Source organism: Hydra viridissima, unplaced genomic scaffold (assembly GCF_058129835.1).
Source record: "Hydra viridissima isolate aposymbiotic clone 2 unplaced genomic scaffold, HvirCarnegie_v1 scaffold_6, whole genome shotgun sequence".
NCBI classification, from domain to species: domain Eukaryota; kingdom Metazoa; phylum Cnidaria; class Hydrozoa; order Anthoathecata; family Hydridae; genus Hydra; species Hydra viridissima.
The window spans coordinates 2,799,487-2,917,483 of NW_028324305.1; the positions used below are offsets into that span (position 1 = coordinate 2,799,487).

Consider the following 117,997-nt stretch of genomic DNA (forward strand, 5'->3'; position numbering starts at 1 on the left):
TTGTCAAGTGCAGCGTAGATATTACAAAATGCTGCCTGCGTCAGCATAGCTTGTTTGGTCATTGTCCTGTCAAGAAACCATTGATATTGTTAAATAATTGCTCAGCCCAAATGAAATTTACAAAAGATCATTTGAATTGGACTTCAAAAGTATGGGCAAAAGTCTTATTCAGTGATAAATAAACATCTTGTAGGTTTGATAGCAATGGTATCAAGTACATGAGACATCTGAAAGATGAAAGATTTGCTTCTAAGTTTCAAATGCCAACAGTTAAACATGGTGGTTACAATATAATGGTTTGAAGATCTTTCAGTCATGATTCTATTTGTCCACTTTACACATTAAAGGCATAATGGATCAGAATGTACATTTAGATATAATCAAGAATGTTATGCTGCCATATGGAATGTCTCGTGGTTGGACTTTTCAGAAAGACAGCAATCTAATGCACCATACAAATTCTATCAAAAGTTTTTTTAATTTGAAAAAATTCCTACTTTGAATTGGCCTTTTCAAAACCCAGATTTAAATCCAACAGAATGTCTTTAAGAATATTTCGATCGTCAATTGAAAGGCGAAAAACCAACCAATAAAAATGATTTATTCCAGGTGCTTTCGAATTGGTGGGTAAATATCCCTATATATGTTCTGATCAACTTAGTTGACTCTATACTTTGTTGTTGTCAAGCAATATTAAAATCTAGAGGCTATCCAACAAAATACAAATGTGTATTTTGTTGGATAGCCTCTAGATTTTAATATTGCTTGACTACAACAAAGTGATGAAAAATTATGGAGGAATTAGAAATAGTATCTCTTTTTAGAATTTTTTCATTTTTTTATAAACTTTTACATGATTATGTTTTCAATAAAGTTTGAATTTCTTCTTTCTGTTACAAGTTATCATGTTTTTGAGTAATTTATAGAATGTAATCACATTATATGAACAACTATTGAAAATTTCATTTATTTTCAGTGAAAAGTCAAAAGTAATGACATACATACATGTACATACTACCAACGAAACATTTGAGTTAGGTTGCAAATTTTGACTTAAAGCAAGAACACAATTAAAAAACAACAGTTTTGATGTAATATCTATATATCTTTGTTAAAATATTCTAGAAAGATCATCAAAAATTATTTGGAAGATAATTAAACTTTATTTAAATAAATGGAATTTTCACCTCAATCCCCCTGATTTTAATCCCAATGAATTATTATGAGAAGAATTTGGTAGAAGAGTATGGATGGTTCTCCAAAAAGCATCTGAAAAATAGAATATTATACCTTTTAAGAATATTACAAGAAAAATAGAATAATATACCTTTGCAAAAATTGCAAAAACTAATATAAAGAATACAAAAATCTGTAATGCTATAACATAAAGTAGATTCAAAGATTTGAACAATCATATTTCCTTTTTTTTTTTTTTTTTTTTTTGATATTTTAAATTAGATTGTAAAAAATATCTATAAAATGCAAAAAAATTTTTCGAATAAATGTTAACTTAACATTATAGTTATAAATTTATTTGTACAATTTGAATACCCTGCCTCAAACTTTTTGTTGGTAGTCTTTTAATTTGTAAAATACATATACACACCGAAATTATTTAATTTAAATAGGGTGCTAGCCCATCATTGTTAGCAATTACAGCTTTAAATCTTCTCAGTATGCTTTTGTACAAGTTTTGAATTGTTTCCAAAGGAACTTTTGTCTATTCTTCCAATAAAACAGCTCATTTAGTGACAATCATAATGGAAATTGACTTCTTACTTTCTTTTTCTAAAATACACATGTTCTATTATATTGAGATTATGAAATTATCCCCAGAATGTTCCTAGCAGTATGAACTGGAGCATTATCATTTTGAAAAAATCGTCTTTCTCTTTAGAAACAGTACCAAGACTATAAGATGGCGGTAGAAAATAAGGTAAAGGACAATTCATCAAAGAAAGTGACATTCTTCAATTGCTCCAGTTTTGAGGCTTTTTACACCACTTCAGACGCTTTGGAACATTTGTCTTTAAAAGAACAGTCTTCTTGTTGCAACTGAAAACAGTTTTGGTAGACACTGGATTTCTTAGATGGTTACTAAGTTCTGCTAAAATTTCATGAGCTATAGTTCGATAATTTTGTTTCACAGTACATGTTAGTGTCTAACAATCCCTTCCTGAGAAGACTTGTCTTTCTTCCAGAATTTTGCTTAAAAGATGATTTCCCTCTTGTTCAAATCCAGACAGTACTCTTGAGTACTTTCTGAAACTCCAAGCCATTCTACTGCTTCTGTAATACTAGTGCCTGTTATACAAGCACCAATCATTTATTCTCTCCTGACAATACCGTTCTAAAAAGCCCTCATTTTGGTAATTTCTTACTTGATGATATCTGAGAATTAACAAAGATTTTAGAATAACATGATAAAGTAAGTATATGAAAAATTACTAATAAGTCATAAAGAATTCCTAAAATTTGAAGATTATATAGACATTTAGAAATTTTATATATTTTTAGGTTGGTTTTCCTATCATTTTTTCCAGACCTTGTATATGTATATTTATAAATATTTATAAACTTTTACTTTAAAAGCTTTAAGAACTTACGAGACAGATTTGCGTTTTTATTTAAACTGACAATAATTCATTTTTGTTTAAGCTTTTAAGTATAATTGCGTCATTTCAGGCTGGCAAAAATTTCAGGCTGGCAAAAAATTTGCTTCACTGCGGAAGCGCAAATTAGATATCTAGTAAATATATATCATTGGTCTGGATACACTCTTCGACAAAGAATTTTCTTTCACTCTAAAACTAAGAACTTTCTCGTCCACTAAAAGTTTTTGTTATGTAAAAACTAAGGGTCTGCGTATCGTTTCATTTCCATATCGCTATCATTCCGATATATTGGGAAAAAAAATCATGACGAGGAATGACGAGAGTTCCGGTATACACCGAGATTTAAACTAACTGCAATACCGGTTAAAATTTTTATAACGATATTACGTCGTAATCATTCCAATAACACTTTTTTTCCCGATATCATATCGGTATGATAACGATATGGAAATGAAAAACGATATGTAGACCCTTAATAAAAATCACGGTGGCAATATTTTGCTTTTGAGAACAAAATCAATCGCAGAGTTAGTTTACTCAAGATGGAGAAGAATATTAGCGATTTATTGTACATTCGTGTACTTTCTCAACTTCAGATTAGAGCACTTTACATTGATTTTGAGACCTATTTTTGTACGATTCTTAATCAGCATGAAATTCTCTATCATAATCAATCATAAAAATAGGGGAAGGGATGGGGGGGGGGGGGGTTGGAAGTGTAGTTGTGTTCAGAAACTCTTTATATTTTGTTAAAAGCAAATTGCTTTTTTTTCGAAAAATTTTTAATCTACCTATAAAAACACCATAATTTATTGCAACCAACTTAGACTGAAAAAGTTTGGCACAATCTTTAAAATTTTTCGCAAGAAATATCCCTTAAGAAACACATGTGTTAAAATTTAATGAAGAGTGAAAGTTACCATTTATAAAAGCCATCAGAAGGTAAGACTCGACTCAAATGAAAACTTAAAACAGAGAATACTGAAACAAAGACTTCCTACATTGTATTTTATTGAGCTACGGAGTTGAATTTAGCCGGTTTTTGAACAAAACAGTAATAAAAATGATTTTTACATGGATATTTACATGGAAATAAAGTCAATTCCTAGTAGCCATATTTCAAAAAAAAAAAAAAAAAAAAAAAGAGGAGACCTCTGTGATCGCGTGCTCAAATCAATTAATGTCTAAGAAGTTAAAAAAAACAACAAAAAGGTACAATTCACAATCATTTTTTTCTTTTTCTAGTTTTACATTTATTTAAATACTTATGATATACTTTAAAAGGATTTCAACAAAACTATAAGTTTTTTTAAACCTTTAAGCACCCCTTTAAATATTAGTTAGGTAATTCATCAAAGAAATTGCAAAGAAAACTGTAAAAAGAAACAAGAAGAAATAAAAAAGAAACCATTGTTACGTAATTATGTCAGTTACTTGTATTTCCGTCAGTTTTTTTAATATTTTAGCTTCTTAGTTATTAACGACGTGCATTTGTTTCAAATACATTTGACAAATTCAGATGCTTTGGTTGTAAAATGATGAAAGAAATAGCTGACACTACGTTGGAAAGCTTACTTAGCTTAGCTTTAGGAACACCAGAAATAGGCGCTGTAAATTTTAACTATCTATACGAAGTCATCTTGCAAATATTAAAACATTTAGGCAAGTTTTTCTAACGTATTCTGGATTTTACCTAAGTATCAGTTAAATTTTTATCAATAATTCCAATACTTTTTTTTTAAGACCCAAGAGTTTACAACATATGCATAAACAAATCATAATCCAGTAAATGTATGAGTGTGTATGTATGAATGTATGGATGTATTTTAAAACAAATTTAAAAAAAAACACAAATTTCTAAAAAAAAATGTAGTTATGCTAGGTTTTTTTAAATATATCTGTATTTTTTTTTTGGTTTTCAGAGTTGGGAAAAGAATTTTAGGGGATGATAGGCAGAAAAGGGATAAGAGAGAAATAAGACACCTCATGCAGCTGTTCATTTTTTCACCCAATCAAAATTTTGAAAACCATCTTTATAGATCTTGACATTCTCTTTAATAAGTGTGATTGATTCCAGTATTTGATTCTTGCAGTAAAATTAGTAGTTGCATGAGGTGTCCCAATTCACTTCTATGTACCTTCTCTATAAATTTTTCCCATGCGCTTTTAAAACATTTTATGGCTTTAATTGCTAACCGAAGAGAACCACATGGTTTTTAAAAAAAGTTATTGACATATGAATGTCAATTTTAGGAATTTCTGAAAAAATCTTAAATCATGAATCTCAAATTAACAAAGTTGCCAGGTTATCAAGTATTAGGTTGTCAAGCAACATTCTTCCGAAGGACCCACCAAACAATGAGTTAATTAGCAGTCATGAAGATACTTCTCCTGCACTTCCTGAGCCTTTGCTTTCAACCCTTGTTAAAAATGAAGAGAGTGCCGAATCAAGTGGTTTAAATTTATTGTCTAATTCTTTTGAAATTCCAAACGCTGCTTCTAAAAAGTCTATTGCGAATGTCGAGCGAAATCCCAAAACATCAAGCAATCACATCAAACTAACTGAACAGGAAAAGAGCATAGTAAATCTAAAACGGTGTGCTTTAATCTTTTTTTATTTATTAATTCAGACATGTTGTAATCAATGACGACTATAAGTGAAGTAATATTATAACTACTTCCCATAACTTTTTGAAGGCGTGACAGCGAAACTCCGACAAGCGATATGTGGCAAATTTTAAACAAGCGATTAGAGGGTTTAGAAACTGCTGTTAAAGAAACGATGAACTTTATTAACAATATTCATTCATCTTCAGAAGATTTAAAACGCATACCCACTGATGTTACGTCTAGTAGTACAATCAGTTCTCCTGAAGAATTTGTAAACACAATTACAGAGCGTGTTAGACAACTTGGTGAAAAAATTTTGGATATGGAAGAAAAGTTATCCGCCTTTCCAACTAAAGCAGAACTTAATTGTGTCTGCACAGAAGATAAAGTTGTTGCTCTAATAAAAGAATATTCTGACCTCTTTAACAATAAAATTAAAGAGGAATTAAGAATAAACAAAGATGAAATAAGAATAACCAAAGATGAATTAAGCATGAACAAAGATGAAAATAAAGAGCCAAAAACCAAGGTTTCTGTAAAACAATTGGAATATTCGGATGAACGGCAGAATTTTGATGCGAAGGACGTGAAAAGCTCAAACACCTCTATTGTAAACGCGTTTTCAAACAAAGCAGGCTTTTTAGAGGAAAATATTGCTACAGTTAAAGAAAAAATTCAAAAGCTAGAAACAAGTTTAGCAAGTAAGCCAGATATGCAGCTGCTTATTGACTTGAAAACAGACCTCAGGGAAGTAAGTATTTTATTGATTTTTTAAGTATGGTTAAAAGTCACGAAGTTTAAAAAAATAGAACGTTTTATAAAAGCAGACCATCTTAGTAAAAGTGAATCATAAAAGTGGACTGTTTTTAAATATGTGAATCTTTTTTCTAAAAGTGGACCATTTTTATAAAAGTGAATCTATTTTATAAAATTGGATTATTTTTGTAAAAGTGGATCGTTTATGTAAAAGTAGGTCATTTTTAGATAAATAGAGCTTTTCAATCATTCACAGAAAAGTTTACAGATTTGTCTAAACAATCTACTTCATTGGAAAAAAGTCACAGCTTAACTAGTGGAGAGTTGGGCGTTTTGTCATTAAAACAAGCGGAATTTGAAGCTCAACAAAAGAAGATGCTCAAAAATATGCAGCAGCTTGAACATAACCTGGAAGACGTGGCAGATAACTTTAACAAAAAGCAGTCAGAGCTGCTAAAACTCCAACCCAAAATAAATCCAATCGACGAAACAGTTATTACTAAAATTAGAAGTTCAATTTTTGATATGCAAGAGCAATACTCGAAGTTGCAACAGCAAATTGACAGCCTTGTTCTTAAATCAAGCGATAATAATACAAAATTTTTTGATATTCAAAAGCTTGTCGAGAGTTTGAAGGTACATAGAATGTATTACTGTCTTGCATTTTTTTCGTGTCTTGGATTTTTTTACTAAAATAATTCGTATTTTTTTAAAACTAATGTTTTACGTTCCATCTCAACCTTTTTTTTTTTATTCAGGAAAAAATGATTGACAAATTTGATATTGAAAGTCTGATTGCACATAAAGCAGATCTTCTACTTGTCGAAAATAAGATCGATCGAAATCAATTTAATGCATTTGTTTTGGAAATGGAACAAAATTTTAAGGGTATTGTTCAAAAAGTAGATGAAACAGTAAGTAACATTTTAAAAACGTTTAAAATTTCAGGAAAGTATAAAGAAACTTATAATTTTTTCCATAGATTCTCATAAGTTTTTTGTGATAGGAAGTTTCTACAAATAAAACCATAAACGACTTGGAGCAAGTTCTTAATACGAAAACAAATAAAGAAGAGCTTAACGAACTTCGAAATTACATTGATTTTCGATTCAATTCTTTCAAACCAAAGATTTTTCAGATTAAGGAAGCACAAGATGAAGCTGCTGGAAGTAGGAAGCAGTTGATGAAGAATTGTAACTGTATCTCATGTGATCGACCGGTTGCCTTACAAAATATTCACCCAGGTATATTGAATGTCCGAATTTTAATCACTAGTTAATAAATTTCACTTATTTTTTTTAGACAATAGTGGAACAGTGATTTTAATTGGTTTTAAGGTTTAACATTACCATACTACGACCCCCTTCCTGTTAAGAAAGCTTTTAGACCCGTAACACCGTTTGAGCTGCAAACCATTCGACATAATCAACAGAACAGTGTATATGGAAACAGTGGGAGGATAGAAATATCAAAAGAAAGAAGTAAGCTGCAAAAAGAACTCTTACAGCTATGGTGAGTCTAAGCTACGGCAAACTCTTTTATCACATATAACCTAAACTAGTCTCGCGTGCTTTAACTTCCGTTTAAAACATTAATCCCGAGTTTTACAGTGTTTTGTTTCAATAAGAAACGCTCGACACACACATTCCATACACGCACGCACACACAGATGCACGCACTTCTTGCAGAAATTTAAAAAAACGTCAAATCATTTCTTACATTTTATGGCTAAATAAGGCGTGAAATTTCAGGATAAACACAATTCCATTAGAGTTATTAATAGGTATACCTCCTAATGATGCACCGGATTAGGCTCATGATATCCGGTTAAATGGCAAATGGAAAAAGCTTTATCCAGTGCATAACTACTTAACACAGAAAACAGTAGAATACACTTTGACTAACAGTGTTTTTAAGGCTCATGCAAATGGTTTTTTTTTTTTTTTTTTTTTACTTTAGTGTCTAACTAGAATTGTTTCATAGAGAAAAATTTCCACGTAAATTAGGCTTTTAAAAGTTTTAGCACATTCTCTTGCTATTACAGCGATATTTTTACGCAAGGATTGAGAAAATTTTTTTTATGGAATTGAAACAGACCTGTATTTATAGGCTTCTGTACTGAATTAACGGAATATTAAAAAACGAAACGAAACTAAGAAATTGTGAACCAGTAAATACAATGATATTTTATAGAAAAATTTCAGTTAGTCTACATTTCTGTGTTAACCGAGCCATTTGTATAAAAAAGCGCAATTTAGTGTGATGGCGTTCAGTGGCCCCATAGGATTTAGTATTAGAATAAGTTTCGTACTAAAGAATTATCGCACCTAAACACCTTCTGAATGTGGAGGTATAGGAAATATACACGAATAAAAAATTTAAGCAAACCCTCTGTAATTAATAGTTTGAGTTGAACTTCTAGTTTTATACTGAAGTATTCTTTCAAAAAACTTTTAAGAATAGCTTAGTATGATACTTGTAGATTTTTACTTTTCATTTTTGAGTTTGTAAGTGCAAGTTACAACATTAAGAAATTTACCCAAACAATTCTTTTTGCTAACCTCACAAAATACAGGATAATGGTCTATATTCTGTAGTTACAAAGAATACTTTGATATTATAGGATAGAATTTTTATCCATCATATATACTTTTGAAGAACGGTTGCATCATTTTCTACTTATCTTTAAGAGATGAGTATAGAAAAAGCTTGACAACCCCTAATTTCTTCAAGAGAAAGTGCATTGAAAAAGTTTATAGAATGCAAAGATATAACTAATTTTCTTTTTATTTAAATATAGCGGTGTTAAAGATTTAGAGGAACTTTCTTTTCAAACAAATCGTGCGTGCGGAGGGGCGCATACTTTAATTGAGCAACACAAAAGAAATCCAAGCAAACAGCCGATGTTACAGCAGGAAGAACCGATTGACGTCCTTGGTCGTGACGGACACATTTATAAAGGAAATTTGCAAACACCATTAGCAGATATTCCTAGGTGAGTCGGAAAATCAAAATAATTAAACTAATTCTTAGTGTTATCAGGCATTCTATCAAAAATGTCAGTGTCTTTTTAGATCACCCTTTAAATCAGAGACAGACACAGCAGAACCTTACGAGAATGTTGAAAGTGTTATATCACAATTGTCTAATCATAAGAATGGCAGCCCAGTGGAAACATAAGGATTCATAAAATAATTATACTTGATTAAACTATTTTTGATTTCTGATTCTTACCTTTACTAATCATTTTTAATGTGGTTTATTTAAAACAAAATAATAACACATTAAAGAAACACAAAGTGTTTGGATGAAAAGGTTTCTCAAAATAATTAGCTATTACGCCAGCATTATTCAATATATTTCTTTCCAACAAATTCATTAGGATTTATTCACATAAAAACAGCTCCAACAATATAAACGAAGACATAAACAGCATGACATATTACAATCACGATGCAATATCTAAGAAATTTAAAAAATAACAACTTTTGGGTGAATAATGATTATACAATGTATTAGGTCATTTTTATTACACAAAAAGTAAAATTTTCAAATTAGTGAAAGTTAAAAGAAAAATATTTACCAAACACAACCTATTGCACGATGATGTTATTTATTGGTATGTGAATGAGCTTGACAAAGAAACCAATAAATCCCATAATGGCAAAACCAATAGCTGTAGCCATTGCAATTTTTTGGAATTCTAAAGTACAATACTTGATGTAGGAAAAAAAAAATTCAACCTGAAAATGTGTTGTACAAAGAATTAAAAGCTCAACTTAACTACCTTTTCTGTCAGGTTTTGTGCATCTTTTTACCAGACGAAAGGAATCTTTACAAAACTCTTTGCATGGTTCTATGGCTTGCTGAATTTGGTCCATGGTAATGTCTTAAAAATTAAAAGTGCAGCTCAAGTTAATAATATTAATAACAATAATACTACAAGTAGTAGTAATAATAGTAGTAGTAATGGTAATAATAATGATAAAAACAATAACAAAAACAACAACAATGATAATTATAATAATAAATTACAACACCATTACCAACAATAACAATAGAACTATGCTGAACTTAGATTTTTATCAAAATTCCTTCATTAATATTTGTATTGAAGTGCAAAACTTTTATCACACATTATCGTTTATAACAACAATTTTATTCAGTTGACCAAAAAAAAAGCCAAAAAGAACACGTCTTCCAAAAGTATTGCTATTACTTTTATAGGATTGATAAAAAAAACACACACACCAAAATCATTAAAACTTGGTAAGAAACCCTTCTTTACACTAAAAATTAACCTTCCTGTAATGTCAAGCAAAACAATAACATCTTTTTAGAAGTAAAACATTGTACATTAGTACTTTGATATATAATATTCAAATCATCCATTAAATAAGAATATAGTTAGTTTTTTGCGATGAAAGAAATAACTTTTTAGCCTTTTAGTTAAATTTTCTTATTATCTTACTGTTTTGCTACATTACTATATTAATTCAAATCTAATCAAATCGCATATCGTGTTAGAATCCAAACAAAAAAGTATTCTTACTTCAGACAGTTATACTAATTATTATTATAACTATATTTCACTGACGTGTCGTTGTTTTTAAAGAAGGTACCAGTGACGTATCATCATCAAAAAGTTCGAATTATATCTACTATGGTTTTAAACAAAAGTTTTTGTAAGTAAAGTAAAAAAAAACATTTATATTTAAGGTATTTTAAATTTACATATAGATAAACCATTTTAATTTTCATTTAGATATATATTTTACTCTTAAAGTAAAATTCTATTTATAAATATAAATATCAGTAATTTTAAAATCAGGGAAAAACGTTCTGTAAATTACACATGTTATTATTATTCATTAAATCAAGAATATTAAGAAAAATAGTTTCGCGGAGTTTGCAAAAGATTTGTATTAAAGTTGTAATAGTTAAACATTGATGACGTAGCAGTTATATTAAGCTAAAAAGGTTTTTTTTTCATCACTAAAAATCTCTTTGCCCACAATTTTTGGCCGTTAGCATAACTAACGGCTGCTTAAAATACTTTTCCTAAATAAAATGATTCTAATTGTATTTGAAGAAACAGGTTTTACAAGGGTTTTTTTTAAAGATTTTGATAAGCTCCTGTTAATTTAACTTTGAGTTAGCTCTTAATTGATGAAATATAAGACTATTTAAGCGCTCCTTAGTTTCTTCACAAACATACCAACATTCTTGACGCTCATATTTAAATACTACTAAGCTATTTTAAAAAGTAAGCAAAAATTTTAGCTAAATACTTATTAATAGTATCATTTGTAAAAAAAATTTTGAAATAACATAGGTGACAAATAACAAAGCATTGGTGAGGTGGTGCAAATATGGAGATCTTATACAGAAAAAGGATTTTAAAAGACTTATTTTTTGAATATATAAAAAGTAAAATTCGAAAAGTTTAAGTCAGCGGACTTCTTTTAATATAGATTTTAAAAACTATGTATTCTTTAAAAAATGTTATAAGTTTAATCAGGGACGTGGTGGGACCTTCAAGTTTGGGTAATCTTTTTTTTTTTAACTTATAAATACTTAATATAAGTATGATATGTTAAAAACTATTACTTAATTGAGGATAGAAACATACAAAGTTAAAGTTTATTTGTTGCAAAAAAAAAATCAATGAAAATTTTAAAGCTTCTGGATTACACACAACAATAAAAAGTATTTGTCCCACGAACTCGTGGATAATAAGATACAAAACTGAAGACAACGCGTGGTGCAAGGGAACGGGGAAAAAACTTCAAAATACTGTATACTTACAAGAATCACAACTTTTGAGCTACTAAGAAAAATCCAATTCTTTAAGAAAGAAGGGAATATATATATATTCCAAAGAATTCCGACTTTCGAATATTGTTTTTCGAACCATTTGTAAAAGTAAGAATTTTTATTGCTTAACAATTATTTAACTTTTATGCTTCTCATTAGTTATAAACAAAGTAAAGTACAACACAATCATCAAATTTAGTTGATCATTATAAAAAGTAACTGTCGGACTATTATATTTAATGATATACACAAGGAAATATTAGAAAGCATTAGCATACTTATAGTTTGCTGACGTAAAAAGGGTGATTAGTGTATTTATGTCAGAGGTGTTTTATTATGGTTTATTAATTTTCTCTTCCATTTCGAAAAAACACTTTATGAACACTCGGATTATTCGAATATTCATGAACTAGTATACTATGGTATCCTAACTCGATAAGGCTTTATCAGTAAATCAAGTGATGATTGAGGATGATAGACATGTTCAAATTTATTTTTTTTATGAATCTGTACTTGAAAATGGTTTACTTTTTATGTTAATTGCCCGGCCTCCTCTTTTGTCCTTCTCTATAAAAACGGTTCTTAAATTTATTTGAAATATCTCTTTCAAAAAAAAAAAAAGCTAAAAGATTGCCGAAAAGATAATGAAATTTAGAAGCAAAATTAATCTACTTATTTGAATAAGCCTTGCAGTCTTGTGGTGAGCCCACATAAATCTATCAAAAAAATACGGAAAATATCTCAATCTCTCAACATAAGATCAAAAATAATGCATTCTCCTAACCTCCTCAGTTTAGAGAACGAGAGGAACAACACCATTTAAGTGCACGTAGAAAATATTGATTAAGAATTTTAACTTAAAGCTCAAGCTCATTATAATGCAGTAAATTGAAAATTAATCAACAAAGAAAAAAGATTTCTAAGCTCACTAATATGTAAATGAAAAATGTATATAGATGTATCTTATTTATTCATTTGCTTTTTTAAGCTATTTCCTTATCATATTTATAGATTAAATTTATAATTTCTGTTTGAGAATTCGGTCTTTTTCTTAACGCAGTTCACGAGTCTCATCAGATTTTATTATTCCCCTAATAGAAAATTCTTCTACAGATGCAAAACAAACAAAACTTTCACCCTATAACATTTTTCTTATCGTAGAATACAAATTTGATTGAATACAATATTTTATTTGGTGGTTCACCTTCACATTTCTTTTGCAAAAAAGTTTTATTAACTTTTTTTTAAATGTCGTTTTAGTCCAATTTGTAGAATATCTAAAGAATATATTTATAATATATTTGAATATATTTGAAGAATATTTGATGTAAAATACCTGAAGGTTTGAAAGATGGACAAATTTTTGCAAGACTTCAATCTCGTCAAATGATCCCAAACCTTTACACCAAAGCTGATAATAATAGTATAATATTCTAAGCTCGTTGTGATAAGATTCATTCAGAGTTTCTAAAGGTAAATAAAAATAACTCTTCTGATTTGCCTTGAAAGTGACGCTTCTGATTTGCCGAGACAGTCTGTGAGTCTGATAAAGTCTGAAAGTCTGTTATTTGAAAAAAAAAAAGGAGGAAAATTGAAATTTTGGATTATAACTCCAAAATGTCAGATTGCGGATTCAGTATATACCAGTATTCATTTTTTTTCTTTAACATTTTACGATGTTTTGGCTCGTTATATTTATTTTGTTAATACTCTCTGCATCTTTTGAAATCTTTCAGTATTTTTTAAACTTATTTTCTGTTCTTCTTAACTTCACCTTCTTTGAGTAAAGTTTGTTTAGAATTGGTGCTATTTCAACATTGAGTTCTTTACTCTGAAATGCGAATAATAACATCTGAGAAATTACCAGCAGATCTGAATAGATCTAGATTATTGAAAAATCTATAAATTTCTCGATAATTGCTTTTCAGCAGTTTCATGATCAAATGACAGATCTTGCATAATGGTGTCTAACATTTTAACAACTCCTTTCAAATTATTATTGAGAGCTTCGCAGCGACGCGAGAAGATCATTAAGCAGTTGGCATCGAGTTGTTTGCATTGAAGTGAAGGGTTTTGTATCCTTTTCCTTGTTTATTATGATTTTTGATCAGATAGTCATGAAAGGAAGAAGATGATTGAATGGTTGGCTTGTTTTGTGTAAAACTCAGTTGTCCTTTTATTATGGAAACAAAATTCTTATTCATAATTTACAAATGATAAGTAAAAATAGATAAACTATGCATGAGTTTAAAATATATCTAAGGACTTCAAATTCGTAAAAGAATATTTAAACATAGGACGATTATGCGGTGTTACGTTGTTTTACTTTTTATGACGAATTTAACTCCAATCGCCAATATTTTTCAAAATAATATTTTTCATGCATCTATCATTTGCATATATGCAGCTATTTTCAAGTATGTGATTAATATTTATCTTTATATTTGTAAGCTAAAAGCAACATAATGCTCCACTCTAGGAGCATTTCGGTCAAATTTTTTAGTTTTCAAGGAAACTGTGTTGGTTTTTATCAAGGATTTTAAATGTATTGATAAACCTGGTTTGGCTCTACTTTCCTTTCTAAGTATGTTTTATTTAATTTTCATCAATACAAAAAGAAAATACTTTTATTGATAATCAAAAGTTAACACTTTTTTCTTTCTTTGTTATATTTACTCCAATAAGGTTCAACTTTCTACTTATTAATTCGAACAATTAATCTTAAAAACTAAAAACTAGCTCTAAATCTTTTAATTTTCTAATTAACTTGTAACAGCTAAAATGTAACAGCAAAGACAGCTGCTTGTAAATATACAAATAAAGTACGATTGAAATGATAAAAATGTGTTAAAAAGTAATTTCTCAAACAATTTTAAGTTTTTTATAGAAAAAATTTTCTTAACATATTCTGTGATAGCAAATGAGTGCAATCACTGCTTGTTGCAATAATACTAAATGATAATGTTCAAAAAATCTACTAATTAGTAATTGCGTAGGTTGTTTAGGAAATATTCTGTTGTTAGTACAAGAAAAGAAAAAACAAACGAATGTTAGTTAGAGATTATCAGTGAAAGTATTTTCTTTTTGTATTAAGTAGAAGTAAATATAACACAATTTGGAAGAAATATAGCAATCAGATGAAATTAGGCAAATTAAATGAAATATATTATTATATATGTGCTCTCAAATTCCGCTCTGCACTTTCTAGGTTATGGAAATAAAAAAATAAGTCTTTGGTCACACATAGTTACTCAAAGCTGAATAATTATCTTTAAAAAATAATTTTTAACAAACTTAACCACGTTCTGCTTTGCATGCGTATACTTCTGATAAGATCTTCAGCGTGTCTCTACAACTAACGTTCTTCGGGCCTGTCACACATCCAACTAAGAAACTCAACACAATGGGCTTTGGAGATTTAAAAACTGATGCTGGCATCAAGTCATTAAATGAATATCTTGCCGATAAAAGCTATGTTGAAGGGTAAATATTTTTTATGTAAAATCTTTTAAAGTTTAAAAAGTATTGAATTTACAATTGTAAGTATCTAGTTGTGAATTTATTTTGGTTTATAACTAGACGAAGCACTGTATAACTACGCGAATTCTTCAACAGGTATTGAACGCTCTATGCCAATTTTTTTTTTTATGGACGTATGAGTTATCTAGGCAAGTTAAATAATCTTTAAAGGTTTTTTGTTTTTTGAAAAATTTGGCGTCTGTATTCAAGTTTTTTACCACCAGGAAGTTAAAAAGAAAGTTTAAAAATGTCATAAAGGGTATCTTATAGTGTCTAAACCTGTGCTTGTGTATTTTCTGTCTCAATGACATAGTACTATAGGAGTCATTTGAATGACCATCAGTGTATTATGCCTACAGGTTAGAAAAAATTAACTTCAAATTTCTATAACAACAAATTGTGAAAAATGTTTTCCTGTTGGTTTGTATAGGGATTTTTAAATATGGCACAAACTTTTATACAAATCCTATAATAAAAACTCAAATGCCTAAAAGACCTAAAAAAATCATATTTAATTAACACACTAAATGTAATTTTCAATAATTAGTATGTTTTGTTAACATATGAAAATATACCACTAATAACAAATAATAAAAAAGCTAAAACACTAGTTGTTGATACTTTCATACAGTAAACATTGTAGTATAAGTATAAATGCAAAAACTTATGTTTTCAGATATCTTGCTACTCAAGCTGATACTACAGTTTTTAAAGCTATTGCATCTACACCAAGTAACAGTTATCCTCATGCATTGAGATGGTACAACCACATAAACTCCTTCTCAGTGGGAGAGCAATCAAGGTTTAAAGATCTAAAATATTTAAATGCAGACTAAGTCACGCAAACACAGCTAAATCAAGTTGTATTTGTGTGACCTTATTGTGTTGCCAAGGTCTTAAATTCTTTTATTACAACAGAAAAAATGGCTTGTTAAAAGTTTGTTATGACATAATTTAAAAAATATCATTTTATAGTTTTGAATCCTATATTTCCAATAATTGTTTTAAGAAATGTTTTAAACTATTTAAAAAATCCTTATTTTAAGTTTTCCTGGAGATGTAAAAGATGTTGGTGAATATGGACCTCGAGGTACTGAACAGGCCAAAGCAAATGACGATGATATTGATTTGTTTGGTGATGAAGAGAGTGAGGAAGAGGTAAGATATTTGTTGAAATGTCTGAACAACGCTGAAAATATTTTTTATGACTTTGATTTAGCATGTATTTTAAATATAAATTTGTCAATGTTCTACATAGTTTTGCATTAAAATTATGTACATATTTCTGCTTATCTTTAATAAAATAATTATTCTTTTAAAGATCAACCTTGATAAACACAATATAATATTTTCTATATAGATTTCAATAATTATAACATATTAAATATTATACTATTTAACATTACACTTTGACTAAATGACTATTGATAATTTAAACTTTTGTTAAAGTGTCTTGTGATGGAACCATCTTTTCTGATTTCTTTACTATATAATTCTTAGTTTTATGATGATATCATCTTACATTCATTTTAAATTATTGCTTCTTTTTTTCACTCAATTTAACAGTAATAAATATCAGTACTTTTATACTGTGCAATTGTTGAAAACGTGCTCTTTTTTCTTATGATAGAAATCTTGTTTTTGTCACATAACATGACTGATTTTTAAAAGTTTGAGTGTTATAAGTTCATATTGTACTTGCATAGACAGAGGAAGAGAAAAAAATCAAGGAAAAACGTTTAGCTGATTATCATGCTAAAAAAGCTGGAAGTGAGACTTTTGATAATTTTATTTTTAAGTTTTTTTGTTTGTATTATTGGTTATTAAAATGAAAGCAAAAATATTTACTCTTTATTCAGAAACTGCCCTTATTGCAAAATCAATGTTGGTTCTTGATGTTAAACCATGGGATGATGAAACAGGTATGAAAATAAATAGCATTGTCTTTTAAATTTAATCTTAAAGTTGTTTGGCTAATGCTTTAAAAAATTGTAATAAAATTAAAAAAGCATTTTCAAACAATTTCAACCCCATGATTATTAAATTTCACAAAATAATGACTAGTGTGATTTTATTCTGCAAATATGAGGGTTTGATATTTTTATTTATTATATTTTACATTTTAGCAATTAATGATATAAACAAAAAGTAATTTAAACTATTGCCATGTTGTACTAAATTCTATTTATTTTAAAGACATGGTAGTCTTGGAAGAAAAAGTTCGCTCAATTCAAGCTGATGGTCTACTTTGGGGCACCAGTATGTATTACTGCTTAAATAGCTGTTTCTTTATAACTAAAATTTGTCCTATAATTAAAAGTTCACATGAAGTTTAATTAGTTCCTTATTTTAATTCTACAATTATGAGGATGTCCTATTATTTGTCTCATTAATTTATCTTGATATCTGATTAAATAGTCTACAATCTTTTTTCTTAAGGTAAGCTCATGGCAGTTGGATACGGAATTAAAAAACTTCAAATTACTGCTGTTATCGAAGACGATAAGGTAAAGCAAGATATATTTTTTACCTTTCTAGGTCCAATCCTCAAAATTTCTATTATTAAATAATGAAATGACAACATGTTTGCACCATTAGTTTCTAGGTCCAATCCTCTGAGAGTTCATCGTAATTTTGATCTATAGTCATGATGAGATGACAAAATCTCAAGACTTTAAATTTGTTAGGTCATGTGCTTGAAATAAAAATCTTTTAAAGGTTATGCCCTGTGATTATACTATTTCACAATTAAATGAAAAAAAAAAAAAATGATCGTATTCTGCAAATATGAGGGCAAAGACCTTTTTTATATCATTTGATAATTATATTAAACACTTATTTTCGTTTTCTTTTCTTTTTTTAACAAAACTCATAATTCTGGTAAAGGTGCATTTAAATTAGTTACTATCGTTTTAGATATTCACTGATTGGCTTGAAGAAGAAATTACCAAGTTCTCCGATTATGTGCAATCAATGGATATCGCTGCTTTTAACAAGCTGTAGTTTCATGTTGAAATAAAAAAACTAATAGAACGACTATAGAACACTTTTTCAATATTTTTGGTATATTGGAGCTAATTAAGACATTTATGGGAAACAAAGTTTTCTCTATAGGGAAAAAAAAATTAAAAACTTCTATGTATCAATCATCCTAAAAGTTGTAAGAACAGTGTAAGAAGCAAAAGATATGAAACATGCGAGCTAACTAAGATATTTTGAGTCTTTAGCAAAGGTTTTTTGAAGTGCCCTAATAATTTTTTTAATATAGAAATGGTTTGTTAGTACTTTTTGTTATAATTATCAATTGGCTAATTAATTACATGTTTTTACACAATTAATTACATGTTTTTACACAATTAACGTAATGTAAATGTAATTAATTACATTTACATTACATTAATTACATTTGCTCACAAGTTTTAAACCATTAAAGTAATCTAAATTACATAGAGAGAAAAGAAAGTGAAAAGCTGAAGAAAATCTATTTTAAATTTTACTGTAGTAATATATAAAATATAACCTAAAGATAACGTTTTAGTGCATGCAGTAAACGCACTATGGTAAAAAAGCAAAAATAAAAAACGTTCAAAATTTATATAAAATTTTTTAACAAGTTGTTAGCATTTCATAAACATAAATCTTATTAAGTTTCAGCGCTCCTGACATTTTCTCAAATGTTGTGCGGTTTTTAAGGCCACAGTTGAAACGAAGCGATTATTATAACATATTTGGTGTTGGCTCATTTGTTCATTTATAAACTTTAATAGTCAAATTTAAAGAATTTTTCGGCCCTCTATAAAGTAACACATCCGGCCGTATTATATGTTAGGCCAAGTGTGGTCCTTGACTAAAAAAAAAGTTTTGTCTGGAGATAAATATTCCGAATTCCAGGTTGCCAAATTTCAGCTTAAAAAGTTGCTGAGCCAAATATGTCTATTCTAGTTTATATTATGCATTTGATACATGCTTACATTAGATTGGATACGTGCTTGGGCACCTATTACCTGTTTCTTTGAAAAAAGGGACACAAAAACGGCGTCACTGGGGCTCCACAATTCAAGATATGAAGCAATTTCTCTATAATATAATATAGTAAATTTTAATCTCTACTTACTTTTGCAAATGTAATGTTTCAAATATTAGAATTGTTTTCTTTTAAACCTTTTATTTTTTTTCAAATGCTGCCAAAGAACTATATGAACTCTATTTCTGATAAATTTATCAAACAATTTATTATCAAATAATTTTTTATCAAACAGTTTATTATCAAATAGCTCATTATCAAATAATCTATTATCAAACAATTTATTATCAAATAACTTATCATACAATTTATTATCAAACAATTTATTCATTTTGAAGTCACGGTGCATAGAAATATGCTCTTATACTTTTTAATACATCCCTACAACTTTTTTTTTGATTATTATATAAAAAAAAAAAAACACCTTTTTTTACTGGGGGCAAGAGAAGAAATCACGCTTAGTGAAGCACGCAAGAATTTTGTTGCTCAAGATGGCATTTTAAAAGGCATTAAGTGTATTTAACTTTCTAGCATGTTCATATTAGTATCAAATGAAGATGGATAGAAAAAAATTAGGGCATTTGGAACTAACCCAACCTCTTCTAAATACCTAATTGTCCCATTCCTAGAACTACGTCTCCTAATACCATAATTTTTTTTTCTTGTTCTTTCATAAACTAGACCAAAATCTAATAATAGATTTCAAAATGTAAGGAATTTTAAACTTGTTCAAATAATCCAAAAAAAAAGTTTCCTTAATCTGCTTTCGACCAAAAGTTTTCAAAACTAGATTGTTCCGAGATTCATTTATGCCAAAATTTTTTTGATAGAATCAGAAAAATCTTTTCCTTGTGTTAAAGGAGATGCTGATTTTACAATAGTTTAAAGATTTTTCAATGCCTTAATTATTTACAATTAGCAGAGGCCAGCTTTTGCAAGTTGGTAATAATTAAAGCCGGTTTTTCTTTGTTTTTTTTTTTTCAATAAAAATATAGAGAGCAACTAATGAAAACTGCATATCAGTCTGTTAGCTTCAGTATCAAACATAACTTTTTTTTTTTAAAAAAAAATTAATCTAAGATTAAAAATTTCTGAAATTCAAAATCAGGGGCGTGGGCATAATATTGTAGTGTTCGAAACGATCCCCCGAATCTCTTTAGGGTTTAGTTCCTAAAAACCTTTTCCTATATCAAAATTCATTAACAGATCTCAAATTTTATCAAACAAATTTTCTCGTTTAAAAGTCACGATTTTTTAAATTTAACTCAGGGGGCATTTTGGGGGCGGAGAATTTTAGGCTTAACATGGTTATAAATCTTAAATAAAAGGAAACTCTTGGATAAAATTTGAAATCTAATAACAAATTTTGGTTAAGTTTATAATAGAAAAAAAAAATTACAAATTTAGGAGACGTACACTACCGTGCAAAAGTCTCCGCTCATTTGTAATATTTCAATAAAGTAACAAAAGTTTGCAAGAAAATTGCGTTTATTTTTAATTGTTTATTAAACAATGAATTAGACAGTAAATACAATACATTTTAGGATGATTTTAAATATATAAAATCAAGAAAATGTTAATATACAAAGTTGTAAATGTTAAATTTTATTTTCATCAATATGAGACCCCTTGGAGCGTATAACAGCAGCACATAATCTTGGCATTCGGGCTAATAATTTATTCATGGTTTCCGCTGTTATCTCATTCCAAGCTTTTTGCAAACGTTCCCATAGCATTTGCTGATTAATAAAAGATGTTTCACCTGCTTCTCTGATCTTCCGATCCAGTTCATCCCACAACTTTTCGATGGGTGATAGATCTGGTGATTGAGGAGGCCAAGTCATAATTTTGCAAACTTTTCCCCTTTCTTTTAGTTTCAAATAATTTTTGCATAATCCAGATGCATGTTTTGGATCGTTGTCCTGCTGCATGATGAATCCTTTCCCAATTATACGAATACCAGATGGAATCGCGTGACTACTAGGACTTGCGGATTCTGGCTCATTGATACTTTTCCATACTTAAGGAATTCAAGATGGTATTGTGTTTTTAAAATGTAAAAATGTTATTAGATTTCCATCTCATTGTTAATATCATGCCGGAACCTGCAAAGAAGTATAAAACTGTATCTTTTTCGTAATTTATTCTAGACCAAAGAGTTTATCATAATCCATAAATGTAAAGCACGGTTTTAGTTTGTAGTGTCCAATGGCAAGGGTGTGAATTCTGTCTTGTAAGATGTGTCTTTTATCATCGTTAGCGCTGAGAGCGACTTTGTTGATTTCTTCGGTGTAAATGTTATGCTGATGTGATTTTATGTTCATGGTTTGTTATTTTTTAAAAAAATTTATTCTTTAAAAATTTCACCACAAGGTATTGATAACTTCTTGAAAGTCAAGACCTTCATTCAATTTTTTTAAGACGTAAAGACACAAATGACCACAATAAGACGTGTTACCAAATTGCACTCTTTCACTGTTATAATAAACCGGGCTTTTCAAGTATTTAGTCAATTCAACAAGAGGAGGCTGAGCATAAGAGTCAAAGCTGTATTTTTTGTCAGCGTCTTTATACCAGCACACCCAATGAAACCCACCAGTGCTTGAATCTCCTGTATTCACAATACCACATTCTTTTTTTCTTGGCTTTTTTGGTAACTCATCCCTCACAAAAACACCTCTAAAGTTTTTCAATTTTAACTGTTTAGCATACTTTATCAATTGAAAGTTAGTTAAAGCTTCATTAGGTAAAACAATTCCTTCTACGCCAATCCATTGAAAGTCGATCATTTTTTTAATTTCTTAAAAAGTTTATCCGAATTTTTTAACAAGCGATTTTCATAGAATAGCACCTAAAAAGGGTATACTATTAAAGGGTGAGTTGGGTCCGAGTAATAAGCCAGATCCAATAGATTGATAGCCTTTTCCATTTTTAACAAAGAGTCCATCACCGTGAACATTTTTAGTCCATGGGGTAATAAACAATCCTTCTCCACCTAAAGTTTTTATCTTCATTCCTTTTCCATTTTTGCTCATGTAAAAAAGACCTCGTCCAGCAATTTTATCAACCATAGCAGAGCCAGCAGAAGAACCTACACCTGCTAGCAATCCAGTAGCTAGAGCAGGAACTACTCTTGTGACAAGAGTGCTACCTATCATACCTAATAACGGTAGAAGAGCTCCGATGAATCCACCTTCTATTTTTGAGTTGTATGCAATTTGTCTTTTGCTCAATTTAAGAGTGACTCCTTTACCAGCTTCATACGCTTTTCTAATTTTGTTCAATTGCGCATTAGTGATAGCGAGAACATGTTTACCGTTCAAGTCTTGATGAGAAAGCTTAATGCTAGTATCGGTTTTATCATGCATAGCTTTTTTAATTTTATCAGATTGACTCTGTGAGATGTTAATTTTGATGTTTTGATAATTACTCATTTTTTTATGTATTAAAAATTATTTATTTCACTTCTCGAATATGATATCGTATTGTAATATCCTCTCCACGAAAATCAACCAAATCTCCATTCTGATCAATGATGCGAGTAACCATTGTTGAAATTTCAAACAGTTTAACAGGAAGATAAATCAAATGCATTGGTCTCTCGATGATTTTATAGCCTGGACTAACATTTGGATAAAACGAGTAAATGCAATTGAGTTGGGTTCCATTAATATAGGATGATCCGATAACGTTGTTAACGATTCTGATGGTGTTAATGCTTGAAATTCTAACGATATGATCCGACTCGTATTCGGAATTGGAGTTTAATTTTCTTTTAGTAAACCCTAAAACTGAAGAGATGCCGTTCTCCACGTTAAAGTCAATCAAATAATTCAAGCCAAGTTTAATGGTTGATTTTAAAGTATTAAGATTGATTTCAATTTGAAGGTTGTTTGGAGAGTAATTAATTTTATTTGCAATAATATAACTTCCACGTTGAGCTGTTTTTATTGTGTTTAAAATAGACTTTTGCAAATAGTCATTGATGTCTTTAATGCCATAGCTTCCTGATGGAATGATAATGTTCTCCCAATGAGCTCCATTGTTCATGCTGTATTTGAAAGAATTGTTTTTACTGTTTACATTTGGAATGCTGTTGTAAGTCTCAAGACCGAGAAAAGCCATTTCATAACTTTTTCCTTTGTCAAAAACGATTTTATCTAAAAAATCAGTGGTGATAACACTTGATTTTCCATCTACATCGATGATTATACCTGCCATTTTTAAAATAAGAATTATTTTTTAAATTGTTTTAGAAAAATAAAAAATCGTCAAATCCGCTTCTGTACTTTCCCTCGTTCTTTTTAGAAGAGAGATCAATGACAGCAAATCCGTGAGGTTCATTCCAGCAATGATTGCAAAAGGCTTTAAACTCTTCTATTTTCATATCGCAGGAAACGTGATCTTGATAAATGTGATTAACGCTTTTTTGATCTTGTTTAAAGAGACAAATAAAGTTAGCATTTTCTCTGATGGTATGTCTTGGAATCTCGAAATAGTTTTGAGCGAGGTAAAAGCAGTCGACGTTAGAGTGTCTTCCTCGGATGTAGTATTTTTCGCACTTGTTTTGATTGGTCAATTGCAAATCGTCAAAGATCATTAAATTGTTTTTGGTTGAGTCTAAGGATTCAGGTTCAGGCACATCGTCCGCTATTTCAAAAAATTGACACTCCATATCATCATTGTTGGAATATTTTTTTGAAAGGTTGTTAATAACATCTTCAGGGTTTAAATTCAATTTTTCCATTTCGTCTTGTACATCATCCGTTAACAAATCAACAATATCCTTTTTAGGAAGTTTATTTTCGAAGGACCTTTTGAGTATTTTGTATTCGGGTTGGAAAAGAGATTTTCCAAACACTTGCAAATGATTGTAGTCTAGCCATCCAGGTCTTAAAAGTAAATTGAGTAGCAACGTTGTTTTTCCGTATCCAGACTTTCCAACAATGATTCCTCGAATGCTTCTTGGTAAAAGCTTGCTGTTGTTTCTTTTGGTTTTTCCAATTTTACACGACAATTTCATCACTTCCATATTTTTTATATTAAAAAAGTTTTTATATATGTTAAAATGTATTGCGTTAAGTGTAGAAGAGAGACTGAAACCATTCACTTGAAAAACGAGATCACAAAAAACAACAGACCTATGCTTAAAGGGACTTGTGTCATCTGCGGGATAAAAAAGAACAAATTTGTTTCTTCGCATACAGCAAAAGGAGGAGACTTGGTGGAATCGATCAACAATTTTTCAAAAAAAATAAAGCTTCTATGGGCAAAGTTTCCAGGAGAAATGCACGTCCCAGGGATGAACTTTGCAGGGCCTGGTACTAATTTAGATAAAAGACTCACTTCCACAGACATGTATCAAGAGTGGAGCAAACCGGTGGATAGAGTAGACAATGCAGCATATCACCACGATTTAGCTTACAAGTATTTTAACGACAAACAAAACAGAAATTTAGCAGATCGAATGATGCTTGAAGAAATGGATTCTATACAAAATCCTACTCAAAAAGAAATAAGCGAGCGAAAAATCATCGAGCCTATCATCAAAGCCAAAGCTAAATTCGGGTTGGGTGTGAGTGATTTGAAATGGACGGATCAACTTGCAGAGGAGCTTCATAAACCGGTGATTCATCATTTTAAAAAAAGAAAAGTAATTGTGAACGGCATTGATGAGATATGGGCTGCTGATTTGGTGGACATGCAATCGTTTTCAAAATTCAACAACGGCGTAAAATATTTACTCATGGTGATCGACGTGTTCTCAAAGTATGGATGGATCGTTCCGTTAAAAAGCAAAACAGGTCTTGAAGTGGCTGAAGCGATGAAAAAGATTTTCACAGAAAGAAAATGTATTAAATTGTGGGTGGATAAAGGAAAAGAGTTTTACAACAAGCATGTACAAGCTCTAGGTGTGCAATTATACTCCACTGAAAATGAAAAAAAAAGTTCTGTTGTTGAACGATGGAATAGAACAATGAAAGAGAAAATGTTTAAATACTTTTCAGCTAACAACACCAATAAATACATTGACGTATTAGATGAGATGGTGAAAAATTACAACAACACCAAACACTCTTCCATTAAAATAACACCAGTTGAAGCTAGCGATGAAAAGAATAAAGGTAGGGTCTGGTGGAGTCTGTATGGAAAGGATCAAACATTACCAGAAAAACCAAAATTTTCCATGGGCGATCAAGTGAGGATCGTAAAAAAGAAGTCTCATTTTGAAAAGGGGTATACACCGAGATGGACAGAGGAGGTTTTTACAGTGTCAAAAGTTCAGTATACGAATCCACCCACGTATAAAATCTCTGACGCTAACGGTGAAGAAATTCAAGGCACCTTTTACGAGCAGGAGATGCAAAAGACACATCAAGACATATTCAGAATTGAAAAAATCATTCGCAAAACCAAAAGCAAGTCGTTAGTCAAATGGTTAGGATATCCAGACTCCTTTAATTCATGGGTAGATAATAATGAATTGTTAAGTTTGCAAAAATGATCTAAAAATTTAATTTTAATATGTAAAATGCATGCTCCTCACAAGTTTTTTAGAAATGTTACCTCAGCAGAAGTTCACAGTTTGGATTTGCAATTAAAAATTTTGGAAGAGAGGGTTAGAGAGTTGGAGGAAAGAAGACCGAACAACATTATTGTTTCTACGAAAACGTTAGATCATCCACCTTATTTCAACGTTAATGAACAATATGAGATTTTTGCTCAGAAAGACATTAAACTTGCTGCTCTCTCACATACAATGATAGCTTTATCCATTGGGTTGAATTTGGAGAAAGGTGTTGCAGTGATAACATTAATGAATAAAATTACTGATCAATTGAATTATAGAAAAAACGAAGTTATTATTTCAGAGTCTGTAGATGATGTTATTATGGATGTGAATAGTAACAGCAAACAGGACGTGATTGTTAAAAAAGGAGAAAAACTTTGCAAGATTAACTATATTGATTTAAAATAGTTTTTTTATTAATAAAAAATGGAAATATTGAATGAAAAACTTTATCCAGTTCTTCCAACAGCTCCTGCAGATGAAGGACATGTTTATAGGCTTCAGAAAATAAGTGAGATTCAGAAAGAGATAGAGAGTGAAAAAGCAAAGCGAGTTCATCTAAGCAAAAAGTACCATCGCGTGTTTAGGATCATTTCTAATGTAGATAATACAATCCAAACCTTATGCATTGCTTTGGGTGTGACTGGAATTGGTCTTTTATCAACCATCGCTGCTGCCCCTGTTGCAATTGCGTGTGAAGGTGTGGCTATTGGAATGGGGTTTTTATCCATTGTAGGAGGACAAGTCAACAAAAAACTAGCATTAAAAGCAGAGAAGCATGAAAAGATCAAAGTGTTGGCAGAGTCGAAATTGAATACGATTAGCGAGCACATTTCCAAAGCGTTGATGGATGGAAAAATAAACGATTCAGAGTTTCAATTGATTATTGATGAGCTTCAAAAATTTAAATCCTTGATGGAGGAAATACGAACCAAAACCAAAAAGGGGATAGATGAAGTTACTAAAGAAAACTTGATCCAAAAAGGACGAGAAGACGCGATTCAAACGTTTAACAATTTGTTTAAGAAAGGATCAACGTAGTCGTAAAAACCAATTTATGTATTTTTCCACGTATTTTAAGAAAGGATCAACGTAGTCGTAAAAACCAATTTATGTTTTTTTCCACGTATTTTAAAAAGATGTTTTTCTTTAAAATACAAGACCCGAACAAGAGAGATGAAATTGTGAAAGAAATTAATGATAGACGAAAGAGGATTTATCAGAACAGCGTGAATGACAACATTTCAGATACGAATTTTCAAGCTGATGTGAGCAAGCTATTTAAACCCATCATCGAGAGCAATTAAAAGATGCTTAAAGGAAAATTTGTATCCAAAATGCCTTTTGAAGTGAACAAAGTTGGAGATAAAATGTACATTGGAAAAATGGAGGTTGAAATAGATGGAAATGATATCATTGTCGGTGAAGAAAAGTATAATGGAACAAAAGGTCTTTGGGAATTGATGACTGAATTAACAATACCAAAGAGCTATACCGATGAAGATTTGCAAAATTATGAAAAAATTTTAATGGACAGTGATGCTATAAGATCTGATTCGCAACCGCATAAACCGAAATCATCAAGAAGACCAAAGTATCAACAACTTATTGCTCCTATTTGGGAAAAAATGATGCGTATTGAAAAAGGGAAAAAAGGTCGTGGTGTTATTATTCTTCCAGGTGATCCTAATGCGTTGGTGGAAAAGCTTGAATTGAGTATTGCTGCATGGCATGCTGGGAATAAATAGTCAAGAAATATGGCTGTTGCTATTTGCGATGAGCTGTTGAGACAAAAGGAAATTAATAAAAGTGAATACAAAGCTATAATGAAGACGATTGATAAAATTATTTAAAAAAATTGTTTTATTTAAAAAAATGCTCATTGTGAACAAAAGAAGATATGTGAAAAAGAACGTTGTTGGTGGAGGTGGTATTGTAGACATGATTAAAAATTTCATAAAAAGAGCAGCTGCGTCAAGTGTGTCAAAAGCAACAGTGAATTTGCTTAAAAATGCTGCATCAAGCAAAATTGGTCAAGAAGCGATTACAGCTGCAAAATCTGCTGGGACAGAGTTAGCCCTTTCAGCCATCTCCGCTGCTAAAGACGTGGCTATTGACAAAGGTAAAAAGACCATTGAGAAATTAAAGACTGGTTCATCTATTCAAAGTAATAAAATGTCTAAAAAGAACGCGATTCGAATTCAAGACCTGGTGAAAATAGGACAGGGTATGAAAATAGCATGAAGATAGCATTCTGTTGCAATGGCTTGTTATAAACTTGCGATGGCTTGCGATAAGAGACATTTAAATGAATTAAATAATTTTTTTATTATATAAAAAATGATAAGTACTGAGCGATTAAGAGTTACTGAGAACCCAGAGTATGATATTGGTATTGAAAAAGTTGATTTTTTTGAGTATCTTCCAACCAATCTCAATTTAAATTCTTCAGGCACGATTACTTTTGAGATTGACTGTCAATCGATTCAAACAGTACCATCAGAGGCTTACATTCTTATTGAAGGAGTGTTGAAAAAGAGCGATGGAACCTTTTATGATGCTAAAGACAACATTGCACTGGTGAACAACGCTTTGATGTATTTGTTTAATGATGTGACTTATGACTTGTCGGAAGAGCAAGTGGAAAGAGTGATGTATCCAGGTCCAGCCACCACCATACTTGGATTGATGAAATATCCTTATGGATTTCAGTTTGCTGATGGATTAAAACAGATGTGGTATATGGATACGTCAAATCTTGTTGGAAATTCAGGATTCAATGTTAGACGAGACCACTTGTTTGCAGACACTACATCCGTTGGAGCTTTTTCGTTTAAAATTCCGTTGAAACACATTTTTGGATTTTGCGAAACCTATGACAAAGTTGTTTATGGGTTTAGGCATACCATCACCTTTACAAAGAAAGAATGTGATGATGCGATTTATAGAGCGGAGAGCGTTAGTGCAGGAATGATAAACCTTAAAAAATTCAGACTTTATATGCCTCGCGTTGAATTAGATATTTCGAAAAAGACTGATTTCATGAATTTAATAGCTCAAAAAATTCCCATTCAAGTGGCTTATAAATCAAACAAATGTGAAAGACAGCTTATTCCAGCCGGGCAAACAGAATTTACCTGGTCGCTTGGAAGAGTCACTGACAAAAGCATTCCAAGATTTATCTTGTTCGGACTTCAGACAAACAGAAACTCCAGTCAAACAGTTAATCCGTCACTATTCGACCATTGTGATGTTAGCAATTTTTACGTGACTGTTAATGGAATAAAGTATCCAAAATACAATTACGACTTGAATTTTGGAGAAAAGAGAGTTGTTCTGGCTTATTCAGATGCGTTCTCTTTTGATGATAAATATTACGGTACAAATGAACTTGTTTGTCAATCTGGGTTAAGCTTGCTTGAATATATAAAATTATATCCGTTGTTCTTTGTGGATATCAGCAAGCAAAAAGAAAGAATGACGTCGGAAACAGCTGAATTAGTGGTAAACCTTAAATTTCGAACTTCAACTATTGCAAATACCGTTATTTTTGCAGTGGTTATTTCTGACAAACTGCTTAAATTTGTTTCAGATGGAACCAACATGACTGCTGTTTATTAAGATGTCTTTTCAGGAAAAATTGAATTGACTTAAAAAAAAATCTTGGTATAATAAAAATGAGATATACAACATCGTATTTGAAAAATTTGTTGAATGAAAACGGCGTTAGTAAAACAGCAGATGATTTAATAACGTTGATGATGCTTGCGGTTGAAAATAATTTGATCAGTAAAGATGAGATTTTGGAAAGAGCAAAAGAAAAAAAAATAAAGCCTCCTCCAAAAGAAAAAAAACCTGTTGATCCAAAATGGGAATGGCTTAGTTTTGTTAAGAAAAAGCCCATCACTGTGAGAATAACCGACATAGAAACGGGTGAGGTGACTGAATACAAGTCTCTTTACAAAGCGATGGCAGGAACTGGACGTGGATGGAGATATTTAGAGCGTCGAGATGGAAAGGTGGATAATGGAATCAAGATTGAATTTTTAAATTCTGAAAAGCTTGAAAAACGTAAAAAGCAGCAAAATTGATTTTTTAACTTTTAGCATGTTAAAAAATTGACTTAAATAAAATTCTTGGCATAAATAAAAAGATGGAGAGGAAGTATGTGATTGAATTTGATACCATGGGTCGTGCGCATCTGTTTGATGAAGAAAAAGAAATTCATGCGGCTGGATGCGAATTTACTGCACATGACGAGTGGGGAAGAAAGTATACGATTAGATTTGATGAAATGGGTCAAGCACATGTATACGACTCAATAAGCGAAATTTTTGCCAATTATCTTGTTTCATAAGTTTTTAATTCTCCCGCGAAAAGAATTAAAAAACGGTAAAAACTTTTCGAAGAAGAAAATATGCTGAAAGTGTGCCAAGATTTAAAAAAATTGAATTGACTTAAAGAAAATCACGGCAGAGATAAAATGAGTCTCCATTCTTCAAAAAAATTAATTGCTAAAGAGCGAAAAATTGAATGCATCGAAAAAAATTTTCTTTCCCTTAATAAAATGGGTGATAAAACTGATGCTAAAAAGCAAAAAGCAAAAACTACCGCCAAAGAGCGAAAAATTGAAAGTGACATAAAGAAAAATCTTTCCGTAATAAAAATGGAAAGTAAAAGTGTGAAAGATCAAAAAGTATCAATGGCATCATTAAGAAGAGATGCTAAAGAAAGAGCTATAAAAGACTATACCAGAATGACTAGGGAAGAGCTTGTTGAGGCTATTAAAACAACAAGACCTATCATTGGGTATGGACCTGCTACTCGTAGACGAACGACTGAGGCGAGACCGTTGTCTGTTAATGTAAGACCTACCGTGGTTAGGTTTGTTCAACCACCTGTAAAAGTTTCTGTAAAGCCGACAAAAGTTTCAATAAAGCCGACAAAAGTAAGGTTTGTTGTTAGTCCTGAAAGACCTGTGTCTGCCCCAAGACCGGTTCCAGCACCTAGACCTGTGCCTGCTCCAAGACCAAGGTCTGACGACTTGATTTCATTCGAACCTTCTGCTCTCTTGCAAAATCGGGTGACTGGAGATGAACCCTCTATTCTTAACACACCAGTTATAGATTCAACAAACGTTATTACACCTAGACCGGTTCCAGCACCAAGACCTTTATTTTCAAGTCTGACGGCAGCTGCAAAAAGTGTGGCGTCCTATGTTAAAACTAAGTTTAATGATATTAAAGAATGGATAGAACCCTACGTTCCTGAAGTAGTCAAGAATAAGGTAAGCAAATCAGTAGAACAAATCGATAAAAAGATACAGTCTATCAAATCACTTGTATTAAGAACAGAGTATAAACAACCCGTGCCAATTATAGTACAGCCTGTGCCAAAACCATTTACAGTAAAGTTTAAAATGACTGAACAATCGGCGGAGAGTTCTGTGAGACAATTTTCTTACACACCTTCTTCTCGATACCAAGACATTGCATCCTTTTTTAATTTGGTAAGAGAGTCTAGCATTCAAACCATGGAAGGGGAAAGAAACACCAGAGTAAGAATTATTTTAACGTGTAAAATGAAATCTGTAAGCATGATGACTGGTGAAGAAGTGACTCGGGAAGCAAGCTTTTCATCAAGATCAGAGATTATTCTAGCAGCTACAAATGTAAGAGAGTTAATGAGCGAAATGGAAGAGAAAGTCTTGGAAAGTAGTGTCAAATACAATGCTTTAGGCTCTAATTCTACCCTATCTAAGATTTTAAGAATGGATATTAACTTTACTGATTATGAACCTCTTAGCGGTTCCTCCTATATTGAACTGTCTAAAGAGCTGAAAGACAAAAAGGCGATCATCAACATGGAAAACGAGGACGATCAATGCTTTAAATGGTCAGTCGCTCGAGCGTTGAATCTAAAAAATAAAAACAACGAAAGAATCGATGAAGACTTGATTAAAAAATCAGAAGAGCTGAATTGGGATGGAATGGAGTTTCCCGTCAAGCTTCATAAAATCAAAAAGTTTGAGAAAAATAATCCAACTATTAGCATCAACGTCTTTGGGTATGAAAATGAAAAACTTTACCCTTTGCGAGTATCTGAATTTGTTGATCGAAATAACTGTGTTGATTTGTTGTTTATTTCAAACGAAGACACTGACCATTATTGCATGATTAAAAGTTTGAGTCGGTTATTGTCTACACAAACATCAAAAGGTAAAAGAAAACAACATTATTGCAGAAATTGCTTGCAAGGCTATGACCAGGAAGAAAAGCTTCAACATCATCAACCTTATTGTTATGATAACACCTCAGTAAGAATCGAACTTCCTAAAGAAGGGACGACTGTTCAGTTTAAAAACTATCAAAGGGGTATGAAAGTTCCATACGTCGTATACGCAGACTTTGAAAGTTTCATCAAACCCATCGAGGACAACACTGAATATAATAATAAAGAGTCATACACCAAACAATACCAAAAGCATGTTCCAAGCTCCTTCTGCTATTACATCAAATGCTTTGACGATAGCCTTTACAAAGGAGAACCAGTTTCATACACAGCTGAAAGCGATGATGACGATGTGGCTCAAAAGTTTATAACCATGCTTGAATCAGATCTTATAAAGATTTTCGATAAGATTGATTTAATAAAAAAGAAAGTCATGACTGTTAAGGATGAGAAAGATTATGAATCTGCAACCCTATGTCATATTTGCGAAAAAGACCTTAACGGTGACAAAGTCTTAGACCACTGTCATTTGACTGGAAAGTATCGAGGAGCTGCTCATAACAAATGCAACTTGGATTATAAACTTCCAAAATTCATACCTATCATTTTACATAATTTGTCCGGCTATGACAGTCATTTGTTCATCAAGAAATTAGGAGGGAAATTAAAATGTATACCCAACAATGAAGAAAAATACATCAGCTTCTCTAAACAAATCAAAGTGAGAGAATTTACTGATAAGAAGGGTAAACTAAAGGAAATATGGAAAGAGATAAGGTTTATTGATAGCTTCAGATTCATGGCTGGTAGTTTAGACAGTTTGGCTAAAAATCTAAACAACGACCAATGCAAAAACGTTGCTCAATATTACTCTGGAGAGCAGTTTGATTTATTAAGAAAAAAAGGCATTTACCCTTATGACTGGGTGGACTCGATTGAAAAGTTCTCCGAAACGCAATTGCCTCCTATTGAATCATTCTATTCCAAACTGAATGATGAGGGAATAAGCTCTGAAGACTATGCGCATGCAAAAAACGTTTGGAATGTATTTGGATGTGAAACATTTAAAGATTACCAAGAACTGTACAACATGTCTGACGTTCTGATACTTGCTGATATCTTTGAAAATTTCAGAGACGTGTGTCGTAACTATTACAAGCTTGACCCTGCTTGGTATTACACCTCACCCGGTTTAGGTTGGGATGCTATGTTGAAACTAACTGGAATTCAGTTAGAGCTTCTGTCTGATGTTGATATGCTCAACATGATAGAAAAAGGGATACGCGGTGGAATCTGCATGATCAGCAAACGACATGGAACTGCTAATAACAAATACATGAGTGATTATGATCCTTCACAACCATCCACATTTATTCAGTACTTAGACGCTAATAACCTTTATGGATGGGCTATGAGCAAACCTCTTCCCGTTAGAGGATTTAGATGGATGACTGAAGAGGAACTCACCAATTGGAAATCCATGCCTTGCATTCTTGAAGTCGACTTGGATTATCCTAAAAGCCTACACGATTTACACAACGACTATCCTTTAGCTCCTGAAAGACTAACCATTGGAAAAGTAGACAAGCTTGTTCCCAATTTAAACAACAAGGAAAAATACGTCATTTATCATGAAAACTTAAAACTCTATGAACGACTTGGATTGATCATTACCAAAATTCATCGAGGTATCACCTTTGAAGAAGAACCTTTCATGAAACAATACATCGATCTCAACACTGCATTAAGAGCAAAAGCTAAAAACGAGTTTGAAAAAGAATTTTTTAAGCTCATGAATAACTCTGTCTTTGGAAAAACCATGGAGAATATTCGAAAGCATGTTGATATTAAACTGGTCACCACAAGAAAAGAAGTCTTAAAATTAACAAGAAAGCCTAATTATGATAGAAATACCATTTTTGATGAAAACCTTGCTGCGGTTCACATGAAAAGAACAAAACTCTTTTACAACAAGCCTGTTTACTTAGGATTGTGTGTTCTAGACATAAGCAAAATTCTCATGTTTGAGCATCATTACGACTATATCAAACCTAAATACGGAGATCGCGCGAAATTACTCATGACTGATACTGACTCACTCTTTTACGAAATCGAAACGGATGATTTTTATCAAGACATTGTCGATGATCTTGAAACCAAATTTGACACGAGCAACTTTTCTAAAGACCATCCTGCTATTGAAAACGTTGGGTTTAAAGTAGGGTTAAATAATAAGATTATCGGCATGTTCAAAGACGAGGCCGGTGGAAAAATAATTAAAGAGTTTGTTGGGCTTCGTCCTAAGCTCTACTCTTACAAGATCGCTAAAGATGAACACAAAAAATGCAAAGGAGCTAAAAAGAAAGTCGTTCAAAAACACATCACTCATCAAGACTATTACGACTGCTTGATGAATAAGACAGAAAAGCTTACAGCCATGAACGTTATCCGATCACATCAGCATAACATTTACACCGAAGAAATCAACAAAGTCGCTCTCAGCGCTAACGATGATAAAAGACACATCTTACAAGACAGAATTCACACCCTTGCCATTGGACACTACAAACTAAAACCGTGCTTTACATTTATGGATTATGATAAACTCTTTGGTCTAGAATAAATTACGAAAAAGATACAGTTTTATACTTCTTTGCAGGTTCCGGCATGATATTAACAATGAGATGGAAATCTAATAACATTTTTACATTTTAAAAACACAATACCATCTTGAATTCCTTAAGTATGGAAAAGTATCAATGAGTCAGAATCCGCAAGTCCTAGTAGTCGCGTGCTTAACCAAAAAATTATGGTACATGTGTTTATCCATGGTAGATGTGATTTTAACTAAATCTCCAGTTAACCCATTGCCAAAACATCCCCAAAGCATAATATTACCACCTCCAGTACTTTTACAGTACTTTGTATACATTGAGGAAGCACTCTTTCATTAGGTAAACGCCTAACATGCACGCGACGTCGGGTACCAAAAAGTTCGAACCTACTCTCGTCTGTCCATAGAACTTTCTTCCAATCTTCTAATCCCCAATTTTTATGCATTTTTGCCCATTCCAATCTTTTCTTCTTATTTACTGCCCTCAACAAAGGTTTACGTGCAGCAATGCGTCTAATTAAGTTGACTGATCTTAGTCTTCTTTTTACAGTATCAGTTGATACTGGCTTTACCCTTGTTTTGTTGAGTTCTGCTGTTAAAATTGTGGCTGGAATTTTTCTATTTCTTTTGCTGGACACAACAATAAACGTATCTTCTTGCCGTGATGTAACTCTTGGTCTTCCAGAACGTGATCTGTCACTGTTGGAACCAATATCATGCAATCGTTGTAGAGCATATCTCACACCTGATTCGGATATTTTTAACCTGGAAGCAATTTTTCTATATGAATAACCTTCTTCACGTAAAATACATATTTTGCCACGAAGTTCTTCACAATATTCTTTCTTTACTTTCACCATTTCTCAAATTCTTTATTAAATTCAAGACATTAAATGCGCACACTAATGCCATTTTCAAGTATAAATATAAACATAAGTCTATTAAAAGCAACCAATTAAAATTACTGAAAACATCCTTACCATGCCGGAAAGTATCATGCTACTGTCAAACCTAAGTTTACAAAAAATATTTTGGTTAAAACTTTTGTGCAGTTTTAAATTTAATAAAGAATACTGAAGAACTTTATATGTATTTTACGTGAAAAAGGTTATTCATATAGAAAAATTTCTGCCATGTTTTTAGCAGCAGAACTCAACAAAACAAAGGTAAACAAAATTATTTGAAACAAAAAGAAAAGGAAAAAGTATGCAAAATTATGATTTGGCCTCATCAACTTTTTATATTAACATTTTTTTCTTTTTATATATTTAAAATCATCCTAGAATGTATTGCATTTACTGTTCCTTGCAAATATTACACATGAGCGGAGACTTTTGCACGGTAGTGTAGTTCTAGGAAGGGGCAACTAGAGGCGAGATTGGTTAAGCTCCGATTTCTTTAGCTTTTTGCAAGGTCTTAGAGCATGCTCCTCTACAGCGTGGAAACAAACTTTTCTTTCATCTTAATACTTGCTTTAGTCCTTGCTACCTTTCCAGTCCTGATCTCAATACCAGTCTCTTTAAGTGAGGAGATGTTTTTCATGATTGACTGGCTACTTGGACTTCACAATTAAGTTTGAGTGAACTCTAAGAATGGAGTTTTTTCCCTGAACCAAAGTCTTTTTATTAACTAAGAATAGATCCACTTTGCTTCTTAGCTCTGTATGTCAACGTTGTTTATTCTGAACTTAACTAAACTAAATTATTAGAGTTACTATCAAAGCAAACATTCATAACGACAAACTTTACTTTCGTGTCAGAATTAAACTTTGATGTTAGGTTGTTCTCATTTTTTCAGGTAAAAAATTTATATTCCGATAGGGAGTAATAAATTTATATAGATAGACTTTAATCTATAACAGATACTTTGGTACTTCCAGCTATATACACTTATTTTGAAATACACTTTAAATCAATTATTTGCATGAAACGTTTTTTAAAAACATGTGCGTATAGCTGGAAGTATTAAAAATCAATCATAAATTATAATACAAAAATTTTTATGATCATATTTTTTTAAAAAAAAGTTATCTGGTGAAAAGTCTCACCAAAATTCAACATTTGTACAAAAAAACTTGCTGAAAAAACATCATTTCTCAAGATTTTTTATGGGTTTAAAGAAGTACTTTCATAATTTAAATAATTCAAACCGTTTTTCAGACTTTTCAGTTTTTATATTGTATTATATTATAGGGTCAATTTTACAGCTGTATAGCATATTAATATAAAGAATATATATTGCAAACTACAGAAAGTAAAATTAGCGAAATTAAATCAAAATTTATTTTAAATAGTTATATTGGAATTTGAGCTTACACTCTTCAATAAATGGATACTTTGTTATAAATAAATAAATGATACAAACTTTGTTTCATTTTAGCAAAATGCTTCATGAGAGATCATTAGTTTGTTAATCATTCTATCCGTAAGTGAAGAGTTCTCCCGTATCATTTTTCTTTCGTTCAAGAGCGCTCTTGCTAGTTTTAAATGTCGCTTTGACTTTATTGATGCCTCTAAAAGCAATTGCTGAAACACATCCCTTTGCGCATTACTACCACCAATCTTTATCAAATCGTACTTAATCGGATATATTAACTCAACAACGTCATCGTATCTTTCTTCAGTAAACGCTACAAGACCTTTATACAAACTGAGGCCGACTAACGTGTTTATGTCCGTATTATCTCCAGCATAATTCTGAATGTAATCATCAATCGAATCGAAGAACAGCTTCACCGAGTTTTGTTTTTTAGCACCTAAACAAGACATAAGGTAGTGAGCATCGTTAAAAACAGTTGTATGATCATCGAGGTGTGGACGGCAAATTTCATAAACATCTTCCCAACGATCACCGACATTCACTCCTTGAAACTCTATGCGTTTTAGAAGTGATGCAGCATCTACTATATCCAAAGGCATACCAGAATTCATTCTCGAACCTACTTGCTGATCATATATTCCAAGAGCAGATTCATTGTCACCATTCTCAATATGATACAAAGCCCAATGCCAATAATTATGGCAAGCTAGCATGGCTCCTTGACTCCAGTTTTTTTCAGTTGAACTTAAAAAGTCAATTCCAGTGTAAGTTTGACCCGTCATTTCGTAACAGTGTGCTATAGCATGTGTTGCCCAGCAATCAGTATGATTCAATGTAAGAGCTTCTCGCGCGTTCTTTTCAGCTAAAGAAAAAAGATTTGTTTCCTCCAAGCCAAAAGCATACATACCTTTAAGATAACCATAGTAAGGATTACTTGGTTTCCAATATGGCAAAATTCTACCTACGCTGTCACGTATCATTAAAGAATTACCAAGATAGAAATAACTATCGTGTGCGAACTTTAAAGCGAGAATATCATTAGGGTAATCAATAAGAATTTCTTCCCATACGTTACAAGCTGATTTATATTTCTCTCGTGCAAATAGACTCGCCGCCTTACAGTGCAATTTTTCTCGTAAATTAAGATTTGATGACTCAGATTGCGAAAGCTCCTCGAGTTTTTTAACATTGTCATTGAACTCCTGATCAAGCCTAGGTGTACGCCCAGTACCCATTGAATCCAAACCTACAGAGAGAACCATGCCCATAGCAAAATCAGGATTCACATTCAGTAGAGACTTCAATGTGCCCTGTAACCCGCCCAAGTTTGGAATTTCAGTCCATGTAACATACTGATTTATAACTGCATCAAAGAGACAGGCAGTTTGATTGCATGTTGTTGAGATTGGCAAACCCTCGTCACGCCAAGCCTGACAATCACGCCAAACCATTTAAAATATATGTATGTGCTTGTTTTTTTATAACAACTTGTTTTCTCTAGAAAAATTATTCAACAATTGTCACTCCCAATTATCTGTTTTACAGCTTATAGTTCAGAATTATTTAATTTACGACTAAAATATTAAACTAAATTTTAAAGTATTTTTGTACATTTCCTAATAAGAAAAATAACAACAATGATAACAAAAATAATTTTAGAAGTAATAGTAATAATGGTAATAGTATGAACAATAATAGCAATATTAACTACAACAGCAGCAATAAAAAAGATAATATTATGTTAACGGTTTTAAAATAATAATATGCCATTATTGTTAAAGGTGTTACGATCTGACAAAACTATGAATCAAAATTTTTTTGAATGGTTGAAACTTTTTATACAATAACAAACGTCTAAAAATATATTTAAGAGATAATATTGGACAACATTTAGGAGATAATATTGAATAGGTGATTTTCTGATGAATTTATCTGAAAAACTTTTCTAAATAACAAACATTCTGATAGTTATTATGTTTTTAGTAAAAACTTATATTACATTAGCACACACATACTCTATATATCTTACTAGATATATTCCTTAGTTCCATAAAGGATACAAGGACGCAAAAGTTAAAAATCCTGTGTGACCAGGCATTTCTTTATTTCCTTTACAAGTTAAAACGTTGCAACGTCCAGATTTTGATTTTGCCGTTAGTTTGGTGACCATTCCTAATGAATTAACTCCTGTTACATCGCTAGAATATGTATCTTCTATCCGAGAATCATCTGATGAAGCAAGTTGAAGAAGGGATGAAGTCTCTGAAGATTCCCCTTGGATTGCCTTTAAAAGAATTTAAAAAGTTTATAACAAAATTGCAAGAAATGATCTATTTGATATTTTACCTATTAAACTTAAATGTTAATAAATAAATTTCAATTTACATCTGTAAAATATTTTATATCCAGTTTTCTATTTACATTTAGGTCCGTAAAATCTTTTAAATTTAGTTTTATGTGTAATGAAAACATTATACAGATGTTGCACAGCTGACTCTGCATTTTTACTACTAATAAGTGGCATCAAAAGAGAATTTGCTTCATAATAAGAGAAAGGAAACAATAATTATAAAAATTAACAAAATAACCTCATCACTTTGCTTGATTCGCTTTGCCTCAGTTGGTTTCTCATCCTTAAAAAAAAGTTACCTTAAATTTCAAGAAACTATGTTAAAACCTCGTTGTTGAAGCACGGGAAATTAAAGAAAAACAAACAAACATCATTATTATTTATGAAAGATGGTCCCAGATTTGCTTCAGGGATAGGTATCGTTTTAACATTCAAGGTCCTGACTAAACATTCCACTGTTTTGATTTCTAAAAAGAAAAAAAAAACTGTATTAGAATGGATTTTTTTGACAATGCTTGAGCAAATGTAAATCTAAGATGATGCTTGAACAAATATAAATCTAACCTCTAATTGAGCTTTAACTTAAAAGTTACAACTTCAGTAAAATTGAAAGAACAATTAAAAAAAAAAAAGAAAAAGAAAAAGAGAGAGAAACTACTGCTAAACAGCTACCTGATTTGCTTTAAGATTCTGATTAAAAAAAAACGCACCACAAAATCGAAATTGTCTTAAAACATCACACGTACGCTGCACTTGTTCAATACACGGTGAAAAAGAACAAATGCGACCACCTGATTTCTAAATGATGTGATAAAATTAGATACTTTAACAAAATTATACAAACTAATAATGTGACAAAATTAAACACACTAACAACAGTAAGAAGCCATTAACCCTAAAAAACTCATAAAAAAAACTACTAGAGGAAGCAATTCATTACAAAACAAAATCAGAAATTTTTTAGAAGCTAACTTTCATTGTCTTTGTTGCATGTGGTATTGCATCCCATGGAGAAGGAAGATCTAAGAAAACTGAAAAGGATTTCTTTTTAAAATGTTTTCAAAACTATAATTTAAATTCTCAAATAAAAAAACTTTTAAAAAGTAAAAAGATTTTACCTGCATCTGCATGATCTTCAAGAAAAAATCCTTCTTTACAAACATCAGCACATTTACAAGTGACATAATTTTCAAGACCATGTTGTTTGAACTCTTCCCTGAACAATTTTTTTCTGTTAAGTTACTGTTTGTAAAAATTTGTAAGAAATTTTCTAACAGACTAAAATCCAGATGTTGATAAGTTAATCTTATTATTTGCATGACAGAAATGATGTGTGAAAGATAAGAAAACTATACTATAGATTTCCCAAACTTTGTTGTCATAGATTTTTTTTCATCTTTGACATGTATTATAATAAGTTTCTACATAAATTTATAAAGAATACCTTGCTTTCTCAACTCTTTGTAAATGAAAATCAATTGTGTGAAGATGACCACTTGGCTTGACAGTCCTGAGAATAGCATGAGAAAGAGACCCACTTCCTGTACCTGTTATTTTTAAGAAAAATATTGATTATCTTTTATCAAGAAAGTTTGAAACTTGAAACTGATTCACATGTTATAAAAAAAGGCTGCCCAAAATAAAAGAAATTACCTGATTCAACAACAATGGAACCTGGTTTTAATTGTAGCTCCAAAATTATAAGAGATATATCAGTTGAATAAAGAATCTGTGTTCTATGTGGTAAAGTAACAGTCCATAATTCAGGAGATGGATGGAGTAAAAAAACCCAGCCTTTGCGATTCTTAGAATAAATCTACATCAAACAAATATAAAGTTTCATAGTTTTTTTAATATTTGAAAAAATATGTATATTTTACAACCTTTTTATTCTGAACTTCATGAATCAATTTTATTCAAACTTTACTGCCAGTAAAACCTTCTTCCTTTGAAACACCGAAATTTCTCTGAAAGATGTATCTTTTTCTATTATTTATTAAATTTTTTTTATTCTTTATTATATTATTTAATTTTTTTTTTTTTTATTAAATCATTATTATTTTGATTATTTATTATATTTAGGACTTTAAAAAAAATAATTGCATGAAGTATTTTCCTTATAAATGCTCTCAATTTTATCTCTATGTAAGTGTTGTTTATTTTGAGATGAGATGAGAATGAAGATCATTTTTGTTTTAAAACTTTAAGATTATTTTTGTTTTAAAAGTTTAAGCTTGGTTCTATGAACATCAGCTGAAATGCAAATTCATAACAAAAATACAAAAGAATAGATTACTAAAATCATCGAGATATCACTCAAATACCAGTAACAAAGAAATGTCTATCTTAATAAAAGAAATTTATTTTTTTACTAAAGTTATGAAGTTTTTAAGACCAAGATAAAGTAAAGATAAAGTACTCCTTATGTACAAAAAAAAAAAAAAGAACATTTAAATTATTAAAAGTATATAAATATCTTAAACAAAAATTTTCAAGCTGCATTTGTGAAAGAAGATGATGGTCCACTGCCTTCTTTTGATTTAAGAACTGCTGAAACATTCATTATGAAAATTGAAGATTTTACATATGAAGATGTCTATTTAAGATTAGAAAACTTAAAAGATAACAAATCAAGTGGTGTTGATAATTTACATTCAGCTATTTTAAAGAATTGTGCATCAGCCTTTGCCATTCCACTTACGTATATTTTTAAAGAATTGTTTAAAACCAGTAAACTGCCAGTGCAATTTAGATCAGCAAATATCACTCCTCTGTACAAAAAAGGCGAAAAAACCTTAGCGGGAAACTACCAACTGATATCACTCACCTCAATTGCATGTAAAATAATGGAAGGTATAATAAGATGTTAACTTGAAACTTTTCTATGTAAGTTCAAACTAATAAGCAAGCAACAGCACGGTTTTGTTAAAAATAAATCATGCTTAACGAATCTACTTGAAACACTTGATTTTATTTCAACCGCCTTAGAGAATGGTAAACCTGTTGATGTTATTTTTTTGAATTTTGCCAGGGCATTTCACACAGTACCACATAAAAGATTGTTGTTTAAACTTACAGGTTATGGAATATCTGGTCTGACAATACAATGGATTGAAGCATTCTTAAAAGAAAGAAAACAAAGAGTTGTGATAGGCAAAAATGTATCCTCTTGGGCAGAAATTACCAGTGGTGTGCCACAAGGGTCAATAATTGGATCACTCTTATTTGTACTAGTTATAAGCGATTTGCCTGATACTTTAAAAAATCTAACAAAGCTATATACTGACAACACCAAAATTATGAATGAAATGCTTTCCAGTGCATCAACTCTTTCTTTGCAATCAGATCTCGATTCAGCTTTTAAGTGGACTCAAGACTGCCTTGTGAAATTTAATATTTCAAAATGTACGGTCATGCACTTTGGCTGAAATAACAAAAAATCACCCTTTTACATCAAAGAACAAAAGTTAAACATAACAGAATCTGAAAGTGATCTTGGAGTAATCTTCTCAAGCAATCTAAAATGGAAAAATCATGTATTAAATGCATAGGTAAAGCCAACCAAATGTTGGGTCGGATTAAAAAATGCTTCGTTTGCTTAGATACTAGACTGCTAAGAATTCTTTATGTTTCTTTTGTGCAACCACTGTTAGAGTTTTCAGTACAAGTTTGGTCACCTATTCGAAAGGGAGAAATTGAATTATTAGAGAGAGTTCAACATCGTGCAACTCAATTAATACCATCACTTAAAAAAATCAACCATGAGTATCATCTAAAAGCTCTCGACTTGACTACCTTGACAAAAAGAAGACAACAAGGAGATATGGTTCAACTTTATAAATTCTTCAACGGTTTTAAAGATTTGGAAACAATAAAAAAAATTAGTATTCAAAAAACTCAAGCAAGAGGTCACAGCTTTAAATATGTCAAAGAAATCACTAAGCAAGCATGTCGTGAAAACATTTTATTTAATAGATTGGTCAACTTATGGAATAGCTTGCCAAGTGAGTTGGTTAAAGCACAATCAGTTAAAAGTTTTAAAGCAGGTCTTGATTGCTGGATGAGCAGCAATTAAGCAAATCGGCTGTCATAGTGTGTTGATACCACACTCGCTGGCTCACACCAGCTACAGCATTTACTAATACTTATACTAATGCTAAATATTTCAAGTTAAAACAATTTAATATATTAATCTATGTGTCACATAGAAATATGGTCACAGTAAAAAAGAATAGAAAATTTTTTTGCATCATTGTTTATGTATATATATAAGAGATTTATATGTAATTGCAAACTTTCATAATCAATCTAGAGCATTCAAAAATGAAATCATTAAAAAATTAAATTTTTCTGTCAAGTTCAAAAAATTAAAAAAAAAAAAAAAAGGCTTAAGCTGTTTTTTTTATTTCCTTAAGACGACAGAGAAAAAAAAAAAAGTAATAAATTGATTTTTCATTAGATTTGCTTCCAGATGCTATTAATCCTGATTCTTTGACAGTCATTGGATAACATGTGGTCCTTGTTATTACTAACCATTCTCTTGATCACCTGAACACTATCGTGAATTAAATACCTCCTGAAACTTTAAAAGCCATTAACTGGTCTAAAAGACTTAGCATTCAGAGATCTTAAATGAATGGAGGAGAATTTAATGGAAATCAGTGTAGATTTTGCTTAAAAAATATTGACTCACTTGAATTGTTAATTATTAAGACCTATGTTATTTAGTAAGCAGAAATACTAATCTATGCATTCAGAACATTAAAAAATTTTTTTTATCCTGGCTATATTTTCTAGCCTATGTAGCTTACCTTAGTGCCAAACCTTTGTCCTATAAAGTCTTTATGTGGAAAAGCACCAAACTTTGTTTGTTCAACTTTAGAAGAGTCGACAAGTATCATCATCAGTGATTGTTTTCCCTTTAAATGTAACAATGATTTGATTAGTTTAAATATACACATAGAAAATAAGGATGAAATGATACACTTTAGCTAAAGAACTTAAATTTAATTTAAATTAAAAAAAAAAAAATAATGTAAATATAATATAAATTAATTTAAAAGTAAGAATTGTGAAACTTACTAAGGAAAGTATAATCGTGTCGCCTTCATCAACACTCTCTTTCCATTTGTCAAAGCTCATTTTATTTTTTAAACTTTAGCAGTTATATAAAATTATAAATTTCATTATAAATCTAGTTTGTAATTTATTATTACTTCTTTTTTAATGAATAAAAATTAACTGTTATAGAAAAAATAATTTATTAAATATACGAGCTGAAATTTTATATTTACTTTTTATTCCTAAAGTATATTTACATTATATGCCTCTGGAAAAATCTATTTTTCTTATATGATGAACAGAAGATAAGTATAATTGTATTGAACTGTTTAATTGATAATTTAAAACAGTTCACACAAGCAAATTAAATTTGATGTAAGGAATTTATGAATGTGTGTACAAGTTAGATTTTTCGGTAAAACATTCATATTTTTCACGTGCACTTCTAATTGCGTGCGTTATATGTATGACGTATTGTATAGACAGGGGTGTGCTACTTTTTAGTTTAAAATTTTGTTGGTATAATGTTAAAATTATGGTCAATAAATCTACAAAAATTACTAAACTTTGTTGTTTTATGTGATTTTTTAATATAATTATAATTTTTTTTGTTGGTAATTTTCCTTTATAGTTTTTTCTTTATTATTATCTTCATATCCAGGCCAGATAAGTCAGGAATAGTCTTCAACTCTTTCATGTTTCCTTTTATGTAGACCCGACTTTTCAATTTTTTCAATGCTCATGTTAATTTTTTTTCCTGATACTTTTCCAGCTATTAAAAATACTCAGTCTAAGGTGGCTGATGATGTTGAAAAACTTCCTTGTTAACCTGTTTAGAAGTGAGAACTTCTAACGATTGACCTTTTAACATTAGATAATATATCTGAATCCTCGGAGACAACTCCTTCATTACAAGAAAAAGCCACTTCACACTTTACCTCTGTAAAGGAACAATTTTTTTAAATTTGTTTTTAGGATTGTGGCCAAAGAGCTTTTTAAGTAAACTCGATGAAGCATCTTCATCAGAGTCATTACCCGTCGGAGGATCTGTCGGTGGTGACAAGCTAGCGCTAATTTGCATGTTTCAAAAATGGCTTGAGTAGCAACCATCTATGCATCCTAGTATCCTGCCTCATTAATTGTAAAGACGATTGCACTATTATATTTCAAGTAAAGAAAATGTGATATAGAATACTCATTAACTCTGTTGCCATAATTAGGAAGTTGATTTTCAAATCTCTTAAGACTTGTCTAAGCTACTTCCATGACAACATTAAGTGGAGTTTTTTATCAAAAAAACCCACCCAGATCAGGAATGTATCTCAATTGATCAAGATTTGAATTCCAGCAAGTAGGAACGCTCAGAACAAGTATTGCTTAGATTTTCGTATCCTCAGTAGCAACTTTCTTTAAGATGCTAGTTGACTTAGCAGAATGATTGAAGGGTCCAATCAGTTTTTTAAATTTTTCTCAAACTACAACCTATTCAGGTACACTTTCTAAAGTTAGAGTTACAATAAAATGGATCTTATAATTTGCGCACCAAAGACTGCTGTTGATTTCTTTGCTTTTACGTATTGCTTTCACAATAATAGAACCGCTATTAGTAATTACCAGTTTATTTTCTTAAAATCCATTTCTTTTGTAAATGAATCAACTTTTTTAGTAATACTTTTGCCAGTATGTTGTACTTACGTCAGAATAGCAAAAAAATTTTTACAAAAATACAGCCAATCTGATGAAAGATGGATTTTTTGGTATCTTACTCGATTATGCTTAATCTTTGTTAATTGACCTTATTATGATTAAATTTTTAAGGATACATACACATTTGCAAGACCTAAATATTTTTAATATCAAGATTATTTATGAAATTGTAAATACTCAAATTTTCACTAAATTTTCGTCTATTTTCTTAACAATATGCATAAAGTATTGATAAAAAAATTTGCTCAGTATAGTTGGAAAATGATTGCAGTATATAACAGTTTTTGAGTTTTGGTAACTAAATTTATGTAACTGACAAAAAAGTTACTTCAAATAGGCACATTTTTATCATGAAAAAAGCCGTTTTTAGCAACTTATCTAATGATATCCAGCTGTGTCCAACCTAATTTTAAACAAATGTCATAATATAATCCATTTTAAGTAGTTTAAAAGTAAAAACCGGACCGTCCTAGAGAAAAGTGTTATCAAAAACTTTTGCACTTTTTATCATTCAAGCATTTTCTTTTTCAAAAACGTCTAGCTGAGCCAACTTCACAAATTTTTCATGTTTTACACTTCTTCAAACAATCCCTAACCCCCCACACCGTACTCCGACCTTCCACCCCTGACGCTAGGCTCCTGCCCGCTTAACCCCGTCTCCTGGTGTACGCCAATTTTAACCGCCAAAATTAAAACAAAAATATTTTCGGCACCAAAGTCGAGTAAGATACCAAAAAAATCCATCTTTTATCAGATAGGCTGTATTTTTGTAAATATTCGTTTGGTTTTTTTTTTTTTTAATATTCTGACGTGCGTGTATTGTACTAGAAAAGAGTCAAGTTTTGAGAAGAAGACGTTTAATTTTAAATAGACTGGTAATAAAATGAAAAGTTTGAGATTTGAAAGCATTCGTAGCAGAAATACAGATGTCAGTTGTGAAAGTCGCACTATCAAGGTCAAACTTCTCCTTATCAACAATTTTCTTCACACGATCACTGCCCTGCTAGCACACAACGTTGAAAAAACGTTGAAATAACGTTGATCGACGTTAATCAACGTTGTTACAACGTTGTTTCAACGTTGTTTCAACGTTGTGTGCTTGCTGGGTGAAAACTTGATATAATTGAGGAACTTTTGTACAAGAAAGTGAACTTTAAGAAATAGGACTATACCTTTCCTTCGTTGCTTGCTTCATATTGAATGGAAGGCTTTGTTGTAGACAACAGAGAATGGTATGTTGTCAATGACAACTTGCGGTTCTCCGTAGTGGATAACAAAATCTAAATCTTTACTCAATTTCATATGCAATCCAATAGTTTAGATTTAAATTCCCTTGACATATGTAAATTATAAGTAATATAACTGTGTCAAGAGAATTTGATTTCCAGTAATAAAAAAGGATGGTATTAGAAGATTTAATTTGCGATAACTTTCTATCACTAGAAATAACTCCCTTGGTACAGTTAAAATATTAACAATGTAACTGTTTCAAGGGAATTTGCGTTTTTAATTATTAGATCTCATAGTCATTACTGACGCTATTTTCGAACTATTTATCAGGGAAATACGGTTATTTGCAATATTTATACTTAAACGAATATATTCGTAGAAAAGTATTTTTGTTTGAACGAATATTCTTTCGTTCCAACGAACAATATTCGTTTAAACGAACGTTCCTTCGAAGAATGTTGCTAATTTTAGGATCATCCGTTACCCTTCGATATCGGTTGCTAATTTTAGGATCATCCGTTACCCTTCGATAAAAACAACAAGTTGTTTTTGATCCCTAGAATTAAGTTTTGATGTCTTGCCAACTCTTGGTGAACCTTTTACGCCATTTGAAAGTTTGTAGTTTTTCAGCGTTGTTCGGACAGAACATAGTGAAACACCACCATAATCTTGCTATATCTCGTTGACTTTTTATGTTATCTATTTGTTGCGTTACCCATTTTGCAGCTTCTGGTGTGCCTAGAATTTACCATTCAAAATATCTCTGAAATGTTTGAAAAAGCTTCTTTTTTTGAGTTCACTTGTAATTTACATTGGTCAAAGCGAGTAAAAGGTTTTAGGTTTCTAGATAATCAATTTAAGAATTATTAAGTTTAAATTATCCTTATTATTTTCACACATTTTTAAATAAGTATTTAATAGGGTTGCTTTAATTTACCTTTAAATTACTCAAAAAGAATAAATTAGACCGATAAGTGTTATATATCATTAAAAAGCTATATGATTCACTCAGAAATTAAAAGGTTTTGTAACTGCTTATTATTCAAAAAAATTAACTAAGAGATAATTAAAAACCTGTTAAAAAAAACTGACTTTATATTTTTGAAAGCCACTGTATCAATTGTATTCTATTAATTAAAAAACATTAAGATCTTTTCTGCTTTATAAACATTTTTAACTGTGTTAGTTATAAACATTTTTAAATGTAAGCGTAAGTGATCATCCAGCGTATGAATTGGCAAGGAAAGGTTGTCTCCAAAATCTTCATTACAAATGGATTTAAAACCAGACAAAATCATCTTCCTCAATCCAATCGATGTGTTAACCGTTCCTCAATCAGACTGATTGCTATAAACTCGGGCTAAGGAGAAGCAGCTAAAAGAACTGGTCTTTGCCGGATTGGGTGTTGCTTAAGGTTTATAGCATAAGATGACATCGATTGTAGTAAAACGGTAAGCTTCTTTTAAAAAACATTAGAAAAAAAAATGCATGCAACGGATCTTGCTGCAGCGATTTTGAAGAAGAGATTGAACAAATCGGTAAAAGAGATCGTAGGGTACGACTTTATACACTACTGCCAGGTTTGAAGTTATAACATCCAGGTTTATTGCTTGTAAAAAAAAAAAGGATGGAGCTAGGATAATGGAAACTTGTGATTTTTGTGGTTCAACACGTTTTAAACTTGCAGTCTTCTTTCTAGCAATTGTGAAAGAGGGAACGGTCAACGACCCCTTTTTAACAATTGCTGGAATATAGCGGGAAAAGTGGAATTCTTAGCATCCCCAATTTTTGCACTTGACGATACTGACTTGTATAACCATTATGTGCATACCAGCTGATGTCGTTGATTTCCATCAAATCGGAGATTTTAACCAGAGTTTCACACGCAAACCTAAAATTTTCTTTTCCCAGGACTACTAGGAAAAGCGGATTCTGAGCCATTGATATATTCCTATACTTAATCCTAGCATACAAGATGGCGTCGTGTTTTTTTTCCGTTCTAAAATTATTTCTTTCTGCAATGTTAAGGAATGGATCTGATTTTGTAGTGTCCAATGGCTAGCGTATGTATTCCATCTTCCAAGATGAATCTTTTATCGTCGTTAGCGCTGAGTGCTACTTTGTTGATTTCTTCAGTGTAGACATCGTGAAGATGTGATCGTATAACATTCATGGTTGCGAGCTTTTCTTTCTTGTTCATTAAGCAGTCGTAATAATCTTGATGAGTGATGTGTTTTTCAACGACTTTCTTTTTAACCCCTTTGCATTTTTTGTGTTCTTCTTTTTCATTAAACACCTCATAGGAGTAGAGTTTAGGTCGAAGCCCAACAAACTCTTTAATTTGCTTACCAGCAGTCTCGTCCTTGAACATTCGAATAACTTTTTTGTTTAAACCAACCTTAAGCCCAGCGTTTTGAATGGCAGGATGATCTTTAGGAAATTCGCTAGTGTCAAACTTGTTTTCTACATCGTCGGCAATGTCCTGATAAAAATCTTCCGTTTCGATTTCGTAAAACAGAGAGTCAGTATCAGTCATTAACAATTTCAGCTTATCCCCGTATTTAGGCTTCATGTAGTCGTAGTGGTGCTGAAACATGAGAGTTTTGCTGATGTCTAGGATGCTCATTCCCAAGAAAACAGGCTTGTCGTAAAAGACACTTGTTCTTTTCATGTGGATGGCGATTAGGTTTTCTTAAAAAATGGTATTTCGCTCATAATTAGGTTTTCTTGATAATTTTAGAGCTTCTTTTCTAGTGGTGATAAGCCTAACATCAACGCGTTTTAGAATATTCTCCATAGTTTGTTATTTTTAAAAAAACTTTATTCTTTAAAAATTTCAAGTTATCAAGGTATTGATAACTTCTTGAAAATCAAGCCCTTCATTCAATTTTTTTAAAACGTAAAGACACAAATGGCCACAATAAGACGTATCACCAAACTGAACTCTCTCGCTGTTGTAAAAGATAGGACTTTTTAAATAATCAATGAGCTCTACAAGAGGAGGTTGAGCATAAGAGTCAAAACTGTATTTCTTATCACCGTCTTTAAACCAACACACCCAATGAAACCCACCAGTGCTTGAATCTCCCGTATTTACGATTCCACATTCTTTTTTTCTTGTCTTTTTTGGTAAATCATCCCTCACAAAAACACCTCGAAAGTTTTTCAATTTTAACTGTTTAGCAGCCTTTATCAATTGAAAGTTAGTTAAAGCCTCATTAGGTAAAACAATTCCTTCTACGTCAATCCATTGAAAGTCGATCATTTTTTTAAATTTCTTAAAAAGTTTATCCAAGTTTTTGAAAAAAGGTGAAAGAAGTTTCAGAGAATGGCGCCTAAAAAGGGGATGTTTGAGAAGGGTGAATTGGGTCCGAGCAATAAACCAAAACCAGTGCTAATACGTTTGTAACCTTTTCCAGTTTTAATGAAGAGTCCATCACCGTGAACATTTTTAGTCCATGGGGTGATAAACAATCCACCTCCACCTACAGTTTTTATCTTCATTCCTTTTCCATTTTTGCTCATGTAAAAAAGACCTCGCCCAGCGATTTCGTCAACCATGGCAGAGCCGGCAGAGGCTCCAACACCTGAAAGCAGACCAGTGGCAAGAGCAGGAACAGCCTTTGTGGCTAGAGTTCCTAATAACGGTAAAAGAGCCCCAATGAAGCCACCTTCGACTTTCGAGTTGTATGCAATTTGTCTTTTGCTCAATTTAAGAGTGACCCCTTTTCCAGTTTCATACGCTTTTCTAATTTTGTTCAATTGCGCATTAGTGATAGCGAGAACATGTTTACCGTTCAAGTCTTGATGAGAAAGCTTAATGCTAGTATCGGTTTTGTCTTGAATGGCTTTTTTAATTTTATCAGATTGGCTCTGCGAGATATTAATTTTGATATTTTGATAATTGCTCATTTTTTATGTATTAAAAATTATTTATTTCACTTCTCGAATATGATATCGTATTGTAATATCCTCTCCACGAAAATCAACCAAATCTCCATTCTGATCAATGATGCGAGTAACCATTGTTGAAATTTCAAACAGTTTAAAAGGAAGATAAATCAAATGCATTGGTCTCTCGATGATTTTAAAGCCTGGACTAACATTTGGATAAAACGAGTAAATGCAATTTAATTGGGTTCCATTAATATAGGATGATCCGATAACGTTGTTAACGATTCTGATGGTGTTAATGCTTGAAATTCTAACGATATGATCCGACTCGTATTCGGAATTGGAGTTTAATTTTCTTTTAGTAAACCCTAAAACTGAAGAGATGCTGTTCTCCACGTTAAAGTCAATCAAATAATTCAAGCCAAGTTTAATGGTTGATTTTAAAGTATTAAGATTGATTCCAATTTGAAGGTTGTTTGGAGAGTAATTAATTTTATTTGAAATAATATAACTTCCACGTTGAGCTGTTTTTATTGTGTTTAAAATAGACTTTTGCAAATAGTCATTGATGTCTTTAATGCCATAGCTTCCTGATGGAATGATAATGTTCTCCCAATGAGCTCCATTGTTCATGCTGTATTTGAAAGAATTGTTTTTACTGCTTACATTTGGAATGCTGTTGTAAGTCTCAAGACCGAGAAAAGCCATTTCATAACTTTTTCCTTTGTCAAAAACGATTTTATCCAAAAAATCAGTGGTAATAACACTTGATTTTCCATCTACATCGATGATTATACCTGACATTTTTTAAATGAGAATTATTTTTTAAATTGTTTTAGAAAAATAAAAAATCATCAAACCCGCTTCGGTACTTTCCCTCGTTCTTTTTAGAAGAGAGATCAATGACGGCAAATCCGTGAGGTTCATTCCAGCAATGATTGCAAAAGGCTTTAAATTCTTCTATTTTCATGTCGCACGAAACGTGATCTTGATAAATGTGGTTAACGCTTTTTTGGTCTTGTTTAAAGAGACAAATAAAGTTAGCATTTTCTCTGATGGTATGTCTTGGAATCTCGAAATAGTTTTGAGCGAGATAAAAGCAGTCAACGTTGGAGTGTCTTCCTCGGATGTAATATTTTTCGCACTTGTTTTGATTGGTCAATTGCAAATCGTCAAAGATCATCAAATTGTTTTTAGTTGAATCGAGATCTTGAGGTTCAGGTACATCTTCTTCACTTTCAAAGAATTGACACTCCATACCATCGTTACCAGGATATTTTTTTGAAAGGTTGTCAATAACATCTTCAGGGTTTAAATTCAATTTTTCCATTTCGTCTTGTACATCATCCGTTAACAAATCAACAATATCCTTTTTAGGAAGTTTATTTTCGAAGGACCTTTTGAGTATTTTGTATTCGGGTTGGAAAAGGGATTTGCCAAAGACTTGCAAGCGGTTGTAATCTAGCCACCCAGGTCTTAAAAGTAAATTTAAGAGCAACTTTGTTTTTCCGCAACCGGACTTTCCAACGATGATTCCTCGAATGCTTCTTGGTAAAAGCTTGCTGTTGTTTCTTTTGGTTTTCCCAATTTTACACGACAAATTCATCACTTCCATTTTTTATATAAACTTTTTTATATATGTTAAAATGTACTGCGTTAAGTGTAGAAGAGAGACTGAAACCATTCACTTGAAAAACGAAATCACAAAAAACAACAGACATATGTTAAAAGGGATTTGCGACTCTTGCGGGACAACCAAATGCAAGTTTGTTTCTTCTCATGGATCATCTTCAGCAACAAAAGGATTTGGTGTGAGCGATTTGAAATGGACGGATCAACTTGCAAACGAGCTTCATAAACCAGTCATTCATCATTTTAAAAGAAGAAAAGTGTTTGTGGACGACATTGATGAAATATGGGCTGTAGATTTGGTTGACATGCAGTCGTTTTCAAAATTCAACAACGGAATTAAATACTTGCTCATGGTGATCGATGTGTTTTCAAAGTATGGATGGATTGTTCCGTTAAAGAGTAAAACTGGAGTTGATGTAGCTAACGCTCTAAGGAAAATATTTGAGGAGAGAAAGTGTATCAAAATGTGGGTGGATAAAGGAAAAGAGTTTTATAACAAGCATGTAAAAGCTCTAGGTGTGCAATTATACTCCACTGAAAATGAAAAAAAAAGTTCTGTTGTTGAACGATGGAATAGAACAATGAAAGAGAAAATGTTTAAATACTTTTAAGCTAACAACACCAATAAATACATTGACGTTTTAGACAAAATGGTTGATAACTACAACCACACCAAACACTCTTCCATTAAAATGACTCCAGTTGAAGCTAGCGATGAAAAGAATAAAAGCAGGGTATGGATGAATCTAAATGGAAAGGTGAGAACAGAAAGACAAGAACCTAAATTTTCCATTGGAGATAAAGTGAGGATCACTAAAAAGAAATCACATTTTGAAAAGGGGTATACACCGAGATGGACAGAGGAGGTTTTTACAGTGTCAAAAGTTCAGTATACGAATCCGCCCACGTATAAAATCTCTGACGCTAACGGTGAAGAAATTCAAGGCACCTTTTACGAGCAGGAGATGCAAAAGACACATCAAGACATATTCAGAATTGAAAAAATCATTCGCAAAACCAAGAGCAAGTTGTTAGTCAAATGGTTGGGATATCCAGACTCGTTTAATTCATGGGTAGATAATAATGAATTGTTAAGTTTGCAAAAATGATCTAAAAATTTATTTTTAATATGTAAAATGCATGCTCCTCACAAGTTTTTTAGAAATGTTGTATCAGCAGAAGTTCACAGTTTGGATTTGCAATTAAAAATTTTGGAAGAGAGAGTTAGAGAGTTGGAGGAAAGAAGACCGAGTAACATTATTGTGTCTACGAAAACGTTAGATCATCCACCTTATTTCAACGTTAACGAACAATATGAGATTTTTGCTCAGAAAGACATTAAATTTGCTGCTCTCTCACATACAATGATAGCTTTATCCATTGGGCTGAATTTGGAGAAAGGTGTTGCAGTGATAACATTAATGAATAAAATTACTGATCAATTGAATTATATAAAAAACGAAGTTATTATTTCAGAGTCTGTAGATGATGTTATTATGGACGTGAATAGTAACAGCAAACAGGACGTGATTGTTAAAAAAGGAGAAAAACTTTGTAAGATTAGTTACATTGATTTAAAATAGTTTTTTTCTTAATAAAAATGGAAATATTGAATGAAAAACTTTATCCAGTTCTTCCATCAGCTCCTATAGAAGAAGGAGGGCATGTTTACCGTCTTCAGAAAATAAGCGAAATTCAGAAAGAGATAGAGAGTGAAAAAGCAAAGCGAGTTCATCTGAGCAAAAAGTATCATCGCGTGTTTAGGATCATTTCTAATGTGGATAATACAATGCAAGCCTTATGCATTGCTTTAGGTGTGACTGGAATTGGTCTTTTATCAACCATTATTGCCAGTCCTGTTGCGATTGCGTGTGAAGGTGTGGCTATTGGCATGGGTTTTTTATCCATTGTAGGAGGGCAAGTCAACAAAAAACTAGCATTAAAAGTGGAGTAGCATGAAAAGATCAAAGTGTTGGCTGAGTCGAAATTGAATACGATTAGCGAGCACATTTCCAAAGCGTTGATGGATGGAAAAATAAACGATTCAGAGTTTCAATTGATTCTTGGTGAGCTTCAAAAATTTAAATCCTTGATGGAGGAAATACGAGTCAAAGCCAAAAACGGAATAGATGAAGTTACTAAAGAAAACTTGATTCAAAAAGGAAGAGAAGATGCGATTCAAACGTTCAATAACATGTTTAAGAAAGGATCAACGTAGTCGTAAAACCAATTTATGTTTTTTTCCACGTATTTTAAAAAGGATCAACATAATCGTAAAACCAATTTATGTTTTTTTTCCACGTATTTTAAAAAGATGTTTTTCTTTAAAATACACGATCCGAATAAAAGGGATGAAATTGTGAAAGAAATTAATGATAGACGAAAGAGGATTTATCAGAACAGCGTGAATGACAACATTTTAGATACGAATTTTCAAGCTGATGTGAGCAAGCTGTTTAAGCCCATCATCGATAGTAATGAAAAGATGATCAAAAGCCTGTCAGTCGATCAAAAAAAGAAAAGGCCTTTCGAAGTGAACAAAGTTGGAGATAAAATGTACATTGGAAAAATGGAGGTTGAAATAGATGGAAATGATATCATTGTTGGTGATGAAAGGTATGAAGGAACAAAAGGCCTTTGGGAACTGATGACTGAATTAACAATACCAAAGAGTTATACCGATGAAGATTTGCAAAATTATGAAAAAATTTTAATGGATAGTGATGCTATAAAATCTGATTCGCAACCGCATAAACCGAAATCATCAAGAAGACCAAAGTATCAGCAACTTATTGCTCCTATTTGGGAAAAAATGATGCGTATTGAAAAAGGTAAAAAAGGTCGTGGTGTCATTATTCTTCCAGACGATCCTAATGCGTTGGTGGAAAAGCTTGAATTGAGTGTAGCTGCATGGCATGCTGGGAATAAAGAGTCAAGAAATGTGGCTGTTGCTATTTGCGATGAGCTGTTGAGACAGGGGGAGATTAATAAAGAGGAATATAAATCGTTAATGAGGACTATTGATAAAATTATTTAAAAAAATTGTTTTATTTAAAAAAATGCTCATTGTGAACAAAAGAAGATATGTGAAAAAGAACGTTGTTGGTGGAGGTGGTATTGTAGACATGATTAAAAATTTCAAAAAATGAAGATAGCATTTTGTTGCGATGACTTGCAATGAGAGACATTTAAATGAATTAAATAATTTTTTTATTATTTAAAAAATGATAAGTACAGAGCGATTAAGAGTTACTGAGAACCCAGAGTATGATATTGGTATTGAAAAAGTTGATTTTTTTGAGTACCTTCCAACCAATCTCGATTTAAATTCTTCAGGCACGATTACTTTTGAGATTGACTGCCAATCGATTCAAACAGTACCATCAGAGGCTTACATTCTTATTGAAAGAGTGTTGAAAAAGAGCGATGGAACCTTTTATGATGCTAAAGACAACATTGCACTGGTGAACAACGCTTTGATGTATTTGTTTAATGATGTGACTTATGACTTGTCGGGAGAGCAAGTGGAAAGAGTGATGTATCCAGGTCCAGCCACCACCATACTTGGATTGATGAAATATCCTTATGGATTTCAGTTTGCTGATGGATTAAAACAGATGTGGTATATGGATACGTCAAATCTTGTTGGAAATTCAGGATTCAATGTTAGACGAGACCACTTGTTTGCAGACACTACATCCGTTGGAGCTTTTTCGTTTAAAATTCCGTTGAAGCACATTTTTGGATTTTGCGAAACCTATGACAAAGTTGTTTATGGGTTTAGACATACCATCACCTTTACAAAGAAAGAATGCGATGATGCGATTTATAGAGCGGAAAGTGTTAGTGCAGGAATGATCAACCTTAAAAAATTCAGACTTTATATGCCTCGCGTTGAATTGGATATTTCGAAAAAGACTGATTTCATGAATTTAATAGCTCAAAAAATCCCCATTCAAGTGGCTTATAAATCAAACAAATGTGAAAGACAGCTTATTCCAGCCGGGCAAACAGAATTTACCTGGTCGCTTGGAAGAGTCACTGACAAAAGCATTCCAAGATTTATCTTGTTCGGACTTCAGACAAACAGAAACTCCAGTCAAACAGTTAATCCGTCACTATTCGACCATTGTGATGTTAGCAATTTTTACGTGACTGTTAATGGAATAAAGTATCCAAATTACAATTACGACTTGAATTTTGGAGAAAAGAGAGTGGTTATGGCTTATTCAGATGCGTTCTCTTTTGATGAAAAATATTACGGCACAAATGATCTTGTTTGTCAATCAGGGTTAACCTTGCTTGAATATATAAAATTATATCCGTTGTTCTTTGTGGATATCAGCAAGCAAAAAGAAAGAGTGGCGTCGGAAACAGCTGAATTAGTGGTAAACCTTAAATTTCGAACTTCAACTATTGCAAATACAGTTATTTTTGCAGTGGTTATTTCTGACAAACTGCTTAAATTTGTTTCAGATGGAACCAACATGACTGCTGTTTATTAGTTTTTTATCTGAATAAAAAAATGGATAGCAAAACGGTAAAAGAATTGCGTGAATTAGGTAAAAACCATGCGATAAAAGGTTACTCGGAAATGAAAAAGGATGAGCTTGTGAAAGCAATAAAAAACACAAGACCAGTCATTGGAGAGTATTCTAAAGAATCATGATTTTTGAATTGACTTAAAAAAAATCTTGTTATAATAAAATGAGATATACAACATCGTATTTGAAAAATTTGTTGAATGAAAACGGCGTTAGTAAAACAGCAGATGATTTAATAACGTTGATGATGCTTGCGGTTGAAAATAGTTTGATCAGTAAAGATGAGATTTTAGAAAGAGCAAAAGAAAAAAAAGTAAAGCCTCCTCCAAAAGAAAAAAAACCTGTTGATCCAAAATGGGAATGGCTTAGTTTTGTTAAGAAAAAACCCATCACTGTGAGAATAACCAACATTGAAACGGGTGAGGTGGTAGAATACAAGTCTCTTTACAAAGCGATGGCAGGAACTGGACGTGGATGAAGATATTTAGAGCGTCGAGATGGAAAGGTGGATAATGGAATCAAGATTGAATTTTTAAATTCTGAAAAGCTTGAAAAACGTAAAAAGCAGCAAAATTGATTTTTTAACTTTTGTCATGTTAAAAAATTGACTTAAATAAAATTCTTGGCATAAATAAAAAGATGGAAAGCATGCAAAAGGATGATCTTTTAAATGCTCTTGATGATAGCTTTGAGCCAACTTCTGATACGGCTAAATCAAAAAGTTTGCTTAAATTTCTAAAAAACATAAGAAAACTTCCAAAGGAACATCGAATCATTTTCAAAGAAATGGTTGAAGTAGCACCTTTTGAAGAAGTGATCAGAAATATAAAAGAAGACATTGATCTGCGTAATAAATTCCTGATCGGAACAAATTGGAAACTAAATGCTAGCGGACGTAATAATTGTCGTAAAATCACTGAACATATTAGAGAGATTAAAAATATGTATTCACATCTTTCCAAATAATTTTTTAATTCTTTTCACGGGAGAATTAAAAAAACGGTAAAAACTTTTCGAAGAAGAAAATATGCTGAAAGTGTGCCAAGATTTAAAAAAATTGAATTGACTTAAAGAAAATCTTAGTATAATAAAAATGAGTATCTATTCTTCAAAACCAGAATTAATTGCTAAAGAGCGAAAACTTGAATGCATCGAAAAAAATTTTCTTTCCCTTAATAAAATGGGTGATAAAACTGATGCTAAAGAGCAAAAAGCAAAAACTACCGCCAAAGAGCGAAAAATTGAAAGTGACATAAAGAAAAATCTTTTCGTAATAAAAATGGAAAGTAAAACTGTTAAAGATCGAAAAGATCGAAAAGTATCAATGGCATCATTAAGAAGGGATGCTAAAGAAAGAGCTATAAAAGGCTATACCAGAATGACTAGGGAAGAGCTTGTTGAGGCTATTAAAACAACAAGACCTGTCATTGGTTATGGACCTGCTCCTCGTAGACGAACGACTGAGGCAAGACCGTTGCCAGTTGTTGCGAGACCTGTCATTGCTCCGAAACCAGCGATCATTCCACCAAGACCTGTCATTGCTCTAAAACCAATTCATTTACAAAATCCTAATATTCAAAGACCTGTCATGGCTTCAAATCACATCCTTGATGAGCCTGTTTCAGATTCATCACCTGTCATGACACCAAAACCAGTCATTCCACCGAGACCTTCATTTTTTTCAAGTCTGACGGCAGTTGCAAAAAGTGTGGCGTCCTATGTTAAAACTAAGTTTAATGATATTAAAGAATGGATAGATCCCTACGTTCCTGAAGTAGTCAAGAAGAAGGTAAGCGAATCAGTGGAACAAATAGATGAAAAGGTAAAGTCTATCAAATCACTTGTATTAAAAACAGTGTATAAACATCCCGCGTCAAAACCTTTTACAGTAAAGTTTAATATGACTGAACATTCAGCAGAGCGTGCTGCTAGACTATTTTCTTACACACCTTCTTCTCATTATCAAGACATTACTTCCTTTTTTAATTTGGTAAGAGAGTCTGCCATTCAAACCATGGAAGGAGAAAGAAACACCAGAGTAAGAATTATTTTAACTTGTGAAATGAAATCCGTAAGTATCACGACTGGTGAAGAAGTGACTCGGGAAGCAACCTTTTCATCAAGATCAGAGATTATTCTAGCGACTACAGATGTAAGAACGTTAATGAGCGAAATGGAAGAAAAAGTCTTGGAAAGTAGTGTCAAATACAATGCTTTAGGATCTAATTGCACCATGTCAAAGATTTTAAGAATGGATATTAACTTTATCGATTACGAACCTCTCAGCGGTTCCTCATATATTGAGCTGTCTAAAGAGCTGAAAGACAAAAAGGCGATCATCAACATGGAAAACCGTGACAACCAATGCTTTAAATGGTCAGTCACTCGAGCTTTGAATCTGAAAAATATGCATAACGGAAGAATTGATGAAGACTTGGTTCTAAAATCAGAAGAGCTCCATTGGGATGGAATGGAGTTTCCTGTCAAGCTTAATAAAATCGACAAGTTTGAGAAAAATAATCCAACTATCAGCATTAACGTCTTTGGGTATGAAAATAAAAAACCTTACCCTTTGCGAATATCTGAATTTGTTGATCGAAATCACTGTGTTGACTTGTTGTTTATTTCAAACGAAGACACTTACTGTCTCATTAAAAGTTTGAGTCGATTATTGTCTACGCAAACATCAAAAACAAAAAGAAAACAACATTATTGTCGAAATTGTCTGCAAGGCTATGACCAGGAAGAAAAGCTCCAAAATCATCAACCTTATTGTTATGACAACGCTTCAGTAAGAATCGAACTTCCTAAAAATGGGGCGACCGTCCAGTTTAAAAACTATAACAAGTCTATGAGGGTTCCGTACGTCGTATACGCAGACTTTGAGAGTTTTACCAAACCTGTTAACACTTGCACACCGAGTTCAAAAGAGTCATACACTAAACAATATCAAAAGCATGTTCCGAGCTCCTTCTGCTATTATATCAAATGCTTTGACGACAACCTATACAAAGAAAAACCAGTCATGTACACAGCTGAAAGTGACGATGACGATGTAGCTCAAAAGTTCATAAATATGCTTGAAGCAGACCTTATAAAGATTTTCGACAAGATTGATTTAATAAAAAAGAGAGTGATGCCTGTTAAGGATAAAAAGAATTTTGAGGCTGCAACTCTATGTCACATTTGCAATAAAAATCTTAATGGTGATAAAGTCTTAGACCATTGCCATTTGACTGGAAAGTATCGTGGAGCTGCTCATAACAAATGCAACTTGGATTATAAAATTCCAAAATTCATTCCCATTATTTTCCATAATTTGTCGGGTTACGACAGCCATTTGTTCATCAAGAAATTAGGTGGAAAGCTCAATTGTATACCTAACAATGAAGAAAAATATATCAGCTTCTCTAAGCAAATCAAAGTGAGAGAATTTACTGATAAGAAAGGTAAACTTCGAGAAGTGTGGAAAGAGCTAAGGTTTATTGACAGCATCAGATTCTTACCCTTCGGTTTAGACAAACTATCTAAAAATCTCACCGATAATCAGTGCAAAAACGTAGCTGAATATTATCCCGAAAAGAAACAGTTTGATTTGATAAGGAGAAAAGGGATTTACCCTTATGACTGGGTGGACTCGATTGATAAGTTTTCAGAGACGCAATTACCTCCTATTGAAGCATTCCATTCAAAACTGAAAGATGAATCAGCAAAAGATGAAGACTATGCGCATGCGAAAAACGTTTGGGATGTATTTTGCTGTAAAACGTTTAAAGACTATCACGAGCTGTACAACGTGTCCGACGTGCTGATACTTGCAGACATTTTTGAAGATTTCAGAGACACTTGCTTGAAACATTACGGCCTTGACCTTTGGTATTACACCTCTCCTGGTTTGGCTTGGGACGCTATGCTAAAGAAAACTGAAGTCGTGATAGAACTTCTAACCGATATTGATATGCTCAACATGGTTCAAAAAGGTGTACGTGGTGGAATCAGTATGATCTCCAATCGATATGGAACTGCCAATAACAAATACATGGGTGATTCCTACGATCCTTCAAAACCATCCACGTTCATCCAATACTTGGATGCTAACAATTTGTATGGATGGGCTATGTGCAAACCTCTTCCTGTTAGAGGATTTAGATGGATGGCTGAGGATGAACTCTCCAATTGGAAATCCATACCTTGCATTCTCGAAGTTGATTTAACCTATCCTGAAGAGCTTCACGATGATCATAATGACTATCCTTTGGCTCCTGAAAGAATGACTATTGGAAAAGTGGATAAGCTGGTCCCTAATTTAAACAACAAGCAGAAATACGTCGTTCATCATGAAAACCTAAAACTCTATGAACGGATGGGTTTAGTTATTACCAAAATTCATCGTGGTATCACCTTTGAAGAAGAACCTTTTATGAAAAAGTATATTGACCTCAACACTGGATTAAGAGCAAAAGCTGAAAACTAATCTGACAAGGAATTTTTCAAGCTTATGAACGACTCCGTCTTTGGGAAGACTGGAGAATATTCTAAAACGCGTTGATGTTAGGCTTATCACCACTAGAAAAGAAGCTCTAAAATTATCAAGAAAACCTAATTATGAGCGAAATACCATTTTTTAAGAAAACCTAATCGCCATCCACATGAAAAGAACAAGTGTCTTTTACGACAAGCCTGTTTTCTTGGGAATGAGCATCCTAGACATCAGCAAAACTCTCATGTTTCAGCACCACTACGACTACATGAAGCCTAAATACGGGGATAAGCTGAAATTGTTAATGACTGATACTGACTCTCTGTTTTACGAAATCGAAACGGAAGATTTTTATCAGGACATTGCCGACGATGTAGAAAACAAGTTTGACACTAGCGAATTTCCTAAAGATCATCCTGCCATTCAAAACGCTGGGCTTAAGGTTGGTTTAAACAAAAAAGTTATTCGAATGTTCAAGGACGAGACTGCTGGTAAGCAAATTAAAGAGTTTGTTGGGCTTCGACCTAAACTCTACTCCTATGAGGTGTTTAATGAAAAAGAAGAACACAAAAAATGCAAAGGGGTTAAAAAGAAAGTCGTTGAAAAACACATCACTCATCAAGATTATTACGACTGCTTAATGAACAAGAAAGAAAAGCTCGCAACCATGAATGTTATACGATCACATCTTCACGATGTCTACACTGAAGAAATCAACAAAGTAGCACTCAGCGCTAACGACGATAAAAGATTCATCTTGGAAGATGGAATACATACGCTAGCCATTGGACACTACAAAATCAGATCCATTCCTTAACATTGCAGAAAGAAATAATTTTAGAACGGAAAAAAAACACGACGCCATCTTGTATGCTAGGATTAAGTATAGGAATATATCAATGGCTCAGAATCCGCTTTTCCTAGTAGTCCCAGGTCATCATCCATCGTATTACCAGCCTTTTTGAGATAACTTCCACATTGATCAACGGGGAGGATTACGTTTAACAAAGGAACGTTTTTAGGAAAAACCTGGCATTGTCATCCTGACTAAGGAAAAAAGACATTAGGAGTGAAGGAGTGAAGCAACTTTTTCAAGACGTCGTATGGTGCACTGAATCTTCAATCATTATGGTGTGAATGTGTATAACAATCGAATCAATCTATTTAGGGCAACTTTTATGTCTTTTGCCTTAACAATATGATTATTTAACAGCAAAGGTATCTTTACTTGCGCATGTTCAAGTTCCTTAATCCTGTCATAATACTGTGAGGAGGGAGAAAAGTTACAAACGACAGCCAAAAAAAGATGTACACAGAGACTTATTCAACTTGTCATATAAATTAATCATAAAGCGAAATGCAGAAAAGTTACAAACAACAACTAAGAAAAGTCGTACCCAGAGACTTTTTCAATTTATCATATGAATTAATAATAAAGCGAAACGGAGAAAAGTTACAAACAACAACAAAGAAAAAGTTGTACACAGACATTCAATATACACAGTCGTACACAGAGACGTATTATTATATAAATATACACAGAGTCGTACACAGAGACGTATTATTATATAAATATACACAGAGTCGTACACAGAGACGTATTATTATATAAATAAATGATGAATGAGCAACCGTAAACAAAAAAAAACTATAAAAAACTCAAAAAGTGAAGAGAGTAGATGAGAGAGAAGGGGAAAAGGAAGAAGAAGGAGGAGGAGGAGGAGGAGGAGGAGGAGGAGAAGAAGAGATGGAGTAGAGCATGGATAGAAGGAGAAAAGAGTTTTAAGAATTTTAAAGAAGATTGTATGAGAAAAAAATGTGAAGAGCTTTAAAGAGATTTTAAGAGTAAAGAATTTTAAGAGATTATATGAGAAAAGAGTTTTAAGAGATTATATGAGAAAAGAGTTTTAGGAGATTATATGAGGAAAGAGTTTTAAGAGATTATATGAGAAAAGAATTTTAAGAAATTATATGAGGAAAGAGTTTTAAGAGATTTAGAGAAGTATTGATGAAAATATTTACTAATAAGAATAAATAATAATAAAAAAAAGACTAGTTGTAAGTATTTTATTTGCATTAAGATAATATTATTATTACTTTATACATTATATGTTTGTTATTATTGAAAAAGTCTGATGTTCCAACCGCGCGTCTACACAATCTGTATTACACACTGACAAACCTACATCTCATTCTATATTTGCACTACTCCCACACTATCTCTGTTCAGCTACCGGCGTCACTTAAATCATCACATTTAAATAGAAATAATTTAACAAGATCCCCGCCCTCACAATCCTCCACCAGAATATTGTAAGTATTGTCACTTGCGTTCTTAAAGTGTGACTACAGGATTTTGTTTTAGGGAGTACAAGAAAGGTAGGGCTTAAGCGAGGTGCATGGTAAAAATGCAATAAATCATCAAATTTTTTAACATTTAAGTTAAAAATTTAAAGTATTTTAAGCACCAAAAGTCTGTTCCATTTCGCCCGACACCCAGAGTCTGTCTCATTTAGCCTACTTGTAAATACTGCTACGAGGCAATCGAGATGTAAAACTACATAACTTAAACATTTATTATATTTATACTGCCTGTTACAACTTTTCGGTCAAATCACAACGTTTTTACATTTCTAATAACAGCACCTTTTTTTTCTCTTGAAAAGAGAAGAGATGCATCACAAATTTGGCTTCACAAATAGTTTTCAGTACATCAGGTAGACTTTCTTCAATTCGTGGACGACGTCTAACGTATCAGCTTGGGCTTTGTTATCACAGTCACGGAAGCAGAGAACCTTTTTAGCTGCTGGGGTTGAACTTCACAAAACTTTTGAGCCCATACTAAAATAAATCCTCTTTGTTTTACCGTCTATTTCAGGTTGGACTGCTTTTGAGGATGATGTATTACTCGACGCTTTCCATCAGAGTCGGAATTGATCCAGTATTGATGGAAGAACAGAACAAACCGTCAAGTTTACCTCATTCAGGCGTCCTGATAGTCTTTCACTACAGATTTGGTGTTGTGGCCAATGTTGTCTTACAAGGCGACTCTTCCTTTTAATGTTTTCTTTTTTTCAATTAGTAACCATATGCTCATTAATTGCTAGGTTAAAAAAGTTGTTAGGCGCGACAAATTTTTAAACTCAAAATTTAATTCTTTGACCTTAGAAACTCTAATCGAATGTGTAGGATATTCATTTTGCATAGTCAGAAGATTTTGGCCGTTTTTTCTCCGTTCTGAAACTCCGCTGAGCATCGTTTATCTTTCAGCAAATCAACCAGAATCAATAAGCATATTCATTGATTTTATTATCCATGATTCAAAATAAAACCAGAAAATATTAATCAAATTTCGAAATTTTTTTGAATACACAAAAAGAAATCTACGAAATGAAAAAAAATTTATACAATAAAAAATATTTATAACAAAATACAAAAATGTCAAATTTACTTGAGATGTATTCTGTATTTTGCATTGAATTAACTACGGAAAATATTTTAAAGATCTTGACGTTTAAAATTAGAAAAAAGAAACATTCGTTTATAAATAGATTTCATTAAACAATTAAACAACGCAAAAAAGATTTCTTTGTATGATATCAATATGCCAACGCATTATTTTATTCGTAAAGGTATATAATGAAATCATGCGTATCATTACGTCATAATTCGAATAAACTTTCTTGGTAAATGTTAATTACGTCATTGTTTTTTTTAAATCTCCATACTAAAAAAAGTGTGACATCTACAGATTTCTTCTTTTCGTAAAAAAAGTTTTTTTCAAACAATCTTCTCAACAAACATATCTTCAGCTAGAATTAGTTGTTTCCAGCGTAAGTAGGGTTTTGGAACTGTTGTTTAGATGGTTTGTAAATTGGGTTTTCAGCCTGAGAAAGAGGATAGAATGAAAAGAACTAACTTGTAAATAATTTGACCAAAATTTTGTAAACAAATGTACTAAAATAAAACTTACATTTTCCCACTGGGACTTCATTCGTTCTTTCTCGAATTGATGGTATTCATAGTTATCCTAAAAATACAACCAAATCAACAATAAACCCTGACAACTATTTATATTTTATTTATACTTTAGTAACGGCGATGTTTCGATTGTAGCAACTCACATAAGCAGTAATTAAAAGTTTCCACAACAGTAGCAAGATCAATCCGAGCAGAACAATGCCTCCGATAGTGCCGAGTACTATCGCCAGGATAGGAGGATCAGTGGTAATGATGACAATACACTCTAAAAAAAAAAAGATAATTTATTCATGATTTACCTTCTAAATCATTTCAAATGTTGTTTTTAAGTCAAGAGATTACAAAAAAAAACTTACTTGGTTCTTTTTGAACTAAAATTGTTTCATTTTTTGTACCGGCTAACTCGTTGTCAAAGCTGAAAATGACATAACAATTATTGTCGTCGAGGTAAGAGCATTTTTCTTCGGTTTTGTTAACTATACGAATGTTAAGGTCACATTTCGAGCACACCTCAGGCTTTCCTTTGTTATAGACTTGACAGAATACGCAATCTTTGACATTAGCACATTTACCAGGACAAGACTAAAGGGTTAAAAAATACAGCTTTACCATTACTCTTTTTCTTTGAACTTTTTTTTTTTTTTTTTAAATGAAGACCTATTAAAGTAGCAAATACTTACCACGCAGTTCTCACAATACTTTCCTTTGTAACCAAATTCACAGACACAAGTATCACAAGCGCATTCACCGTTATTGCTGCAGACTTGCTACAAAAAATTTTTAATCATTGTTTACTTTAAAAAAAAGAGGATATTTTAAAGTTAAAAAGTAAAGATTTTTGGCTTAAAAAATATTTACTTTTAAAATAATGATATTTATATTAAACATAATGATATTTAATGAAACTTTATTTAAAGAAAAAGTCACAAAAACTGAAGTTGTGCTCATCAAAAAAAAACCCTCCTCCCCATTTCACAAAAGCTTTGCTGCATATTTCTGAATTATTTCATTTTCCTAAGATATATATATATATATATATAAAAAAAAATATCAACAATAAAAACTTACTCCATTGTTAATACAGTTCTTTCTACCAATAGTACAATTTACAGCACCACAGTTACTACCTTGGAAAGCTTCCTTGCACTTACATTCTTGACAATCACAAACTCCTCTATCAGGTCCTGATCAAATTTAAGCGTATTATGTAATTTCCCAAAACTTTTTTCATCAAACTTTCATAATTAATGTCATCAATTATAAAAAAAAGAAACTGCAAAAATTAAATATAAATTTTAAAAGCAATAAAACTGCACCTCCGCATATTTTCCCTTGATATCTATCACATCCAAAGTTATTGCATTGACAATACTTTCCATAGATTCGCTCCACTTCAGTAGAATCGCTCGCTTTCTAAAGCAAAATTTATTAAAAATTATAACCTATCATCATGGTCACGATCATAATCATATCATCATGATCATCATCATATTATTGTTGTCATTGTCCTCCTCCTCATAGAAAAAAAAGACAAAAAACAAACAAAAAAAGAAACATACTGGGCGATTAAAACACTCGCACTGACCGCACACACAAAGCCCAAAACCACTGCAGACTTGTTCATCTGTAGAATTGGTGATTTTACAGAGAGATGTATCAGCTTGGGCTTTGTTATCACAGTCACACTTTGTTCCATAACGACCTGGGTTACAATAACATATACCGCATTTAGATGTGCCATTTTTAGAACAGTCATCAGAATTAGGAGTTCCAGCTAATCTTTCACAAGGACAATCGCATATCAGCTCTACATTTACTTTGACTTCACCAAAACCAGGAATGTTAACTGTAAAACTGAGGAAAGAAAATTACTAAATTGATTTCATGGAGCCTAAACTATAACATACTTATCATTTTGTACAGCTTTTAATTGCAGCGGATCTCAAAATATATTATCTTTTTTTTTAAAAAAAGATAATATATTTTGAGATCTGCTGTCATTTTTTACAGAAAATTTGGATTATTTTTTTGTTTAATTATTTTGCATTAGAAAGCCAATTTAAGGAATAAAAAACTATAAACTATGTGCAATTTCCAAATTAAAAAACAACCTGATTTTTATTGAATACTAATTTTTTTTTAAGTATCTTCTCATAACATTATCCAAGTATCTTAAGTATCTTCTCATAACATTATGCATTAATGAGGACTATTCTTCATGATAATTAACATGTGACAACTAAAAATCTGGACAATTTTGTAGCTTAAATATGTAAGTCTAACGATGTTTTATAATTTTACAATCCTTGGGGCAAGTAATTTTACAAGAATTGACCATGTTTGTCAAAATGGAGTGATAAACAACTATATATATATTTTTATTTTGTAAAATACAAGTTTCTTGTTATTATTCCTTTTGAATTAATAAAATTGATAACTCTGTTCAAAAGATATTCATTTTCAAAGTTTGTATGGATTTTTAGTTGTCACATATTATGCTATTAGTTTTGAAAAATACAATGCTTTACTTTAAAAAAAAAAAAAAAAAAAAAAAAAAAAAAAAAAAAATTAATGTTTTAAATCAGTAACAAAGACTCACTTATAGGCTTGCTTGTTAACTAAACAAAATTTGGAAAAGGCTCTGATCATAATGAATATTTGTAAGAAAAATTTACAGAAGTACCTTCATATGACATCCAATCGTTCTTAAGTTTAAGATGTGTTCTTTATAATTTAATATGATGATTTAGTATTGAAAATTTTAGATTCTAATTATTAGCAGATCAAAAGTTTTATTTGCATTTGGAATTTTGCTGATATTTATTTCAATTCATATTGAGCAGCGTTAGAAGAATCTCAATATTTTTAACAATACAAGAAGAAAAATAAACATGTGTGACTCTTCTGAAGGAATTCAAAAATAACACTTAGAAAGCTCAACAATCAACAGAAAAAAAAATAACTTAATTATATATATATATATATATTTTTTTTCAATTACTGATGAATAAAATTTATACCCTGAAAAAAAGCCAGCCTCTATATTTATAGTGTCAGAAAAATATAAAAATAGAAATAAACTTATAACTTTTTGACACTACATATAATTCTACTAAGCTTTATTGTCCCTCAAGAGTTGGTTCTTAAGAAGCAAAAGTTTTAAAACCAAAATGCAATATTTTAGTTTTAATTCCATCTATAGCATTATTAGGATTTTTGGAAACCTGTTCATTATATCAGAAAATTTTGTATGTAAAAGTTTTTGATTAGTGATATTGAGAAACTCTCTAATCTTACTGCTTTAATGTTATAAGGAATAGAGGAGAACAGTGCATTCAATCACTTGATGGGTATCAGGGCTTGAATTTAGTGTATAGCAATTGCAATTCCCAATTACATTTTGCATGTTGAAGGTAATTTTTCTTTTTCAGCAATCACAATTTTTGTATTTATTTTTGTAATTATCAATTGCAATTAAAAGAAAATTATTTGTAAAACAGTATTTAAACAATAAATTTCTAAAGTGCAGGTGAACTGAAAATGGTATTTAAACTAAAAACCTCTAAAGTACATGTGAATAAAGTATGCATATGAATAAAGGTAAAAATATACTAAAGTATGCATAAAAATATACTAAAGTATGAATAAAAGGTAAAAAATAAAAGTTTGAATTTAAAGTTTATTTTAACATTTTTTTACAAGTTATTAATTTTTTTTTCCAATGCATCATTTCCTTGCTTTTATTGTCAATTTTATTTTAACTATAGTTGTTTAAAATAACAATTTTATATAATTGTAAAGAAATACGGAAAAAGAAATATCAGTGCTTATATACAAGAAAGTTGGTTGATTTTGAAAAAAACCTAACCATTAGAATAAGCTATGTAATAAATTTTCATTTGGTTAGATATTCCCATGTTTCTTATATATCACCAGATTGATTTTGTTATGTCAGTGGCACTAATGAAACAACATACAGCAAAATATCACCAGACTGCTTTTGTTATGTCTGTGGCACTAATTAAGCAACATACAGCAAAATATCACCAGATTGATTTTGTTATGTCTGTGGCACTAATGAAAAAACACATTTTCCCACCACAAGTAGTATAATGCACCAAAAGTGAAGTGAAGAACAACATCAAGTCTAATATTTTGCTGCCTATGAAGCATACTTTGTAATCAGAATGATCTAGATAAATCCACATATCATTTATGCATGCTGCAGATAAACACTAGAAGGCTAGTTTTGTGACAGCAAGAAATGTCTGTTTGTCATTCCTAGAGTTTGGAGACAACTAACAGATCATTTAAACAATTGTTACTTTTGTATGGTGGATATATCAAAGTATAAAAGTTCTAAGGATAAAAAGAGTTCAACATCCTAACATACCTACTTCCATAGCTTCAGTGTCTCATAATGATTATCTGCCCATTCCAGTTCCTCCACTTCAATTTGCAGTGTGACGGTAACATTGATAATCCACTTTTTCCTAATCAGCAAGGAGTTAATTACTTGATTAGAGATTTGGAGTTAAGCAAGGCTGAGATGTTATTGTCACATCTGAGGGAGAGGAATTTGTTAGATTCTACTTGTAAGATGTCTACTTCTTTTAGCAGGTGTGAAGCATATGCAAAGTTCAACACATTCCATGTGGCTCTGTATCACTGCTTAGGTGTTGGTCAACTATTTAAGGAAATGCAAGTTACTCATTTGTCAGAGGAATGAAGACTATTTATAGATTATTCTTCTAAAAGTCTGAAGATGGTACATAATAGCAATTTAAACCCTTCCATAATTGTTGCATCACTTCATGCATTTGAAGGAAGATGACAAGAATGTTAAGACTTGTGAAGGGATCTTAAGACGCTTACCTTTCTGTTGGGACTCCAAGAAGCTACATGATTCAATGAGTAGTGGATTTCTATTAGGTATTTTGTGAACTGTATAATGTGATGACTAGTGCAGAAAGAAGTGCATGTGATGCTTTTTGGGGAGTCATTAAAGGTTTCTTCTGCAACCACAGAGCTAAGAACTGCCAGGCCTAGGATGCAAAATATCCACCAAGATACACTATCTTCATTCTTACTTGGATTTCTTTAGGCTGAATCTTGGTGTAGTTAGTGAAGAACATGGTGAATGGTTTCACCAAGATAAGTTAGCAATGGAAAGACACTAGTAGGGTAGATGGAATGAGGTGATGATGGGGGACTATGTTTAGAATTTGTTACAAGACTATGATTATAGGAGAGAGTCACTTTCTACGCTTCACTTTTAGAGATAGTTATTTCTACTGTTGTCTATTATGTTGGACATCAAGTCTTTAAATGTTTAATATTTATGCAGTTGTAAGGAAACATTGTGTTTAATTATTTTTCACTTTTTTTTGTGTTTACATCTGCTTTGCTGATGTATCAACAATGAGATTTGCTCATTATTTGTTTTTCTTTTTTTTCTATCATACCCAGATACCGGACTAAAACTAGCTGCATTTTTGAAAACAGCGTGCCTGATTTCACTTAAAGATAAGAATAAATCAAGCTAAAAATTAACTTAAATAATTTTTGTTATGTAGTGTTATTTACTTGCTTGATGCTTGTGATTTTCTTTCAAAGCTACAGAAGTGTACATTACATGTACATAATACTTATTATATATTTAAAAAATGGTTAGTAGAGTGAGACAGGATAAAATACTATCTCCATCTGAACTCCATAAGCTTTTTTCCATCCCCACCTTTTTGCCATCAGGTTTACCCCAATTTGGATCACTAGGGTTTCTCACTCCATCCCCGTCCCTGCATCCAAAATAATAATACATTTATCGTATTAATATATTGTTCTTTAACTTCTTAATTCATACAAAATTAAAACACAAACTTTTAGAATTTTTGAATAAAGAAACTATGTTTTTAAAACTGCTCATGATTCAAGTACATCAATATGTATACTCTTATTTGCTCAAACTATACAAAAAACGTAAGTTCCTCAGCAAAATTATTTCCATCTTAAGCTAAAATCCACATTAACTTCTCTGACAATTTTTTAAAACCAGCTCTTTTTTTAATAATCAATACTTTGTATACACACAAGAAAACGAGTAACTTCTGATAATTTTATGTGGCTTTCAAACCATCTCCAGATTTCCATTTAAGCATAGCTTTACACTTTGAAGAAAGAAAATATTTGCTGAAAATATTGCCAACATTCACATTTATGAAAAATGGCCATAGATTGCTCATTCCAGGATTTTAAACATATCTTAGACTTTAATTGTTTGTAAAAATAAGTTTTTCCAGCCACTAGAAGCTTGGAAATAGTAATTGCAGCAATTACTGCTACTATTTCACTCTCTGGTGCCTAGAGATGTGAAGACTGCAGTGGAAAAAAATTTTAAAATGTGATATTGCTGGTTTTTCCACTAAAGTCTACATATCTTTTTTGCTTTAGTAGAGTAAATTTTGCCCAAAATGAATAGTTTTTTGTTTGTAATAACAGATTCAAATTCTATTGTGTCATTAAGCAAAGGACTCTAATATTAATATAATTATAACAAGATTATAACATAATTAATATAATATTAACAAGAGTCTTTTACTTCTCACACTTTGATTGGTTTAATTTAATACAATTTGTTTATAAAACCAAATCTCAGAGCTTTAAACAATCAAGTTTTAAACACACACAAGCCTGTCATTTCAATTACAACGATGTAACAGAACTTATTTCAGATTATCTACATGAATTAAGGGAAGGAAAGTAATACTTCTCATTTTTTGCACTGTTGCAGCTCAATGCTGATAGTGTGACAGTGAAGTCAACTTGCTCTTCAATATTCACATTCTGACACTCATTTTCTATTGATGACTGGCACGATCCTTTGTATCGAACTACTATGTTCTTTGATGAATCATCAGACAAACGAACTGTTGTGGATATTTTCTGAGCATAAAAAGTCAAATATAGTTTTAAGAAATTTCTTTTTTCTTATTGTGTAGAGGTAAACTTACAGAGAGAAAAACTTTTTACAATTATCTTGTGAATAAATCAAGCTACCGTATAACTATCTCTGATTAAATCGACAATATTAGATGAATCAGAACTTAGCTTCCCAATAGCAGCTCCAGTATCTTTCCATTCTTCAGCTAATTTCTAAATGATGTAAACTTAATACATAGTAATTAAGTACACAAACAAGGAACTGCCTTCTCCAAACATTAGAGTATCTGCTTGTCATAATAAAGTGACTCATTTTCATTCAAAATATTTTACTAATAACAAAATAGTTTCTTAATGAAATCAATATCTTATTGAAAAGCAGTATAAAAACAAGTGCCTTAAAAAGTGTTAAAAGTTTTTTTGGAACTTTTAATCAAAACAACAAAATCTAGTTAGAAGTAATTTTATGAACACATAATTAAAAAAAAATATGCTTAAATACAGTAAAATACAACGTGGGCTAAAACGACTCTTTAGTTAAAAGTTTTTGTCCTGTAAGAAATTAGAAATCACAAAAAAAAATTTTTTGTGATTTTTTTTATTTGTATATTAAAAATTTTAACTAAACTTATTTAACTTATCATTAACATAGTACACAGTAAAAATATATTCATACATACTTGGTACACAGTAAAAACATCTTCAGTAACAGCAAGGATTGGGACAATTTTATTCTCTTTTAGTTTCAACTTTAGTTGTGAGATGGATGGATAATCCTAAATATTTTAAAGAAAGATTATTGACATTTCTAATAGTGGTAAACTTATTTTAAAATTTTTACCAAACTAATTAATTTGTTATAAATTAAAAAGTTACATTTCTACAATTTGTGAAAATAAAATGAAAATAATTTTGGTGACATTCAGAAATGTTAAAATGATTCAAAATTTAATTTTTCTGTTTAAGCCAAATTTTCTTTTAAGTTAAAAATCACTTGTTGAATGATCAAAATTTAAATAATTTTAGCTTGAAATAAAGACCATAACAGCCTCCTCTTACAAATCTGATTTCTTTTAAAAAGACATTTTAAAAGGCTTTAAAAAATCATGCTTGAACAATTCTTTGATAACAATATAACCTTTCAGCATTTTTAAATTTCAAACACAGTAGAAACCAATCCAGGGGCAAATGTTATAAAACAGTTTACAATCATAACACAATCTGATGCTAGCTTGTAACCGCAATAAGTTACTTAAATGTTGAAATTGTAAAACTTTTATAAAATAAGAACTTGAAAACTTAACAAAATCTAGAATTATTTTTTATAGAAAACTTTAAAAAATTTAATAACTTATTATGCATTCAAGCATGTGCCAGATAGCGTTATGATCATAAACTCTTTTATAAGATTGGCCTAAGAAGAGAATCATAACTTTTTGTTACTAAATGAAGTTTGAAGTATACTTTTTAAAGTATAATGCTGCTTTAATAATTATGGCTGTATTTATATAAATCATTTCTGAGGTAATAGGAGAGAAATGATAAAGCAAAATACTCTGTTTTAGGCATATTTTTAACTTTTCTATCAAATTAAGAACAAATATTTTCAAGCATGATTTTAATTTATTACAAAGAATTAAAAGTATCAGGAAAATAGAAGATTAACCAGAATCTATTTTTATCTGCTATTTATTTTACATAAAGTTAAATCATCTTACCATTTCATTAGACATATCATAAAACTTGAGTATAGTACTACCCTGTTGGTCTTTCAAATGACATTGCCCATCATTTGGTGTTGTGATACCTCCAATCTTTAAAAAGTTAAAATAAAGACCCAATTAACTGGTTATAAAACATTTTCATGATAAAAATCTTTCAATAATTAAGTAAAATCATATAATGTTAAAGTTAAAAAAGAAGACTTCAAATTACTTTTCCATCTCCAGCAATATGAGGACTAGCATCAGTTACAAAAACTACGATTCGACGAGCTAAATCTTTGTTTTTCCAGCCTAATTTCTAAATGAAAACTCAACAATATAAAAAAGAAAGTTTTCCATAACTTAAAGGAAAAATGAAATAAATTGCTAAAAACTTCAAGTTTTGTTGAAGACATGTAAATATGAAAAATACCGTATCACAGACAGAGACTTGCATAAGACCATCAAAACCACCTTCTGGTGTATCCAAGTTGCCAGAGATAACTTGTGCAGCTACTGCTTCCTGTTATATATATATATACAAACATATATGTGTGTGAAATTAGATATACTTACAACTTTCAAGGATTCCAATAAATTGAAAAAAGGAAAAAAAAAAAAAAAAAAAAAAAAACACAATTAGAAAAAAAAGTTAACCTCAAACTTTGTTGCATTGCTGTCAAAATCAAAGTTATGTTTATAACCAAATGTAGGTGCACAATACCCACCTATTGATAAATTGCATGGTCGGTCACTATAAAGACACATTAAAAAATAGTTTAATTTTATTTCCAATAGTTCAATTAAACTATAAAATTAAAATCATAGTTTAAATTTTTTAAACAAAGTTTTAATTGAAAGAAACAAAAAAAAACAAATGATAAAAATTAGGTATTGGTGTTTGTTTGATTATAACCCAAACTGAGCTGAAATCTCAGTTAGGAGCAAACAAATGAAGTCATTCAGAAACTTTTCTGGTAAACTTGATTAATTACATAGGGTTGTTCAAAAGCTGTAATCGCAAGATTAGGAGAATATTTGTTTTAATCAAATGCAAATAAATTCCATAAATCAATATCTAATGCTATTTAAATCCTTAATAAAAAAATGTTGAATAATAAATTTCAAAATTTACTCCGTAAAATAAATTAATTGAAAACTCTCATCTGAAAACTAGGTTCTAATCAATTAATCACAAATAACACCCAGCATATTTTCCAATTAACCACAATTAATCAAATAAATCACTCTGTCGATTGATCTATTCATTCTTCCTAATATTGGTATTGCAGAACTTTCTATTTGAAAAATTATTTAAGAGAAGTTTATCATTCAAAGAAAAAAAAAGGTTTTTACTGCCCTCTGTCTGGAGGACAATTTCTAATAGAATAAGGACAATTTAAATATAGAAATTACATGTAAGATATAATAACTACATAGAAGATAAAAGAACAATTTAATAAAACTTTTGTTAAATAATAAACATTTTAAAATCAAATTCAAATAGGTTTAATCAGCTATAGACTGTATTTACTTAAAGACAATTGTATATATAAAACATATTAGTGAAATTAAATATAAATTATAAATGATAATTGCAGTATTTATATTATCCTGCAAATTATTTTGTATAGTTATGCAGTTTACTTCAATATTAAGCAAATACAATTCAAAATATCTTTGTAAATTTAACTTTCTTATGTGGATGTGTTGATAACAAAAGCTTAAAATAAAATTAGAGTGACTGAATGTTTCTAGATTTACAAACAAATATATATTGCAGCATAAATATTGTTATTTTGGAAAAACTTGCAGAGAAAAGTGATAAGTTAACGAAATATAATTAGTTATTCTCTTCTACACTTGTAATTCAAATTTTACTTCTGGCAAAGAATATGTAACAATGCAAGAAATTGAAACACAGAATTTTCTTTAACCTGGTCTGCAACATCAATGGATTTTAAAGTGATGTTTGAAAAACCTTCAATTTCTTCAGCTTTATTGATAAAATAGACAAGTGTTAGTATTGCAGTTAAACGTACTGAAAAATGAATTCAAATTTTCTTTTTGGTTGTGCAACAATATTACCACTAAGCACTCACTTTCCACTTGGTGCAGAGGTCACTAGCACTCAATAGACTTTCCACTTGGTGCAGAGGTCATTGAAAAATACAGAAAATATCTAGAGTTAACTTGACAAGCAAGGAAAGTGTGGCTTTTTTTTTTTAATGTTAACTTTTTCAATAGGACTTGACAAAACTAAGAAGTGCTACATTTCTAATTGTAACTTTGCAGATGATTCTGAAAGCTAATAAGGTAGATCCCTCTATGATCATCAAGTGTGTGTTGCAAAGTACACACTTATAAAAACCCCTTAGTGTAAATTATTTGAAAAAAACTTGTTTTTTTTTTATCAGGAAGTATTCACGTTAATATACACAATTTTTATCTTGACATATTTGCAGGGTTGGGACTAAAAAAACCCAAACCCAAAAACCCAAGAGCAAAAATCAACCAAAAACACATTTTTTGTACTTGGAGCAATAATACTCAAACTTAAAAATTTAGTCATCAGCAACTGCGCATCTTGATCTTTTAAGTTTATAATTATTTGCATAATTATAAACTACTAATTTAGTTTGCTGTAGTTTAAGCCTTAAACTACAGCAAACTAAATTAGTAGTTTATAATTATGCAAATAAAGTTAATGATATTACAGGGCCAGAAATATGCAGTTTTAATATATTTATTATCATCAAACTTAATAAATCCAGTAAGTAACTAAATAAACTAAGTTATTAACCTTATCTAATGCAACACCATCATTAACACAGCTGTTTTATTTCATAGATTTGTATCACAAAATATGATCAGTAGGTCAATAACATTCTAGAACTTGGGACATACATGTGGTTGGTGATGATTACAAAAGTATTTAGGAATTTCTATAATATGCTTTATTATGGACTTCAGAGACATCCTTTTCAACTAAACTTAGAAAATGAACAAGGTAACTATATGTTATCAGCTTAGGGATTTTAGTCCGCAAAAGTTCTCTCATTTTAGACATTTTATTTTGACTGTTAGTGCATACTACAAATACCTAAAAATGAAAGTATATATACATATTAATTTATATTAGTTTTCTCCTTATTCTTACATACAAATTCGATTAGTTAATTTAATTTAATTCAAATTTTAATAGGTCTGTACAAAATTCTTATAAAAATCTTCTATTTTAAGTACATTTTAAAAACTATTATTGCAAATAAATAATTAAGAAAAAAAACACACACAAATACGAGTTATCTCTCACATCTTTATTGAAGGTTTCTTTTGCAATTTTGATTGCATGCTTAGTAGCATGAGTGAATTATTCTACTCTTTTTGCATGGCTTTCAGCATAAACTGCAGAAATGAGGTAGGGTTTGCTTTTTTATGGATACAATTAACAATTGTAAGATCATCACTGACATATTCCAACCATCTTGAATTAGGGTAACAGCACAATCATCAGCAAGATCATTTTTTTATTGAGTTGATTACTTCTTTATTCACCTTAACTAAGAGTTCTGAAGATATTTGTTTTCTACTTGGTGACTCATATCCAGGTCAAGGATTTTTAATCAGTTTGGTAAATTCAAGATTTTTCTACCCCATTGAATGGTATATTTGCTGAAAAGAAACAGCTTGCAACTTGCAAATCCAGTTCTTCCTTCTGATTACTTGTTAGTGTAGCAACAAATTTAGAAATGGATGTTTGTTTTGCACCTTCATTGGAGTTGAATGAAAAACTGAAGATTAAGAAGCATCACTAATAAAGCTTAAACAATCTTGGTCTTCATCTTCTGACTGGTCAGACTTATTTGATGCTGCAAATGTAGGTGGCCTTGACTCTAATATATTGCTAAATACTTCAGCTGAATCATTAACTCTTTCTTTTTTCTTTCTTCTATTTTTAAGTTATACTGCCTTTGCATTAATTATACATTACTCTATTTGGTTGATCACTTAATATAGCCACTACAATCCCCTCGCTAGTCTTATTTCTTCCCTCTAAATGATACTTTGGGATGTTGAAGAATAAGTAATTTACTTTTATTTTAAATATAACTAAAATCTTAAAATGATAACCATATCCTAAATTTGTCATCTTTTACTGAAAGTTAAAGTTTCACTCTAACTAGCTTTTTTTATGCAACTCTGCAAGATGGAAAAGGATCAACATCGAAGAAGGATCAACTAAAAACCTTTACTTAAATATTCTTTTAGCTTAATGAACTTCAGTTCTTATATGTAATAATTCTAAAAGTTTTTTTTTGTAGAAGTTGATTCAATGTATGAATCTGAAAAAATGTCTAAATATCAAATACTTGCTTTTGGCTTTAAAATATGTTAGAACTTTAGTTTTTTTAAAAAACCACGTTTATAAATTTTGACCTACCATTTGAAAATTGCAATGCATTGTTTTAAATTGTAACAGCTATATAAATGCAAAATACAAAGATAACTTTCAATTAAAAGTTCAAAGTAATTGTATTGATTTCTTTGTAACTGATAATTTGTCATAAATTAATTGTCATAACTTTTAATTGACCAATTAATCAATTAAATTTAGCTAATGAAGTACTGTTTCCATTAAATCGCTTCTAACAAAAAAAATTTCAAAATTTGTTTAACAGCATTAGATTATTTTACGCTGAATTTTTTATTAACTGAATTTAATTGAAAAATTTGCTAAAAGACAGAAGTCAATGAAATCAATGTGAGAAAAGTCCAGAAATGAGAGTTTTGATTAATCAATTTTATTTAAAACACATTTTGATACAAAAAAAAAACTTTCTAAAAAGATTTTTGTGATAGAAGCAACTAATTGTTTTTTTTTTTTTTAGAATAAAACAGATTTATTACAAACCAAGTTGGAAATCACAAAACACAAAATGCTGATGCTTAACTAAAATGTCAAAAACAAAGTAAAACATCTGTACATCCTACACATGTTTTTAAAACACCAAAAGAATTTATATTGAGATATTAGCTTCTTCTCCATATTCATTTGCATTTTTTTAAAGAGAATTTGTTTAAGAGAGAAAAGAGGACAACATAAAAAATAAAGCCTAAAGTAAAGGAATGTAAAACTTACAGAATGTCTATTTGTGAAAAAGGTGAAACAGTTTTATCAACAAATGAGCCAAATGCTAATTGATAGTTTTTAGTGATTCCACTTATCTCTTGAGCTAAAGAAAATGTAAAAACTTGTAACTTTTAGAATAACTTGCTTTGGTTGTAAAAAAAAAAAAAAAAAAAAAAAAAAAAAAAAAAATTGCTCAAAAGTATTCACCTATTTTTGTTCCAAGTGTTTTTAGCTTTTGTTGATCATCCTCCATAGACTTTGACATATCCATCAAATAGTAGAGTTGTACTGGATAGTCACGTGCAGGTTTTACACTTATTTTAAATGATTGGGATTGAGCTAAATGCAAAATATCAGATGAGAATATATAACTAACATAATTTCACTAACTTCAGACTTGCTTTAAAGAGTGGCATTTCTTCTTAATGAACTTATTATTGATATCTTTGTTTGCATGAACTTTATTACAACTGCTAAATAAATTCTGCTGCCAATGCTGTTCTTTTTGGCTTTTTTTAATATTTTGCAAAAAAGGTCTTCATTTTGGCAAAATCTGGATTTTTTTAAAGGATTTTTGATTTTTAAACTTTCTTTTAAAAGGTTGATTAAATTGGTTTCAAGCTCTTTTAAAAAATCCATTGTAAATTAACCTGTTTTTTCTGATTTTATAATATCTCCAATCTTGTTTTAAACTTGAAATGGAACAATAGCATTAATAAGTTCTTTGATGGTTACTATTTCTTGGTAAAAAAAATCCAGACTAGATGAACAATAACTAGATTTTTTTTCTTTATGAAACCTTTGTAATGATAAACAACCATAATCAATCAAGCAACAACTCTTTCTCTTTATCAAATGCTTCTACAAATAATGGCATCATCGTTTATAATTTGGAATTTTCTGCAAATTTTGATAATTTTCAAAATAAGGTTTGCTACATCATGATCTTTGATGAGAGATGACCAAAATGATAAACTTTAACAAAACAAAAACTTTAAAATTTATATCAAGAAATTACCTGGACGTAATTTAAAAGATACTTCCTGTGGCTGTACTTGAATTGTGGAACTGAATGGAAGGTTTTTCTCTTGAGCCTAAAAATGATTTAATTCCTAATATAGCACCATCAATCAACAACAAAACCCTAATGGAAAAACAAGTAAAAGAAAAAAAAAAAAAAAAACAGTAAACAATTTATTAGCATAAAATATTAAAATAAAATGCTGAAAAATATAACTTACTTTGCTACCATCTTCAATACTAATTGATTTACATTTTTGATCACTTTCTAAAATTGGTTTTAAGTTGCATCGAGGAAAACTAAAGTCCTAATAAAAAAAGGTAAAATCTATACCTAAAAAGAAAATACTGATTGGTTTGATCAACAAAAAAAACTTCTGAAGAGTCTAGTTTACAAAACAGAACCAAAGTTATTTTTCAGCCTGATAAAGATGTAAATCATCTTGTACCAGCTTTTATTCCTAAATATACTGTAAAAAAATTAAAAATATAAACAAACAAAAAAAATCATGGTCCTGGTGTGCTTATTAACATTTCCCCCAATTTTTCAAAGTGTGTCCCTTACATTTCCCCCAATTTTTCAAAGTGTGTAAATTGAATTAGTACAACCTTTTGTCATAGTTCCTAAGCACATTAATATGGCTGGGTTAAGACTCTCAGAAAACTAATTGAATCTAGCTTATAACCATTTTGGACAAAGCAAATAGATTATTAGAAACATTTACCAGGTAGCTTCTTCATACCAACCATTAATGTCAAATAAAAAATCTTTCCTCTTTTTGATCAAGGTTATTTGCTGCTTTCTTTGCATTAATTTACTGTATTGCTTGACTTAATTTTGTTTAAATGATGTAAAACATTACAAAAATAATAATAATAATAATAATAATAATAATAATAATAATAATTATAATAATAATTGAAGTGTGAATAAATATTTCTACAGAAACAAATCAATTTCTTCACATTTACAATAGGTGGAAATTTTTCTGAAAAACTATTTAGTTATTTTATAAGTAAAAACATAGGGCCTTCAGATGAAAGAATGGGAACTACCTTCATCAATACTTTATTTTTTTTGAAAATTGTCTTTCTGATCAATATTATTGCAGAGAGACCTGATTATTGTATGTTTTTGCATGATCTTTTAATACTCAGTGACCTTCACACCATTACCCATGATGATACCTATGATGAAAATATTTTACGCCAAGGTATATCACTGCAAGCACCATTAGGAATAGATAGGAATGCAGTTTTAATTGCACATAATAAATTGCAAATGTATTGCAAATCAACATAATGTAAGAACTTTCACCGAAAGTTTCTCAGAAGTCTTAACATGACGGTACATTAATTTAAAAAGTCTTCCTTTTCAACTTCTTAAAGCTTTTTATAGTTTATAAAAATATAATATAAAAACGTAAAATGAATGCAAAAAAGTAAATATGTGCATATTTATTTATTTCAGGTCGATTTAGTTATTAGTTTCAAAAATATCACTGATGCCTAAAAATCACGATTTTAGAAAAAAGCATTTTAAAAAGAAAAGGAACAAACAATTATTCAACAATTGTCACTTTCATACCCAAGACCTCAAATTAATTTTTTTTGTATTTCTTGTGTCTTAATTTCACTCTAGATTTTAATTGTTTTTCCCCTTAAGAAATATACTAGTGTCATTTCTAGTGCCAATAATTGTGCAGTTTATTACCAAGTGTCATTTTGAGATTTGGAATAATTTCACATTCAATTTATATTCTTACAAAAAGATATAGACATTACACAAAAAGATATAGATATTACATAAAGATATAGATATATATACAAAAAACACATCATGTCTCCAACAATGAAAGTTGTACATGATGTGTTTTTTGTTTGTAAGATTATTCATCGTATTTAAAATTTGTATTTAATTAAATATTTTCTTCTGTTGTTTTCTCTTATTTGGGTTTTTCTTACAGCTGTTTTTTGTTGTGCTTATTTTACACCAAGATCCTGTTTAAATCTTTTTAATTAAAATAATTGTTTGAACCCTTTAAAAACAGAATGCTTAAACTCAGGATTCTATGTGGTGGTTCTTACTTTAGTCCACTGTAACAGACTCCTCAGTCTCTAGCTATAATATAGATAGACAGAGATCAAAAGGGTCATGAAAGTAGTTTTTTGAAACAAGAAATGTGAAATAGCATAATTGTAATAGACACAAATGAAAAACAAAGTTTGAAAACATTATAAATTACTTAGAGTGCATCAATATTACGCCCTGTATATTGAATATGTTACATTTTAAAAACTTTATTTTCTAAGATTCCTTAAGGAACTGTGGTTTCTGCAAAACAGATGATGAAATAAAGATTTAAGTTAGAAACTGGCTCAAAAACCACCCAGAGAAATCCATTATAAGACTGTTGACAATAACAGAGATGGCCATGAGTGAACTTCATTTTTTGACTTTAATTAAGAAAATACACAATATCAAATAAAATTGACTTCATTTTCAATACTTATTTAGGTTCTTTTTTTTACACAGCAATGATGGCTTGATAATGAGTGGGCAACTGCTGTAATTTAAAAGAGTTTGAGGAAGAGTTTTAGTCAGCAATGGGACCAGACCTTTCTCATCTAAACACATTTACAAACAGCTTTGGTTATCAAGCTATGAGAGGATATTCCTATAGATTTATTTAATCATCACTGTTCTCTACTAATAATTTAACTCAATTCTCACTGTCACTCTATCAATAAGAATTCTATTCATTTATGGTAGAATATATTGTTACTTATAACACATTTTTCAACTTCATAAGAGTGGTCAATTATCATAATTGAATGTTCATTTTAGAATCAATTTAATCTGCTAATTTAACATTTATTTTCAAAAATTTGAATTTTTCATAAAAATTCATAAAAAAATATATTTGTCTAGTTTGTCTAGGTTATATAAATTTTTACTTTAAGTAGATCTAGTGTAACTTTATACAGACAGCAAATCATAAGAAAATGAAAGCGGACAATATGTTTTCAAGATAGTAAAAATTTTCTTTGATGACTTAAAAAGAACTGCTGAATCTTTTGCAACATTTTAAACATTCCAGTAAGAAGATAAAACAACTTTCTAAGCTGATGTAAGGGTTGGCCATTTTACTTAGTTTTCTGAAAGTTGATCTTAATTGAAAAGTAAACTACTTATTTACTTTGGGGCTGTTTATATGGAAAGCGGGCTGGCTCATTTGCTAGGCCAGCCCATTTGCCAAGATATCGACATCATCAATATTTCAACTTAATTTTATTTTGCATTTATTCATATAGACGCAAAATAAAATTAAGTTGAAATATTGATGATGTCGATATCTTGGCCTCTAGACTAATATTGCTTGACAACGACAAGCCATAGAGTCAACTAAGCTGAAAAGGACATCTATGGGGATATTTGCCCAACAATCCAAAAGCATCTTGAATAAGTCATTTTTATTGATTGGTTTTTTGCCCTTCAATTGACAATTAAGATGTTCCCAAAGATGTTCTATTGGATTTAAATCTGGACTTTGAGAAGGCCAGTCCAAAAGTGGAATTTTTTTGAATTTAAAAATTTTTTTGACAGAATTTGCACAATGCTTTGGATCATTGTCTTGCTGGAATATCCAACCACAAGGCATTTTATCCTTTCTATATTCTTGATTATATCTAAATATACATTCTGATCCATTATGCCTTCAATGCAATGAAGTGGATCAATAGAATCACAACTGAAAGATCCCCAAACCATTACATTGCCATCATCATTTTTAACTTTTGATATTTGATACTTAGGAGTTAATCTTTTACCTTTTGGATGTCTCACGTACTTGATACCATCGCTACCAAACATGTAAAACTTTGATTCGTCACTGAATAAGACTTTTGACCATTTTTTTAAAATCCAATTCAAATGATCTTTTGCAATTTTTGTTCATGCTAAGCAATTATTCAATAATATTAACGGTTTCTTGGCAGGATGACAACCAAACAAAATATGCTGATCCAAGCAATGTTTTGTAGCATCTACACTGCACTTAACACTGTAATTCTTGCTCAAAATACCATTTAAGTCAGCATCACTTGGGATCTTGTTTCAATTGTCTTACCAAAATTTTGTCTTGATGTTCTGTATTTATCTTTGGCCTTTCTAGACAATGCTTTTTTTCAAATGTCTTACGGTCTCTATATCTCTTAACTAGTATGCTAATTGTTAATTTAGTCACATTATAAAGGTCAGAAATTTGCTTATAAGAAATCTTCTCTACAGCACGCATTATAAAATTTTCTTTTCTATTGACAATTCCTTAGACTTTCTCATTATTTTTAAAATTCAATTTAAGTTAAATAATATCTTCAGAAAAGTAATTTTAATACTTATATGTTTTTCTTAATGAAATTTCAATTTTTTAAAATGGGGCATGGAACTGCTTATAAACTTTTGCACAATTATGTTTTTAACTAAATTTGAATTTCTTTCTTCTGTTACAAATTTTTATTTCTTTGACTAAATTATACTATGTAATCACTTTAGAAGAAAAATTGTTAAAAATTGCATTCATTTTCAGTAAAAAGGCAAAAAGTTATAGTGAAAAAACTCAAGAAATTTAGCTGTTTATAAACTTTTGCACACTACTGTGTTTATGGGTATGTGTGTATATATAGCTTTGGAGAAAAATAACAAACTATTCATAGAAACAGTTAAAATAAGCAAATATTACAGAGTCAAATTTTCTTAATCTTACTTTGTCTTCACACCAATAACATTGCCCACTGGACTGCAAGCAATCACTACATGTAGACCATTTAGTACACTTCTTTTCATCTAAATAAAATAAAATAATGAAATAAAATGTTATGTTTGACTTTATTTGTGCTTACTGAAAATAGCACTAAGCAGTGTTTTTACAATCATCAATTATAATATTATAGATAGATAAAAACAGCTACATCAGGTTCTTTCTGGGAGGTTTCTGATCAACTTTAATTTTACCTGTTTTACTTGAATGAAACATATTTAAAAAATTTATTATAGTAACTTATCAAATGAGGCAGCTTAAATTGGAATATTTGTACTCCAGAGAGCTAATCATTTTTGCATATAACCACACCAAAGAATTTCCTTTGGTAGTAAAAATGTGTATATAAAAATATGTCAATGTAAAAAAAATGTATAGGTAATTGATAAAACAGTAAATATATTTTGCTTACATATTTAAAAGATGCAGTTTTAATGTGTTTATTTTCCACTTACCATGTGCTAAAAGTTTTCAGTGTCTTATTTACCTTTTTTTCGTTATTAAAATTACTAAAATTATTTTAAGAAACACGATTAGCCAAATCATTTAAACAAAACTTTTATTTAGCTGAAAATCTGTTAAGTAAAGTAAACTGGGGAAACTTTTACACTTTTTGTTAAGTAACTCACAGAAAAAAAAAAACTTGTTACCTATTTATTTAAAAATGTGTTTAATTGGAGTAATAGGAATAGAGTTACTGGTTTATACTTTTTGGTGAATTATTATGGTATATCGTAAAATATTTTTGGCAATTAAATCGTGCTGTTAACTTGCTCAATTTAAACTTTAGGAAAACTTCTATTCCAGGTATGTTCCTAAAATGGTAATGCTTTTTTGTTATAATGCTGCATATATTCCCATCAATTTTACTTAACGTACTACCAGAAAAATTAAGTTGTCTGCAATAGCAAATCATTGCTATTTTGCATCATTTCTCACATGGAATAACTACACATAGTTTGATGTCAATGTTTCCCATGCATGAGCAAATATTGACGTATGGAGGTTTATAGAACTGAGTGTAGTAAGGCTAATTATCACTTTAAATAGTGTAGAAACATTATATAAACTATCATGTAAAAATTCAACTATAGAAAAAAAAAAACAATATCATGATTCAATTTCTAACATTTTTTTGCACAATAACTTTTAAAAAATGTCAGTTACTCCAGTGTAGCTTTTTTTTTTTTTTTTTAAATCAGTGCCACTAACAAAATATTACTGAGTAAAAGCAACCTACTAAATGACAAAGATTTAAAATATAGACATTTAGGATACTCATCCTTATGCATTAAGTTCAATACCAAACAAAAGAAAAAAAAAAGAAATACCTAAGTATCAAAAAAACTTACCTTGAGCAATTACATTTGAAATAACTGCAGACAGAACGAGCAATGTTACTAGCATTTTTAGTTATCTATCTAAATAGAATTGTTATTGAAACCATTTTAAGAAAAGCTTTATTGTAAAGTACAATATAGAAGTACTTTTAGACTTTAAAATTTGTTTGTAGTGTGTTTGTGCTTATGTCTATTATTAATTAAGGAAAGAATAGAAAAGTTAAACAGGAGAATGGAATGCATGACTTTTTACAGCTGCCTTTAAAGTCTCAAGAGCAAGTATAAAACTTTACCATTATAAACAGAATCTACTACTACTTATACACTCCTTTGAAAGAATTTTAAATTGCTGCTAGACACATAATTAATTAAGAAATTGGGAAATGTGTTCAGGCTTATCAGATGTTTTAAAAGATATACTTAATTTAAACAGAAAAAGTTAATCATTCTATTAGCAAAAATTTTTTGAGCATATTTAAGGGAGATATATATATTGAAGAAAATATTATGATATATTGATAAATGTTCCTATTCTGGCAGCATTTTACTATGATATTTGGAGACATAACATGTGGATTGCTACATAGAGCTGATGTTAGTTACATCTATCTTCTACTGCCTAACAAGCTTTGAAATCTATAAACAAGTTTAAATTAATGCTGCTATAAAAAAACTGCTTTTAATAAAACACATTGAGACAGCCTTATATATCCAGACAAGTTTAGATAAAAGAAAGTTCATTAGAGAAAACACACTCGAAAAAGGAAATTTAATAAATACTTTAAGTGTAGTTTTAAAGACAAATAAAGAGGTTCATATACTTTGTTTTTGAACATAAACTAGAAAATTGATAAAAATAAACCTAATAAACCTAAAATTATACTTTGTAAATTATTTTTGAAAAAAAAGAAGAAACAATCGTTGATATTACATCCTCTATTCGCATGAGCGTTATTCGGCCACTGTTTCTGATAGGAGAGTCAGCTTCCCGCCCCATGATAAACAAACCTCCGGCTAAAAAAGTTTTATTTAATAAGAATACGGGGGTTGATTAATTGCAATAAAACAAATTTTAAAGGCAGCCGGTAACTTTTACGTCATTTCCCATGTAAAAGATGCTTGAATTAAAACCGCAAAGACATTAAGTCTATGTTAAAGTGTAATAGGGATGATTTATGCGACTGAAGAAACCGATCATACACATAAACTCACTTAATCAAATTCTTCCCAAAATGTATGCAATATTTTAATATTAAATGTTATAGAAAATATGTCCAAACTTCTTTTAGTAATAGTAAAGGTTCGTCTCATATTTACATACCTATGAATATTAAGTCTCAACTACAACAAAAACTAATCATACATTTTGCTACAATTTCTGTCGTTTAGATCAATTTTAAAAGATGTTTTAAATTATAACTATATAACACAAGGATCAACAGCCGCTTGATAAACTTTCCTAAAGTCAAGTTTAAACTTTGTCTCGTGGTTTGTTAAATATATTTTGTGTATGTGATAATAAAATATAAAACTTCATGTTGGAAACTCGATTACCCTAAAAAGCTCACTTAACTAATAAATATATTAGTTCAAAAGTTTAAGTGTTGGTATAAAAACATTTCTTTTCATACTCGGATTTTATTGCATTTACAGTATACTAAAAGAAAAAGAGATATCGCACTAATTGGTCACTTGTTTTTGTCGGCTCTCTCTTACTAGCTGCTATAAAAAGAAAAAAATGGTTTTTTGATTCGAGAAAGTTACCCAATATGCATCAACACTGTGTTCTTTTTCATATTTGATCAACTTTTTTGTCAAAAATTATATTTAATGCCAAAAAAATATTATAGCCATGTTGCATTTCACAAATATGAATTTAGAAACCATTTTTTCTTTAATATTCATTACTTCTTGTAAAGTGACCTTTCTTTTTGCCACTCCAATCCGTTTTCAAGCTTTTCCTATTTATTCGACGATTTAGTCTAAAAAATACGTGTCTAAAAGATATATAATATCTCTTGATCTCATTTAACAGTTTTTTTTTCTTCCCTATAAAATCAGGATTTATGGACTTGTTGCCTTTCTGTAGTAAGTGATTCATATATATTAAGTTTGTTACTCCATCTCAGATGTTTGCTAATATTCAACGCCCGTGTTATTAAACGCCCGTGTTATTAAACACCCGTGTTATTAAACGTTCGTGTTAATTGCAATTTAAACTAAACCTAAAGTATAGCTGAACTAAGAAATATATTAAAAAATTTCAAGACCTTAAAGTCTATAAAAAATCTGACTATTATGAACTTGTTTTACTCAACTCTATTCAGTCGGCTATATCTGTGGCCAGGATTTCTAGCCACAGATAGATCAAGCTGATATTCATTTATGCAGAGACATTCTTCCAAATGTAGATCCTGACTTGCTAAGAATGAGGTGATTATTTTTTCAACGAATACACTAGAAGCACATGAATGAGTTTATACAACAGAAGATCGTGTTTTTAACGTGAAGATCGTGTTTTTAACGTGAAGATCGTGTTTTTAACGTGAAGATCGTGTTTTTAACGAATTAGGTAAAGAGATACAACACTTAGTTTCTACTTATCAATAATTTTCCTCACAAGCACCAAAACGTTGTATTACTCCAATAAGAAAATATGTTTCCCATAAATTTAAAGGATGTTCCCCATGGGTTCAAAGGATGCTTTCTTATATTAAGATTATTAGGACTAAATAAGATAGAGAAGATAACCGGAGTCTGCCTACATCTCGGTTTTTTTTTACTAAAGCATATTTATTTAGAAGTGGATCTCCGATTGTATTCAATTTAAAACGCTTACCTGGTTTTCTATTGCGTTTCATTTTTCCAAACAATTAAGAACCATCTGTGTCCGAAGCATGGTGTTGATTGATTGACCATTCGTTGCGTCATTTGTAAATTGAAAACGCTTTTTTTTTATTTCGTGCACATAGAAGTAGTTTTCACACAATTCGTCCAAAAACAAGGATAAGTAAGGGTCAACAGTATCTTTACTGATATTGTTCAAAATGTAATGGAACAAAGTTTGGTTGTAGTTCGTCTTGTGCTGATGGTGGTGGCGTTGTGTTGTTGAAGCGGTTTCATTTAAAAATGGTTTTACCTTTGATACGTTGCAATAAAATGAAAAGCATGCGCTCCATGAAAACTCTCAATTTTTGAGTTTTCTAAAGTTAAAAAGAAACAAACGTCCTTTTCAAAAAAAAAAAAAAGCTGCCCTTCAGATAAAAAAAGTCTCATCATATACTTTTCTGAATTTAGAAAACATTTATGTTCCTCGCTTTTATATCGTATTTACGATTGCCGAAATTAAAATGTTTTTTGAAGATGGTTTTTTTTATATGAAAAAGTCAAAAATGATGACAGCTGCTATAATAAAATAATTTATAGGAAAAAGCCGATTCTTTTTTTTTAAACGTTCTCAAACTTCCTGAAGTTAATATTTATTTCTTGTTTATTTTTTCAAAGCTCTTTAATTTATTATCATAAAGCAAGTTTTTAACTTTGGATCCATTAAATCTGCTCACATCTGGTCCGTAATCCAAACTAAAGCAAGGTTTAAAAAATAATGACGTTTCTTCACTAAGAAGCAGTCAAAAGATAATCGAAAACAATCAGCAGCGTATAAAATTAAACGTGTTTGCTCAGATAATCTATGAAGATTTGTAATACGCAGGACCGATTAATCACTGATTGTTACCGGTTATAAACAATCAGAGGTTTATCAAATAAACTGGCTACCAACATTAAAACTAAAATGAGACAGAAACTAAACTTTTTTACTATAATCACAGGAAGTATGAACAATCACTGATTGTTTTTATCCAAAAGTCGATGATCATTCTTATCCCAGAATCACCTTTCGTCTTTATATTGGGAAATTTCTGCCAATTTTGGCTTTTTATGTGTCTTTATGTAATGGCTACGCAAAAAGCACAAAATATTTTTTTGAATAATTTAAGATGAGCAAAATGTTAACGTTTGTAATACTTTGTAAAATTCAACTTAATTGTAAATTTTAACTCTGGTAGTGGCACTTTTAGCTCTGCCACAATTGTGGTTTTTTATAAAATCAATCATTATTCTCATTATTATTTACTCTTTTTACTCTATTTAGAAAGACTTGCAACGGTCCCAACAACCCAATAGTATTGTCAATGCGTTGATTAATGATTTAATTACAATGAGGTAGAGTGTATTATGCATATTTGAAAAAAATTCATTTTATTGTTTTAAAAAAGGGTTAAAGGTTAGACAATGTGAATTTTTTTTTTTTTTTTGCATTTCATTTATTTATTTCTTAATTGTACTAATTGGCATGCTGTTGATAAATTTTTTTTTTAAATGTTGATAGCGGAACAAGCATACCGTGCTGTCTTTAAAACCTCACACAGATTCTTAAATTGATCTTTTTTTGTTTCGAGCTTTTTACTTTGTTAACTCCCCAGTAAACATCGAACAGTTGGTAAATAGTTGGCCCGAGTAATAAAACAGTTGGCTAACAGTTGGTACCATTACCGGCCCAACTATATGATTTTTTTTCGCGATTATTTAAATTCGCTTTTGCGCTTAAATTGAAAGTGCAAAAGTTATAAATCATGTTTTGAATATTGCTTAATAACAAAGTATAACTTTGCTTTTTAATATTTAATTTTCTATCTAATAGTGATTGTTTGTATATCAGATTTTACCAGTCAAACAGTACTACTGTCCACACAAAATATTGTATTATATTTATAGATAACTTAGTTGAATACACAGAATGAACACATTTTTTATCATTACAATTTTATTTCCAGATCATTAAAGAAAAATATTTACAAATAAAAAACTAAAAATATTCTATTATTGTATTTAATATTATTAAAGGTTTGAAATTAATATTGGCAGCTTTAATTAAAAACAATATTTTAAAACGCTAGTATTTAAAAACGTGGCGATTTATTAGATAATTATCAATAATAATTAAGAAAAATTAGAATTATAAATAAAATCAAGATAAATAAACTTTTATAAATTTGCAAAAGAAAATAATAACTAAATATTCTTTTCATTGATTAACTGCAACTGATTTTTTATAACCTTGCTTTTCGTCTGTCTATTTATTTGCCCATCTCCTTGATCAATTGCGCCCTGAAACCATCTTGAAACGATCGGGTAAATATCTTTATCCTTGGAATTAAGATACTGAATTCTTACTGTTGCTAAAAGAATAAAATGAAAATAAATTTAAAAACTCAATTTATCTTTTGTTTAAATATAAATTATTTTTGAGTTACTTTTAAGTTCTTATACATATACTTTGCAAATCGAGAATTACATTAACTGGTTGGCAGTTTTAAAAATATGTGCATATGATAACCAAGAGCAATTAGCTTATCGGTTCAAGAAAAACTTCTATATGCTCTTTAAGAATCATATAGTTGAATACTAATAAATCATGGTTTACATTGGCAATTAACATCTCTAGTTAACAATAAAATACGGCATTGATAAGTTCAAGTCACCAAGGGAGAATATAATATCTTACAAATTCACAACTAATGACAACACAGGTAATTGTCATAAGTACTAACATATTATATTCTTTCTTAGTGTTGTAAACACATTTTTGTAAATATAATAATACAGTTGACTTTAAAAGACTAAAAATTTACATAACTAGTAATACTTACATAGTAAGCACTTTAACACAAAATAATAACATCGCAACTTAATCTTGCCCATTCCAGTAGCTATCATCTTACTTGAAGATCCGTTTAGATTACATAAAATGCTAAAATTTTTAGAAAACATGGCACCCAACACCCGTCATATGTATTCTGGACGTTCAACTTTACCGCCAATAGAACGCAGATATTTGACCTAAAAACAAATAATGCTACATATTACAACTTTTTTTATTTAAACTATTTTTTCAAAGGTAAATGAAAATGTAATGCAGTATAATATAACTAAGGTATTAAATTACCTTTGATAAATTACAATTATAAGACTTATAAAAAAACTTATCTTTGATCTTATAAAATAATAATTACTAGCTTAAACGCAACCTGTAGACTGCTACAAACATTATAATATAGAAAATAATTTCAAATTACATAGAGAGCCATCTCAGATTTCATCTGTAGCATAAGGTTAATCCTCTCCAAATCTTCCTTACTTTCCATTGGAAGGCCAGGGGGAACAACTATGTCTTCATTATTCAAAAAACTTTGAACTTCTAAAAACTTCTTTTTTTGCTCCAGTTCTGTTAATCTTAACTCCAAAGCTGCTAACTTCTCTATAAACATACATAAATAATTAAATAATATTTCATTGCATTTGAATCTTATTGGAAAACTGGTTTCAAAAACACAGTCTAGTTATTAAATTGAAGACATACATGGATGAAGGTGTTATGGAACTCAAATATTTGGAGTTAAAGTTTAAAACTTTAACTCCAAATATTTGTTGTTCCATTCATGTTATTTATTCCTGTAGGTGAATTGATTGCTGTAAAAATTGTGTTCTTGCACATTTTTGTGTTGTGTTATTAAGGTCACGGGAAAGAGCATTATTTAAAACCTTTATCTGCATAACAAAGTAGAAATATGTATTTTTGTAACATGAAATATGTATTTTTTTAAAGCCTTCATCCATTTATGACTTTAGTTAAAACACAATTTTTTTTTTTTTACAAAAAATATAAATAGTTTGCTTTTGTCAATATGTCAGCATCATAATTAATGTATGTATGCGTAACACATATACAATGTATAACAAGTAGTAAAACAAAAAAAACAAACAAACAAATAGTTTATCCAAAACCTTACTTTCCTGATCCCCAAAATTTTGAACAGTTTTCTCATAGTTTTTAGAAGTCGATGTCCCTTTTAATAAAATGCTATAATTATATGCATTATATGAATATGTATATATATATATATATATACACACACACACACACACACATACACACACACACACACATGGCATACATTTATGCAATGTATACAAAATACATACATATAAATTATTATACTATAACATATATATTAGAATATAACAACTTTTACACATGCATGTTATATACAGGATGTCTGCCAATATTTTAAGGTGGATTTCCCTGACTTTTCCCTCATATTTTCCTGATCTTCTACCTGTTTTCCTTGATTTAATTTAATGTTACCCAAATTCAACTTCACAAAAATTGACCTAGAGTCGTTTAGAAAAATGCTCTTCAACTGAAAAAATGTAAACAATAATACAACCCACACTAAATGTATCAAGTATTGATACATTTAATATGGGTTGTATTATTGTTTACATTTTTGCAAGTGAAGATTCAAGATTCGCTTGATGCAAGAGAAATTCATAAAACCTGCCAAATAAACTTCTATATTACATGTACTATATACAACTTATTTAAGTTATGTAAGTTTGATGAAGAGCCATTTTCCCTGATTTCTCCCTGATTTATCTAAAATTCAACCTAATTTCCCTGATAATCCTAGATTTTTTGCAGATATCTGATTTCCCTGACTTTTCCCTGATTTCCCCTGATCTGGCAGACACCCTTTATATATATTATATATATATATATATATATATATATATATATATATATATATATATATATATATATATATATATATATATATATATATATATATATATATATATGTATATACACACACACACATACATACATACATACACACACACATACATACATACATACATACATACATACATACATACATACATACATACATACATACATACATACATACATACATACATACATACATACATACATACATACACGCACATATACATTTTAGCTGTATTTTAACTTTTAATAATAGTTAAAATAGAGCTAAAATGTCTAATACAAATACAACAATGGTGTCATCATAAAAATAAATTAAAAACTCAACCAATGTGAAAAACTATATCTGAATGTGTAACTAATGGATAAATGTAAAATATTTGTACTTACCAGCGTAACGGTTATATTAAGAGGTGTAGGAGGGTTTGAGGGTAAAACTGCAGTTAAGCGGCGTAAAATAATTTTAAATTTTCGCTTGATTAAACTCTGCGATGGTGAAAATGAAAAAAATTTATCTGAAAGTAACTTTACGAAACGTGAAAGAAAACCACATTCGAAATATGGAAAAATTCGAAATGTATAAAAAGAAAAGAAAAGAAAAGAAAAGAAAAGCCTCATACAAAAGATAAGTAAAAGTAATAGTCACTGTTAAATTTTCTTATTTTCTCATTTCTATTACTTATATATTATATACGTATTATATTTATATATACAAAAATTAATTTTATTAATTGATTCTGCACTGAATAAATCGTTTATATTAAGTAAATAGTTATTCTTAGTTAACATGGTAAATCTTCGTTTAGATGGCTATGCAACGTGTTGGTCGTGGGAGACCAAGTGCTCCAACAACTATTGTTGCTGAAGATGAAATCCTGGCTGAACCACGTGTGTTGCAAGAAAATTGGTGTTTAATGGAGCTTGGTTACTCTATTAAACACCCATTATCTGCTTTACAGTGGTTAGCAAAGCGCAGATTGATAAAAAATAGTATGTACTGTGATACGTGCCAACGTCAGTTTGGGCTAAACGCATATCAAGATGCCACAGATGGTTACCGGTGGTATTGTAAAGGTTGCAAACAGCGGCGAAGTGTAAGAGAGGGATCCTTCTTCAGTCAAAGTAGGTTGACACTTCAAAAGTTGATTTGTTATATTTATGGCTGGAGTCGCAATATGTCACAGAGCGATATACAACATGAAGCCTGTATGAATGACGCTAGCCATACATTAGGTGATTGGGGAAACTTTTGCCGAGATGTCTGCGAAGTTTACCTGGAAACAAATCCAACAATTATAGGGGGTATTAATGCTGACGGGACACCAATTGTAGTCGAAATTGACGAATCTAAATTCTTTCACCGTAAATATCATCGGGGGCAGTGGCGCCCAAGTCATTGGGTATTTGGTGGAATCGAGAGAGAGTCACGCAAGTGCTTCTTAGTTGAAGTTCCAGATCGGAATGCACAAACTCTCAAAAACCTTATAGAAAGGTTTATTTTGCCAGGAAGTCATATTGTTTCCGATGGCTGGGCTTCTTATGCTGGTTTAGATAACCTCCAAGATGGGATATATTCTCATTCAGTTGTCGTGCATGAACGCAATTTTGTTAATCCCCTTGATAGCGATGTTCATACACAAAACGTCGAAAACCTTTGGATGCGTGTCAAGCGTAAACTTCGACAGCAGTTTGGTACGCGTGAAGACTTGTTTACATCACATCTTCATGAATTTATCTGGCGTCAAACATTTAAAGATTTTCCTATATTTTCGGCATTTCTATCTTGTGTGTCTCGTCAGTATCCTCTGTAATTGATAAATAAAACGGCTATTTTCATAGCCACATATTTTTTAAAAATATATTAGCAAGAACAATAATTGTAGTATCCTATATTCTATAATTCTAATAAAAAAAGGTATTTAAAAAATAACTACTTTGAAATTTATCTACTTTGGTTTTTATAATTATTTAAGAACTTTTAGCCTCTGCGAGCGAGAGCGCTAAAAGCAAAAATATTAAATTATTTTACGCCGCTTAACTGCAGTTAAGCGGCGTTATATATATATATATATATATATATATATATATATATATATATATATATATATATATATATATATATATATGTATATACACACACACACATACATACATACATACACACACACACATACATACATACATACATACATACATACATACATACATACATACATACATACATACATACATACATACATACATACATACATACATACATACATACATACATACATACACGCACATATACATTTTAGCTGTATTTTAACTTTTAATAATAGTTAAAATAGAGCTAAAATGTCTAATACAAATACAACAATGGTGTCATCATAAAAATAAATTAAAAACTCAACCAATGTGAAAAACTATATCTGAATGTGTAACTAATGGATAAATGTAAAATATTTGTACTTACCAGCGTAACGGTTATATTAAGAGGTGTAGGAGGGTTTGAGTTCAAAAGTTTAATTGAAGGGTAAAAAAAGCGTTTGAAAGAAAAGAAATGATAAAAAGCTTCAAACTAAACTAACTCTATTAAATAGTTTTAATTATTGAATGAATCAATTTGAGTAATTTTAATAATTAGTCGCATGGACTAAGTGAATATATATTCACTTAGACCATGCGACTAATTATTAAAATACATTTACAAAACTTACGGAAAACTTTTACGATTCAAAAACACGCGGTACACAGTCGGTTAATGGTTGGCAAGAAATGCCAACAGTTAGCCAACTATAGCCAATACTGGCCCGTCAGTTGGACCAACTAAAGCGTGTTTACTGGGTCATCTCAACTTTTCATAAATTTTTTATCGGATTTAAATCTGGGGATTGCGCTGGCCAATCCAATTCTTTCAATCCAAGTCTTATACCTATATAACTAAATTGTTTTTAATGGTGTTGGTGGAGGTAAACAGACTCGTTTTAGCTTTACGAATATTCACGATTATTTCACAATTTATCTTCCCGATCTCTATTTTCAATACTTTTTTTTTTGTAGCTTTAGAACATTCTGAACCATTCCAACAGAGCGCCCTATCTGTCTTGAAATCTCTCAATATGACTTTCAACTGCATTTGAATTGCTGAATTACAAAGAGTTCAGCTGAGGTGAAATAAGTTAAGAACCGTCGAATGAAATTTTTATTTACATATTTTTAACATTACCTCATTTTTTACTTTAAAAAGCGCGATGCATTATCATTTTCATCACTGCATATGCACTAGTTGCAACTTTGTTCGTAATTAGTACATATAATAATGACGTTTTTAACCGATAAAAAATTATATATTTTATTTTAGATGGCTTTAAAAAAAAAAAACAACAGACTTGGTCAGCAATATTTGCTTAAAAATTTTTGCTGTCTCCAAAATGTTCAGTTTTTTATAATTAGCGACGCCACAATTGTAGTAAAAAAGTAAATAAATTCTTCAAACATTGTTAATATAATTAACAAAGTAAATATAATTAACATAGTTAATATAATTAACATAGTCAATATAATTAACTTAGTCAATATAATTAACATAGTTAATATAACTAACATAGTTAATATAACTAACTTAGTATAACTAACATAGTTAATATAATTAACTTAGTTAATATAACTAACTTAGTATAATTAACATAGTTAATATAACTAACATAGTTAATATACTTTACATAGTTAATGTAATTAACAAAGATCATTGGAGTTAAATCCAGAACTCTAAACAAAGTATCTCGACAGAGTAGATATTAGAATGATAAGAAGTCACCATAAAGATTGAAAAAGAAAAAGTTTTTGTTGCTTTATCCTTCGAAAGCCTAAAGTTATTAACTAGAGTTTGTCGCAAATATAATTTATAATTTTGTTTACTTTCAAAAAAAAAAAAATCATAAATACACAGAAATTATTTTTTTATATTTAGTTAAAGATAGAACAACTGACACGATATTTTTACTTTTCAGTTATCTTAAGTGTGACTTTTAAGTTCGTTGCTCTTTTGAAGCGTGCAGAATGTCATTGCTAAATATTTAAATACACAAAGTTTTTATAATAAAAGTTCGTACTTTTATAATAACTTTCCAATCTCATAAAATAACAAATAGCATGGTTACATCATAAGAGTTATAAAAAGAATGTTCTTTTTTTCGAACAGTCTACAAAACAATGTATAATAAAACAATCTTTAGTAAATAATAAATGACAAACACAATGAATAAAAGCTTGCCCTTTTGTTTTTTGTTTTTTTTAGTCTATAGCTGAACGTCGCGTCAACATTTCTTAAAAGGTAAATATTTGTTGGACCTAACTTCGTTTTTAATGCAAAATTAAAAAAAAGTTTATCATTAAATAAATTGATTGCATTTTAACAAATAACATTTAAAAAACTTTGAGTTGTCCTTATAAAAAACTTAATTTGATCTTAATTAGACTAAAAAAAACATAGCTTTGGAACCCTCTTTTTTGACGTTGAACACCCTTAAAAAAAAAAGAGAAAAAAAGAAACCCAAAATCGTACGTATATCAGCTGGCTAACAATAAAAGTAAATGTCTACAAGGTTTCAAAGAAGCCATTCTTACCATATGAGCACCGTCGATCATCTCATTATAGTTTAAAATTTTCTTTAAGGCTTTTTAAATAAATAAAACATTAGACTCATGTCATATATATTTCGGATAAGGATAAATGAATTAGTCCCTAAAAAAACGATTATATTTTATTAATACTTTTTTTTTATAATAATTTTGCAAACTATTTTGCTTTTTAAAATGGATTTGTTTTGATTATTTGTCACTAAATTAAAAAAAAAGTTTATTTTGAGCTCTAATGTTTATGAAAACTTAGGCTTAGGATTGCAAAAGATGAAATTCTCGATTGCATGAGAATAATGAATGCAAGAAAGTAATATTTCTTTTTCAACAGAGTAACATTTGTGAGAAAATTACTTAACTGAAACAAAAGAATTACCTGACGTATGCAAGAGAGAGAGTCTTTGTGTTTGCAAAAGAAATAACTTCACATAAGGACTTTTAAGGTGAGCATTACATACTTTTTATTTGCTTGGTCGATAGAGTACAAAATACCAACCGTCAGACACTTGGAACCGTCATTGGTATATATGTATGTCCCCAGATAATTCTCTCTTCCAAAGTAATGCAGTATTTTTTTAAAAAAGGTTTTGATTGGAAATTGCAGATTATTGTAACAAAAAAATTAAAAAAAACCTATTTTTCAGTTTTAATTGTGACGTTTATCTGAAAATCGCGGGTCGTGTTTTTTTTGATAATCCAAAGGACCATTATAAGATCATGAAGTATATATATATATATACTTCTTTTATATATATATATATATATACTTCTTTTATATATATATAAAAATTTCTTAGAGCTATTCATATTTATTTGTACTTTCAGGATCTATTGGTGAAAAATGGGGAATTACTTTTGCACTGATGCAAAAGAGATAATGAGACATCACAACAAAGACTGCTTAGCAAGAAATATACTGACACCAATACAAATTGATAACGATATAAAAGGTTTCAAACTTCCACTATCAGAGAGAGAGATTGAAGCTTTGAAAGTCTCTTGGGAAAGTGTGAGGATAAAATGGGTTGATATTTGTACAATAGCATTTCGCAGGTAGCATAATGTTTTTTTAACTAAAACTCAGTTTCAGCCAGTTTCAGACGATTTAAGCCAGTTTCAATCAGTTTTAACCAATATCAATCAGTTTAAAGTAAAGACAAATAATAAAAATCTATAGTCATGAATATGAAATACTTTAGAATCTAAATTAGTAACACATAAAATGATAACGCATAAATTAGTAATTGGTAAAATAGTAATACATAAATTAGTAAGGCATAAACTAACAAAGATGTTGAGCTTGTTTTTCTACGACTTTTGGTAAGGCAATCAGATCTTCTTTCTGATGTATTAAGTTAATACATCTAACGGTACAAGTTAATACTATTAACGGTATAAATTAAAGAAGACTGGTGATTGAATTTTTTAGTTAGTGCCATTACAATGATGATTTTTTTTTTACGTGTGACAATTACATATCATGAATTCCATCGTGACGGAATCACCGATTTGAGCTTATTTTCCACATTTATGTTATAAAAATAAAAAAACTGTAATGTGCATATTGTTATTCTATATTTTTATAACATAAATGTGGAAAATAAGCTCAAATCGGTGATTCCGTCACGATGGAATTCATACATGAATTTATATAAACGCTTTTTCTTTAAGATGGTTTACAACGTACCCTGAAATAAGACCAATTTTTAAAAGTTTTTCACGCTACGCCACATTGGAGGAAGCGCTTGTCTCTAAAGAACTTCTTCTTCATGCAAAGAAACTTCAGGCAGCTGTGGAAGCAGTCATTCGTAAAGTTGACAAAAGAAAAGAGTTGGTGGAGTTACTAGTTGCAGTTGGAAGATCACACTTTGGAATTGGTGCTGAACAAACTCATGCCACAGTAAGTTTTTATGATTCAATGTCAGGCTCTTTATAAATTTATCTCAATGGAAAATAATTTTTTTGCTTTTACATATGGATAAATAGTTTTATTACTTAACATGAAAATTAACTAATTTGATATTTGTTCAGGCTCTTGCAGCATGCCTACAATTAGCGCTCTGCGAGACATTTCAAGACTTGGATCTTTTAACAGAGAGCGCATGGGATAGTCTTTTCCGTTTCATAATGGACATCTTGAAGTTTGGTATCAGGATAGAAGAGCATGAGGCAAATTCTAAAAGATTGCAAGAAAACAAAGAAACATCTAAAAGGCTAGAAGAAAACACGGAGTCTAGCTCCAAAACATAAAGAATCTAAAGCGTTATTTGTCAGTTTCTTTTTTTTTTTTAAGTATTCAGCGCTATTTGTTGAAATATTCATTTTCATGTGATTGCTATTAACGTCGTTAATTTTATTGCTTTTGCACTATTACTGTGCTTTTTCTAAAATGTCTTTTCCTCGTTAGTATAACCTTTACAAGATGCATCTCTGAGTCTTCATAAGATACATCGTTCTCTTAATAAAACAATAAAAATTTTTATAATGTTGAAATTTTTTTCGAAACTTTTTTTTAAGTTTTAAAATGTTTAAATACTTATTTTATTTATTTGAAGTTATTATTTTTTTGTATAAATATTAATATAAATATTTACACAATCGCCTAGGATTTAGTAATAATTAAGTAAATATTTACAAGCAAATAAATTTTTTACAATAAAAGGTTTTTGTCAAAAAAATAAATTGTAAATAAATTTTATTTAAGAAATATAACTGCCAGAAATAGTACATAGAGATTTCTAATTAATAATACAACTGAGAAAAACTGTTTTTCAAAAGATCGAGGCTAATAAAGGCTGGCCTTTAAATTACAAAAGTTGTTAGGGTGAGAATCATTCCTGAATAATCGCTGAAATACGATTTGTGAGAAAATTGTTTATATAGTGTGGTCTAAAACGGCCCTTAATTTGCTTCATAATCCTAGCACAAAACGTATGAGATGGGTACTAATTAGAGTAAAATCGATTTAAAATCACTTACTCGCACTCTAGGTGAAGAATGAATAATCCAAATTTAAACACATCAAGGTTTTTTTGTTCGGCTTCTGTTAAATTTTAAGGCATCATAATTTTTTAGATAAGTTCATTACCTATCAATCAAAACATGAACCGTCATGACAAAAATAAACTATTTCGTAGAACTCTCATAATTCGGAGTTAATTATACAATCCTAACCCTGAATTCTCTTTCTACTTTTCTTGACAATTGTTCTGCATGGCGTTCCACTGCTTGATGATGGAGGCATTAAAGGCAGTAATACTGGTGTGAAGAGATCCACAAGCCTGAGGCTCAATACATGTTCAGATTTTATAATCAAGTGGAATTAAATATAGTGAACTGAGAGGCAAAACAATTTCTTTCCCAGATATCTTGTTGATTTTCCCTGAGCCACTTCTGTTTTTTTTTGATTGTATGAATAGAGAAAGTTAATTATTTAATGACATCAAAAATAGTAGACTTAATTATTAAATTACATCAAGAATAGTAGACTTATAGATGGTAAATGGGGGTAAATCTAACCCGTTAGAAATATGCCTGCAACTACAGCATTGAATTTTTGAGAAGAATACTTTTCTTATCTATAGCAATGATTCAGTGTGAATTACTAAAAATTGTTGATTTTATTTATTTGATAAATAAAAAAGTAAATAATTTCAACTGATCGCCCAGTCAGCCGCATTTTTAACAATCTATAAATCTTTTATGAATACTTTGTTTATGGAAATTGAAAGAAGAAATAGCATAATCAAAATGAAATTCTCGTTTTTTGCGTTTTTTTTTTTAGATATTGCTGTTGGTAAAATCAACTTCATTGTTGATCATTTGAAAAAACTTTAGTTCAAGAGTTACGTAACAATATTTACAATCGCACAATTTTATCGCACAAATTTATTTGCAAATACGTAACAATATTTACAATCGCACAATTTTATCGCACAAATTATTTAACTATATTTGCAAAAATTGTTTTCAAACAAATACTTTGTTGATTATGATATAAATGCCGGATATATTGCTCCAGGATTGCTTTTAGGGAATCTGATTTGACGTTCTTGTTAGAATCATCGAAAAAAGGTTGACGGTATTCAACGTCAGTTCAATTCAACTATAATATTGTTGAAAATATTTTTCTCGATATCAATAAACACTTCAAGATCAACTTAATTAGACGCATCATCTCAAGTAAAACCTTGAGATGATGAGTCTAATTAAATGACAAGTTTTTTTAAATAAAACTTAAAAAATTATATATTATTTCATTATTTAAGCATGAAGATGACCAATGATGATTTATCCTTAAATGAATTCATATATTAGGGTGAGACCAAATCAAATTTGATAAATATAAACATTTAGTATTTCTTATGTTTATTGCATTACTTATATATTGTTTGTTAAAAATAAACAAAAATGATGTTGCCCGAAAACTAGATTTTTCTGAAATTATTGCTTCGTTTGCAAAACAAAAGACAAGAAAAGCTTTTTTAAAAGTTTAAATTAAAAAATTTACTATTATTTGTTTTAAATATTTCAATATAAAATTGATACATTTTGATCTAGTTTTTAAAACAGATTGAAAATTTAAAATTTAGGGGGTTTCCATTATCTAAAAAGTTCGGGCGTCTTCTGCACTCTAAAGGCCTTGTCTGTCAATAAAACGTTGTTTCAAAAATCCGATTAATAAATTTTTTATATAGCTATGTATTATCCGATATAAACTGTAACCCGATGTTTTAATATGTAATCCGATGTAATCAGAATATCATCAAATCACCGCACAAAGAATGTCAAAAAGTGGAAAAATAAGCAGTATATTAAGGAAAATGTCCTGATATAAAAAATTGATAAAAATCTTCTATTTTTAAATATCATTCAAAAGTTTTGATTTAAACGCTGTCATTATTCAAAACATTGTAACATTAATAATTTAAAGTCAACAGTATTTTATTGCTTGAGTTTGATAAACATCTAATTACGACCGATAATTCACAATCACTAATAAAAAAAATCGATTAAATTTTTTTTTTTCGAAAATTTTCCTGTACCATAGCGCAGGAAATTCGTTAGATTTTTTTCCTGTGTTTAAATTTGCCTTGTGTTTAAAAAGAGATAAAAAAGTCCAAAAATCTATTTTTAATCAAATCTACAATTTAATTGATTGTTTTAATTAATTTATGGGCGGTGTTTTCGTAATAATATTGCATAAACTACCACTTCGCCACCATTTTATTTACGAAGACATAAATTTTAAGTCTATATATAAGCATTCTTGAGCCTCATTAAATTCATTTATTTTATTTGAATGTTTCATACTGGTAAAGCTCTTCTGAATTCGTTCATTTGTTACCTTTATGGAAAAGTTATAATTGTCCTTACTTTTTGCATTTTGTTTATTCGTATAAAAACTCTTAGAATCAGATTCTAGTCAGGGAAATCTGGTTCTGGTCAGGGAAATTATATCAAATTGTTAACATCTGCGACAATTTTAGCTGAACTGTTAAGATGGCGAAGTTATTTTCAGCCTTTAGTTTATCATATAAATATTAAAAGAGACAGAACTTTAATTTTTGTTCATTTTATGTTAACTTGCACACTCAGATATTTTCTAACTAACATATCACTTGGTTTGCTTAGCATTTTATATGAAAAAAATTGCAAACAATATAACCGTATTTTAACATGACGACTGTGAAGTTCACAGGGCACAGTTAAAATTGTTTATATATAAAAATATTGTGAAACTCTTTGAATTTTCAAATCTTTTTGAATTTGATGTGAGTTATAGTTTTAAAGGAAAACTTCGATAAATCAATAAAATCAACAATAAATTATGCTTTCTTTATATTTTATTTAAAAGAAACATGTCAGGAGAACATCTTATCCCTTATCACTTAATGTCGTGTTTTTGCTAATCAGTATTCTTTATTTAAAAACAGACTTTTTTTTTTTTTCTAAATTAATACAAACATAAATATACAAAAAAAAAAAAAAAAAAATATTTTTATGCTATATTCTTTTTTTCTTGAAAAACTCTTTATTTCGTTTTAGCGGTAGCTGAGCATGTTAATTTTACTTATCAGAGTAAAATCAGCGTGAAATCTTTCAAAAGCTTTCATAAAGTTGAACTTTTTTAGTTCTTCCTTAAGAACGCACGTTTTCTTAAGAACGCACGTTTTCGCCAGCACATATATATTAGATTGTTAAAATATGGGTTGCTCTATATCCACCAGCATCAACAAAGATATAATCGAGAAAAATATCGATTGCTCAGCAGAAAATGTTCTTATACCTATACAAGTCAAAAACGAAATAAGATATTTTAAATTTCCACTGTCGAAAAGAGAAATCGAAGCATTGAAAAAATCGTGGGATTCTGTGCAAACCAAATGGGTAGAGTTGTCTGCGGTTGCATTTAGAAGGTGAGGTCTATAAGTTTCTCAATAGATCTGTTTAATTGATTTTACCTTGTTATTTTAACGTAAAATACTTTGACGTTACATTAAATAAAATGGTTAAACAGACGTAAATTTCAACTGGCATAAATTTTAACAATTTATGATAGTATAAACTGGCGTATGTTAACAGGCCTTAATAGTAATCTAAGATGATTTTTAATAGTAATCTAAGAAGATTTTTATAAAGTCTATGATCATTTTATATGATCCTTGTGAAAATAGTAGATTAACAAACTGTAAATCGAAATGGTAAAGCTTTGTGCTCATTGGAGCAAAAAAAAAATAAATAAATAAATAACTTTTAACAAATAGAATAAAAAGTTTTTAGAAAAAATATCAAAATGTGTTGTTTTTTTTTATAGAAAAAAACTTATTTGGTATTTTGTCTGAAAAATTTTAAAACCTCGGCTTAATAATTGCTTAAAACTTAGTTCAAAAAAACTTCAGGCTCAGAACTAAAAATTCAAATTCATTTTTGAATTTTAAAACTGTGAATTTTTGTGTGAAAAATAAAATACTTAAAAATATTTTGATCAATAAAATTTCACCAGGTTCTAGATTAGTCTTAATACTTAACAATAGCGTCAATTTGAAAACCAAAAAAGACTCTTGTTCCTTCCTAATTTTAAGTTGTGAAATTTCATTCAATGAAAAATAAAAATGATAGAAATTTAAAATTTGAAACGAATTTTTATTACTGCTTTAGTCAATTATTTTTTATTGCTATTGTTAACTTTTGACACCATTTTTTAACACAGGTTTTACAAAGTTCAATAAAGATATCTTTTATAAATATTGTATAGGAAAGATACTAACAAAAAAAAAAAAAAGAAGAAAAAGAAAAATCTTATCATATATTTTCAGATATGAGAAGTTTTCATAGAAGGAGTTTTTTTTTTTTATTCAAAACTTTAATGAACTCGATAAAAGCATAAAACAAGAACGATGTTTAAGAAGCAGGAAGTATTGCCCCTTACATTCTTGCTATATCTCCATCTAAGCAAAAAATTAAAAAATCATTTTATAGATCTAGAATTGATCAAATATTTATATATATACATATATTGTTTTTTAAATGTCTTACTCCTAACTACATTGGATGTAACATTTCGACTCGATTTTTAAACAAGTTACAAAAGCGAAAGTCGTTGAGCAAAAGACATGCACGTTAGCTGCCGAAAAACTGCAATTGAATAAAATGATAGAGAAAAAAAAATAGTATGACTTAGAAATCCGTTCATGCTGGCGGCGTTGAGGCTAATGACGCAGTTTCTGCTGTTGTTTTTGGTTCCATTATTTTGATTTTTTATGATCTTTTTTTGTTTGCAGTTACCTTATAGGTTTTTTTGTTGCATAATTAACGAGTTTCACTAGATTATTGTTTTGCTCGAACTTTTATCGATTTTATCTGAAAGACCTAAGAAATACTTTAACTTTTTAAACTTAGGTGACAGCAAGTATATCTACCAAATTACCTTCCATTATAAAATTATGAAATTAAACTAAAAACTTAACAAGCTGCTTATACGAGTTTGAGGAAGACCCAATTTTGAAAATCTTTTTTACGTTACAAAACATTATTTGAAAATTCTCGCCTAATTTCACAATATTCTTTTTTATGATTTTAGATGGTTTACAACTCACCCTGCAGTTAGAAAACTATTTAAAAATTTATCGGCTATTTCTTCATTTGACGAACTTTTCGTGTCAAAAGAGCTTATTCTTCACGTCAAAAAGATAGAAGCGGCAGTTGAGGCTGTAGTCAGCAAAGTTGACAAAATAGAGGAATTGATACTGCTTCTAATTGGACTTGGAAGATCTCACCATGCACTTGGGGTGACTCAAATGCATGCAAATGTAATTTTTTTTATTTTTGAGTTTAAATAGCATGGGTCGTTATTCATATAAACTCTAAGGTTAATTTAACGAAAAAATTTATCCTTAAAACTTATCTGAATAACTACGCTTGATATCAAAGTGGGGAAATTGAGTGGGCGTATATCATATGAACATCTTTATTTGTCAAAGTTTTCTTTCTGTGTTTTTTAATGAAGTTTTTGCGCTTTTTATTGTAAATATCGAGATATTTGTAATTTTTTTCTAAACACCAACCCTTGCACCAATATTCACAATTTTGTCAAAATAATTTTCATCTTATTTTTATCTTTCGAAAATGATTCCTTTATCCAAATTAAAAATATTTTGTAGCTAGTTCATCAGTCTGTTAATAGTCAAGTTAAGAAAGTTTTTTGAAAATGTATTTTTTATATATAAACAGGCTCTGCAAGCAAGCTTTCAATTCGGTATTTGTGAAGTATTCCGCGATATTGACCTGATTACGGAGAGTGCTTGGGACAGTCTTTTGCGTTTTATAATAGATATCTTCAAATATGGTATAAGATTAGAAGAAAGTGCTTCAAAGTCCAAAACGATTACTTGCGATTCCTGTTGAAGAAAATTATAATGCCTCTTTCACGCATCTTTCAAGACATATATATACCTGGTTCAGCCAGGATTTATATATATATACACACATGTTCTTATATATGTGTGTGTTTTTGTGTTAAATTTAATGATGAGGATTTTTTTATGCTATTTGTAGAAAAAAATATTTTAAAAGAGAGAAACAAAGTTTTGAAAATAACATCTTTTGTTCCACGCTTCTTTTTTTTATTAAATTCCTATTTAATATTTCCTTCTTTTTTTAGACAAAAAATGGAGATCTTGTTATCAAGGTTTATTAAGGTATGAAGCGTAGCTGATTTTTCTTATTTGACGGTCAATCTCTTCTTCAGAATAGCTTCTTATGGCATGATATTTTTGGTCGATCAGAATATTTTTTTAGACTTAAAATATTTTTCAAACCTAAATCTGATATAAGCTTGTTTAGACGTTTTTAACCTGTGAAAATTATTTTTTATGCACCTTTGGCCAAATTAGGCGGTCTATTTTATTAACAGCCTCATCCATATGGTTTATAAAAAATTTATAAAAATGACTAATGTATAAAACGTATAATAATATCGTCAAAAGCCAAAACCTGTTAGAAAGCTTACAAGTAACTCAGATTTGGTTATTGTTCGTTAACTGCTACACTTGAGATATTGTATTTAGTCTTCCAGCCAGATGCTTTGCAAACTGTTCACCCTCTTCCAGGGAAGACCCTGTAAACACCGTCTCAGAGTTTGCCTACACTTTGCAGAGTGAACAAAAAACATCGGTTAAATATTTGGTACACTGGCATAAGCCAGATACTACACCTGATCTTACCATTAGGCCGAGAAGCGAGCTACTACATATCAAATATAAGAAACGATTAAAATAGGTTCTTATTCATAACGTTGATATAAAAAAGGTGTTCTGTTATTAACGACAATTGCTTCGACATTCTTTTGAGCGAAGAAAGTTTTTTTTACATTCACATAAGAAAAAATAAATACGAACAAAAACAACATTTTTGTTTTATTAATAATTGGTAGCAAAATAGGAGTTAGAGAAACATCATGAAATGAAATTATTCTCTAATCGAGTATATTTAACCGTGGGTTGAATTATTGATTGGTTATTGAATAAAGAGAATTCAAATCATGTTGCATATAAACAAAGGATTGCAAAAAAAGCACAGTGTAAAGTTCAAAATTATTGAATAAAAATAAAATGAACTTGAAAAAGAAAAAACACATGGCATAACTACACTTTTAAATGTTTTCAATAAACCAATACGTTCATTTCACCGGATTGAGATTCCACAGATAAAAAGATGACCACCATGTTGCCCACAAAAAAAAAAAAAAAACCTGAAGATTTGACCCAGAGGTCTTCATATTTTAAAAGTCATTCAAACTTTGAAATATCGGAATGTTAGTAATGGCTCTTTATATTTAACAACAATGCAGAGCGATAGATTTTACACATTTAGCACTTACTTTGTGAGGGCTTTATCAGATTAAATCTCCTTAAAAAAATCCAAAAATCTTTTTTCAACACCTGAAAGAGATCTAGGAATGAGAGAAATAGCCGAATCAAACTCTTGGTTCGAACATTGATCTTTAGCAATAATACAATTATTTGCATTTAAAACAAGTTTTATGTGTTACCAAGTTACTAATAGAGTTATAAAATGCTCAGAGCAAATCAAAATTCGATAAATTTACAGCAGAGTATAAAAGTATGGGAACTATACGACAAAACCACGCCGTTTTTTATTCCGAAGACAACCTAACAATTAATCTTTTATAATTCTATTTGATTTTTATGAAGAACAGAAATAGCAGATCTTATTAAGTGATCTAAATTGGAATCAAAAAAGTGGTTACATATTATTACATCATATATCTTCTTTTATCACCTAAGAATATGAAGGGACCGTATTTTATGTATTTGAGATATTTTACAAAGAAAATATACATTTCAAAGTAATACACAGTCTGTTGTAAAATTTGATTTTTACATTAAAATCAAATTATGCTTCAGCTTTAGAAAATATCATGGGTGCTCCAATAGTTTGTTGCATTTATCTATGATACTCTCCAAAGTTATAGCAGCCATTTAAACGCAGTTCTTTAGCGTTCTTGTATTTATTTAGTACTTTATAAATACTCTGGACGATTGGTTCATCTTTCTAAGTAACCTTGCCACTAATACTAACCTTGGCTTATGTATATTTCAATGAAGTAGTTAACATAATCATACTAAATCTAAATCATAGTAAAAGTTTGAAATGTCATAAAGACTGACATGGAAAATTTCAGTTAACCATAAAATGCATCTCTTTTGTAACTTAGCAACTAAGTGCTATTACATTATGGTTTAAACTCTTTGACATAAAGAGTTAGGATATTAACGAGTTCAATCCGTTCTATAGAAAAAAAAAGTTTAGATGGAACACTTTTAGATAGACACTAAATTAGACACTATAATAGACGTTAATTTTCATCACAAAGCATATAAAAGTAAAATGTTTGGTATTTTATTTTGATTTAAACTTGCTAAAGTCCCCGAAATCCAAGCCAGGATTTTGGATGCTTTAACTTACCATCCCTCTTCTTTTTTTGAGCAGCTGCTGATTGTATGATTCTGCTTACTCAGTTTTGCCATTATATAAACAAATGATTGTATTGAGATTGATTGTTTATTTCAAGTTTCAAATCGTAAAAGTTTAAAAAAGAAATATGAGTGATATATTTGTTGTCTTTTTTTTTGAAACATTCAACTTTTGAATATATTAATGCATGGCCTACTTAAATATATGGCCTTCTATTCTGCTTCAACCGAAAAAAAATTGACCAGTTTAAAAAACGTTTATTCTTTTGGATGCACAAGCTTTCTTAACATATTTTTATTGTTGCGTTATAAATTTTAAATAAGTTAATCTGGCACAGGATAAAAACTTGAGCGTTTTCTAAATCCTTATCTCTACTAAACTTCATATACTTGGTTGTAGCTTCTATAAATAGGTAGTAATTATTGTTAATAAATGGTTTAAACTATGGTTGTATCTCTAATTATAACTGTTGTGAAGTAGCTCCAGTTTTTTGTTTTTCAAAATAAAATCATCTGAGAAAGTTATGGATTAGATTTGTAAATAGAAATTTCTGGGCTGTCAAAAAATCATCTGCGATCTGTTTAAAACACTATGAGAAAAAATTAATACATATAGGAGCACCAGGGAAACGATTTTTTTGGTGTATAACCTGAAGCCTGTTTTTACAATATACCCAGCTATCATAGCAACTGCTTCTCTTCCAGTTTTATCTGGACCAAGAAAATCCTTAACTAAAAGAAATTTCAAGCAAATGAATATCAGAAATTTTTATCAAATCATATTATTGAAGATCGGTAAATTTACAGTTAAGCGGCCTAAAATAATTTAAAATTCTTGCTTTTTGCGCTCTCGTTCGCGGAGACTGAAAACGTCATAGACTATTTATTAAAAGCAAATTAGATAAGTTCCAAAGTAGTTTTTTTAACTTTTTTTTTTTTTCTTATTTCGGAACTGTGTAATTTTTATATAACTTTTTTATATATAAATATATGATATAGTATATATTTTATATAACCTTTATATAAAATAGTTATATTTTATATAACCTTAGTTTTACCTGATAATTTTGTATGCTATATATAAATATATGATATAGTAATTTAAAATCAAGCGCGCTGCACTATTTTTATTTTATCAACTTCAAAAGTTTATTTCGTTTTTAAAATCACTCATGCGTGCATACTATAAATCTATTTAAACGCATTTCTTTACTCTCCACCGTATTTTTTAAAAGCAAAGATTTAAAATTATTTTAGGCCGCTTAACTGTAGGTTTACCTGAATATCTTAATTCCCTTTAAGTTGTTGATTCGCCAGCAGAATGTTTATTTTCCAAATTTGATGATTGTATCGTGTTCCATAAAATTATTCAAAATGAACTACACTTAGCTGAAGTTGCTGAGTCTGTTCGCATTAACAAAAATTTACGTGTCAAACGTTTTTAAAAATCTTCCAGTTTCCTTATCACCTTGGCTCAGAGTAAGCCACCAATGTATGTTAAAAAGAAAGAGTATGCTGGAAAATGTAATTCACATTTTTAGCACAGAAAAAAAATAGTTGTCTTCTATTCTTGAAGAACTCAAAATTCACCAAATAAAAAAAATTTTAATCTTCAAATGTTCTTCAATTTGCATTGATGTTGCATTACACATCACTGCAAACTTATCATCTTGTATTGTATATGTGTCTAGAAGCGCAGCCATTTAAAAAAAGAATATTTGAAAAATACAAAAAAGGAAATTAAGTTCAACATCAGTATAATTACTATAAAACAGTCAAACATTTAAAAACTCAAAACGCTTGTCTAACCAACAGTTTTTTTTGCCTTAAATCACCTATACATTTCTGCCCTAAATGCAAACAAACTTCTTCAGTTGACCAATTTAAGAATTCTCCCATTCCAAACTTTGACTGAAAACTCAAAAAAAAAAATTCTACTTTTAAATTTGATCTAACTTATACGACAATATAATGCAAATGATTACTATTGTTTTAAATAACGTTTTAAAATATAATGTTGGGATCATTGTATAGAATCCAAAATTCATATTGTATTTAAAGTAAATTTACTAACTGACAAAGTAAAATCGTATGGTAGCTAATAACCATTGACAGTAAATAATTTTGTTTCAGAATTCATGTCTAGTCAAGTTTATAAAATCCACGTTGTAATCAACTAACACGCTAAGTAAAAAAAAAAAGAAAACATAGAAAAACAAAATGGCGCCTCAAAGAAAATGATAAAAGTTTTTGAAGAACATTAAGATATTTGCTCTAATAATAATTAATGCAACGAACCTTAAAGCTTCTTCCAACTTGTTTAAAAAAAGTAGTCGGTTTCACAAAGAACCATTTGGCAACGTAAAGAACCCACGGGGTTTTCAAGTCGGCTCTAAGAATCTTATGGATCTAAGAACCTTAAGGTTCTTAGTAGAACAGCCCAAGAACCTTCAAGAGCCCTTTAGATTTGAATTGTACAAATTAGTTACACTGCCGTCACCAATTAAATCAGAGGAGTTTAATTTCGGAGAAAATGAAATGCAGTTTTTTTTTCTTCAAATGTGCTTTGTTAAAAAGTAAGAGCCCGTTTCTTTTTTGTTTTTCTGTCCATAGATGTTAGGCCTTTATCATTTATTACCATAACATTATTTAAACTATCCTGTCTCACAAACGTCATGAAGAAACAAACCGAGATATTTCGTAGTTTCAAAAGAAGTTATTTAAAGAAAACATGTTTGGGAATGAGAATAATTAGGATAACCTATGAAAATCATGCATCGGTTGTAAGCAAGCTAAATAATTATGAGCCAAGGAAGCTAGAAGTTTCTCTGGGGGAATGTTGGAGCCATTAATTAAACTTTTTTATTCTCAGTTTCGGTGTTCATTATCATTTTAAATCAACTCAATAAGTGAATTAGCGATTTGCTAAGCTACTGTAAACATGAACTGCTTTTCATCGCGTTAGGACTTAATGGCAGTGTTAATACTGAGTGATTTTTTTTGTAGGGGAGAGTCGCCGATTATGTTAATGGCAGTGTTAATACTGAGTGATTTTTTTTGTAGGGGAGAGTCGCCGATTACTTTTGTTGCAGAGTGTATAATTCACTCACTTTTGCTTAAATAGTTAACTTTTATATTGTAAACCACTTCTTACCTTCAGCTGAACATATTATATGAAGCTTGTAGTGGTTGATTTATTAATAATTATAAAATGTGTCAAAAACGTAAGTGGTCCATATTGGGGGTATTTTAAGCTTGTGCTCCAAATATGGACCATTGAGGTTCCTATTATGGACAAGTTATAAACGGTTTGACTTGGTCATTTAAACAAATTATATACACACTAAAGATAGAATTATTAGAATATAAATACTCAAGAGTATGTAAGCTTCTAATTTTTAACAGGTTTTTAGATGTCCTTTTTGTAAAAAAAAAAAAAAGTTATTAAGTTTAAGCCAGCCACCATTTATTTGATTCTAATTCTACCAGTCTCATGCACATGTATGCATACACTCAGTTTTATTTATAAAGTGCTTTACTATTTTAACATTTAGCACACACAAAAACATGAATACTGATGTGTAATAATATTTCAAAATTTATTTACAAAGTTCACAAATAAAGTCACAATCTGAAGTTCCTGCGCATTCTTCATGTGCCCATCTTTTGCAGGATCGACAGCATATCATATTTTCTATGTTACATTCTCCACACATAAAACAAAGCCATGAACTTTCATTTAAAATACTGGTACTAGTTGTTGAATTCATTTTGGGTTTCTTACATTTCTTTACTACTTTTTCTTTAATTATTTTTGTGTTTTTGGACTTTTTAACTTTTGTGTTTGTTTTTGGACTTTCCTGTAGGAACAGCTTTTTATATGGACTTGAAGTAAGAATTTCTGACTGTTCTTTGCAACACTTCCTTTTGCCTGCACCCTTTGGGGGAAGAACAGGGACCAGTCTCTGAATTGGAGACAAAGCCCGGATGTAAAAAATTAGTGCCTCATAGTGCCCAGAGTTATTTTCAAACATGGTGTACTTCACTGTGATGGGGTTACCACTATGTTCTTCACCATACATCAGCACATTCCCGTTTGCATTGTGAATCACAATTTTTGTTTTCAGAAGACAGGAGATCTGATTTATCTCCCATTCTCCCACAAACGAGTCTGGTTTGGCAATGTGAGCAATACGCTCTTCTAACAAGTTAAAGTGAAGATGCTGGGGTTGGTCAGCATTTAAGGCATCCCCGTGCATGTCAACAGACAATATTTCCAAATTAGATATCAAATGGCTAACAAGCTGATTACGAAGTGAGTCAGCCATAGCAGTTTTCTTCAGATGAAGCAGTGGACTGACCAGCTTGCCGTTTAATCGCTGAGCTGACTGAAGATCTGGTGTTGTGCACACAACAACTGACCTAAAAAAACATTTCCCATCAGAGTAAATTGGAATGAGCAAAAAATTTTCCAGCACCTGTGGCAGAACTGTTTTGGAATGGGACGTTTTAACAGCCAGTGACACTGGGTGGGTCACATAAGTTGTTGGTTTTGGAACCATCTCATCCATTATGCCTGGAAGTGGTGGCACACCCTCCTGGTCTTGTGCTGGTCTAGTTACACATACCAATGCTGGTATCGAAGCTTCCTGGGCTTGTGCTGCTAATGACCCTGATGTAAGTGGTGAAGACAGCATGGTCTCGCGGTCTCCTGCTTGAGAAGCGAATGATGGCGCATAATCCTGAGGTTTAAAAACATCTCGTGTGCATGGCCAAATTCCACACAATGCAAAACCATTAATTGCTGTTGACACGGTAGCAGCCTTTGCATATGCCAGATGAAAAAGATTGGCCACCTGATTAGAACTCACTGAACGTCCTGGATTTAGTCTCAGCCATTTTTCCACCTCCTGGTCGTAGTAGACTTGAAGGAGCTTAAAAAAAGCTTTATCCAGAGGCTGCAGTTTGTGTGTTGTGTGAGGTGGAAGTGACAACATTATGACATTGTTGTCAATGGCAAGCTGAATGGCCTCAAGATTTTTAGTATGGGATTTGTGGCCATCTAAAATAAGTAAAACCTTATCATCTTTTGTTGGCTTCACATGACTGATGAACATTCTCATCCACTGTACGAAAAGTTCAGAATTTATCCATCCTGAATCAGAACATGTTACAATGCTGCCTTCTGGTGCACCATCTCCCAGTTCATCAGGAACCCGTTTTCTTTTGAATATAATCATTGGTGGAACATGTGTTCCACCAGCATTTACGCAACAGACAACTGTTGTGTTAACACCCCTTTCTGCATTGCCTATGCTACCTATCTGTTTTTTGCCTTTTAGGCCAAGCACGCGCTGGCATTTCTTTTGCACGGTTGAAATACCAGATTCATCAATATTGTAAATGTTATTGGCCTTGAGGCAATGATCTTTTATTAAATTTTCTAGTAAATTAAAAAACCTGTCAACATCCCCCAGGTTGAAGCCGCTGGCTCGCGACATGGAAGTAGCTTCTGGTTGGCGGAGGCAGAGGTCAGGGAACCTGGTTAAAAATTTGTAATACCACTTTTTCCCAGCTTGACCTTTATCCTTATTGAATGGGTGATTTAAACCCTTGTGTTCTGCAACTTCAAATGCCAGAGTCATTAAATCTTTCCTCGACATTCCGAAAAACATGGCCTCCAATTTTAAAACTAGGTTGTGTATTTCTAGCTCAACATCCGCAGGAAGGATAGTACTTCTGCCTAGCTTTTTAAAGCCGTTAGCAAACTTGTTAGCATTATCAAAATGCCTCTTTAGAGTTGCTTTGGGGATGCCGTATGTGGCTGCACATTTGTTCAAGCCATTATCACCATTTCTGTACGCCTCAATAACACGTTGAAGATCATCATTAGTCCAGCAGCCCCTGATTAAAAAAAAAAGATTGAAATATATTGTAAAAATATAGGACAGGGCAAAATTTTAAAAATAAATTTGTCTAAATTTACCCACTACAATCTACCACTACAAATATAATACTTAATAAATATTTATCATTATTTATTATTATTAATAGGCTATTATTATTATTATTATTATTTAATTTTAATCATTAGGCCTATAGCCTATAACTATAATAATACTATAATATTAATGATGATTCTTAATTATTTTTAGACCCTTAGCCTTATAATTATATCTTAACTTATATTATTATATAATTATCTAATTTAAATTTAATAGGTCAATTATAGTAATAGTAAATACTTAGTAGATCTATAATTACTATAATTAAATAATTATAATCTATTATAGATTCTATAGTCTGGCTATAGTCTAGTCAAATTTCAAATACTAATAATAATCAAAGATTAAAATAAAACATAAGATTAAGATAATTTAATTTATTAATAGCCTATGATAAAATAATAACATCCAAGAGAATAAGAACTTATGTTCCCCAATATGGACTACAGTTTCCCATCTTGAACCACTGGTCCATTTTAGGGACAGCAGTTGGTCCATATTGGGAGAACCACATGGGCATCTAATTTTACTAAATAAAACCAAAACGATGTCATTTGGAGCAACACGCTTGTATTTAGTAAGAAATGAAATGAAAAGGCTTTCCATTTAGCATAAAAGCATTGTCTTGGTTCATTTATTTGTAGAATGACACACAAAAAAAAAGCGAGTGTACTTTTAGAAAAAAATAACCAAATAAAATACTAACTTACCTTTTTGAAGTAATCTTGCTGACCGCCATCATTGAAATGCGATTTAACTGAACGGAAGTCACTCTTTAATGCTACGTTTCCAAAATTTAAAAATAAAATCGCATTTATTTGTTTCATCGGTGGTCCATAAAATGGGACGGTCCATATTCGGCGACTCTTCCCTACTAATATTTTCTTATTTGGGGAAAAAAAGGAGAATTATGTTTTATAGAACCATTTAAAATGAAAAACAACTTTAAAAAGTAAGCATAGAAGATTTTCTAATAAATGTCCATGTAAGTGAGTACCATTTGTTTCAATTACTTTTACTATGCTTTCTGTTTTTAAGTTGTGCTACAATTGACATGCTTTTTTTTTTTTTTAAAAAATTAAGCACTATATTTATAGCTACTCTACGTTGAGAGGCAAAAGCCCTTATAAAATTATTTCTGATCACAATTCAGAAATAAGGTTCTCAGTGGTACTCCAACGACCTTTTACACCGAGTTTTTATAGCATCTTTTAACTGCTACGTTTAAGACAAAGTTCAATTTGCTACATTCTCGTTAGAATAGAAAACACAAGTTCTTTTAATTTGATTAATTAATGTTTCAGATATTATTGCTCCTATTGCGAACTCAAAC

The 117,997-nt window shown here is 30.4% G+C and overlaps 11 protein-coding genes and 1 non-coding gene across 22 annotated transcripts in view; 5 read left to right on the forward strand and 7 right to left on the reverse strand.

Annotated features, from left to right (window-relative positions):
* The window catches only part of LOC145190075 (caspase-3-like), a 9,496-nt gene extending 6,599 nt beyond the window's left edge, over positions 1-2,897 (reverse strand). For 2 of the 8 annotated variants that reach the window (XM_090089633.1, XM_090089629.1), the window contains exons 1-2: positions 2,607-2,844; positions 1,188-1,269 (exon numbers count right to left, since the gene is read on the reverse strand). The gene's annotated coding sequence lies outside the window, so the exon portion shown is untranslated. Of the gene's footprint in view, positions 1-497; positions 697-1,187; positions 1,270-1,606; positions 2,500-2,606 lie in introns of those variants that run through there. The other 6 variants (XM_090089628.1, XM_090089631.1, XM_090089634.1 and 3 more) reach the window with 4 other exon arrangements.
* A 1,115-nt stretch (positions 2,898-4,012) lies between these two features.
* LOC145190141 (glutamine-rich protein 2-like) lies at positions 4,013-9,194 on the forward strand. The gene is made up of 9 exons (XM_090089637.1): positions 4,013-4,277; positions 4,869-5,211; positions 5,313-5,976; positions 6,210-6,617; positions 6,740-6,895; positions 6,988-7,225; positions 7,319-7,493; positions 8,782-8,976; positions 9,056-9,194. The coding sequence occupies exons 1-9, from the start codon at positions 4,151-4,153 to the stop codon at positions 9,159-9,161; spliced, it is 2,412 nt and encodes an 803-aa protein (XP_089945763.1). The 5' UTR covers positions 4,013-4,150; the 3' UTR covers positions 9,162-9,194.
* A 128-nt stretch (positions 9,195-9,322) lies between these two features.
* LOC145190142 (uncharacterized) lies at positions 9,323-10,644 on the reverse strand. Its single transcript, XR_016453112.1, has 4 exons — positions 10,534-10,644; positions 9,769-9,870; positions 9,565-9,684; positions 9,323-9,443 (listed from the first exon to the last, which is right to left on the reverse strand). It is a non-coding gene; the product is annotated as an uncharacterized LOC145190142 (transcript).
* A 4,437-nt stretch (positions 10,645-15,081) lies between these two features.
* Positions 15,082-18,354, forward strand: LOC145189967 (elongation factor 1-beta-like). The gene is made up of 8 exons (XM_090090828.1): positions 15,082-15,281; positions 15,994-16,119; positions 16,364-16,475; positions 17,024-17,087; positions 17,177-17,239; positions 17,514-17,576; positions 17,757-17,824; positions 18,234-18,354. The coding sequence occupies exons 1-8, from the start codon at positions 15,202-15,204 to the stop codon at positions 18,318-18,320; spliced, it is 663 nt and encodes a 220-aa protein (XP_089946954.1). The 5' UTR covers positions 15,082-15,201; the 3' UTR covers positions 18,321-18,354.
* A 16,648-nt stretch (positions 18,355-35,002) lies between these two features.
* Positions 35,003-36,299, reverse strand: LOC149886626 (uncharacterized). The gene is made up of 2 exons (XM_090091393.1): positions 36,208-36,299; positions 35,003-35,522 (listed from the first exon to the last, which is right to left on the reverse strand). The coding sequence occupies exons 1-2, from the start codon at positions 36,297-36,299 to the stop codon at positions 35,003-35,005; spliced, it is 612 nt and encodes a 203-aa protein (XP_089947519.1).
* A 722-nt stretch (positions 36,300-37,021) lies between these two features.
* LOC145190345 (tetratricopeptide repeat protein 38-like) lies at positions 37,022-39,360 on the reverse strand. 2 transcript variants are annotated; one of them, XM_090090817.1, is made up of 2 exons: positions 39,106-39,360; positions 37,022-38,573 (listed from the first exon to the last, which is right to left on the reverse strand). In XM_090090817.1, the coding sequence occupies exon 2, from the start codon at positions 38,525-38,527 to the stop codon at positions 37,133-37,135; it is 1,395 nt and encodes a 464-aa protein (XP_089946943.1). In that variant the 5' UTR covers positions 38,528-38,573; positions 39,106-39,360; the 3' UTR covers positions 37,022-37,132. The 2 variants fall into 2 exon arrangements, with proteins under 2 accessions (XP_089946943.1, XP_089946944.1); XM_090090818.1 differs by lacking the exon at positions 39,106-39,360 and having other exon boundaries at positions 37,022-37,512; positions 37,984-38,651.
* Positions 39,039-44,643, reverse strand: LOC145190076 (tRNA (adenine(58)-N(1))-methyltransferase catalytic subunit TRMT61A-like). Of its 2 annotated transcripts, none has more exons than XR_016453454.1 (10): positions 44,509-44,643; positions 44,238-44,345; positions 41,080-41,242; positions 40,871-40,973; positions 40,545-40,642; positions 40,399-40,457; positions 40,099-40,224; positions 39,796-39,893; positions 39,665-39,709; positions 39,039-39,360 (listed from the first exon to the last, which is right to left on the reverse strand). XR_016453454.1 is itself a non-coding variant. In XM_080066838.2 (10 exons), exons 1-10 carry the CDS (start codon positions 44,566-44,568, stop codon positions 39,118-39,120), a joined length of 1,065 nt encoding a protein of 354 aa, XP_079922964.2. In that variant the 5' UTR covers positions 44,569-44,643; the 3' UTR covers positions 39,039-39,117. The 2 variants fall into 2 exon arrangements, 1 of the variants encoding a protein (XP_079922964.2); XM_080066838.2 differs by having other exon boundaries at positions 40,137-40,224.
* Positions 44,644-65,514: 20,871 nt separating this feature from the next.
* Positions 65,515-87,901, reverse strand: LOC145190072 (integrin beta-2-like). Its single transcript, XM_090089550.1, has 21 exons — positions 86,924-87,901; positions 85,518-85,597; positions 80,973-81,059; positions 80,750-80,825; positions 79,939-80,070; positions 79,741-79,834; positions 75,255-75,351; positions 75,031-75,120; positions 74,830-74,916; positions 74,613-74,708; positions 73,575-73,670; positions 73,012-73,107; positions 72,722-72,897; positions 67,515-67,809; positions 67,272-67,368; positions 67,024-67,139; positions 66,636-66,722; positions 66,312-66,537; positions 66,099-66,220; positions 65,948-66,004; positions 65,515-65,861 (listed from the first exon to the last, which is right to left on the reverse strand). The coding sequence occupies exons 1-21, from the start codon at positions 86,976-86,978 to the stop codon at positions 65,793-65,795; spliced, it is 2,331 nt and encodes a 776-aa protein (XP_089945676.1). The 5' UTR covers positions 86,979-87,901; the 3' UTR covers positions 65,515-65,792.
* Positions 87,902-91,836: 3,935 nt separating this feature from the next.
* On the reverse strand, positions 91,837-95,147 carry LOC149886627 (uncharacterized). Its single transcript, XM_090089640.1, has 4 exons — positions 94,932-95,147; positions 93,758-93,819; positions 92,623-92,723; positions 91,837-92,151 (listed from the first exon to the last, which is right to left on the reverse strand). Exons 2-4 carry the CDS (start codon positions 93,796-93,798, stop codon positions 91,985-91,987), a joined length of 309 nt encoding a protein of 102 aa, XP_089945766.1. The 5' UTR covers positions 93,799-93,819; positions 94,932-95,147; the 3' UTR covers positions 91,837-91,984.
* Positions 95,008-96,407, forward strand: LOC149886628 (uncharacterized). Its single transcript, XM_090089638.1, has one exon. The coding sequence runs from the start codon at positions 95,348-95,350 to the stop codon at positions 96,350-96,352; it is 1,005 nt and encodes a 334-aa protein (XP_089945764.1). The 5' UTR covers positions 95,008-95,347; the 3' UTR covers positions 96,353-96,407.
* Positions 96,408-100,002: 3,595 nt separating this feature from the next.
* LOC145190334 (neuroglobin-like) lies at positions 100,003-101,569 on the forward strand. The gene is made up of 3 exons (XM_090089639.1): positions 100,003-100,214; positions 100,833-101,061; positions 101,193-101,569. The coding sequence occupies exons 1-3, from the start codon at positions 100,003-100,005 to the stop codon at positions 101,409-101,411; spliced, it is 660 nt and encodes a 219-aa protein (XP_089945765.1). The 3' UTR covers positions 101,412-101,569.
* A 3,530-nt stretch (positions 101,570-105,099) lies between these two features.
* Positions 105,100-109,412, forward strand: LOC145190275 (neuroglobin-like). Of its 2 annotated transcripts, XR_016453397.1 has the most exons (4): positions 105,100-105,580; positions 107,245-107,473; positions 107,895-108,164; positions 108,325-109,412. XR_016453397.1 is itself a non-coding variant. In XM_080067097.2 (3 exons), the coding sequence occupies exons 1-3, from the start codon at positions 105,369-105,371 to the stop codon at positions 108,066-108,068; spliced, it is 615 nt and encodes a 204-aa protein (XP_079923223.2). In that variant the 5' UTR covers positions 105,100-105,368; the 3' UTR covers positions 108,069-108,260. The 2 variants fall into 2 exon arrangements, 1 of the variants encoding a protein (XP_079923223.2); XM_080067097.2 differs by lacking the exon at positions 108,325-109,412 and having other exon boundaries at positions 107,895-108,260.
* The last annotated feature ends 8,585 nt before the right edge of the window (positions 109,413-117,997 follow it).

Excerpts from the sequence above, each read along its gene's own strand:
- LOC145190076 (XM_080066838.2), bottom strand. The coding sequence starts at position 44,568 with ATGAGCTTTGACAAATGGAAAGAGAGTGTTGATGAAGGCGACACGATT. Across the intron at positions 40,643-40,870 it reads CAAAGAGTTGAGAAAGCAAG|GGAAGAGTTCAAACAACATG; the intron begins GTATTCTTTATA and ends AAAATTGTTCAG. Across the intron at positions 39,894-40,136 it reads AAGACAATTTCGATTTTGTG|AAATCAAAACAGTGGAATGT; the intron begins GTGCGTTTTTTT and ends TTTTCTTTTTAG.
- LOC145190072 (XM_090089550.1), bottom strand. The coding sequence starts at position 86,978 with ATGCTAGTAACATTGCTCGTTCTGTCTGCAGTTATTTCAAATGTAATT. Across the intron at positions 67,140-67,271 it reads TCAAGGGAAAATATGCGGAG|GACCTGATAGAGGAGTTTGT; the intron begins GTGCAGTTTTAT and ends AAATTTGATCAG. Across the intron at positions 66,538-66,635 it reads AGTATTGTGAGAACTGCGTG|TCTTGTCCTGGTAAATGTGC; the intron begins GTAAGTATTTGC and ends TTAACCCTTTAG.
- LOC145189967 (XM_090090828.1), top strand. The coding sequence starts at position 15,202 with ATGGGCTTTGGAGATTTAAAAACTGATGCTGGCATCAAGTCATTAAAT. Across the intron at positions 16,476-17,023 it reads ATGAAGAGAGTGAGGAAGAG|ACAGAGGAAGAGAAAAAAAT; the intron begins GTAAGATATTTG and ends GTACTTGCATAG. Across the intron at positions 17,088-17,176 it reads TCATGCTAAAAAAGCTGGAA|AAACTGCCCTTATTGCAAAA; the intron begins GTGAGACTTTTG and ends CTCTTTATTCAG.
- LOC145190275 (XM_080067097.2), top strand. The coding sequence starts at position 105,369 with ATGGGTTGCTCTATATCCACCAGCATCAACAAAGATATAATCGAGAAA. Across the intron at positions 105,581-107,244 it reads TCTGCGGTTGCATTTAGAAG|ATGGTTTACAACTCACCCTG; the intron begins GTGAGGTCTATA and ends TTATGATTTTAG. Across the intron at positions 107,474-107,894 it reads TGACTCAAATGCATGCAAAT|GCTCTGCAAGCAAGCTTTCA; the intron begins GTAATTTTTTTT and ends ATATATAAACAG.
- LOC149886627 (XM_090089640.1), bottom strand. The coding sequence starts at position 93,798 with ATGAGAAAACTGTTCAAAATTTTGGGGATCAGGAAAGTAAG. Across the intron at positions 92,724-93,757 it reads TTGGGGATCAGGAAAGTAAG|CATTTTATGTAATCTAAACG; the intron begins GTTTTGGATAAA and ends TAAAAATTTTAG. Across the intron at positions 92,152-92,622 it reads TGTGTTAAAGTGCTTACTAT|CAACAGTAAGAATTCAGTAT; the intron begins GTAAGTATTACT and ends TTATTCTTTTAG.
- LOC145190345 (XM_090090817.1), bottom strand. The coding sequence starts at position 38,527 with ATGGTTTGGCGTGATTGTCAGGCTTGGCGTGACGAGGGTTTGCCAATC.
- LOC149886628 (XM_090089638.1), top strand. The coding sequence starts at position 95,348 with ATGGCTATGCAACGTGTTGGTCGTGGGAGACCAAGTGCTCCAACAACT.
- LOC145190334 (XM_090089639.1), top strand. The coding sequence starts at position 100,003 with ATGGGGAATTACTTTTGCACTGATGCAAAAGAGATAATGAGACATCAC. Across the intron at positions 100,215-100,832 it reads TGTACAATAGCATTTCGCAG|ATGGTTTACAACGTACCCTG; the intron begins GTAGCATAATGT and ends TTTTTCTTTAAG. Across the intron at positions 101,062-101,192 it reads CTGAACAAACTCATGCCACA|GCTCTTGCAGCATGCCTACA; the intron begins GTAAGTTTTTAT and ends ATATTTGTTCAG.
- LOC145190141 (XM_090089637.1), top strand. The coding sequence starts at position 4,151 with ATGATGAAAGAAATAGCTGACACTACGTTGGAAAGCTTACTTAGCTTA. Across the intron at positions 4,278-4,868 it reads GCAAATATTAAAACATTTAG|GAATTTCTGAAAAAATCTTA; the intron begins GCAAGTTTTTCT and ends TGTCAATTTTAG. Across the intron at positions 8,977-9,055 it reads CCATTAGCAGATATTCCTAG|ATCACCCTTTAAATCAGAGA; the intron begins GTGAGTCGGAAA and ends GTGTCTTTTTAG.
- LOC149886626 (XM_090091393.1), bottom strand. The coding sequence starts at position 36,299 with ATGAAAAACATCTCCTCACTTAAAGAGACTGGTATTGAGATCAGGACT. Across the intron at positions 35,523-36,207 it reads AGTATTAAGATGAAAGAAAA|GTTAAAAATATCCGAATCAG; the intron begins GTTTGTTTCCAC and ends AATTGCTTCCAG.